This window comes from Medicago truncatula, chromosome 1, assembly GCF_003473485.1.
Source record: "Medicago truncatula cultivar Jemalong A17 chromosome 1, MtrunA17r5.0-ANR, whole genome shotgun sequence".
Classification (NCBI taxonomy): domain Eukaryota; kingdom Viridiplantae; phylum Streptophyta; class Magnoliopsida; order Fabales; family Fabaceae; genus Medicago; species Medicago truncatula.
The window spans coordinates 26,808,956-26,953,134 of NC_053042.1; the positions used below are offsets into that span (position 1 = coordinate 26,808,956).

Sequence of the window (144,179 nt, forward strand, 5' to 3'; positions counted from 1 at the left end):
TGGCGTGGTCGACCTACAATACTAGGGAACACCGCCCTTGGTGCATCATCTCCGGCAAATCCAGCCTGTAATTACATAAAACACATCAAAACCAAGTAGTACTAGATTACAAAATATCATACAAAACCAAAATGTGTTAATAGTAGTAAGAGCCGTTTCCAATTCCCCAGACTCGCAAGGATCACAATTACCTGCGATCGCAAATCAATTGTATAACACATATCAAGGCCATGTACTACTAGATTACAAGAGATCATACAACAATAATCAACCTTATCCCACCAAGTGGGGTTAGTTATATGAATCAAATTACGCCATAATGTTCTATCATAAGCCATATTTCCTATCTAACTCATTAATCTCTAGATCTTTCTTAATAATTTTTTTTATAATTTTTCTAGGTCTTCCTCTGCCTCTAATGATCAGAGTATCTCCAAAATATTTTAAATCGTAGTAGCAGTCATGTCGCGATTCTCCAAACTCGCAGTCAAATGCAGCTGATGGAGCTAGAATTGCGGTCACTTGTGATCACAAAGATATACAAATACTATGATGTCGCAATCATGAACCTTTTCCGAAAAACCTTTACCTAATCAAATAAGATCAACAAAGTTGGATGGATCCATACCTTAACCATTCCAGTTCCATTATCACAAACAAGAGGTTGAATATCCTCAGCATCTGCCATTTTTTATTGATTACTGCACATAAACACCAAACTTATTTAATTATAATAAAAAACATTAAAATAAAACTAAATTCAATGTCTCTTCCAATTCCAAACGTAGAACACGAGATCTAGAATCAAGAAAACCAATTAATCAAGAATCAAGATCATCATACACACACATACACATACACATAAAATGTAACATTTTTACAATATGATCAAATCTAAGTCTAACAAAAAATAAATAACTTACGAAAATGTATGACAATGGAAAATGAGAAAGGAAGAAAAAAAGTGAAGAATGTGATTGTGTTAATTTTTTTTTTTTGGAGTACCTTAGAATCTCCGAAATGAATGAAACAACGTGTGTGTGAGTGATGTGATGATTAGTTATGTGTTGTTATGTTTTCTATATTTAACGAACATGTCTTGTGTGGTTGAGGTACCCGCGTTGTTGTTGGTTTTAAAAAAGGAAAGTTAGTGGCAAATGAAATTCCACTCAAATTAACCTCAAATTCAATTTAGATAGATCTTGACCGTTTATTTATCGAATATATATTTTATTGTCCACGTGGGTCATGTTGTTTGATGGAAATAGCTGGCATTTCTAATACCTAACAACATTTTCAGTCACCTTTTTTCTTTCTTTTTCAGCTTTTAAGGTGATTAAAGGAAAAACATAAATCATATTAAATATTTTTAATGAAAAGATAATCTTTTAAGTACCTTTTCCACTTTTTGTTTCTCGATCAAGAGTACTTTTTCCACTTATTGGTTGTGCGGTGATGGGAATTAATTTTGATAGAATTGATTCTGTGAAATTGATTTTGGTTAAAAATGAGTTTAATGTAAAGTGATTTATGTTTGGATATCCTCACAACAAAAGTGATTTGTATGAAAAATATTGTTTGGATACTTTGTGTCAAAATTGATTTTGGGTGTGTAAATGACCAAAATGAGTTTTAAATTATGTATGTGTGTATATATATTTGTACATCAAATCTTTATTCAATTTTAGTAAAATATTAAAAATTTATACATATCATTTTTTAAATAATTTTTCTTCAACTTAAAAATAATAAATACAAATATAACCTAAATATCATCCCTACTTTTATTCAATTTTTCTTTCATTTCTATTTCATAAGGATGGATTCCACTCATGTGAGTGAGAGGATATTATTACTGACCCTTTAATTAAAATTAATGGTTTGGATTAAAATCCCATTTATTTAGTCATATGCACTGTATCTTTCTCTATTTCTCCCAGTTTTGTTTTTTATTCCATTGTTGACATGTTCATCTTCAACATGCTGCCATACCCACTGCTATGGAATATGTACAGCATCATTGCAACACCCACATTTGAAAAGAATAATAAAAAACCATTGCAAAGGATAACCTCAAACCAAGGAATTACCGATTTTTGAAACCCCACAATCAAACTTGTAAATTTCCTTTCATTTGTACGCACAAGGGCAAAAAGATAAATTGATAGACTCCATGTGTGTGGTCGAGAGAATCGCTTTCAAAAGGCTAAGATTCGGAGCTTCTCCCAAAATTGATTATGAAAAGCAAAATGTGTGATGATGGTAGAGAGGTGGAGGAGAACCAAACAGTGGCGGATCTTGAGTAATTTTGTTGGGGGTGCCAAATATCGATAGAATATATAATAAACAGTTTCAAACACTTTTTAGGATTATGATGTGGTGTGGTGGTTCGTTAGCCTGCATATTACTTGGAGGACACTGGTTCAAGTCTTGCCAGGAGTGATTTTTTTGAATATAAAACATTAAAAATACAGTTGAAATATAAAAAAGAGGGTGTGGAAGATTCAAACACACATCCTCAAGATATTTAGGGGGTTGTCTAACCACTGCACCAGCCATTGCTCATGTGTCATATTATGACTAATATCATATTTATAGAGAAGTTGAGGGGTGCAGTGGCATCTGCAGGTCTCCAAGGAGATCTGCCACTAGAACCAAACACAGTAAAATCACCTCTGAAAAAACGAACTCGCGTTTTGGCTTTTTTGCCGGGTTACCAAACATGCACTAACATGAAATGGTAATGAATTTTTTAGGTTAGTCTCATATCTTTTGAGTTCGAATTCAACTCTCAAGATGCAATATTAATCTCTTGAGAGAGCGCTCTCTCATCCATTAAAATCAATTCATGGCACAAAAATTAACCACATTTTCCTCCAATACTATTAATCAAGACTTTTATAATATTGTAAGTCAAGAATTATGCTAGCAACATATTCGTCGAACACATTTATTCATATTGGTGTGTTACAATATTGTTTAAGTTTCCTTAAAAAAAATAAAATTGTATAAGTTGTAACGTCAATATTTATTTTTTTTTCCTTATGCTAAAAAGTAATTTTAATTTTGCGGCAAATGAGGATTTAGCAAACATCATTGCGGTTAAACATGTTTTTCCTCATTGTTTAGTTCATTTAGTAAGATAATACACAATAAATGTAAGGGTTTGGATTTGAACCCCAAACATCCCACTTATTCATTCTTTAAGGTGAATTTCTCTAACCACTAGACTACTTGGCAAAAAAAAAAAAAAGATATATTGGACTGTCTTCAATGGTTGGTGGAAGTAAAAAAGCCACTTTTACTTATATAAAGGAGAGAATTATTTCGTTGAGGGGAAGATCAAGGCCCGGGCTAGCGTGAGCATAGAAAATAGGTCTCTCACGGTGAAAATTTAATTTTGTCCATCAGATATATAAATATATTATGTAGTGGTTAGGATGGTTTACTGGAAACCTGTCTTCCACCGGGTGTGAAACAGTGTCCATTTGTTTTTAATTTTTTTTTCAACAGTATCCGAAATCAATAAATGTTACAGGGAAGGCTTTGCTGTTCTTCGGAGGATCCTGTAGATCGACCAATTTGCAAGGGTTTCCCCACCACCGTTCGCGTCCAAATTTCAGGCTCCCGTGGTCGTGTTCGTGAAATCCATTTCTTTCATTAATTTATTTGTGTTTAATAAATTTTATTTCTTTAATTAAAATTAAAAAGTGGAAAGGAATAAAAAAAAAGTGAGAAGTACATTATTGACTGAAATTTCCGTCGGTAATGCAGATCAATATAAACATTACTGGCGGAATTTTCCCTCAGTAATGCAGAGGTAGTTTTGACAAAGCATTACTGAGGGATTATTCCGCCAGTAAAAACCAGATTTCTTGTAGTGAGTTATTCCCTTCAAAATTGTACAGTTTCTTTTATTTTTGACAAAAAATAAAAGCACGGTTACATTATTAAGATGATTTAAAATTCCAATATCACAATTAGTAAAATTTCTTTTTAAACTAAATTATGTATTTCGATGTATTAATTATCCTTAAATCACGTTTGACTAAGCGTGTTTAAAACCGAACTAATAAAATAGAAAAACCGCAAACCGAACCAATCTAAATTGAAACCGCAAAAAATGGCACTTGGTTCGGATGTATTCAGACAATTTTTTTACTCAATAGCATGATTTTGTTTGGTTTGCGGTTTTGATTTTACCAATCGAACCAAACCAAACAGCAACATCAAAAAAAAAAAACTAAATGGAAATTTTAAGAAAATGACATTTTTTTTTTCTCTTGTTAAGTTTCCTCTCTTTTTTTTTTTCCTTTAAAAAACATATTTTTGTGGTATTTGAACTCTTAAAGAATGATAAAAAATTTAGTCTTTTGTAATTTTTACAAAATTTAATTACTTTTTGTCCACGTTTAAACTTTGGTGTACGTAGTTGGGTACATTGTTTGATGAAAATAAAATCGTAATGTTGGATGAAATTTAAAACATTGCTGAAAATATATTGTGTTTTATCTTTGAAATTTTATTTTAATGTTTAAAACAAAAAAAATTATGGTATAAGCAAAATTACAGCAACCGATCCAATCCAAATTGCATTTGTTTGATTTGGTTTGGTTTGGTTCGGATTTTATTTTAAAAGTCAACCGAACCAAATCAAACCGCATACTTTTTTAGCTTACGGTTCAGATGAAATTTAGCCTCAAAATCGAACCGCACCGCACCACAAATACCCATTCGTTTGGCATTTTATACGGGAGTTAACGACGCGAATTAGTAAAATCAAATGGGAGGAGATTAATTTAAAAAATAAGATACGGTTAAAACCAAATGGGTTGATAATATCGGATTAGAAAAAAAAAATCCACTTTTTTTTTTGAAGGAAAAAAAAAAATTCCACTTGTTAACGAGATCATTAACCTACTAAAAATAAGATACATACATAGAATTGTCTATTGATGTATTTTTATATAATGAGTAATATTTTTTATTAAAGCTTAAAATTGATCCGTAAACGTATTAAGTTTATTGAAGATGCAGAAATGGAAAAAACATATTAAATGTAATTAATAAAAAAATGGTAAAACCGGCTTCACCTTTTATAAGCGGTAGATTTTCAGTTTTCACGGTGAGCGACCTATTTTCTATGCTCACGCTAGAACTCGCCGATCAATGTTTAAACTCTAAAGTGGGTAAGGAGTTTATGGTTAAGTCGGTAAAGATTAGACTTGGCCAAGAATTAATTTGTGGAAGGAAAGATCGATGTCTAAACTCTAAAGGAAAAGATAATTTAAAATATGCACATGCAAGAGATAATGCATCACAAAAAGAAGGGTTTTGATCTAAAGGCACTATACAAGTCTAAAAATATTGTAACAAAGGCATTATAATCAAAACCTATGCTAAGATAGAGACTACAATCCAGTGCATATACATTATGGATGTACATGAGAAAATTTGGGAGCATCACCTTAACTTAATGTGCACGTGGGACACATAAGAAATCAACAAATGAAGAGTGGTTTCAACTATGAGCACATTAAATGGTTGACCTTCTCCCCACTCAACATGCCCCGACCTTTGGAAAATCATAAGACTGATTAGAAAAATCACAAAATCCTTCTTAAATATGTTTTATTGATAACAAACTTTATCTAATTAAAGAGATCAGAATGATTCTGATATGTGTTGTTTTCTAACAAATTTCATTAAGTGTTCTTTAGAAAAAGATATTACAAATGTACAAATATTCAAAGAAACATGAATCTCTGTTAGAATAAAATGTGTTTAACAATAATCCTTAAGAGTTTTGATGATAACAAAGTATTAAAAATTGTCAATTGGATATGCTAATATTTGTTCAAGTGTACATGACTATAGACAAAAATTTGACATCTTAAAAAGGTCTTGGAAGAACAAATAAAGAGCAAATACATCAACAAAAAGTGGAGCTTAAAGCATCTGAAGAAAACTGCTCCTGAAGATAAAGCGCTCCTAAAGACAAAGTGCTCCTGAAGTGATGACGTCATCAGAAGCAAGTTTATCAGAAGTTGAGAATCACCAGAAGTTGTAGTTCATCAGGAGATGCAACTTAAAACTTCAAAAGTTGTTTAAAGGATTTAAACTCGTCTAAAAATTGCAGAAGACTGGAAAAGTATAGCAACGGCTATTTTGGAAGGATTGGAAGGCATTGAATGCTTGTTCTTCAAAGAGCGTTGACATAGTACGTTTGTACGAAGTGTACAACCACTATCTCCACTACTCTGTTTTTGTCTCTTCTACAAGACATGAAAAACAGCTCTGCCTGCAACAATGTTCCTTCTCAATGGGAATACATTTGAAATTGATCCTTCTTAGGAAAATAACCATATCAGGCAAAGGATCATTGATGATTAATCAAAAGCTTTAAACGACTCTATTTTGAATGTGTTGGCAATTCAACGTCTCTTTCACACCTCTATATAAAGGAGTGAAGACTCAAAGTTTCACAGGAACTATACCAAGAATTAACTGAGCCAAAACTCTGCTGAAATTGTTCTGCATTCAAAGTTCACTTAGAATTTCTTATCAAAGGTTATATGTAACACCCCGTTTCCCAAAATCAATTTAATTATAATTATAAAATCAGAGTTCATCACCAAAACGGCATGTCACACTACTATACAAAATTTCTTAAATAGGATAAAACGATTTAATAACATCCTTCATAAAACTTCATTAATTTGCAGCGGAATATCTTTAAAATTAAGCACCATTATCCAACAATAAATCTTGGCACTAGGCCTCAACATAATAGTTCAACAATAAACAAAGGCTACATCAGCTTGTTCCAAAAATTGATACATAGGAAGAAATTAAACTACAAATCCCATCCCACGTATCAGAGTCCTAGACACTTTGAGCCACCACCAACTACTCAGGGTCACCTGCAAGTTACCCATAGGAAGGGCAACATTTTCAAGCAGAAGGGGTGAGATTCACAACAAAATATAGATAAAGAATGCATCATTTGAATCTAACACCCTATCATATAATTCATCAACAATATACATATATATCATCATGTTCACATATCATCAACAAGGGTAATTAATAACCCACTCAACAACATATGCAACCCATCATCACTCCACTAAGACTCCTCTAAAACACCCATGCATGTGGTACCAAAAATCAGGGCCGTGACCCACACCGCTGTCGAATGGTTAAAGCATTCTCATCAGGACATAAGTCCTCACCACTAACACCACTTTGAGCAACTAGTGCTCCACCACTTTGAACGACAAAGCGTTCCAGAGCCGAAGCTCTCCCACTGTTATGTTTATGCAACTAACCCCCTTGAGTATATCTACATACCAACCAACCTAAGCATATACGTATATATGATTCACCATCCAATTCACAACATTCAAGTAAAACTTAATTAAATACAACATACATCCAGCCAGCATCTGTTCATCACAACCAATCAGGACATCCAGGAAAATATACCAACTTACTAGCCATGCTTAATCAACAAGATAAACCATCCAAGCAACAACAGAAATCAACCAACAAAATACTGGGCAGCTCGCCTCGCGAGCACATCTGCTCGCTATGGCGAGCTCAGGAAATCAGGTACTCGCCATGGCGAGTTCGAGGCGAACTCGAGGCGAACAGAAATATGATGCTCTCGGGAAAAAATGACATTTTTCTCACTAAATCAACCATTCTAAGCTCCCTAGTTATCTTTTTAACCTAAAACTTGCTCTAGTCATCCTTATAATCATTTAGGTACATAGTACTACCCAAATTACGGCTTATAACAACACTTTAAAAATTCAGATTTTCACAAGGCTACTCGCCATGGCGAGTTGTATCACTCGCGAGGCGAGCTATGAAGTTGTTCACTCGCTATGGCGAGCATAGGCTACTCGCGAGGCGAGCGATGAACTTCTGTACGGGCAGAATGCAGTTTTTTCCCAAAAATCCCATTTTTCCTCAATTCACTCCCCAACTTAGTTTACAGATATGCAATGAAAAGTTTTATGCACTCAGAACCCATTTCTAACTCCAATTCCACAATTCCTACACTCAAAACCCATTAGTTAATAAAACCTAACTTCTCCCAATTATCACATAAACCTGTTAAAAACAAAATCAGGATTCAGAACCTATAAGATTGCGGTAAATCTCACCCTTACCTTAGAATTGCAGAAATAACACAGCAGAAATTGGTTCCTAAGCTCCTCCCCCTTGCTCTTGGTTTTCTCCCAAACTTGTCTGTTTTTCACGTAAAAACGTTTCTCTGGTTTTTCCTTTCTTAACTCCCAAATTGTAACTCCCCTAATTAGTAATTAACTCCCCTCTAACTATGTTATTTATGACATAACCCAAAACTCTAATTAATTATACTCTCCACTTATTCTAATTATTTAATAAAATAAATCATATAATAAATATATATACACCACATAAATCACCAAAAACCATATAAATGACACCGCATAATCAAAAATAATTAAATAACGATTAGAGCGTTACATTATATCTTAGAAATTCTAGTGTCTTTAGAATCTGTATCTGATTTGTATTGTGAACACCACTGATTGTATATCAAGTGTTCAACCTCAAATATTTTTCTTGTAATTCTGTTTGAATTAAGAAGTCTCTTGCAGTTGTGCTTGAGCATTTGAAGTCTCTTGCTAGTTTTAGCTGTGAGCAATTGTAATCAGATATTACATAGTGAACTCTCCTTGGAAGTGCAAGGGGGACAGGACTGACTTCCGGTTTGTGGAAGGAACCTGTATAAATTGCTTGTGTGTTTCATCTCTCTCTCTCTCTCTCTGTTTTTATCCGCTGCAATTAGTTCTGAACATCTCTTCAGAAGTAGAACTCTATCTGCTTCTGATATGTGTTTTCAGTTAGGAGAAAGAAAAAAAAAAAAAAAGGCAACACAACACAACCCCCCCCCCCCCCCCCCCCCCCCGTCTTGTGTTTTTTATCATCTTCAATCTCAACTGCACCAAGTGTTAGAAACTTTCTTTTAAGCATATGGAGCCTATCTATAAGTTGCTCTATCATCTTCATTGTAATCATGTTGGAATTATCTTTTATTGAATGAATTTCCATTTACCGTAAAAAAAAAAAAACTACACCAAGTGCTAAGAAGAAATTCAGAATGATTATAAGTTAGGGAATATGAGATTAGAATTTGATCGATGTCAATTTGAGTAACAAAATTATTCAATAAAAATTGAATTTTAAGATAGACATCATAAGCACTTCATAATACATATAAGAATTGCAGTTCAAAATGATTGTCTCAGAAAGTTCAGAATTGATGTTCAAACATCGATTCTCATCTCAAAAATCAAGATCAAGCTTTTTGAGGTTGCAGATCAGGTAGATTAGAATTGCAGTCAAGGGATACAAAGGGTTGAAGTTCTAAAGATCAGAAGCATATCAGAATGACATTAGAAGCAGAGATTCAGAAATACCAAATGAATTGATGGAAAAAACCTGCCTAAATGTGAAATCATAGATCATAAGCTACAAATCAAAGCACAAGGAATAATGGTTGGTTTCAAGTGTTACTAGATCATCAAGGCAAGCCACTAAGGGACAAAAAAACAACTAGTTTTCTTACTTGTTCAACAAGACAAAACTCTATAAAGTACATCATCATTCAAGAGAAACACACCTCTCCACAACAACTATCATTTCTCCATCATAATCAAATCCCAAAAAGATCAGAAGCAGAAAATCAAGATTGCTTCAAAAAATTCTCTTTGAGGCAATAACTTACTACTTTATTATTTGGATTGATTTGATGTAGTTTCTGAAATTTTCATCAATATTTAAGGCAAGATTGGCAATAACTTACTAATATTGATTTTCGCGAGTTCCTACGTAGATAAGAAAATTCATCGACACCTTCAACAAGACTTGATAGAACATATATGAGAGTGTTTTGGGCATGAGAATAACCATAACTAAAAATTATTTTAAAATTTAGTATATTTTAAGGTAGTAGTTAATTTCAATGTTTAATAATTTTATTAAAGTATTTTCTTGAGGTGAAAGAATATCGTTGAAATCACCTAGAATACACCAAGGTAAATATGAAATAGTTGCAAGCTGCCTAAGAAAGTTCCAGGCATGACGACGTCTTCCATGATTAGGAAAACCATGGTACCCTGTCAAGCGCCATTTACTCTTATTGCCTTATGTAATAATAAAATCAAATTAAAAATAATTAAAGTAAGCAAAAGTAAGGAATGGAAGGGAAAGGCACAGTGTTGATGCAGAGACACCATGGAAGGGAGTACTTTGCCAATTATCCATGTAATTCTGACATGGTTGTATTGGGCTATGTGATACCACGGTGCAAAAGCACCGATAATTATGCTCTAAGAGCAACCACATCCATGCCATCCAAATGGATGGTATAAATGGGACCCACATAATATATTATATTACTTTACACTTCTCAATTATTTAAACCACTCAACTACATTTTCTAAATATCCATACCACTCCTCTAAAACTCTAATATGGGTCCCACTTATCTTACAATAACAATATACTTTAAATTATATTTTACATTAATATATAAAATGTATAATGAAAATATATAAAATGTATCACACAATATACTCAAAATGAATCAAAATATCTAAATAATAAATAAAATTAAATGAAAATTATACGAAATTATATTAAATAATGTACTACTTGACACAAATATGTAGGCATGGCTATGGGATGGGTTTTGCCTTCCCCATCCCCATCCCCTACTCCCATATACTTACCCGTTACCCTACCCATATCCAACAGGGATGAGAAATTGAATCTCATCCCTATCCCCAATGGGTTCGGGTATTCCCGCCCAATCCCCGTCCCCGCAGTGAATCAATTTATTTAATAAAAAAAGAGAGTTTTTTAAGCTTCAATGTTAATATTATAATGCATTATCCAACAATTTGCATTCATTTTAACATTTCCTTACCGAATAATTTGGTTGCTTCTTTACCTATCAATGAAAGTTTTTATATCAGGACAATTATCAAACCAAATAACATGGAATATCATTATGAACCCCCTCAACAAAAACAAAAATATGATCTTTCTACATTCGGGTAGGGTTTGGGTATGGATTCGGGGTGGGTACATATATCCCTGTTACCCTCCTGTACCCATATTTTGAAATTGGGGAAAACCCAAATCCATACCCCAACTCAGTCCAATCGGAGTTGGTTTCGACGGGTACCCATGGGCACGGGTTTTGTTGCCATGCCTACAAATAAGTTATAAGAAAATACATTAATAAAATTATTAAACATTGAAATTAACTACTACCTTAAAATATATTAAATTTTAAAATAATTTTTAGTTGTGGTTATTCTCATGCCCAAAACACTCTCATATATGTTCTATCAAGTCTTGTTGAAGGTGTCGATGAATTTTCTTATCTTGAACATGGTGTCTTCTACGTAGGAACTCGCGAAAATCAACATTAGTAAGTTATTGCCAATCTTGCCTTAAATATTGATGAAAATTTCAGAAACTACATCAAATCAATCCAAATAATAAAGTAGTAAGTTATTGCCTCAGAGAATTTTTTGAAGCAATCTTGATTTTCTGCTTCTGATCTTTTTGGGATTTGATTATGATGGAGAAATGATAGTTGTTGTGGAGAGGTGTGTTTCTCTTGAATGATGATGTACTTTATAGAGTTTTGTCTTGTTGAACAAGTAAGAAAACTAGTCTTTAAGAACTAGCTGTTTTTTTGTCCCTTAGTGGCTTGCCTTGATGATCTAGTAACACTTGAAACCAATCACTATTCCTTGTGCTTTGATTTGTAGCTTATGATCTTTGATTTCACATTTAGGCAGGTTTTTTCCATCAATTCATTTGGTATTTCTGAATCTCTGCTTCTAATGTCATTCTGATATGCTTCTGATCTTTAGAACTTCAACCCTTTGTATCCCTTGACTGCAATTCTAATCTACCTGATCTGCAACCTCAAAAAGCTTGATCTTGATTTTTGAGATGAGAATCGATGTTTGAACATCAATTCTGAATTTTTTGAGACAATCATTTTGAACTGCAATTCTTATATGTATTATGAAGTGCTTATGATGTCTATCTTAAAATTCAATTTTTATTGAATAATTTTGATACTCAAATTGACATCGATCAAATTCTAATCTCATATTCCCTAACTTATAATCATTATGAATTTCTTCTTAGCACTTGGTGTAGTTTTTTTTTTTTTTTTTTTACGGTAAATGGAATTTCTAACACTTGGTGTAGTTGAGATTGAAGATGATAAAAAACAAAAGAAGGGACACTGTGCCTTTCCCTTCCATTTCTTACTTTTGCTTACTTTTATTATTTTTAATGTGATTTTATTACTATGGTTTTCCTAATCATGGAAGACGTCGTCATGCCTGGAACTTTCTTAGGCAGCTTGCAACTATTTCATATTTACCTTGGTGTATTCTAGGTGATTTCAACGATATTCTTTCACCTCAAGAGAAGAAATGAAATAATGAGAGAGAAAATTGGCTTATTAACGGCTTTCAAAACGTTGTGTTTGATGCTGGTCTGTCTGATGTTCACACAGAAGGTTACAATTACACTTGGTTCAAAAGCCTTGGTACTTACAGAGTTGTAGAAGAATGGTTGGACCGCGCACTTTCCACGGAAAACTGGCAGCAACAGTTCCCAGAAGCAGTGCTAGAAAATCTGCCAGCCCCTTCGTCTGACCATTATCCTATTATGCTGCTAGGTGAACTAGGGATTAATAACAGAAGAAGAATTTCAAGATTTAAATTCGAGAATGCCTGGCTTGCAGATCTGGACTTTAATAACTTTGTAACTGACAAATTGAATTCTTATGGTAGTTATCCAATTGTAGATAAATTGGATTTGTTTGCAAGTGACCTTTCAGATTGGAGCAAGAACAAATTCAACAATCTCAAACGTGACATTGATATGTGTCGTAAACAGATTGATAGAATGAGAAGCCAAGTTGACAGTGATAATATACATTCTTTCAATGAACTTCATAATCGTTTGACTCGGTTAAAACTACTTTAACTGTTTGTGAGAAGGCTTCAGGTCAGGCTGTTAACTTGCAGAAATATGAAATCTTTTGTAGCAGGAATGTGTCAAATGTTGTTCATAATAATATTGCAAATATCCTTGGAGTTCAAGCTGTGCTAGGTACCGGCAAGTACTTAGGTTTGCCATCTATGATAGGAAGAAGTAAGAAAGCTACTTTCAACTTTATTAAGGACATAATTTGGAAGAAAATTAACTCTTGAAGTAGCAAATGTCTCTCAAAGGTAGGGCGCGATGTGTTTATTAAATTAGTTCTGCAATCTATCCCAACCTATTTCATGAGTTTGTTCACTTTACCCTCCACCCTATGTGATGAAATTGAAAAAATGTTGAATTCTTTCTGGTGGGGTCACTCAGGTGCAAATAGGAAAGGAATACATTGGTTTTCATGGGATGAATTGTCTATGCATAAAAAAGATTGAGGTATGGGCTTTAAAAATTTAGGAACCTTCAATCTTGCAATGCTCGGAAAGCAAGGTTGGAGAATTATGACCAATCCTGAATCCCTTATTGCTAGGATTTATAAGGCAAGATATTATCCGCGTTGTAATTTCTTTGAAGCAACTTTGGTACATAAACCAAGTTTTGTGTGGAGGAGTATTTGCAAATCTAAATTTATTCTTAGAGCGGGCAACAACTAGAAGACAGGGGATGGATCCTTTATACCGTTTTGGAATAATAGTTGGATATCTAACAATACTTACCTAACCCCCACAATATGATGGTAGTTTTCCTTTATCCGAGCTTTGAGTTTTTGATTGTATCCTTCCAGGTAAGAAAATGTGGAATGTCCCTCTCTTGCAATCGATGTTCAATCAGAACATTGTTGAACAAATCACCAACACCCCTCTATTTTCTTCGGTGGAAGAAGATCGACTTGTCTAGACAAAAGAAACAAATGGTGAGTATTTTGTTCGAAGCGCTTATCGATTGTGTATGCAGGAGCTGTTTGATGTTAATCATTTCAAGGTACAAGGTTCTTGGGACTTGCTTTGGAAGCTTCAAATTCCCGTAAGGTTAAAAATCTTATTTGGCGAATATGTAGAAATTGTCTACCTACACATATGCGACTCACAGATAAAGGAGTAAATTGTTCTACCCAATGTGCTCTTATGTAATATGAATGAGGATGATATCTTTCATCTCTTTTTTCGTTGTTCAGTAGTTGTAACATCTGGAGCATGTGTGACGCATTCCACGCCATGAGTAATGTTATTAATCAAGGTCAAGATAGTGTTGGAATTATTTTTAATATCTTACAGGTTCTAGATGGTGGTGATGCGGCGCTATTTTGTTGTCTTTTGTGGAGTATTTGGAAACAAAGAAATAACAAGATTAGGAATGAGGTGATAGATGCACAATGTTTTGTTTTTGAGTGCGCAAAGGCATTACTTTAGGACTGGCTGGTAGCTAAGAATTTTCGCCAACAACCTGCAATAATACAAAGGCCTACTGAAACTCCTAGATGGCAGAAACCTTTGAAGGGAGATTCAAATGCAATATTGATGCATCATTCTCCAGACATCTAAATAAGATTGGCATCGATATATGCATTAGAGATGACTCGGGTACCTTTGTATTAGCTAAAACTGAATGGATCAGCCCTCTATGTGACGTTCATGTTGGGGAAACTCTCGGTTTATTATCGGCTTTAGAATGGGTTCACAAACTTCAGCTTAGACCTATTGACTTCGAGCTTGATGCGAAAAGAGTTGTTGACAACTTCTTATCCACTAACAATGATGTTACATAATTTGGAAGTATTATCCACAATGTAGAACTCTTTTAGGTTTATATTGAACACATTTTAAGTAATGATATGCTATAAGTCTTTTCCTCTAAAAAAATAGCATAAAAGATAAATAACATAACTTACTGCACTTGAGTTTATAGGTTTTCACCAAAAACAAAAAAAAAAATGTAAAGTTATAGGTAAGAATAAAAAAGGTATAGTATTCCGTTAAAAAAGAAAAAAGCTATACCCAATGTAAGTTAAAATTTACAACAAGGGAAAAATCTGAGCAACTAAGATGAATAAGGTAGGAAGGTGACAAAATCAAGAAATATAGGATAAAGACAAAATATATAAGGTAATTTTGTCAAAATAAATAATATTTAAATAATTTACAACTCTTAATGATTCTTCCATGACATTTTTAGTTGAGGGTGTTGAATGACCTTTGAGTGAAAGTTTTATATTAGTTGCATCCTTCTTCTTCATGGAGGGATGATGTACTTACAAACACTCAGATGGTCATGTCATTAAGTGTCATGGGATGCGCCTGAAGGAAATTAGGACTTAACTTTTCTACGAGATAATTTTCCTACTAATATTGCGAACCGGGTGTTTGCTTTACCGACCCCAAATGATGCTGGCGGGCCTGATGTGATGTGATGGTAACACACTAATACTCACCACTTTACCATTCAAAGTGCTTATAGGTTGTAGCATTGGGATATACCCACGCTCATGAAAGGGATTGGAAGTCTTTGTGGGATTGGAAAGGACCTCAACGGATGAAAACTTTCATCTGGCTCGCAGGCCATGAGCGCATCCATACCAATTTTTGAGAAACGAGTGAGGAGTGGGCATATCTCCACTACATACTAGATGCGGAAGAGAAAATGAAACTACCATTAATGTGCTTCAAGACTGTGTCTATGCTAATCAGGTATGAATCCGCTTGGTTCTATTTTTTTTTATAACTGGTTTCTTTACTTTTTGATTGCAGGAACAAGATCTTCAATAACATTAACAAGAAGAGATTTGGTGCTACTAATACGAGATGGAAGACAACTTTTCATGGCCACTTGTTGGTTTAAGTTGACTTGGAGAAATAAAGCTATTTTTGAAGAAGATTTTCAACAACCAAATAACATGTCTTGACGATCTAGAATTTCAATATAGAGATATATTTGTGTTCGACACAACAACCTCATCGCAATCTTCAAAGAAAAGAGGTGATCTACATAGGTTGGAAGAACCCCCCACCCCCAATGTTGGATAAAACTCAACAATGATGGTGCTTGCAAAGAAAGTGGAGAGTATTTAGGATGTGGTGGCCTCTTTTCCTAGCTCTGATGAGAGATGGTTAAAATGCTATGTTCGAAAGATTGGAGTGTGTGATGCATTCCGCAAGTCATTGTGGAAAGTGATTCAAAAGTTTTGATTGACGTGGTTACAGATAACTGCAAGTATAGTTGATCGATTCCCACTTTGGTGCGGCGCATTCGCAACCACTTGGATTTGAAATGACGAGTTCAATTTTGTTTTACTAAGAGGGAGGGCAACCGCTGCGCTGACTGGTTGGCTAACTTTAACTTTTCTCTAAACTCTTTAAATTGTATTAGAATGGAGACTCTGTGTAATAAGTTTCATAGACTTCTCTTTAATGACATCTTTGGGGCTTCCATACCTATAAGTGTTCGGGTAATTTCTTACTTTAGTGTATGACATTTGGTCCTCTTTTGTGCAAAAAAAAAGTGGTAAAAATCACCATAAGTGGGAATAAATCGAGAATCTCACGTTCTAAACCGACTTATGCCAGCAAATAAAATTAAAATTCTTTTAGACCAATAAAATGCTTACAAATAGTATGTTTGATCTGCGAAAGGATAAATATTGGACATAACAATACAAGATAACACATGACAAACTTTTATGGTATTAATTTTTTTTGTCTTATATGATGTTTGATGGATAAAATGTTATTTTCATATTTTAAACGATTTATATTTTGAATATAAAAAGTTGTGTTATGGTTTAATGAGAAACAAAAATTTAATTTTTTTTCTTCAAAGAACTTCATTGTTTTGTCATGTTCCTTTGCTCGCGGTTTGTCCGGTCTCTATCACAAATTTAAATAAGGCTTAAATATGTCTTTAGTCCCTGCACTTTCATCAGATTTTGGCATTGGTCCCTACACTTTATTTTGTTTGGAATTGGTCCATACACTTTGTAAAAATATTGGTATTGGTCCCTCTGTTAACTTTCTGTTAAAAAAAAACACAAAACTATTGGTATTGGTCCCTGCACTTTGTAAAATTATTGGTATTAGTCCATGCACTTTGTAAAACTATTGGTATTAGTGCCACGTGGCGTGAGATGATGAGGCCATGTGGCACTCTGTTAGTTTTGTGTTTTTTATTTAACAGAAATTTAACAGAGGGACCAATACCAATATTTTTACAAAGTGCAGGGACCAATGCCAAAAAAAAAAAATGCAGGGACCAATACCAAAATCTGATGAAAGTGCAGGGACCAATGACACATTTAAACCTTTAAATAAAATACAATACGACTAAAGTTGTCTTATTTGGTTCCACCTACTTAAATATTCTCTATTCTCAATTAGTAAAATGATTAAGGACTCAAAAGAGAAATATTATTTTTTTTAGTCAAAAAGAGAAATGATATTTATACAATCATATTATAACAAATTTTAATAACTTTATCTTTGATAGTCATATGATATTCTTATCCTATTCTTTCATTTTTATTTCTCTATTATTTTCTAAAAGAAAAAATAAAATAAGATTGTCACATAAATTATAAAAGTACAAATATGATTACTCCACTCAAAAGTATTGTAAAAAAAAAAAAATAAAGCCAAAAAAAAAAACTCGAAAATGTAATTAAACTTAGAAAAAAAAAATTCTCATTTTTTCTTGTATGAAGATTTTGTTTTGCCTAAACTTGCTCCGAAACACGAACTTTCTTACGGTGGCGAGTGAAATGGGGTTTGATCTTACGAATTTAGCTTCGATTCTTCGCCGTAATTCTCATAATCTTTAACTTCATCTTCATACTTTCTCTCTCACAAATTCCACATTTTCAGAATATCAGAAAAAATGAATAGCGCGTTCAAAACCACATTGACCCACTCAAACCCTAATCGTCTCTCTTTCACATTCAGATTCTTCCATTCAACTCCTCCTTTGGAACGCAAAAGACGCAATTTTTGGGATTCTGTTAGTTTCTTTCTCTTCTCAATTGCATCATTTTATTTCATTTTTCACCAATTGAAGGATTTTGGAATCCCATTTTTTTCTGATTTTTATTTTAATATATGTATTGTTGAATTAAGCAACAACCTTGAACAATTGAATATTTAGGTCCGTTTGGATTGACTTATTTTCGAGCTTATACAAATTAATAACTTTTATGTATTATTCATAAGTTTTTCAAGGTTTTTTTTATAGAAAAAACATTTTATGAAAAACCAATTTTTGTTAATGGGTTCAAGTGGTGGAAACAGCCTCTTGTGTAAAACAGGGTAAGGCTGCGTACAATACACCAAATGGTGGGACCCCTTCCCGGACCCTGCATATGCGGGAGCTCTAGTGCACCGGGTTGCCCTTTTACAATTTTTGTTAATGGGAACTTATGAATTAACATAAAAGCTTATTTATTTGCATAAGCTATTTTGTATAAGCTAAAAAATAAGTCAATCAAAACGGAGTTCCGCGAGAGTTATGTCTCGCTAAATAGTGTTGGAATCGAACTAGAGTTCTCCTGAATGATGTGTCCTTAGGCGGAGCTCGTTGACTACTTGTTTGTGTTTGTGTTTATGTTTTGGTATTTATTTTTATAATTTTTTGCTGGCTGTGGATAAGAATTGATTTGTGATGAAATTGTTTTGATTGCAGAGATGCAATCATTACTCAAGAAGATTTAGAAAGATGCAGTCGAAACAATCGTTGCTTCGCGATATCAATGCTTATGCAGAATTTATGTTTCAGGTTATTGATTGATGCTTTTAGTCACATGCTTTTGCAATGGAAGTCAATGCATGAAAAAACTATGTATCTTTATCTCTTGTTGTATCATGTTATGCCTCTTTCTTTCTTGTGGTTAGCATTCGACAACTTGCAATAATCATGAGAAAAGAAGAAAAAAAATGGAAAATTATTAAGTTTCATATTTAGGTGTGTAATGGGCTATGTCTCTTTTTTTTTTGCCATGTTAAAAGTAGAAGTTTTCATCGTTGTTTAGCGCTGACTAATCTCTTCCAAGGAGCTTGTTGTGCACACATTGTGGGTTCTCCCCTCCCAGCAAAATTTTCTCCATGCGCAAGAGCTAGAGTCAAACCCCTTATCACTTGCTTAAGGTGCCCAAATACCTTATCACTTGGACCAATCCATTGTTGGTTGGGCTGTGTCCCTTAAATGGCTTTAGTTAGGAACTATATCTCCTTTTGCTAAATTACAGATTTATATCGGATATGAATATATACGATAGAGAAACACAAGTAATTATGGTGTAATGATGTTTATTCTTCAAATTTAGCAGTTAGCATCAAGTTCAAATAATAAACTCTTGTTTAAGATAAGTTAGTGTGCCTTCCTCCCCATATATGAGCTTTCAGTTCAGTGCCATAACATGGTTAATTCTGGAGTAGATGAATTGTGGGGTGTGTTGGGGCTGGAGAAATCAATCATGGGCCATGGACAATTATTCTTGAGGGTTTTGAGCTCTTAAAATTTTGTAAATTATTGCATTTTAGGCTTAATTGCATGTTTGGTCCCTTATGTTTATTTTAGGTTTTAAGTTGGTCGCTTATGTTTTAAAAGTTTCAAAAATGCAATAATTTACAAAACCCTTATGTTTATTCTTGAGGGTTTTAAACACAGTGAAACCTAAAATAAGCATAAGGGACCAACTTGAAATCTAAAATAAACATTAGAGATCAAACATGCAATTAAACCTACAATTAATTATTGGTAGTTTTTTTTTTTTGGACTTTTTCTTTTGTTGATATATTTAGATGAAAACACTGTTATTCATTTGGGTTGTTACTAACTTCTGAGAGAATACTTATGAATGGTAATTTGAACAAATAATTCTCTTTATGAAGATTTAGTGAGTGCTTTATTTTGTTCTAAGTTATACTTCCTCAACGACTGCTTTTCCACAGGAACAGAGATCCTGCTTTACCTAAACTCTGTCACAGTAACTAATTGAATCTGTGAGATCTGGAGTAGCATTATTTCTCCTTTTATTGGGCATTGTTCTTCTGAATGCTCTGTGACATAAGTAGTTAGTCTATGTTCACTGTGTTTATCATAAAACCCTTGAGCCTTGCTAATGTTGGCAATTTAGATACTGTTTGCTTATCCCTTTCTCCAATAAAGGCACATGTGATATTTAGGAGTCATCAGTATTACTGCATTTGAATTTTGTTTAAGACCATGATGTTGTATTCGGTAGAATGTTGAACCATAGAATCAGCTAAAAGTTTAACTCAGTGGGGTATATATTAGAATGTTACAATGAATGAATGGACACACAATACAAGATATAGTAGATATGAAAACAATATAGTGGAAAAGATGATAAAGTGTCTCCAATGGTGATTTGTCTATAGACGCTCCCATTACGCAGGTAGCCTGGATGAATGATAGTTTAATAGTTAGAGGTAAAGGAAGACTGAGAAAAACAACCGAGTCAAACCATTAAATCAGATTTTGATTTAAGTAGTTTGTCATCGGAAAGGACATTATGACAACCTTTGATCCATGTAGCTAACCTTATCTAATGGGAAAAGACTTTTTGATGATCTCTTTAAGAACTCTTATGTTCATAGATCTAGTCAGTACCCCTTCATTATTCCCTGGTTTATTTGTTTCAAGATGTTGCATCTGAAGTGCTTATCATGTTGTAGTCAAAATCACATTTTGTATCGCAAAACACACGACTATACGTTTTTACTTGCCCTCAGTAATTTCGTGTTCACATAGAACCGGGTGTGATTGTCGTGTTTAATAGTGGAATCATATGATCTGCTATTTTTTTTGGTTTCTGCAATTTTGGGTCAGATCTTGCTGTCTCATGGCGCAAAGATTTGGTTTAAAAACGACCCATTTTACCCTAGGGTTAGTAGAAACAAGCTGTTTCAGCACGCACGGGTCATAATTAACCCTTTTACAAAATAGGGTTTTAGGGTCAAACAATGTACCCATTTGCAAATTTCGAGTTATCTCTCACAAGACTCACAATCACGGCTTTTTCTCAGGTCTCACAGTCACCTGACTGAAAGAATCTCTTGTGGCCCTTGGCTGTTGTTTTGTGCACAATGTTTTCTCTGTTTCAATTTTGTGTTTCCTACAAAAGAATTTGTTCTATCTTTGTGAGATTGTTCTTTGTCCACGAAGTCAGATGCTGTTTTATTCTCTCTTTATTACTGACCAAATGACTTCAAATTCAAATGTTGCAAGTTGCTACTGGTGAGGGATCCACTGGTTAGTGGATTATGGAAAGAAGTTGAGCAAATTAAAGATTGATTGAGTGATTACGATTTGCAATTTGAGGACTAGATGTTCATTTCTTTTTGTTTTTACTAGCTTTAGTTGTTTTGGTTGTTACTTATGAAGTTGAGTTTTGAGTTTGTATGGCTTTATTTATTGAATTACTAATGCTTATGAATTTAAGTTTAATTAAGTATTTGTAGTGTGATAAATGCTTTCTTTCTCTTGTGCTATTTTACACACACACACACACACACACACACACACACACACACACACACATATATATATATATATATATATATATATATGGGGTTTGCTAAAAAACAATGTAAGGGTATTTTTCTCTAAAGTGAAAAGGTGCATCTTGCTAAAATAGACCTTCATGAAAATGAGTGGGTCTATTGTAGCAAACCCCATCTATATATATATATATATATATATATATATATATATATATATATATATATATGAAAATATATGCATATATATGAGTTTCATGAATTTTGTATAATCTTATGATTCTGTGAATCCTGTTACGATTTCATGTTTTACGATGTTACTTCCCCTTTTTTATTCTGAATAAAATCTAGATTTAACTACCGTGGTGCTTATGCTTGTCTTTTTCTTGCATGGTTTAGGACTGGAAAGAAGATATTGGCAAGGATGATCCATCTTCAAGTCGAGACACCTCGTGGTTTAAAAAACATTATTCTCCTAAAAACTCTAGAAGGCGCAATAATGGCAATCAAGGAAGATATTACAAACGTAAGCATGCTTGCAAAGTTTAGCCTGTAGTACTGATTCTCATAGTTGGAGTTTGTGTTAGATGATTTTTTTTGGGAAATCTACTAAGTGCATATTATCTGGAATTTCACATGCTTACTTGAGTAGGGACAGGGTGGATGGATTTAACTAGTAGTGATCATGGAGCTGATTTTGTTTTATGTTGCATTATAATTTTCATATGTCAACTACATTGTGTTAACTATTTTTCGCAAAATAGGTTATGGATATCTATCTATAGGGCATATTCTGAATTCACATATGAAATTTCAATAATTTGATCTCTTTCAGAATATCATGAGTTTTGTGAAGATGATATTGATGTTGAAGACATTTTCCGCTCTACCTTTGGTGGGAGTCGAGTCTTCTATTGGTCATTTATAAATGAGGAAAATCCTCATTGGGGGAGGTCAGGAAACTTTTCTAATTATGGTAAATCTTGGAAGTGGAAACATCAGAGTAACAATAGATATGACTCCTCAACTGAGTCTGAGTCTGAGTCTGAGTCTGAATGTTTGCGTTCAAATTCAGTCTCGGATAGATTAGCCCTTGGATTGAGTGCTTCTGGTCCTCTGAAACTGGAAGATGTGAAAATTGCGTGAGTTGTTTTCCTCAAAATGTTACAAACTTTTGAATCCAGTGCTACTGGTTTCTACTTTAACTGGATTTTAACTATTTTACCCAAACAGGTACCGTGCATGCGCCCTTAAATGGCATCCTGATCGGCATCAAGGCTCTTCCAAGGTGCTGCCAAGTTCTGACCCCACTGATTAATTTCTCTTCCTTTCTTTGTTTATATTTTTTCTGATGAATGTGTATCAGTTGTTGTAAAGCTTGCTAATTATTATTATAATAATTATGCATGTTGATAGGGTATAGCAGAGGAAAAGTTCAAGCATTGCAGTGCAGCTTATCAATCATTGTGTGATAAGTTGGCAGTAAATTGAGTATGACTATGCTTTCTCTACAAATATCCAGCTCTCAACCGTCGTGTGCTCGTACTGATTAATTTAACACACAGCTTGCTTTCATTAAAATGTAGTTTGTAGTAATTTTAATGTACACTATTGAAAATAATATGTACACTACTTCACATTAATAATTTATTATTTAGTTCATCACCATTTCTTTACGCTGTAATAAACATGTTTTCTTCATTTGTATTCATAATAATGGAGTAGTAAAATCTTTACTCCCACCCAATTTATCTAAATTATTTTAAATTTTCAATTCTTCAATCATGTGTACCACCTAATCTCCTAAAAGGCTAAAACAGACTCTTTGGGTGAAACTACCAAATCATATTGTTCGGATGTTTGGAAAGGTTTGACATGATATTTTACAAGGCATAATGTAGGGTATTTGGTGACGGTGATAACATGTGTTTCTTGCATTAAAATGATAGGCTACACCAATTACAACTTTTCATGTGACCTAGATTCCAAAGTAAGTCTCTACAATGTAAATGGAAGCTCGACTTCAAGTATGTTCTGTAACTACGTACCATCTATAGCATTTGTGATCCCTTCAACATCCAAAGGAAGTGCTTATGGGGAAAATACGTTTCTTCAAAATTACCGATGTCGTTTCTCAACTTAATTTCAGCTAATGATTTCGTCATTTATCTTTTTTTTTTTCTTCATGTCATTTTCATCTTTTTAATCAATCTGTATATGAATTTTCAAGATTCAAATCAATGATTTTATTTTAATATGAACTCTTAGTGTTCAAATCTATGGCCATTCACTCATGTTTTCTTAAGAATTTAAAAATTTGATGCTTGAAAATCCATATTCAAATAGACCAAATAAACAGATGAAAAAGATAAAGAACAAAAATTTATCTGAAATTAAGTTAAGAGACGACAAGAGTAATTCTGCCTAGATTTTATGCGCTTACAATTTTTTTTAAGGGGCAAACATATACTCCCTATGTCTCATTTTATAATTGTGCGCATATCTTAAGGAAATGATTAGATGAATTAATTTCAATAGTAAAATTAATATATTTTGCTAAAACATTCTTATTAATTATAATTAGTGAAATAATTAAGTGAAGTGAAATTCAATAAATAAATGTATATTAGAGGGGAAAAATAACAAATGTTGCATGATATTTTAAAGTAACAATTATTTTGATACATAGAAAATGCTCAAGTGACAATTAAAATGAGAGTGATGACATATTAAGTTTTTTTTAGGGAAGATGATTATTATTTTTTTTTTTAAACAATAGGGAAGATGAAATATTAAGTTTGTTTATTGACAAAAATATATATTCAAATAATAATCATAAATTTTTATTCTCAAAAAAAAAAAAAGTTTATAATTATTATTTGAGTAAATAGTCAATTTCCCCCCTGAAATTGTAGGTTTCGTCAATTACCCACCTGAAATTAACAAAACTTCAATTACCCCTCGAAATTGCATAACATTAATCAATTTACCCCTCCGTCAAATTTTTCTGTTAACTGTTTACGGTTATGATCAAATACCCCCCTGAAATTTTGCACTTATGTGCAAAATGCCACCTAAACTTGAAAAATTTATATTTTTTTTTATCCTTGACTCAAAAGATATTAAAGGCAAACAAATTAACAATTATTGATCATATAAATATGTATGGAATGTATGTTTATGCAGCTATTGGTCATATAAATCTTGGATAATGATAAATAGTACGGGACGGTGAGCACGAAAATTAACGAAAGTAGTTATTGGTTGCCATTCAACCATGTATTCCGTAAATTGGTTGTTTTCAATCCTTCTCATGTTATAATTGCCAAGCTTTTCATTAGCCATTACCCATGATTTCCGTCAAAGCATGCTATATCAGTTTTTAATTTCATAAAAATTGGACAAGTTGAACATTCGTCTATTTCCGTACGTGCATTTTTTCGTACCATATAGCATTGCTGATAAATCTTTATGGAAGGTATGTTACTCTCATGTGTTTTAAATATATACATATATAGAAGGCTTTTTTTTACACAAGTTGGTAATTATGTTAGACTATGCAGTCATAAAGTACACAAGTCGTTGATAATTGTGTGTCCATAAAGAAAATTCATAGGTTAATATCTGCAGAAGGAAGAAGAAACAAGACTTGTTAATAAATATGAAATATGAATGAAAAGGCTGCACATGACAAAACCATGATTTCTTTGGCATATATTCATTCATTTTCTTGTGAATAGAATTTTATGACAATAGGTACAATATACTACTTGAAGAACTAAATGTATGATTTTTGGTAAGAAAAAAAATCTAAATTTTTAAGTTTAGGGGCATTTTGCACATAAATGTAAAATTTCAGGGGGTATTTGATCATGTACACAGTTAACAGAAAAATGTGACGGAGGGGTAAATTGATTAACATTATGCAATTTCAGGGGGATAATTAAAGTTTTATTAATTTTGGAAGGTAATTGACGAAACTTATAATTTCAGGGGAGAAATTGACTATTTACTCATTATTATTTTGTAATTTTCAGAGTTTATGGGCAAAATGTTTTATAACCACGCATTCGTCCTTTATAAAATCATCATCAACCCAAAAGTCCCAACCTAAACCTAAGTTTGAATCCGATAAACCCTCATCACCAGCCTGCGTTCATCCCTTATACAATGAAAACTTCTCAGCGCCTCACACACTCAGTCACTAATGGAGGAAACAACCGCCTCCACCGAAGCCCTAACACTCGGTGATTCACTTTCGTTTGATCTTGTGGCTGAAATCCTATGTCGACTCCCTGTGAAATTCCTCCTACAATTCCGTTGCGTCTGCAAGTCATGGAATTCTCTAATCTCAAATGATCCTAAATTTATCAAAAAAACACCTTCGCATGATGTCAACAACCAAACGCCACCACCTCGTCACAACCACATGGATGATGGCAAAAGAGCTAACTGTAATGTCTTATCCATTCGACTCTCTTCAACTCGACTCTATTTTTACCTCTAATCCCACACAGCTCGATTCCTCTCCCATTATTACATCATGGAGGGATGGTCTCATTGCTTCATGCGACGGTCTCCTTTGTTTTGTCATTGATCATCGTCTCGCTGTTCTCTATAACCCTTGCATTAGAAAAGTAAAGAAACTACCTTCTTTAGATCTTCCAAGAGAAGAAGGTTCAAATCTATTTGCATTTGGCTATGATCCTTTCATTGATTTACAAGGTTGTTTCTATTTTTTGTTATGGTCGTAAATACAATGTTGCTTGCAAAACTCAAGTTAAAGTTCATACTTTGGGCACCAACTCTTGGAGAAGGATTGAAGACTTCCCTTCTAAGTTTCGTTGTGATCGACATGGAGTATTTGTGAGTGGCACAGTTAATTGGTAGACATATTGTAATTCAACTCGTGACTTATGTGTCATTGTTTCTCTACATTTGCGAAAGGAATCTTACGAGGAAATACTGCATCCAGATTCTGGAAATATTAATATCTCAACTTTGGATATCTTGAGGGATTGCTTGTGCATATTTTCTCAAAAAAGAAACGACTCTTTTACTGATGTTTGGCTTATGAAGGAATATGAAAATAAAGACTCTTGGATTAAATTGATTCGTCTTCCTTCCTTTGCTGATTACCGCTACACTCTTAATACGAAGATAATATATATTTCCAATGATGACAACCACATGCTGTCTATGATCAGAGAGGACCGTAGATTGAATTGGGTTGTTTACGATTCCAAAAATGATACTGTAAAGAGTTTGAAGATTCAAGACTTGAATTGGGTAGAATCAAAAGTCTACGTGGAAAGTTTGATATCACCTTGACTATAATATTATTAGGATGTAGATGTTGTCCTTTATCACTTGAGTATGAGATTCAATCTAACTTTTATTTTTATTTATTTTTATGTTATTTTATTTGAATTTATGTTTGTTTGGAGTGTTGGTCACTTCATGGCTATTTTTAATTAATGGTGAATTTTGTTTATGTTGTACCTCATGGACAATTGTTAATTAACGGTAAATGAATTTGCAGCTGGAGAACTTGTTTTATTATTTTCATTTGTTTGCTGGTTAGAGTTGTTGGTTTTGAATCGTGCATTGTTGGTGCGTAGATTGATTTTCTAAGATTGAATTTAAGATTTGATTTTCTGATTGAAATTAAGATACATCTGCTGCTAACCGTGCTTTGTTGATTATTCAATCACTCATTGGAGCACAAATCCTCTTTGGTTGTGTTTGTGGCCGTGTAGCAGTGCAGAGGTAGGAATGCAGTGATTAGTTCCTCCTCGGCTCCTCTTTTCTTGTTCTGTTTTGTAAGATGAAACTCTATCGATTGTTGTAAAGCATGCTTATTATTATTGTTGTTGTAAGATGAAAAGCCTTTGGTTTTATGGTCGCATAACGATGGCCAAATACATTTTACTCTCCGTCCTAACTTATATGATGCAGTTAATTATTTTTGCCAAAAGACATTTGTAAGAAACTAAATCAGGTGATTCACAAGTTTATCTGGGTTGGTAACACAAATGTCCTTTGGCAAAATAATTAACTGTATCATATAACTTGGAATCTCCTAAAACAAAGACTCTTTGGGGGAAACTACCAAACCTTATTCTTCAGATGTTTGGAAAGGTTTGACATGATATGTTACAAGGCATAATATAGGGTATTGGTGATGGTGATAACATGTGTTTCTAGCATCAAAATGATAGGCTACATCAATTACAACTTTTCTTGTGACCTAGATCCCAAAGTAAGTCTCTACAATATAAATGGAAGCTAGATTTCAAGTATGTTCTGTGACTTCATACCATCTATAGCTTTTGTGATCCCTTCAACATCCAAAGGAAGTGCTCAACCTCATTAGATGTTATTTCTTATTGCCTTTCCCTCCAAATCTTCGTATGCCTGCTTACAGGGGAAGATCCTTGCAATCAAGAGAAAAAATGGTAGAAAACTTGGAATTAATGACTACTTAAGGAATACTCCCTCCGGTCTTATTTTATAAGAAAATTCTCAAAAAAAGTTTGGTCTTATTTATAAGAAAAAGTCACAATTTTTAAGATATATTTATTGTTTAAAATATTTTTCTAGCCCTTATTGAATGTCGTTTTATCAATATTAGTGGATATGTTTAATAGTTCCCAAATTTTTATGAGAGTATATTTGTAAAAACATTCAAAAAATTGCAAGAACTAATGATTGTTTTGGTCGTGATAATTTTTGGTTTCTTTTTTTATAAAAAGGACCGAAGAGAGTGATGAAATGGCTAGAAAACTCAAAGACGAAAAAATCAGTTGAAAGCAAAACATAATATGTAAGGACATTTGATACGTTGGAGTAAAAATTTGAACCCACAATATCCTTTTTCTTCGGAGTATGAAAGTTTTACGGCTAGACTCTTCGAAAAAAAAGTTGTTATGAAAAGACCTATGAAGTCGGATACTCCAAAACGGTGACGTATATACTCCACGAATACTCGCGGATACGTACGTACCCACGAAGTATCGAAATTAATTATTTTAATTTTTAAAAAAAATAAAATTATTTGATACTTATAGGATACTTCATAGATACATAAGGATACTTATAAGATACTTCAGAGATACATATGATTTATAAGAAAACTTTACATACATATAATAATGAAGGGTAATCAATGTTTATTTTCTTCAAGTATTTTACATACATATAAGTTTTAATATAAAAAATTTGTTAACGTATCTTAGCCGTATTTTATCCTTAATTTAAAAAAATTCGCGTATCTGTGTACCCGTATCTTAACCGCAAGAATTGAACAGGCCATTTTCCCATTCCATCATTGAGATAGTTAATTTGGGTCATGTAGAGGCAAATGTTCTATATCTGCAAAAGTTTACAAAAGAAAATATAGTCGTTTGAAAATAAACGTCAAGCTTAGCACATAACATATGTATGCATTGATATATATTAGAAAACAAAAGTGATTTCTTAGTTTTGGTGAACACAATTGATTTCTAATTTTTTTTATCTACCACCAAGTTGAGTGAATGGAGTGAGAGTTCCACTGATAAGAGAACCATTCTCATTTTGTTTGAAAGATGAAGGCATAGCAGGCCATACAAAAGCCGGTCTTTCAATCGGAACCATTGGAGGAGAAGCTTCTCCATTAAGAACCATCAATACAGTTTTCATTGATGGTCTTTCATGTGGATTTGGATGACAACAAGACAACCCAAGAATAAGCACAATTTCAACCTTTTCAATTTCTTCCTCTTCACTACTTATCCTATCATCAACTGCACTAACTATTTTTCCCTCTCCATAAAGTTCCCAAACCCAATACACAATACTGTATTTATAATCATCTTGTGCATACATATTTCTTGGTCTTTTTCCACACACAACTTCCAAAACAAGTACACCAAATGCATAAACATCTGTTTCAACCGTCGCTCTTCCGGTTAAAAATATTTCCGGTGCCATATAGCCCGGTGTTCCTGCAATTTCCTTTGTTGAATGATGAGTTTCATTTCTCATTTGTACTATTCGCGCCAATCCAAAATCACCCAATTTTGCAACGTAATCAAAATCTAACATTATGTTGCTTGCTTTAATGTCTCTATGAAGTACCCTTTTTTCACAACCATTGTGAAGATAATCCAATGCTTGCGCCACGTCACCAATCACACTATTTCTTGTTTTCCAAGCAAGTACTTTTGAAAAATGTAACTCTAATTCCCTTGTTTTATTAAATAGGTATTTGTCTAAGCTTCCATTTGGCATGAACTCATAAACAAGGAGAAGCTCTTTATTTTCATAGCACCAACCAATGAGTTTCACCAAGTTTTTGTGGTGAAGGCTTCCAATTGTTGTAACTTCGGCTATAAATTCTTTCTTTCCTTGACGTGAATTCTTCGAGACTCTCTTCACAGCTATCTCTTTATTGTTTTTTCCAAGGAATCCCTTATAAACAGTTCCAAATCCCCCTTCACCAAGCTTGTTCTGATGGCTGAATCCACCTGTTGCTTTCATCAATTCCTTTAGTCGATATTTCTTTGGTGCCATTGACGAGTACTGAATTTGATCCTCTATCCTTGGATATGTATCTTCTTGAATCTCCATGCTTCTTTTCACGTTCCGATATACCAAGAAAAATACCAACACACCTATGATTATCACAATTGGAATTATAATCCAAATAATCTGCAAGAGATTATTCTTATTACTATTTGCAATATCTACCCCGTTGAATTCCCATGCTCTTACACTGTTTGTCTCTGTGGTATTGCTTGTTGAAGCAGAGAATCCGACATAAACCTCTTGTTTAAGAAAAGAAGCGAGACTAAGAGGTGGAGATACCAAAAGGGTTTCCATAGAATCATTTGAATTACTCATTGAACCAAAAACAGATATTATATCATTGGAATATTGAATTCTCATAGTTACATCTAAACCAGATGAAAGATTGACCTTAGTGTTTTCCAATGATGCTTGTTTCAAACCAAAGATACTGTTTATATTGATTCCAACAAGGTTGTCAGGACGATCTTGTGTGGAACTTTGTCGTGTATTGAACTCCACGGCAAGAATTCCATCTGGAGAATTAGGATTTGCAGTTGTGTTATCACTTTCGTCGGGGAGAGTTGTATCTGAAGTTAAGATAAAGGCTATGCCTTCTCCACGAGGGGAAGTTACAGGACTTATGTTGAGAACAAAAGTTGTGTTGAAAGAAGAAAGTTTGTTTTTCTTCCAAAGTGTGTATGGCTTTTTGTAAAAAGCACGTCCAGAATAATTTGATATTGGACTACCGCGATTATCTGGGGTTACTTGGATATCATCTTTGTATATGTTTGAGTATTTGCTTAGTAGAAAGTTGGTTGATCTATCACTTTGTTGGAAGGTTGGGAAATTGAAATAAAAGGAATTAACTTTGGTTAAGGCTATGATAGTGAATATGATTGCTAATGATTGATATTTGAGCAGCAAAGACAAGTTCACCATGTTTTTATTGATAGGGAATTAAAGAGACAAGAATGGTCTCAATTTGGAGGATTTGTGATAATTTCACCAATAAGAGATTTAATTGAAGGCTATAAATCTAGCTTTTAAAAGATATGCGGCAAAACATTCTTTCAAAAATAAAAATAAAAAAATATGCTATATCGTAGTATATGGCACCGTTTATGGTAGAAGATTTGAATAGGTCTCCCACTAGGAGACATTAAAAAAGATTGATTTTTTTTTTTTTTTTTTTTTTTATATAACAAAAATGAAATGTGTTGCGGTTAGATTGACGAAGAACATTAATCTTACCATAATCCCTCTGCACTAGATTTTTTTTTTTTTTCAATTGGTATATCTAAGAGAGAGACGTGTACTGTAGCAACTCCATTGTTGTTGCTGCACTTTCTGTTGATTGCTATACCTCCAACACAATAAATTCTCCTTCATCGTTTTTCAACATCAAATCGTCGTTTTTTTTCAACACCAACACGTCTTTTTTTGTTCTTTTTATTCTATTTTCATTCGTAATTTTCCATTGACCAGCTTGTGTTCACATCTGATCTTAAACACCATCCCTCTCCAGATCTGAGTTCTGTGAGATTTTCCATTCCGATTTTGATTGTTTTGTTGTGTAACATTTGGTCTGGCGACGGATTTAATCACTTTCATCTTAGTTTAGTGATGAATATGTGAACTTTGGGTTGAATGAATTGAATAATTGAGAAATCAATATTTTCTGCAATTTTGTTTTCAGGTGAATTAGATTAAATGAAATTTGAGTTTAATGAATGTTGTTTTCTGCAACTTTGGGTTGAATAGATTGGATTAAGATTTCCAAAATTCGTTGTTGTTGTTGTGATTTTCCGGCGGCGGTGCATCGCGTTGTTGTTGTTGTTGGACGAGTAAGAGATATGGAGAGGGAAAGAGAAAGATGATGGAACATAGTGTGAAAATAATCTAATGTTTAAAGAGTATGATAATACTATGGTCTTCAAAAGTTTTCAAGCACATCCAATGGTTGACATCAATTTTGTAAAAAAAAAAAAAAAGTCAAGTCACTTACGGTAGGAGACCCATTGAAGTCATGTACGGTAGCCTGAGCCTGTGTAATATAGTAGTTAGGGGATGGAATGACGTAGATACTTTTTTTTCTTTGACAATATTTCTATACTTGCTTAAAATGTTTGAATTCCTTGTATTTTTATCTTTCTGTCTATTTCTTGGAAATTTCGTATGTCCTTCCTCAATAATAAAGAATATAAAAGAAAAAAAAAACTTCCTATTGGAATATATTATATTTATTTTGTATTTGACAAAGGAGAATATTATGTTACGTTATTTGATAATGTTAATTTTTTTATCCTTACGAAGGTTTGGTGTTTAAACCCGACCATCATTAAAAAGAAAAAATAATGTTAATTTTTTGACCCGGTGTTAATTTTGTTTGAAGTATTTTTTTGACAGTGTTAATTTTGTTTTTTTTTTTTGGTAAGGAGTGTTAATTTTGTTTGAAGTAATACTTCTTTTTTTTTTGAGCAAATATATACTTTTATACTCTTGAGATAATGTTAATTCTAGAATCTGAGTCATTTCTATATACATTTTCAACGACACCTCTCCCTTACTTCTTCATTTTCAGTTTACGGCCTAAATACTCTCAAATCTCCTCAAATCCGAATTCCACCAAATTGTGGTATTTTTTTTTTTGCATTTAAGCTTGCTAGATAGAGTCAATGAGATTACAAAAGTTTCTAACCACCATACAAGGTTAAAACAGATATTTCTATTTTGTGTTTTGAACACCGGTTCGGATTATATAATCAGAAATGTGTCAAAATCATCAAATTATAATTTTTAATAGTCTCTATACATTTTGATTTATATAATCCAAACCAGCATTGACAATGCATTCAGATTATATATATAATTCGAAACAATCTTAAATTGGAATTGTTGTGTTTCATTTCATTGTAGTCATTTCATTGGAATTGTTGTCTAAGATGGTGTTGTGACTATATATATCCTTGCATTTTTCTCTACTTTCGATGCAAATCCCCTCTTCATTCCTTCTTCTATTTTCTTTCTCTTACTTGTCCTTTGAAAGTGGATAATGATATCATGGTCACTGCTGACCACTTATACCATCCCAAAATTGTTGTGCAGTTTTTGTGGACATGGTACGATCGTCAAAAAAGATCTTCATATTAATTGCAATTTTTTTTATTTTTTTTCAGTTTTACTCCCATTCAGATATTATATAATCCAAGCCGAGGCAAAATGGAAGTTTCAAAGGGTGCGTGAAAAGTACCAAGGATGGAAAAAAAAAATACTGCTCTCCCGCTGCACTTTTCGCTCGCACCCAGCCAAACTGACCAAAATACCCCTACGTTAGTTAACTAACGCAAGTGTAAAACAATGCGTTAGTTAACTAACGTTGCGTCACTTTAGATGCGCATGTGAAAAACACTGCGTGAGTTAACTCACGCAGAGCGTTAACACATGCGTGAGTTAACTCACGCTTATTGATATGCATTCAATGCAAAGAGTGTCATTAATGACCCGTAATCTTTACACGCTCATAATTGAATCGAATTATGCAAGTTTAACAAGATTATCGGATAGTACGACATAATTGATCAAAATTACACAAAAATATTGCTTTTCTCACAATCACATAATTACACATAACGATCCAAAAGGTCCAAATTACACAAATTCGCCGTTAATGATCGGCAATCACTTAAACACAATTATTGACACGTAAACGATCCAAATTACACAAATTTGTCCATAAATTTCTAAAATTACATAATCTCACATAAACGGTCAAAATTACCCAAATTCATCGTTAAATTACATAAACACATATTCATTAAAAATCAACAATACGGATATAAATTCGGAAAACATTACACTATTACACTTAAATAAAAATTACACTACAACAGATCGGACAAAAAGATACAAAGTGTTATTCTCAACTATTAACCTAAACATGTAATCAACGTCGCTATCGTCTTTGAAAAATTGTGGATAATACACGGTCTTCCTGAAGTCTTCTTCCTTATCCTCCCCCAAGTCCATGCCTGACACATTTAATATGACATCACGTGTTCTATCATTTGAACCAATTTGGATAAAGAAGTCGTCAAGTTTTTCCTTCAACTCGTCCAACTTATCGGTGGGGTTTACAGTGAACCAATCTCTCCTTTTCACATCTACATAACGAACTTGAAGTTTAACTGGATCTTGGACATCTTCAGACATGTTTTACTTCACAAAATATAATGAAAAAAAAAAAAGATAACATAAATAGTTGAATAATTAGAGACTAAGTAATACGAGCAATAATTGGTGTGACATAACCGGCCACCAAAAAAATATTTCATTTCATATATTTATATAATATATAATATTAGTTACATATTGTCCACAAATATTCAAATTACATATCCAGTCACCCAAAAATACGTCGGGGTGTAATACCACCAAAAACTAGGACGAACACTGACCTGCCAAAAAGTGTCATAACCTATAACCTATCTAAGAAGTCTAGTGACATTCCTAAACTTTCCTCTTCTTCCATGACTCTTGGATTATTTTCTCGAACAAATATTTTCTCAAAAAAGAAACGACTCTTTTATTGATGTTTGGCTTATGAAGGAATATGGAAATAAAGACTCTTGGATTAAATTGATTCGTCTTCCTTCCTTTGCTGATTACCGCTACACTCTTAATACGAAGATAATATATATTTCCAATGATGACAACCACATGTTGTCTATGATCAGAGAGGATCGTAGATTGAATTGGGTTGTTTACGATTCCAAAAATGATACTGTAAAGAGTTTGAAGATTCAAGACTTGAATTGGGTAGAATCAAAAGTCTACGTGGGAAGTTTGATATCACCTTGACTATAATATTATTAGGATGTAGATGTTGTCCTTTATCACTTGAGTATGAGATTCAATCTAACTTTTTTTTTTTTATGTTATTTTATTTGAATTGATGTTTGTTTGGAGTGTTGGTCACTTCATGAACTATTGTTAATTAATGATGAATTTTGTTTATGTTGTTTTATTTGAATTTATGTTTGTTTTGATTACCTAATGGACAATTGTTAATTAACGGTAAATGAATTTGCAGCTGGATAACTTGTTTTATTATTTTCATTTGTTTGCTGGTTAGAGTTGTTGGTTCTGAATCATGCATTGTTGGTGCGTAGATTGATTTTCTGATTGAAATTAAGATACATCTGCTGCTAACCGTGCTTTGTTGATTATTCAATCACTCATTAGAACACAAATCCTCTAGCAGTGCAGAGGTAGGAATGCATTGATTAGTTCCTCCTCGGCTCCTTCTTTCTTGTTCTGTTTTGTAAGATGAAACTATATATTGTTGTAAAGCATGCTAATTATTATTGTTGTTGTAAGATGAAAAGCCTTTGGTTTTGTGGTCGCGTAACAATGGCGAAATACATTTTACGCTCCGTCCTAACTTATATGACGATGCAGTTGATTATTTTTCCGATGGACATTTGTAAGAAACTAGATCAGGTGATTCACGAGTTTATCTGGGTTGATAAGACAACCCCAATAAATCAAGATAAGATAGGTTTTAGAGAGATCCATATGATTAATAAAGCCCTTGTGATGATGATAACTTGGAATCTCCTAAAACAGAGACTCTTTGGGTGAAACTACCAAATCATATTTTTCAGATGTTTGGAAAGGTTTGGTATGATAAGTTGCAAGGCATAATGTAGATTGTAGGGTATTTGGTGATGGTGATAACATGTGTTTCTTGCATTAAAATGATAGGCTACACCAATTACAACTTTTCATGTGACCTAGATTCCAAAGTAAGTCTCTACAATGTAAATGGAAGCTCGACTTCAAGTATGTTCTGTAACTACGTACCATCTATAGCATTTGTGATCCCTTCAACATCCAAAGGAAGTGCTTATGGGGAAAATACGTTTCTTCAATTATGTGTACCACCTAATCTCCTAAAAGGCTAAAACAGACTCTTTGGGTGAAACTACCAAATCATATTGTTCAGATGTTTGGAAAGGTTTGACATGATATTTTACAAGGCATAATGTAGGGTATTTGGTGACGGTGATAACATGTGTTTCTTGCATTAAAATGATAGGCTACACCAATTACAACTTTTCATATGACCTAGATTCCAAAGTAAGTCTCTACAATGTAAATGGAAGCTCGACTTCAAGTATGTTCTGTAACTTCGTACCATCTATAGCATTTGTGATTCCTTCAACATCCAAAGGAAGTGATCAACCTCTTTCGCTGTTATTGTCTTTTCCTTCAAATCTTCTCATGCCCTCCTTATAGGGGAAGATCCTTGCAATCAAGAGAAGAAATGATAGAAAACTTGGAATTAACGACTACTTAAGGAATAAGTTGTTTCTTATTGATCCTCATTCACAGCAATTTGAAGACAAATTAAACATGGAGGAATGTAATATAAGGTTATGGGCTATATGGTCGTTATGGATTACTTATAGAGATTTTTTTTTTCCATCCTCCGGAATTTTCACGCATTGAAACTTCCATTTTGCCTCAACTTGGATTACATAGTATCCGAATGGGAGCAAAACTGGAAAAAAAAAAAAAAAGAAGTAAAAAAATAGCAATTGATATGAAGATCTCTGTTGACCATCGTACAATCTCCACAAAAACTGCACAACAATTTTGGAGATGGTATGAGTGTGGTATCATTACACACTTCCAAAGGACAAGTAAGAGAAAGAAAAGAGATTAAGGAATGAAGAGGGGAGTTGCATTGAAAATAGAGAAGAATGCAAGGATATATATAGTCACAACACCATCTTAGACCATGACTACAATGAAATGTATTATGAATAGAGAAAAGGAATTTTCATTGTATTGAATTAATGAATGTGAAGTACAATATGGTTTATATAGGCTATGCTAGTGTACTATAAAATATTCTTGTAATATACAATTGTACTACTCAGCAGTAACTTGTACTGCAAGCTATTATACTAAGGCTAACTATTAGTATCTATATGCTCATTACAAAATATCCTCCCACAAGTTGGCGGGTGGTAGATATCTATCATCCCCAACTTGGATAACAAATTGTTGAATAATTGAGGAAGTAATGCTTTGGTAAAGAAATTTGCAATTTGATCTTTTGATGAAACTGGCAGTAATTTGAGAATATTAGCCGGAAGTTTTTCTCTCACTATATGATAATCAATCTCCAAATGCTTGGTACGCTCATGAAACACTGTGATACAGAGTAAGACTTTAATATGGCATAGACTTTGCAGCCACCACCCTATATGCTAGCTTTCCAATTCCACCACCCTACTATTGACAATAAGGCCAATAAGCCACCATGTTTGACATTTACTAGATTGTGTTTCCATTGATGTATTAATTATCAGCACTATTTCAGCTACCATATGGCCTCTAGGATTGCTATAAATAAGGCCACTTCCTTCATGTATTACCACAATTTGAAATATATAAAACTTGAGTTTCTCATTTGAGAGTTAGAGAGTGGATTCTCTCTTGGTTTCTGAGCCATATTGGCATCAGAGCAAGGTTCCAAATCCGGAGTTGAGTTTGAGTGAAAGAATCAACGGAAAGTTTGAGTTTTCTAAGGGTGTTCTTGAAGAAAAAGAGCTGCCACCTTCGAAACTCTACTTTGCGGTCATTTTTTCGCAAAACTAACGCCGCCATTGCATTCAGAAGGCCGAAAAACCTTGGACTGGAGGTTTTTGTCACAAACGGAGCCTCCACGAGCCGCGAAACGACTCGTCGGAGTTCTCGCCGGACCACCACCTGCCGCCACTAACCACCGCCGGTAGTCTAGAGGTTGAAGACGACCAGTCAGCAGCCACATCAGCTGCCACGTGTCACTCCAACCAACAACTTACTGCCACGTGTCAACCTGACACATCACCCTGACATGTCCAGTCATCGACAAGTCAGCCTCCACATCCCTGCCACGTGTCACCTAGTGCCACGTCATCACCCAGTCACCCAAAATTTTCAGAAATTACAAGTTTGCCCCAAAACTTTCTGAAATTAGAAAATTGCCCCTCAACTTTAAAAAATTGCAGAATTACCCATGTACTTTTTGAAATTGCAAATTTGCCCCTATTCTTACTGGAATTACAATTTTACCCTTGTTTAAAAATTGTGAATTTTCAAGAAATCCTTCCTTTTTAGTGCTATTATAATAGACAATTCCTATTATGCTCTGTGGTTGCAGTTTAATCTGATCTTCCACATTAGAAAAGAATTATTCTATTTTATAGTACTTATACTCATTTCACCCTTTAAAATAAAAAAAAATAAAAATAAATATGCCTCCAAGAAAAAACGACCAAACACTTAGGGATATTCAAATGGAAGAAATGAGAAGACAAATCCAACAGTTACAAGAAATTGTAAATGCACAACAAGCACAATTGGAAGCCCAACACATGCAATCAGACGTTGATGAATCAAGTAGCGAATCATCATCATTAAGAAGTCGTCGTCCACAAAGACAATCATTCAGAGACAACGACATCAAGGTAGATATTCCTGATTTTGAAGGAAAACTACATCCAGATGAGTTCGTTGATTGGCTCCAAACTGTTGAACGAGTCTTCGAGTATAAAGAGATACTTGAAGAAAAGAAAGTCAAGATCATTGCTGTCAAATTAAAGAAGCATGCTTCCATTTGGTGGGAAAATCTAAAAATGAAGCGAGCCCGTGAAGGAAAAAGCAAGATCAAGACTTGGGAGAAAATGCGTCGAGAACTAAGCAAAAAGTTCTTGCCTTCTCACTACTACCAAGATAGTTTTATTCAACTACAGAACCTTCGTCAGAAAAACTTTTCTGTAGAAGAATACACTAGAGAATTTGAGAAGTTAATGATGAAGTGCGACATTCATGAAAGGGAGGAGCAGACAATAGCTTGTTACCTTGGTAGATTAAACACTGACGTTGCTCATCCAGTTCAGCTCCAACAATACTGGTCATTAGACGATGTTGTTCGTTTGGCCATGCGAGTGGAGAAACATTTACCCAAGAAGCATTCTTATAGGAATTTTTCCTCCACTGAGAATTCTTCTTATCCCCGCAAAACAGACAACGATCAGCCCAGTACTTCTACAAAACCTTCTCCTAAACCCACTACAGAAAATAAACCCAAAGCTACCAAGTGTTTCAAATGTCAAGGTTTTGGACATATAGCTTCAAATTGTCCAACATGAAGAACCATCACCATCATCAAAGGAGAAGCTTATGAAAATGTTGATGAGGAAACAAACCGAGATGAACCAGAAAAAGAAGAAGTGTTAGAGCCAATTTATGATGAAGAGCTCATTGTTGCTGATCATGGCGAGTCTCTAGTGATCAGACGAAGCCTACACACGATGTCAGCTCAAGAAGAGTATTGGTTGAGGAAAAACATTTTCCATACTCGTTGCACCACTGCTGGAAAAGTTTGTGATGTTATAATAGATAGTGGTAGTTGTGAAAATGTGGTGTCGAACTACATGGTAGAGAAGTTAGAGATGCCAACACAATGTCATCCTCATCCTTACAAACTACAATGGCTCAACAAAGGTAGTGAAGTGAAGGTTACGAAGCGTTGCCTTGTGAGTTTTTCCATTGGTCAGAAGTATCAAGATCAAGTTTGGTGTGATATCGTCCCAATGGATGCATGTCATCTTCTCCTTGGAAGACCCTGTCAATACGATCGTCGTGCCCATCATGATTGTTATACCAACACCTACTCCTTTGTCAAAGATGGAGTAAAAATCAAGTTAACTCCATTACCACCGAGTGGACTTGATAAAAACAAAAATGAGTCCAAGCCATTAGTGTCTTTAATCACTAAGACTCGGTTCAAAGAAGCTGTGGACGAAGTCCAAACCATGAGCTTTATTCTAATGTTCGAAGAAAATGCAGAAACTGTCCTTCCAGTAGAAATTGAACAAATGCTCAGTGAATTCCCAGATGTAGTACCAGAAGACGTTCCACAAGGATTGCCGCCGATGCGAGACATTCAACATGCTATTGACTTTATTCCTGGAGCTGTCATTCCTAATAGACCAGCTTATAGAATGAGTCCACAAGAGCATGCTGAAGTCACACGTCAAGTTGAAGAATTGCTGAAAAAAGGACTAATACAGGAAAGTGTTAGCCCTTGTGCTGTTCCTGCAATTTTAGTACCCAAAAAGGATGGAAGCTAGAGAATGTGTGTTGATAGTCGAGCTGTCAACAAGATTACCATCAAGTATCGATTTTCGATACCTAGACTTGATGATTTATTAAATCAGTTGCATGGTGCCACCATCTTTTCAAAGATTGATCTTCGAAGTGGATACCATCAAATCAGGCTTAAGCCATGAGATGAATGGAAGACTGCATTCAAAACAAGAGATGGCTTATATGAATGGACAGTGATGCCCTATGGGTTATCTAATGCTCCAAGTACCTTCATGCGTCTAATGAATCAAGTACTTCGAACATTCATTGCCAAATTTGGAGTTGTATACTTTGACGATATCTTGATCTACAACAAACACAAAGAAGAACACTTAGAGCAGCTTCGACAAGTGCTACAAACTCTTCGCGAACAAAAACTCTATGCAAATTTGAAGAAATGTTCTTTCCTAACCAATGAGGTTACTTTTCTGGGTTACATAATCACTGCTGAAGGTATTCGAGTTGACCCCAACAAGGTTGAGGCGATCAATAGTTGGCCTATTCCAAAGTCAATTCATGATGTGAGAAGTTTCCATGGATTAGCTTCATTTTATAGAAGGTTCATCAAGAACTTTAGCTCTGTTGCTGCCCCGCTTACAGATTGCATAAAGGGAGATAAGTTCCAATGGACCGAGCAAGCACAAAAGAGTTTTGACCACCTAAAATAACTTTTGACTGAAACACCAGTGCTAGCCCTTCCCAACTTTGACCAGGTGTTCGAAGTAAGTTGTGACGCTTCCAATTCAGGAATTGGTGCGGTTCTATGTCAAGAAGGTCATCCTATAGCCTTCTTTAGTGAAAAGCTCAATAATGGTAAACTTAGATACTCAACATATGATAAAGAATTTTATGCCATTGTCCGAGTCTTGCAACATTGGAGTCATTACTTGTTGAATAAAGAATTTATTCTTTATTCTGATCATGAAGCCCTCAAGCATTTGAATTCTCAACAAAAGATCAATCGCAGGCATGCCGCTTGGAGTGAGTTTTTACAAGCTTATCCGTTCTTACTAAAACATAAGGCAGGAGTTCAAAATGTTGTTGCAGATGCTCTTAGCAGGCGTCATACCCTACTTGCCACTATGCAAATGAAAGTCATTGGATTTGAGACAGTCAAAGAGTTATACAAAGATGATCCAGATTTTCAAAAGTTTTGGAATGCCACTGATTCACAATCCTCTCAGGACTACTACATACATGAGGGATTTTTGTTCAAAGGAAAAACCTTATGTATTCCTCAGTGCTCTCTACGTGAAGCCATATTTGGGAAGCCCATGATGGAGGATTAACAGGTCATTTTGGACGAGATAAAACTATTGCTTTAGTGAAAGAAAATTTCTATTGGCCAAGACTTGAAAGAGATGTCTACAAACATATTCAAAGATGTCGAGTCTGCCATTTGGCCAAGGCCAAAAGCCAAAACACTGGTTTTTACATGCCACTCCCTGTTCCAGAAGCACCTTGGGAAGATGTTAGCATGGACTTTGTCCTTGGATTGCCTCAGACACAACGCCAGAAAGATTCTGTGATGGTAGTTGTTGACAGATTTTCAAAGATGGCTCATTTCATCCCATGCCAGAAGACTAATGATGCCGTTCAAGTTGCTGACTTATACTTCAAGGAAATTGTTCGTCTTCATGGAATTCCAAAAACCATCACTTCTGATAGGGATGTTAAATTCTTAAGTCATTTTTGGAGAACCTTATGGAAGAAGATGGGTACTAAACTTCAGTTTAGTAGTGCTAGTCACCCCCAAACAGATGGACAAACTGAAGCTGTTAACAGGATTTTGGGAAACCTACTTCGGAGCTTTGTCGGTAAAAATTTAAAACAGTGGGATCTCATATTGGCACAAGTTGAATTTGCATACAATAATTCAACTAATCAAGCAACCGGAAAATGTCCTTTTGAAGTAGCATACGGAACTCCACTACACAGTCCGTTAGATTTGACTCCATCATCAGATAAACATCAGTTTAGTGCAGATGCAGAAAGCAGAGCAAAAGAGATCAAGAAACTACATGAACAGGTTCGACAACGGATAATCAAGCAAAATTCAAGATACAAAACTAATCGTGACAAGCACAGAAAGCAACAAATCTTTAAAGTTGGAGATTTGGTATGGATACATTTGCGCAAAGAACGATTTCCCAAACAACCAAATGCCAAGTTGTCACCAAGAGCTGATGGTCCCTTCAAAATAGTTCAAAAAATCAACGACAATGCTTACAAGGTAGAATTTCCAGGAACCTATGGTGTCTCAGCAACCTTCAATGTTGCCGATCTTTCACCATATCTGGATGACGAACCAGATATGAACTCGAGGGCGAGTTCTGTTCAACCCAGGGAGGATGATACAGAGTAAGACTTTAATATCGCATAGACTTTGCAGCCACCACCCTATATGCTAGCTTTCCAATTCCACCACCCTACTATTGACAATAAGGCCAACAAGCCACCATGTTTGACATTTACTAGATTGTGTTTCCATTGATGTATTAATTATCAGCACTATTTCAGCTACCATATGGCCTCTAGGATTGCTATAAATAAGGCCACTTCCTTCATGTATTACCACAATTTGAAATATATAAAACTTGAGTTTCTCATTTGAGAGTTAGAGAGTGGATTCTCTCTTGGTTTCTGAGCCACACTGGAGTAGCAGCTATATGGAGGGCACTCTGATTATCATAGTAAATGACTGGAACTTTGGAGCAAGTGAGTTGTAAATCCTTAAGCACATAAAGAATCCATTGCAGTTCACAAGAGGCAGCTGCTAAGGCTCTATACTCTGCTTCTGAATATGACTTGTTGATTGCTAGTTTCTTCTTAGTTCTCCATGATATGAGAGACTTGCCTAAGAAGAAACATTGTCCAGATATAGATCTTCTAGTATCCCTACATCCTGCACAGTCAACATCTGAAAAGTCTTGTAGCTGAGGAGTAGCATTTCTAGGGAAGAAAATGCCACGACCAAGGGAACCTTTCAAATACCTCAACACTTTAATGGCTGCATTATAGTGAGTTTGTGTTGGATTACTGAGAATCTGGCTCAGTTGCTGGGTAATAAACATGATGTCTGGTCAGGTGGTATTAAGATATAAGAGTCTACCAATTAATCTCCTATAAGCTGGAATATCAGGATATGCATCTAAACCATCATTGTGTAACTTGATACTGGGATCTAATGGAGTATTGACTAGATTAGAGTTAAGGAGACATGAGTCTTCAAGTAAATCCAAATAGTATTTTCTCTGGCATAGAGAGATTCCTGATGAGGAATGAACAACTTCAATACCATGGAAGTATTTGAGAACACCCAAATCCTTAATCTTGAAGGCAGTAAGCATAATGTGTTTGATGGATTTAAACTCTTCTAATGAATTACCAGCTAGTATTACATCACCAACATACCCCAAAAGAAGAGTGAATGAAAAAGTAACCTTAACAAAGAGAGTGATCAGAAGTAGCTTGTTTATATCCACTTTGAAGTAGTAATGATGTCAACTTCTCATACCATTTTCTACTAGCCTGTTTCAATCCATAAAGTGATTTGTTCAATTTGCAGACTTGATTAGGATTGGAATAAGGAACACCAGATGGGAAGAACATGTACACATCTTCTTGCAGTTCTCCATGTAAAAAGACATTATTAACAACTAGTTGGTGAAGATGCCAATTGTTCATGGAGGCTAAGGCAATGACTATTCTGCCTGTAGTGAGCTTAGCAACAGGTGAATGTGTCAAAATAGTCTAATACTTCTATTTGATTATATCCTTTGGCAACCAATATGGCTTTATATCTCTCTACGGAGCCATCAGCATGATGCTTAACTTTGTATATCCATCTACAACCTATTGGTTTAGCATTAGGAGGAAGATCAACAATTTTTCATGTACCAGTTTTATTCAACGCATTAATCTCATCTTGCATAAATTTCTTCCAACAATCATGCTTGCTTGCTTCAGTGAAGGTTTTAGGCTCATGGTGAGTTTGTAGGGACAAAGTAAAACAAGAATGAGCATACGATAGATTAGCATATGAAAGATTAGCATATAATGACTTAGAGCACTACTTTGAAGCATTTAAAGAGGCTATGATAATACAAAAGATCATCTAAAAATTCACCCATAAATAAAAACGAAAATTACATATTAAAATGAAGAAAATTAGACTTTTAATGGTTGTTTTATTTAGCACTAATTATCCCACTAAAGCTTCTTGTCGTGTGAATTTCTTATATGTTTCCTTCCACATGCTTAGTGACCTCTTGATCTCATAAATGTTGGCATTGAAGTGTGTTAGTGTAAAGGTTTGCAAGTATCTTTCAAAAATCACAAGATGAAGAGAACACAACATGTATTATGTCGAATCAACTATATAAGTTCTCACATCGAATTCCTTCGTATAAGATGAGTGTGACAAACGAGAATGCACTTCTAAGATGTTGTTTTAAACTTGATCATGCTCTTCTGTCAATTGAAACTTGTCAGTTGGGAAGGCAGTATGATTAAGTTCAAAAGAATATGTTGGAATACATTCGTGTTCGACACTACTCATCTTATATGAAGGAATTCGATGTGAGAACATGTAGAGTAGATTTGGTAGAATACATGTGTTGCGTTCTCTTCATTCTTTTGAGTTTTGAAAGAGACTTGAAATTTTTTACACTAAGTATAAGACACTTTAATATCAATATTTTGAACAAACAACCACAAATTTAATTTAAACCCAACATCATGATTATACAACATCCTTATGGATAATGGTATGTAACACAACACTTTGTTTAAAACTAGATAAATTTGTCGTATTCTATTATTTTGGAATTGACATTGCGTGCTTGTGTATGAATTGAATTGATCTTTCTAAGACATGCTTACCATTAAGAAAATGAATATTTTTAATAAACGTTTTTAAAAGGTATTGAGAATGATTGAATGAATGAATATGGTAAATGGGAATGATTGAAAAAAGCAATTTTCAACAAACTATAGTGTTAAAATGAATCAAATGTCGTTTAAAAATTTAGCAAATGAATGTTTTTAAAAAATATAGTGAATGTTTTTTAAAATATTAACACAAGGTATTGTGAATGAATAAATGAACATAACATATTCTACAAAATGCATGTTTAGGGGCTTAAAAAAAAGCATCTCAGTCAATAATTGAAGAAAGGCAAAGCGGTAGTTAACTACCGTTGGTTTTGTCCCAACGATAATTAACTACCTCCGATGTATTTGCTTCATTTCGATGTGTTCTTAAGAAATTTTGAATGTCAGAGAAAACAACTGTGTTTTAAAAAGGTCATATCAAATTTAAAATAAAGTCTTTGACATGCTAATAATCCAAATTTTTATTTTTAATTTTTCAACTAAGTCTGACCTATTTAAATAGAGTCCGGTTCCACCCGCCTATTTCAACCGACCTATTTCAACCCGTAGCTATGGTGAAGTTGTGTTTGTATCTATCTATCTTGCACTCTTGTTCTTGGCATTGCTCGTGCCTCTTTAATTCAATATAATTTCTTTTTGTCTCTTAAAAAAATACCTTTTAAGAGGAATTTTTTTTCTTTTATAATACTCCATCCGTTTTAAAATGAGTGTCGTTTTAATAAAAAAAAATTATTTTAAAATGACTGTCACTTTCAGTTTCAAATGCAATAATAATTTTTTCTTTTCAATTGTACCCTTCAATTAATACTATGTTACACTACTTCCAAATGATTATTTTCTTTTTAATGAAAAACAAACCAATAGTTGATTAGGATAATTTGGTAAAATTGCTATGACGTTTGACTATTTTATTTTATTCCTTAATCTATGTGCAATTGGCTAAAGCGACACTAATTTTAAAACGGAGGGAGTATTCTTTATTATTGGGAAAGGAAATACGAAATTTCCAAGAAATTATTGGGAAAGGACATGCGAAATTTTCAAGAAATAGACAAGGAATTCAAACATTTTAAATAAGTATAGAAATATTTTCCACTCAAAAAGTATAGAAATATTGTTAAAGGGAAAAAAAAAAAAAAAAAGTATCTAAATCATTCCACCCCCTAGCTATACACGTATATGTATTTTTTATTTTTTTTAGGTAACGCCATATATGTAAATGTTGTACTCCCTCCGTCCCAAATTGTATGACGTTTTAGGTATTTCATACGTATTAAGAAATGTAATTAATTTTGTTTGGGAAAGAGATATTATAAGTTGTTTTACAAAATTGTCCTTAATAAATGATATGAGAAAGATAAATGAATGAATTGGAAGAAGAGAAAGTAATAAATAGTAAAGATATAATAGAAAAGGTAACATTAATAATTCATTGGTATTGTAAAACGACATACAATTTAGGACAATTTTTTTTTTCAAAACAACATACAATTTGAGACGGAAAGAGCATATGACACTATATCTTTCTAAAACTAGATTCATAGTCTTCAATTAATCTCTTGTTGGCGAAATTATCACAAATTAAGGCCATTCCCTCATCAATAAAAACACGATGAACTTGTCTTTGCTACTCAAATATCAAACATTAGCACTTATATTCATTATCATAGCTGTTATCAAAGTTGGTTGCTTCTATTTCAATTTTCCAAACTTCCAAGAAAAGGATAAGGCCAATTTGTTACTAAGTGAAAACTCAAAAATATACTTACATGCCACACAAATAACCCATTCACACTTTGGAACAAAAACAAAACAATAGCTTCCTTCAACACCACTTTTGTTCTCTACATAAGTCCTGAAACTTCACCTGGTGGAGAAGGCATAGCCTTTATCTTAACTTCAGATACAAATCTTCCTGAAAACAGTGATGGACAGTGGCTTGGTATTGTAAATGGTTCCACAGACGGAGATTCTCGGGCCCAAATTCTTGCAGTGGAGTTCGACACACGACAAAGTTCCACTTGGGATGGTCCTGACAACCATGTTGGAATCAACATAAATAGCATCTCTTCATTGACACAAGCATCATTGGAGAACACTAAAATCAATATTTCATCTGGTTTAGATGTAACTGTGAGAATTCAATATTCCAATGATATAATATCTGTTTTTTGGTTCAATGAGTAAAAACTCAAATGATTTTATGGAGACCCTTTTGGTATCTCCACCTCTTAATCTCTCTTCTTATCTTCAACAAGAGGTTTATGTCGGTTTCTCCGCTTCAACAAGCAATTACACGGAGTTAAACTGTGTAAAAAGATGGGAATTCAATGGTGTAGATATTGCAGATAGTAATAAAAATAATCTCTTGTTGATTTGGATTATAATTCCAACTGTGATTATCATAGGTGTGTTGTTACTTTTCTTGGTTTATCGGAAATTCCAAAGAAGAATGGAGGTTCAAGAAGATACATATCCAAGGATTGAGGATCAAATTCAACACTCATCTATGGCTCCAAAGAAATATCGACTAAAGGAATTGATGAATGCAACAGGTGGATTCAGCCATCAGAACAAGCTTGGTGAGGGTGGATTTGGAACCGTTTATAAGGGAATCCTTGGAAAAATCAATAAAGAGATAGCTGTGAAGAGAGTCTCAAAGAATTCGCGTCAAGGAAAGAAAGAATTTATCGCCGAAGTTACAACAATTGGAAGCCTTCACCACAAAAACTTGGTGAAACTCATTGGTTGGTGCTATGAAAGTAAAGAGCTTCTCCTTGTTTATGAGTTCATGCCAAATGGAAGTTTAGACAAATACCTATTTAACCAATCGAGTGAACTCGAATCACATTATTCGAAAGTACTTGATTGGAAAACTAGGAATGGTGTGATTCGTGACGTGGCGCAAGCATTGGATTATCTTCACAATGGTTGTGAAAAAAGGTTACTTCATAGAGACATTAAAACAAGCAACATAATGCTGGATTTTGATTACGTTGCAAAATTGGGTGATTTTGGATTGGCACGAATAGTTCAAATGAGAAAAGAAACTCATCATTCAACAAAGGAAATTGCAGGAACACCGGGCTATATGGCACCGGAAATATTTTTAACCGGAAGAGCGACGGTTGAAACAGATATTTATGCATTTGGTGTACTTGTTTTGGAAGTTGTGTGTGGAAAAAGACCAAGAAATATGTATGCACAAGATGATTATAAATATAGTATTGTGTATTGGGTTTGGGAGCTTTATGAAGAGGGAAAAAAAGTTAGTGCAGTTGATGATAGGATAAGTAGTGAAGAGGCTGAAACTGAAAAGGTTGAAATTGTGCTTATTCTTGGGTTGTCTTGTTGTCATCCAAATCCACATGAAAGACCAACAATGAAAACTGTTTTGATGGTTCTAAATGGAGAAGCTTCTCCTCCAATGGTTCCGATTGAAAGACCGGCTTTTGTTTGGAATGCTATGCCTTCATCTTTCAAACAAAATGAAAATGGTTCTCTTATCAGTGGAACTCTCACTCCATTCACTCAACTTAGTGGCAGATAGAAAATTAGAAATCAATTTGGTTCACCAAAACTAAGAAATCACTTTTGTTTAGAATTAATGGTCTTTCTAATATATATATCAATGCATACATATGTTATGTACTATATAGGTTGATGTATTTTTTCAAACGACTATGTTTTCTTTTGTAAACTTTTGTAGATATATAGAACATTTGCCTCTACATGACCCAAATTAACTATCTCAATGATGGAATAGGAAAATGGCTTGTTCAATTCTTTGAAAAGAACAGGTATTGAATGGAACAAGGAGACACCAATTTTTATGCGGATGCGGTACAATACGGGTAGGCAGATATGCGAATTTTTTTAAATTTAGGATAAGATACAGCAAAAATACATTAACAAATTTTTTATATTATTGTGCCGATTTAATTCTGTTACAAGTGTAATTAAGTTAAGGGATTAAAAGTGTAATTTTGCCAATTTAATTCTCTTACATTATTGTGCCATTTGATTGAATAGTTGTGAGCACTGTTATTTTAAGTTTATTAATTCGATGTTTTTTACTATAACTTACTGAGTTTAAATGTTTCTTGCCATTTTTTAGATATTGAGTAAGTTAAGATAACACATTGTCTCTATGCCTACCTAAAGTGAAAGCATTGGCTAAATTTCTGCTTGATTGTTTATTTGTTGTCTGCGTAAGCTTTGTTTCCAAGTGAACCCAAACACAAATATTAGCATTATGAATTTGAGATTTGATTCAATGTTAATAACATAGGGGTCTTAAATGTTTAATAGCATTGGATAATTTTTTATTACATATATCCTTTTCTCCATTCAACAATAAATAACATGTAATATTTCAAAAAAAAAAAAATGTTGAAAATATAGACTAACTAAACAATAGTGATTACAAACAACTTTAATGCAAATATCCATTTTCTTAATTCCTAACAAAAGAATCTTATATATAAGTGATGTGTCTAGTCTATATTTACTACAAGATACATTAATTACTCAATGAATCTAAAAAATCAAAAGTTTCTTATAATAAAGACCGGAGGGAGTACAATGTACACCCTCCGGTTACAAATATAAGCAAAAATATGTTTTAGATTCATTCAATAAATGATGTATGTTATAAATGATGTATGTAAATGAATTTAAAATATGAATTTTTGCTTATATTTGTGACACCGGAGGGTGTCCATACTTTAACCAAATGCTTAATTAAAATTATATTGGCTTAATTGCACTTTTCCCCCTATCTTTTGCTAATTGTGCAATTTTGCACCGCCTCTTTTTTTTTTGAGCGATTTTGCACCCCATCTTTTGCCAATTGTGTTTTGTTCAAAATCATCCTTAAAAGAGAGGAAAAGGGGCTAAAGATAAGGTGCGAAATCGTTCAAAAAAAAGAAGAGAGGGTGCAAAATCGTACAATTAGAGAAAAGATAGGGGACAAAAGTGCAATTGAACAAAAAGACGGAGTGCAAAATCAGAAAGGGAGGAAAAAGATGGGGTGCAAAATCGCTCAAAAAAAAAAAGAGGGGGTGCATAATCGCACAATTAGCAAAAGATAGGGGAAAAAGGCAATTAAGCCAATTATATTTTCTGAACAATTTGTAACCATAACAAGAAAAACTTAACAGAGCTATCTAATTAATCTCTTGGTCATGTGATTACTCACATTGGAATATGAAGTTAGAGATTAGTTCAATTGTTAAGTTGTTGCTTAAACTCAAATTCTGAAGTCTATTTGAAAAGGTGAAAAGGAAGATACATTTTTAAGAGTTTTTACACTGAGTTATCCATTGATATTCAATTAAAATGTATGTCACCTCACTTCTCCGCTGTTTTGACTAGACCACACAGTAGCTTCTTTTTTCCATTAACCATATCTAACAATGGTTTGTTTCAATCTAATAGAGGGAGGATCCATGCCTTTCAACGAATCATAAACGTGTGTTAAAAATTATGCATTCAGAGAGGGTATTGGGCAAACAACTTACAAAAAGTCAAAGTCTTCACTGAGCTCTCTATTGCACACATGAAAAAGGCAATTATGCAAATAAATTTGAATTATGCTATTTTAATCGCAAACTAACAGATATACAGCAAAATCTCAAGGAATATATTGAACAGAAAAATGAATTCAACAGTAAAAGATCTAGAAGGCGAAGAAATAAAATAGAGAGAAAAACCATCAGAAATATAGGATTAATGCATCAAGTGAATCTCAGACGACCGTCGTGAGTATTGAAAATCCAAATTCATCATATGGTTTTCAATTGAAATAAAATAACTAAAAAGATGAACAAATTAAACACGAAAATAAACATACAAATACAAAATAAATAAAAATAAAGCAGCAGAAACAGAGAAGATAAAATGAACTGTGAACATAGGAGGGTGGTTGAGCGAACGAAACTATTTAAAGGAATGAGATTAGGGTTTGGAATGGTGTATGTGTATTCTCAATTCTACCCTTACTTGTTATCTTAAAGCCCAATGATATTTTGGGCCTAATTTTGTTTACAGCCCTCCCTCTTTCCCCCATGAGGTTTGAACATTTCTTTATCAGCCCCCCAAAAATCTTTTATGCCCCGTGAATTTTTCAATTTGCCCTAAATTCAAGAGTTTTGTATGTATCTATCGGATTTGTACTGTACGTATCATTTATTCTGTTATTGTTAACAATGAAATGGTGGGTCCGATTTTACGAGGTCGGGGCTTGAGACAAGGTGACCTTTTGTCACCTTACTTATTTATCATTTGTGCTGAAGGTCTATCCGATCTCATCCGTAAAGCTTAACATCGTGGAGATCTCCATGGCATATCCATCGCGGAGATCTCACCTTTTATTTGCAGAGGACTGCTTTTTATTTTTCAGGGCAGAGGAGAAGGAAGCACAAGTTATGAAGAACATTTTTCATAAATATGAAATAGCATCCGGGCAAGCCATTAGCCTTTCAAAGTCTGAAGTTTTCTTTAGCACTGTTGTTCCATCTCCTATTAAGGATACCATCACCAACATCCTAGGAGTCAGAGCGGTAGTGGGAACTGGGAAATATCTTGGTCTTCCGTCTATGGTGGGTCGAAGCAAAGAGGCAACATTTGGTTTCATTAAGGACTGTATTTGGCACAAAATTAATAGTTGGAGTAGCAAGTGCTTATCCAAGGCTAGTAGAGAGGTAATGATCAAATCAGTACTCCAGTATATTCCATCTTATATTATGAGTGTATTTTTGCTCCCAGATAAAGCTAGTTGATGATATTGAAAAAAAATGATCAATGCTTTTTGGTGGGGTCATGGTGGTAACACACGGTGTGGGCTATAAGGACTTGACATCTTTTAATGTGGCTGTGTGTTAGGTAAACAACGTTGGAGATTTCAAACTGATCCCACTAGCCTTGTTTCTTGTTTGTTTAAGGCACGATATTTTCGTCACACTAATTTTATTGGGTCTAGCATTGGACATAATCCAATTTATGTTTGGAAGAGTATTTTTAGTGCTAAAATTATGGTAAAACAGGGTGCACGGTGACGTATAGGCTCAGAAGCTAATATACCTTTTTTGGGTGCTCCGCTTGACTTAAAGATGGGTTATCCTATTCCATGACTAATCCAATATTTAAGCCTTTGTTATAGGTGAAATTATGCGATTTTATTGATAAGATTTGAAGGCTTAATATGTATGTATGTTTTATATTGTGCTACCTCAATCATATATTTAGTTAGTCCCAATAAATTTATTTGTCAAAAATTACTAAACATGAAAATCATAAAATTGTCACATGATTAATTAGTTTCTGTCATCTTATTTAGTTTGTTCATCATCTACTAACAACATCTTTTTTACAAATGACTTAATTGTTTACATTGAAAAAGACATTACTTGTGTAGTTTTGTGTTTAAAACAAAATCAATTAAAGAGAAATTTGATTTCTCGAACTCAATTTTTTTTAAATAATTATTGCAATTTTTTATTTTTTGGTGTTGTTTTAATTTACATTTATATAAGTAAAATTATTGTGAATTTTTTTTGCTTATATGTCAATTTAACATACAAATTTTTTTAAAAAAAAAAAATAAATCGGTTATTCCTTTCGCCAACAAAAAAAAAAGATCATAACACCACATGAAAACTTTATATTAGCTTCACCACTATTTTTTTGGTTACAAGGCTAAAACAAAGCAGAAAAAAACAAAACAGAAAAATGGAAAGAGGCTAGCGCCTCATAAAGAGGACTCCTAATTCATCCGTCCTAAGCAGAGGCAGCAGGTCCTCTGGAGGAGAAGAGTGGAGAGTCAATTCAACATCGCTCGATGCTCCAAGTTTAGCCATAAAGTCTGCACACTGATTTCCCTCTCTGAGTGAGTGATGAAGGTTGAAATTACGAGAAACCATGATGTCTTTGATATTTTGAATGAGAACAGCATAAACATGAAAATAATTTAAATCATCTTTGATGAGGTTGACTGCAAGAAGGGAGTCTGAATAGCACGCCAATTCCTCACAATTTAAGTTGACCGCCAACCTTAACCCTTGATAAAGAGCTGTGAGCTCTGCAAACAGAATGTCCTGAGAATGACTGATGTAGCCCGAATAACCTGCTATGTATGTTCCTGTGTTGTCGCGAAAGACACCTCCAAAACCTGCGCGAATGGGAACACCGAGACAGCTGCCATCAACATTGAAAATAGTGCACCGACGGTTGTTATTGTTCCAACGGATCAGCCTAGGTGAAGGGGCAGCGCCTTCAGCTTTATAGAAAGCATTAATGATGGAATCTGCCAAATTGAAGATGTTATTACTGAGTTGGAATTCTGACATGGTTGTATTGCCTAGACACATGTTGTTACGGTGCCGCCAAATCCACCATAAACCAGCAAGAAAAATCGTTGAACGCGTGCATCTGGATCCTTCCCTCAATCAATCTGACATCGAAATGGAGGAGAAGAAAGGATGGTAGGAGAAACTGATTTTGTTCCAAATTGCAGCAGAAAAATTACAGTCCCTTAAACAGTGAAATAAAGTTTCTTCATGGACACCGCATCTAGAGCAAATTGCTGAATTTACCATGTTCCGGTGATGGAGCAATGATAAAGTGGGGACAACGTTGTGACAAGCCAACCAAATCAAGAATTTGAATTTTTCAGGTACTTTTAATCTCCAAATCCAGCTCCATGAATCAGTAACTTGAGTATCAGGATTGTGATGAGAAATTAGCCAATCGTATCCGCTTTTAGTAGAGTAAATACCATTTTTTTGATGAGGCCAAATATAAGCATCCATAAGAGATGGATTGAAATTTAATCGGGTGTTGTTGATGGTTTTTACTATGTCTGTGGGAAGGATGGTGTAGAGAGATTGAGAGTGCTGACCATTATTTGTGATAACAAATATTCTTCACCTTACAAACTATTTTTTTATAATTCTTCTCTTGATATACCCATTTTGTAGAATTGACATAGGCTCAATCCAAATTTCAGTGCTAGTGCTTACAATAATTTTTAAATAGAATATAAGGTCAACGTGAAATTTGCATCACGTTTGTATAAATAAAAAAATAATTATATTTCAACTTTCTTTTTGAGAGATTAATTATATTTTAAATATTATCCTTCGAATGTAATTTTGTTTTAAAAATATTGATTTTGTAGAATTGACATAAACTTCATTTTTAATTGTTATTATTAGAATGTAATAATAATTATCAAATCGATTTCTTCTAGTTTCATTCAACCCTTTTACTTGTTCATTTCAAAATTTGAACAAGTCATTTCCCTATTCCTGCGGATTAATAAAAGAGATCCATTATACACAAAACAATCCAAAATAAAATATTACATAGTAGACATCGATAACTTATACAATCAACATGACATATATGTGCAAAATTTACACGATAAAAATTTACACTTTGACAAAGAAAATTAATGTCATTAACTGTTTTGATTGTTCTTAATGACATTAAGTAACATGGATACTTAAGATTGAAAACATGTATACGGTATGATACATATATGTTTCCGACACCGGCACAATACTGACATAAGTAGACCGGTATGTATTCCCAGTTTGGTGAACACAAGTGATTTCAAATTTTCTATCTTCCACTAAGTTCAGTGAACGGAGTGAGAGTTCCATTGATAAGAGAACTATCTTCACCTTCTTTGAAAGATGAAGGCATGGCTGGCCAAACAAAAGCCGGTCTTTCAATCGGAACCATTGGAGGAGAAGCTTCTCCATTAAGAACCATCAAAACAGTTTTCATTGATGGCCTTTTATTTGGATTTGGATGACAACAAGCCAACCCTAAAATAAGCACAATTTCAACTTCTTCCTCAAATTTTACCCTCTCATCCTCATCATCCCCTTTACCACTTATCCTTTTATCCACAACACTAACAATTTTTCCATTTCCATAAAGCTCCCAAACCCAATACACAATACTATTTTTATAGTCATCTTGTGCATACACATTTCCTGGTCTTTTTCCACAAATAACTTCCAAAACAAGTACACCAAATGCATACACATCTGTTTCGACCGTTGCTCTTCCGGTTAAAAAAGTTTCTGGTGCCATATAACCTGGTGTTCCAGCAATTTCCTTTGTCGAATGATGAGTTTCATTTCTCTTTTGAATTGTACGCGCCAATCCAAAATCACCTAATTTCGCAACGTAATCAAAATCCAACATTATGTTGCTTGCTTTAATGTCTCTATGAAGTACCTTTTTTTCACAACCATCATGAAGATAATCCAATGCTTGAGCCACATCACGGATCACGCCATTCCTAGTTTTCCAATCAAGTACTTTCGAATAATGTAATTCGAGTTCCCTCGATTGGTTAAACAGGTACTTATCTAAGCTTCCATTAGGCATGAACTCGTAAACAATGAGAAGTTCTTTTTTCTCATAGCACCAACCAATGAGTTTCACCAAGTTTTTGTGGTGAAGGCTACCAATTGTTGTAACTTCTGCTATAAACTCTTGCTTTCCTTGTCGAGAATCCTTCGAGACTCTCTTCACAGCTATCTCTTTATTGTTTCCAAGGATTCCTTTATAGACAGTTCCAAATCCACCTTGGCCGAGTTTGTTCTGATGGCTGAATCCATTTGTTGCTTTGACCAATTCCTTTAACTGATATTTCTTTGGAGCCATAGACGAGTGTTGAATTTGATCCTCTATCCTTGGATATGCATCTTCTTGAACCTCATCGCTTCTTTTCCTTCGACAATAAAGGAATAAAAAGACGAATCCACCTATAAGTATCACCAATGGAATTATAATCCAAATAATCCACAAGAGTTTTCCTTTACTACCAATATCAACACCATTGAATTCCCATCTTGTTACACAGTTTAACTCCGTGTAATTGCTTGTTGAAGCCGAGAAACCAACATAAACCTCTTGTCGAAGATAAGAAGATAGATTAAGAGGTGGAGATACCAAAATGGTCTCCATAGAATCTAGTAAATAGTCACCCATTGAAGCAAAAACAGATATCACATCATTGAAATATTGAATTCTCACAGTTACATGTATACCAGATGAAAGATTAACCTTAGTGTTATCCAACGATGCTTGTACAATAGACGCGATGCTATTTATGTTGATTCCAACATGGTTGTGAGGACCGTCTTTTGTTGAACTTTGTCGTGTATCGAACTCAACAGCAAGAATTCCGGCACGAGAAGTTCCATTGGTGGAAGCATTTACAATACCTAGCCATTCTCCAGCACTGTTTTCAGGGAGAGATGTATCAGAAGCTAATATAAAAGCTATGCCTTCTCCTCCGGGCGATGTTTGAGGACTTATGTTGAGAACAAAAGTGGTGTTAAAAGAAGAAAGTTTGTTTTTGTTCCAAAGTGTGTATGGCTTTATGTAAAAAGCACGTCCAGAATAGTTTTCTATTTCACCGCGATTATCTGGGGTTACTTGGATAGCATCTTTGTATATATTTGCGAATTTACTTAGTAACAACTTGGTTGATCTATCACTTTGTTGGAAGGTTGGGAAATTGAAATAAAAGGAATTAACTTTGGTTAAGGCTATGATAGTGAATATGATTGATAATAATTGATATTTCATGATGTTTTATTTGATGAATTTGTTGTAATTTCAGACAACGTGAGCAATCACCAACACGATATTAACTGAACCATATATGATCTGAATTTTAGAAGATAACATATAACATATATTCTATATAGTAGGGTAGGGATGGAATGATTTATATACTTGTTTAAAATGTGTGAATTCCTCATTTCATTGTATTTTCAACATCCACTATTTCTAGGAACTTTCATACGCGCTTTCGGAGTAATAAATAAAAGGAAAAAAAGCTTCCCCTTGGAGGTTTATGCAATGTCATACTTGTAGAGATATTTGTTCTCCGAGGATTTATGACGTTATGAAATTATTTGATTGAATATATATATATATATATATATATATATATATATATATATATATGGGATTTGCTAGAACACACCACTAGTTTTTATGTAGGAGTGTTTTAGCAAGCTACACCTTAAGGTGTATTTAACTACTTTTTAGTTATAACTTGCTAAAACACACCTTCTAAAAAATAAGTGGGTGTATCCTAGCAAATGCCTATAGGAGTTGCTAACATACGCCCACTTATTTTTTTAGAAGGTGTGTTTTAGCAACATTCACCTTGAGGTGTATTTAACAACTTTTTAGTTATATCTTTACTAAAACACACCTTAATAAAAACTAGTGGATGTATCCTAGCAAATCCATATATATATATATATATATATATATATATATATATATATATATATATATATATATGTGTGTGTAAAAAAAATAAAATTACACTGTCATTATATATAAATTAAATCTTTTAAATAATTATTAATTTTGTTTAGAATATATTTTGATGGAAATGTGATGCAATGAAAAAAAAGCTATATAGTTGTTTTTTTCCTTGAACAAGCCAAAAATGAGATGTATTAATAACAACATTGAGTCATCATGCATAAGGTGTGCAAAGAATGAAGCTTGGAACATGGGTGTAAAGTTGTAAGGAAATTGAATATTAAACATGAAGAATGGTCTTAAGAACATATAGTTCCTTCAATAATATATTTCAATTATAAATAAAGAGTATTTTTTAAGATCATAGTCTCTTTTCAGGAGTAATGTCCATTCATAATTAAGAATGATCTTAAAAGTATAGTTATTTTTGATATTTTATTTCCTTGAAGAAGTTAGAGGTTAGAACGGTGCTAGACATATATTTGAGTGGTCATAATATCAAAGTTAAAGAACTTAAAAGTTAGAATGATTATAACACCATATGTGAGTGGTCAGTATCATAATCGAATGGTCACAATACCATATTAGAGTGGTTTCAATGTACAATTTGAGTGACCTTTAATAGCCATATATGAGGGTGTAATTCTTGAATGATTTTGTACAATGCAGTAGTTAATCGCATAGTTACAGCTAGACTTGTTTTATCCTGAAGGCGACGTGATTGATAGTCTTCCTTACATAATTTTGAGTTGTGTCACGAAATGTCTTAAACATAGCGACTTGATCATGACACAATAGTAGTAGCTTCGGTGGATGAAAATTCTTTTTCAAAATAGACTTTAAAAATTCAAATATAACAGTTTTGAAATCCAAATATATCAGTTTGCAAATCAAAAACCATGCAATCCCAATAGTTGCTGACACTCTAGTTGGGATGACTATATATATTAATGATTTTTTTTTGTCAGGTAGTCTGGTGGTTAGAATTCACCTTAGAAGGTGAAAAAGTAGGGTGTTTGAAACTGAGCTATGCTCACGAGACTATTAATGATTTTTTCTATCATATACAAATTTATACATGTTTTTAATATCTAAGTTTGTATTGAAACTTATGTATTTAATATTAAATATGGGCATAATCAAAGTTTGCCCATTTTTTTAATAAATGACAGAGCTTAATTTTGGTTTAGTCAACATAAAAAACGGGCATTCCGTACATGGTTTCAACTCTTTCTACGTCGTGTAAGAAAAGACTAATTCAATTTTATTTTTTTTCCATAAGAAAAATGACAGTTTTATACTTTTCGCCACTTACAAAGTTAACTTACACAAATTTAATTATTATATTCCTCTTGCGTCAAGACGGCACAATGATACAGTTCTTTCCATTTTTATTAGTAATGAACGATAGTGTGGTAAACATAATTAAATAACGGAGAAGATTAAAAGAAAGAATATGGTAAAAAGAAATAAATAACGAGTTTAATATTGTTCAAATAGTTGTGGATTGTTTCTCCTATTATTAATATGGTAATAATAATATTTTACCATATTAATCTCCGACGGGGTGAGCGACTAGGAAAAGGCCCCATTAACAAAGATAGGTCGATCGAGAAACGCCTCCGACATCCAAAACTATTGTCTCGAACAGAAGACAAGAGCCACTTCCCACTCATAGAAGGAACAAGAACTACTAAAGTTTTACCAATAAACTAATTTCAGAATAAGAAATTCATCCATCCACTAATTGCTCGAAATATGTAGTTGTTCCCGAGAAGATTATATCATTTTAGGCTTTATAGATGGTCTAAACAACTGAGTTCAAACTAAATCTATACTTAACCTATATTAATGCTATAACTTAATCCAAAGAAAATACCCACTAAATACGTCAAATAACTGGGTGCAATGAAAGCTCAATCAAGCCACCTAAAGACACTATACAAAACACGGAGGGTCATGGCACACGTCACAAACAATTGATTAGTTGATTCCTCAACCGAGCCAAAATAAAATAGTAGGACGTATTCTGTTAAAGATCATCCTTCTTTTGAAGAGATTCTCATGAGTAGGGATCCCATCACAAATAATCTCCCAAGATAAGGTAATTACCTTGAAGGGGGGGGGGGGGGGGGGGGGGGGCAAGACGACTGAGAAACGACCAAAGGGGTCAACTTTCCAGGACAAAGAATCAAGATTCAGAGAGATGATAACATATGATTGATTAGAGCTAGAAGCTCAGTAATAAAATCTTTTTCTCACACAAAGATTTATCCTCTACTTAAGATCCAAACCCCACTCAGAACCCACCCTCAAACCCATGTTCCCCACATAACTGTCCCTTTTATCCGAAATAGAGAACAAACGAGACAACTTGGTCTTAAGACAGATCTGACCAACCCAAGTATCTTATCAAAAGAAAGTATCATGACCATTTCAAACACCCCATTAACTCTCATCTCTAAACCAATCAAAATCTAACTCAACTGAGGTTCCAAGTAGTGAGATAACTTTCCACCATAAAGAAACATTTTGAAAGCTTTCACCTCGACCTCCTGACACCAACAAAGGCCTTATAGAACCATATTTGGTAAAAAAAAGGATGCCATGTCCTACCTCTGCAAGGATTTGCCCCAATAGGAAGGCCAAGATTTATAAAGGTAAAGAACTCACTTTACAGTGGAGGAACTGTTTTGCAAGCTAAAGGAAGTAATTGCTTACATTCATACCAATCATACTACTCTTGGAAAAGTTCACATTAATATAATATCCTAATTCAAACCCTCTAAGAATAGTCTTTATGGTCCAAAGGTTTCCCACAAAGGCATACATATAATCAAGGTAGCATCAACATATTGAAGGTAAAAATACCACAATCCTTGAATTGTCAATCCTAAACCTAAAGAATTCATTCAGGGTCTCTCCTTCCTTAAAGACCAACTCAGACCCTTAACAACTAGAAGGATCATGAAAAGAGTCAAACAAATGGGCATCTTGTTTGAGACCTCTCTAAATATTTATCTCTTCCGTTAGGCTACCATTTACTAAAACTGATAAATTTCCAAAGAAGTCACATGCACGAATCCAACTTTATTAATGACTTCTTAAACTAAACCTACCTATGATATAATCTAGAAAACTCTAGTTAACAGAGTCAAAGGCCTTCTCAAAATCCACTTTAAAAATGAGACAATCTCTATTGGAATATTTAGCAAGGTTTAGGATTTTTTTGACTACCAACACACCATCCACTAGTTGCTTACCTTTAATGAAAGCCAATTAGTTAGGTGAGATTATTTACATATCACACCCATCAATCTACTAGTCAAGACTTTAGCAATTAGCTTATAAAGAGAACCAAGAATGGACATTGGGAGGAAATCTCATAGGATAACAAGGGAATCCCCTAAATGTCCAAAAACAAAAGTTACAGAGGTTGGAGTCGAAATCTCATTTAGAACACTTGTAAGATAGTAAATCCTTTTTTTTTATTTTATATTTTATAGATAGACGAAATGACAAACCATCATAAATTCATATCTAAGTAGAGGTGAGGTGCCGGTCATAACGTCTAATCTAACCATTTCTATAATGTTGTCAGTTGAGATATAATTTGTGACAAATCCTTGAAATCTGACCTGTCATCTCTTCCGGATTATTTTCTTTCCTTCTTCAAGGCCCCATAGGTATAATTTCTTCTATCAAATCTTTATTTAAATTTTTTTTTTTTTTTTTGGGGGGGGAGGATTTTGGGAAAATTTCATGGGTGGACTGAGATTTTGTTTGTTTATCGAGGGTGGTCTAGGTGTGAGAAGGTTAAGGGAGTTGGTTTGAGGATAATGTGTGAGGGTTGTAGGAGGTGGAGGTAGCACATTTTTTTGGATAGATAATTGGGTGGGGGAAGTGCCTTTGCGGGTAAAATTCCCTCGCCTTTTTGATTTGGCGGTTGATAAATGGGTGATGGTGCAGCAGATGGAGAGGGGGGGTGGGCCGTTGGTGGAGGTGCCTGGGAGTGGAGGAGACGTCTCTTGGCGTGGCAGGAGGAGACGGTGTCCGAGTGTGCATCTCTGTTGTATAATGTTGTTTTGCAGGACCAGACTTTTGACAGGTGGCGGTGGTTGCTCGACCCCATTCCTGGCTATTCCGTGAAGGGTACTTATACATATCTAACAACGCTAGATGTCCAATCCGACCGTGGCCGGTTTGTGGATGTGTGGCTGAAGCAAGTTTCGCTTAAGGTCTCGGTCTTTGCCTGGCGACTTCTCCACAATCACATTCCAACTAAAGACAACCTTTTTCGTCGGCGCATGATTCCTTTCGACGACACTTCTTACATTGCTGGTTTTGGTTCTTCCGAGATCGTGGATCATCTCCTATTTCATTGTCCTCATTTTGATCTGGTGTGGCATCACATATATCAATGGCTAGGCATTTCGTTTATCGCTCCGGTGTCCATCAGTGATCATCTATTTCAATTTTGTCATTTGGCGGGGCTCCCGCGTGCTATTCACTCTTTTCTGACGGTAACTTGGATGGCTATTGTTTGGATTATTTGGAAGGAATGAAACAATATGATTTTTAATTAGAAGATTGACACCTTGGATCATTTAGTAGATAATGTTAAATTTATGTCTTTTTTTTTGCTAAAGGCATATAAGCCTACTTACGTCTTCAGTTATCATAACTGGTGGCGGAACTCTTTACCGTGTATGGGTGTTTTGCTATAGCTTGGTTTTGGTTTTGTCTTTCTTCCGGAGTACTCTTTTATGGCACAAAACTTTTAGCTGTATCTTTTGGTGGTAATTCTCTTTTGCACACCTTGTGCGAGATGAATCCCCTTTGATGATTTAATATATTTCATTTTGGCTTTTTCAAATATTTTTTTTTTATTTTTAATTTTAGTGTATGTAAAACTGTTTTGGTGATATCACCCAAATAAATAAATTAATACGACCGGTTCTAGCAAAGTAATTTTTTTGGACCCTTCGGTCATAGCAAAGTTAGTCCGTGTGAAAATCCTCCACGTGATATGATCTACAAATTAAGGTAAGGAGAAAACATGCTGACTTTATTACATGTTTAATGAATATGATATTGCTTCAAATAACAATATAAGTTAAACTATTCTACACCCCTTTGGGAACAAAATAGCCGTCAAAGACTAAAACGAACAAGTTGTATAACCGTATGCTTCTTCCTTTGTTTCTTTAAACACGACCTTGAAAGTTTCTTGGTCGCATTCTTGTTAATTACTTGTTGGACTTCTAAACGCTGTTTACATTATATGTAATTTTACAATATAGATTAGAATACTTTTCTTCTGTTGGAATTACATGTTGTTACTTATCTCTATGTCTCTTCCTATGTGAAAAAAAATGCCTAAATATTTTAGTTTATTATGTGTTTTATTTATCCAAATGGAGATGGTCATATATTAAAATCGTTAGAGGAGAGTGTTCATAAGAGGAGACCAAAAAGAAAAGATAAATATTCAAAGTACTCCCGTTCCCCAACCTACCTGCACCGTAAGACCACGACTGAATGATCTGGACACAACGTTGTTTGATTTCGTGTCTTATTGTGGTGTTCGTTTGATTCATATTGAAAGACCAGCTTCAGTTGATCACATGGTCAATCACAGATTCAACCAATGATTTAGACGTCAACGTTGCATATACGGAAACATGGTATTCTGGTGATTTAAATTTTATCATATTATTTGTAGACATTTTGCCGATGCTATTAACTTGGATGATGGGAGTTTGATCGCAGATTTACCCTTTACATTTTTAGCGATGTCGATCACTTTATTGTATCAGATGAACTCTATCAATTTGAATGAATGAATATCGTATTGCTTTTGTCAAAAAAAAAAAAAACTAAACACACATATTATAAACTTGTAATTTGAGATTCTTCACATTTTTGACTCTACCATATACGAGAAGTCGGAAAATAATTATATGAATAGCCACTAGAATGATGGGAAACGCTCTTCTAGAGTTCTTCTAGAATGAGCGCCGCCCAACTTCATTCTTGGATTTCCACTCCTCTTTTGTCTTCTAACAATTTCCATTCATTATTGCACAGTACTAAACTCAAATTACGTAAATTGATTTTGTTCCATCAAGATTCCATCAAATTCTTGTGGTGTACGTGTTTTAATTTTACGTGAATTACCAATTTGATTTGTTTGACGATGACCCACTATGGCATACACGTGCCATTGGCCGTGTGTGTCCGACACCGTCCCTTCAGCAGTTGTGCAACCAGTTCCTTCAGCAGTTGTGCAACCACCTACAGTTACAGCTAAATCATTTGCAGCAGCCTTAGCGGGGTCAGAGAGTGAATGATGACAGACCTCTTCCTACGCCATGCATCAAAGGAGATGCTTTGAGCATCAGAATCTGCCCGAACGAATGTCCTGGCAGAGCGGGTGTTTCCCTATGTCTCAGACGAATGTTCTGTCAAACACATTGGCAGAGCGGTTGTTCTATTGTTACTTCAACAGTGGCTACTTCTCAGACGAATGTCCCTATGTCCATGCCGTCTCTGTCGTCCAACTCTTTCAGCTTTCCATTACACAATGTGTTTGACAGAATCTCTCATGAGGAGTTGCCACGTGTTATGCCAGTGTTAGAGGCTGTTTCCTCTATTGCGCACGATGACGTGCATCCTGAGACAGCAGAGCGGTTGCATCAGACATCGCTGGAGGAGTTGGAGAACCCCACATTGGATGATGTCACTGTTACGCTTTCTGATGATGTGGAAAACAATCGTTCGAGTCCCCGAGATATGGTGGAGAGCCCCAAGGGTTCTCACGAGTGTGTACCACATTCATCCCCTGATGAGCACAATGAGCATAATGAGGTGCATGAGGTGTCTGTAGAATCAGTTCAGGTTCAGACGGATATTGTTGTTGAGCATGTTGACGTGCATTTTGAGTCAGACCATTCCTTGGTGTCACCTGTGATTGTAGAGCAGTCCCTTGTTGTAAGTGCTAGCATGCCCACGACAATTCAAGAGGAGCAAGTGGTTGTCGAGTTACAACAACAAGAAGTACATCCCAGCAAGAATATCCAGCACAGTCTAGATTTGTGGAACAGATTTCGTGAATATGATGAAAGATCAGCTGCTGAAGACTTCACACATGTCCTAACAAGGAAGCAGAAATAGAAAATTAAAGTACAACAGGTCTTAGCAAAGCAACCTACTAAAACCTGTTCTCGGGCTGGTAATCATCCGACTGCTCCATGATTTTTCTCAATTGGAATGTTAGAGGTATCCGTAATTCTGACGCTTGGATTGCTTTAAAGAATTTATATTTGTCTCACAAACCTTTTCTTTCGGGATAGATGTGGTTTACTTAACTACAGATTTCCTTAATCTGTTTTTTGGTTGTTTTTGTTTACTTTTTTTTTCTTTATGTTTTCTTTATGTTTTCTTGACAAAAGAAGGATTAATTATGAATTTGTATTTGGTCAAAAATAAATAAATTATGAATTTGTATTCTTCATAATTATGAATTTCTTAAACAATTCATAATTAATTCGTTCATCGTCTAAAAACTCTAAAATTTCATGGCGTTTGTTATTATAATGTTATAATCATGTCTACAAATTAGTGAACAAAACTTGAAAGACGGGTATATGCTTACTCTTAACAAAATTACAATTTTGCGCATTTTGGTTGAAAAAACAAAATAAATTGAGGAGTCTTCGAAATTCTATGAAAGTTCACATATCCTTTTTATCTATTTTTATAGATGTCTTTGCAAACAATCACCTCGAAATTCGATTTCAAGGTTAAAATTTATGATGTTTTGTTTTTTAAGTTTTTAGTGCTTTTATAAACTCATAATTAATTCGTCCCTTAATTCTTTTTTTTTCTTTTTGTGGAAATCTATATTTTAATGTCCTAATCATTTAGAAAATAATCATAAAAAAATTCAACTTCTAAATCATTTTTCTTGATTACAGGGTTAGAATACATATTTTTATTTTTATAGATTTTTTTAATAAACTGATGATGCAAGGAGCATCACCTATATATTGGACAACTAATTAAACAAACAAAAAAAGAAAGGCGAACTTAAGCCAAAACCTTTCGAGCAGTGGCGGAGCCACCTTATAGCCGGGGGATGCACCTGCAACCCCTCAACATTATAATTTATACCTATTTTTCTAGCTTTATTCTTCTGCTAGCGCATGTCAATCAATGAACATATTCTAAAAGCTTCGTCATTAAGAAGCAACGACACAAAATTGGAATTATAGGACTTAAATTAAAATATGGCTTTTGAAATTTATAGCATTATATATATGATTATTATTATTTTTGGTAGAATAGATATATTATAATTTATAATTCCACTAGCTTCATTTCTTTTCTTGTTTTCTTAGTTAATAGACTAGTAGCTAAAAATCTTCCGGATACTGCAACTTCCTTGACAACTTATGCTCATAAAAACTATTACCTTCATTTCTATACATTACTATATATCTTTAAGTTCATGTCTTTTATTTGCAAATATAACATATATTATTGGTTTTCATGAGCTTAATTCAATTGTTAGAGACATTGCATAATACAGCAGTTCGGGGTTAAACCTCAGACATCCTATTTATTTACGATAAATTTCTTTCTAATCACTAGACTATTTAACAAAAATAAATAAATATATATTACTATATATCTTTCCGTTTTTTTTTTTTTTTTACCTTTTTTTCTTTCTATCTCGAGAGTAGAGATTATAACTATGATAAATTATCTATCTATTATGATAAAAAAAAATTTCTTTCAAATTTTAAGTGGTAATTATCACAATTTATTTGTCTAAACCCTTATCCTAAATAGGCTCAGACCAATTCAACTTTAAGATTTCAATCTCCAAGCATCTTCTATCTGCCGTAAACTCTCTCAGTAAGAAAACACATTACAAAACCTTCCTTAACCAAACTACTCGTCGCTAAGATACATTTCATCACCACTTGCCATCCAGACCATCTATTTCAACAATATTGACAATGAGTTTATTATTGAATGATTTTAGACTATAAAACCGTGTAGATGACAATTGTGTTATTTTTAATACATGTTATTTTAATATTTTTTTAATTTTTAGTTAAAGTTCACAAGTTTGAACCCCTAACTGAGGGTCTTGGCAACGCCACTGCTTTCAAGTATTTACAAATCTAAAACAAGGTAACTTAAATGAATATAGAGTCTTTGGAGGTTGAATAGTAATGTTGAAAGCTTTAAAAATCCTGAATTCAGTCACCGAGTTGCAAGCAGTCTTCATTGTTTTGTTTCCAGTTAGAGAAACATTGGCAATGACCAAGTTAATAACAGTCTTCCAATGTGTATGCTTATCATAATATCTCAACTGGTTCCTAGCCCACAAAATTACATTTATAATGTTAACCAAAGCAGACTGATCAGTACAAGAAATATGGGATTTTCCTACAAAAATTTCCGAAGAAATTACCGAGGAAACAGGTATCGACGAAATCACCGACGAAAATTCGTCGAAAAACATATGTCAGTCAAAAGGGGTCCCACGTGCAGAGAAAAGACTTGAAATGGAGTACATGGCGTGTTGTGGTTGGATGGAGTTACTGAGGAAATATTTCCTCGAAAAGCATGGGGTCCATACGTGAAAATAAAACTGTTGGAACAAAATGTGTTTTACAATGAACCTTAATGAGTTTTGATGATAACAAGATATTAAAAATTGTCAATTGGTTATTGCTAATAATTGTTCAAGTGTACAGGACCAAATGCTAGTCAAGTAATTTCAATAGGTCTTGGAAGAACAAAGGAAAGCAAAGGAATTCATAGCATCTGAAGAAAACTGCGTCTGAAGCTTGAAGTGCTCCTGAAGCTGAAGTGCATCTGAAGAGATGACGTCATCAGAAGCAGAAGCTCATCAGAAGCAAGGTTTTCATCAGAAGCGATATCATCACCAGAAGCTACATTTTATCCGTAAATTCAAACTGAAGATCCAAAGTAGCTGTTTCTCATTTCAACATTATCTAAGAAGAACGAAGAATTGAAAGGGAGGTATCAACGGTCATTTGGATAGCACTGAGTATTTGTCCTTCGTTATCAGAGTTGACAAAGTACAAGTGTACAACCACTACCTCCACTACTCTGTTTTGTCCACGCTACAAGACAAGACAACAGCTATGCCTGCAGAATTTGTGCCTTCAAGATGGGAATGAATTTGAAGCTAATTCTTCAAAGGACTACACCCAAATCAGGCAAAGGATTATTGGTGAATGATCAAAGGATTCCAAACAACTCTTTAGACGTGCTAATCATCTCAACGTCTCTTTCACACCTCTATATAAAGGAGTGAAGACTTGAAGATTGTAGATAGAGATACACAAGTTAAAAAGCGCCAAAACTCTGTCAATTTGATACTACAAAGCACACTGAATTTCTGCACTGATTTGATACATCTTAGAAATTCAAAAGTCTAGAGTCTTTAACGTATTGTATTGTGAACACCACTGATTGTATATCAAGTGTTCAAGTCAAACTTATTTCATTGTATTTTTGTTTGATCAGAAGCCTCTTGCCTGCGTGCTTGAGCATTAGAAGACTCTTGCTTAGTGCTTGAGCATTGGAAGACTCTTGCGTGTGTGCTTGAGCATTTTTGAGAAGTCTCATACTTAGAGAGTATTGAGCATTTGTAATCTTTGTGATTATAGTGAAATCTCCTTGGAAGTGCAAGGGGGACTGGACTACTTCCAATTTGTGGAAGGAACCAGGATAACTGCTTGTGTCTTGCTTTTCTTTTCTCTGCTTTGATCTTTTCTGCTGCATATCTGATTCTGATCATTTCATTAGAAGCATTCACAAACTGCTTCTGAAGTTTTATCAGAAGAAGAATTTTTTTTAGAGAGAAAAAGAAAACACAATTCAACCCCTCCTTCTTGTGTTTTTCTCACCTTCAATTGGTATCAGAGCTTGCTGTGTTATCATAAGCACTTAACCGTGTGACAGTTCAAGATCCAAAAGAAAAACATGTCTGGAGGAGAGGAATCAACTACTACAAAATACACAAGTGTCAAACATGACTATGATACTGCTGACAAGAAAACGGACTCTGAAAAAGCTCCAAAGTTTAATGGAGATCCAGAAGAGTTTTCATGGTGGAAAACAAATATGTACAGCTTTATCATGGGATTGGATGAAGAGCTATGGGACATACTGGAAGATGGAGTTGATGATTTGGATTTAGATGAAGAATGAGCTGCTGTGGACAGAAGAATACATACTCCTGCTCAGAAGAAGCTTTATAAGAAACACCACAAGATCAGAGGAATCATTGTGGCTTCTATACCTCGCACCGAATACATGAAGATGAGTGACAAATCCACTGCGAAAGCTATGTTTGCGTCACTATGCGCCAACTTTGAAGGCAGCAAGAAGGTGAAAGAGGCTAAAGCTTTGATGCTAGTTCATCAGTATGAACTTTTCAGAATGAAGGATGATGAGAGTATAGAAGAAATGTACTCAAGATTTCAAACTTTAGTTTCTGGATTGCAAATACTGAAGAAAAGCTATGTTGCTTCTGATCATGTTAGTAAAATTTTGAGAAGCTTGCCTTCTAGATGGAGACCCAAAGTAACTGCTATTGAGGAAGCTAAGGATCTAAACACTTTAAGTGTTGAAGATCTTGTTAGTTCACTCAAAGTGCATGAAATGAGTTTAAATGAGCATGAATCCTTTAAGAAGAGTAAATCCATTGCTTTACCATCTAAAGGAAAGTCTTCAAAATCTTCTAAAGCCTACAAAGCCAGTGAATCTGAAGAAGAATCACCTGATGGAGATCAACCTGTGAAGATGGCTATGTTGTCCAACAAGCTTGAGTATCTGGCAAGGAAGCAGAATAAATTTTTGAGCAAGAGAGGTGGCTACAAGAACTCCAAGAAAGAAGATCAGAAGGGGTGCTTCAACTGTAAGAAGCCTGGTCATTTCATTGCTGATTGCCCTGATCTTCAGAAGGAGAAGTCTAAAAGCAAACCCAAGAAATCAAGCTTCAGCTCCAGTAAATTCAGAAAGCAAATCAAAAAGAGCTTGATGGCGACCTGGGAAGATTTGGACAGTGAATCTGGTTCTGATAAAGGAGAAGCAGATGATGATGCAAAAGCAGCCATGGGGTTAGTGGCAACAGTATCATCAGAAGCAGTATCAGAAGCTGAATCAGATTCAGAAGATGAAAATGAGGTATATTCCAAAATTCCAAGACAAGAACTTATTGATTCTCTAAAAGAACTTTTATCACTATTTGAACACAGAACCAATGAGTTGACAGATTTAAAAGAAAAATATGTTGATTTAATGAAACAACAAAAAACAACTCTATTGGAACTGAAAGCTTCTGAAGAAGAACTCAAAGGGTTTAACCTCATATCAACAACATATGAAGATAGACTCAAGATTCTTTGTCAGAAGCTACAAGAAAAATGTGATAAAGGTTCAGGCAACAAACATGAGATTGCCTTGGATGATTTTATTATGGCTGGCATAGACAGAAGCAAAGTTGCTTCTATGATCTACAACACATACAAAAACAATGGCAAAGGGATTGGATATTCTGAGGAGAAATCCAAAGAATACAGTCTCAAGAGCTACTGTGATTGTATCAAGGATGGATTGAAATCCACCTTTGTGCCTGAAGGTACAGATGCTGTAACTGCTGTTCAGTCAGAACCTGAAGCTTCTGGTTCGAAGGCTAAGATCACATCAAAGTCAGAAAAACTCAAGTCTAAGGTTATGACGAAATCTGATCCTAAGACTCAAAAGATTAAAATTCTGAAAAGATCAGAACCTGTTCCTCAGAATCTGATTAAACCAGAATCTAAAATCCCAAAGCCAAAGGATCAGAAGAACAAAGCAGCTACTGCTTCTGAGAAAACAATACCCAAAGGTGTTAAACCTAAAGTATTGAATGATCAGAAGCTACTCAGCACTCACCCCAAGGTACAAGGGAGGAAAAGTAAAACCTCCAGAACTAACCCAAAAGGACCCATGAAGATATGGGTACCTAAATCTGAACTGGTTAACACTGCAGGTGTGCCTAAGGGCAAGAGAGAAACAAAGGTCATGGTACCTAGACAGCGGGTGTTCAAGGCACATGACTGGAGAGAAAGCTTTGTTCCTTACCCTCACCATGAAAGATGGAGGAGAAGTGAAGTTTGGTGGCAACTAAACTGGAAAAATCATTGGTACAGGTACTATTGGTAATTCCTCCATTTCAATTAATAATGTGTGGCTTGTAGATGGTCTGAAGCATAACCTATTGAGCATTAGTCAATTTTGTGACAATGGCTATGATGTAATGTTCAGTAAGACCAACTGCACACTAGTCAACAAGGATGACAAATCCATTACATTCAAGGGAAAGAGAGTAGAGAATGTCTATAAAATTAATTTCTCTGATCTAGCTGATCAGAAGGTAGTTTGCCTTCTGTCATTGAATGATAAAAAGTGGGTATGGCATAGAAGGTTGGGACATGCAAATTGGAGATTAATTTCTAAAATTAGCAAGTTACAACTTGTCAAAGGATTGCCTAACATTGACTATCATTCAGATGCACTTTGTGGTGCATGTCAGAAAGGAAAAATTTTGAAAAATACTTTCAAATCCAAAGACATTGTATCAACCTCAAGACCCTTAGAATTACTCCATATTGATCTTTTTGGACCAGTTAACACTGCATCTCTATATGGAAGTAAATATGGATTAGTCATTGTTGATGATTACAGCAGATGGACTTGGGTAAAATTCATTAAAAGTAAAGACTATGCATGTGAAGTGTTTAGCAGCTTCTGCACTCAAATACAATCTGAAAAAGAATTGAAAATTTTGAAAGTCAGAAGTGATCATGGTGGAGAATTTGAAAATGAGCCATTTGAATCTTTGTGAAAAACATGGGATTCTCCATGAATTTTCTTCTCCTAGAACTCCACAACAAAATGGGGTTGTAGAGAGAAAGAACAGAACCTTACAAGAAATGGCCAGAACCATGATCCATGAAAACAATTTAGCTAAACATTTCTGGGCAGAAGCAGTTAATACTTCATGTTATATTCAAAATAGGATCTATATCAGACCTATGTTGGAGAAAACTGCATATGAACTCTTTAAAGGAAGAAGACCCAATATCTCTAACTTTCATCAGTTTGGATGTACTTGTTACATTCTAAACACTAAAGACTATCTGAAGAAATTTGATGCCAAGGCTCAAAGAGGAATCTTTTTAGGTTACTCTGAAAGGTCAAAGGCGTACAGAGTGTATAATTCAGAAACACATTGTGTTGAAGAATCTATGCACGTTAAATTTGATAATAGAGAGCCTGGAAGTAAAACTTCAGAGCAAAGTGAAAGTAATGCAGGTACAACTGATTTTGAAGATGCATCAGAATCTGATCAACCTTCTGATTCTGAAAAGCATTCAGAAGCTGAATCTAGTCCAGAAGCTGAGTCTATTTCAGAAGCAGAACCTTGTCCAGTAATACAGAATGATAATGCTTCTTAGGACATTCAAGATAACACTCAGCAGGTTATTCAACCAAAATTCAAGCACAAAACTTCACATCCTGAGGAGCTAATCATTGGAAGCAAAGATAGTCCTAGAAGAACAAGATCACATTTCAGTCAAGAAGAATCTTTGATAGGTTTGCTTTCAATAATTGAACCTAAAACTGTTGAAGAAGCTCTCTCAGATGATGGATGGATATTAGCTATGCAAGAAGAGCTAAATCAGTTTCAGAGAAATGATGTGTGGGATCTGGTACCCAAACCTTGTTAGAAGAACATTATTGAAACAAAATGGGTATTCAGAAAGAAGCTGAATGAACAAGGAGAAGTAACCAGAAACAAAGCTAGACTTGTTGCACAAGGTTACAGTCAACAAGAAGGCATTTATTACACTGAAACATTTGCTCCAGTTGCAAGATTGGAAGCAATCAGGTTACTTCTATCCTATGCAATTAATCATGGCATAATATTATATCAAATGGATGTCAAAAGTGCTTTTCTTAATGGTGTCATTGAAGAAGAAGTGTATGTCAAACAACCTCCTGGATTTGAGGATCTTAAGCATCCTGACCATGTTTATAAACTTAAGAAATCACTATATGGCTTGAAACAAGCTCCCAGAGCTTGCTATGATAGGCTAAGTAATTTCTTAATTAAAAATGATTTTGAAAGAGGACAAGTTGACACAACACTCTTCAGAAAGACTCTTAAGAAAGACATTTTGATTGTGCAAATATATGTTGATGATATAATATTTGGTTCTACTAATGCATCTCTTTGCAAGGAATTTTCTAAGTTAATGCAGGATGAATTTGAAATGAGCATGATGGGAGAATTGAAATTCTTTCTTGGAATTCAAATCAACCAAAGTAAAGAAGGAGTATATGTTCATCAAACAAAATATACAAAGGAGCTTCTGAAGAAGTTCAAGCTAGAAGATTGTAAAGTGATGAACACTCCAATGCCTCCAACCTGCACCTTAAGCAAAGAAGATACTGGAACTGTAATAGACCAGAAGCTATACAGAGGTATGATTGGTTCTCTGTTATACCTCACTGCATCTAGACCTGATATTTTATTCAGTGTATGCTTGTGTGCAAGATTTCAATCAGATCCTAGAGAATCTCATTTAACTGCAGTTAAGAGAATCTTCAGGTATCTGAAAGGAACAACTAATCTTGGACTCCTGTATAGGAAATCCCTAGATTATAAGTTGATTGGATTCTGTGATGCTGATTATGCTGGTGACAGGATTGAAAGAAAATCAATCAGTGGAAATTGTCAATTCCTAGGAGAGAATCTGATATCCTGGACAAGCAACTATTGCTATGTCTACAGCAGAAGCAGAATACATTTCAGCTGCAAGTTGTTGCACACAACTACTTTGGATGAAACATCAGTTGGAAGATTATCAGATTAATGCTAACAGTATTCCCATTTTTTGTGATAATACTGCTGCTATTTGTTTGTCTAAGAATCCAATTCTACATTCTAGAGCCAAGCATATTGAGATCAAACACCATTTTATCAGAGACTATGTTCAAAAAGGAATTTTAGATATACAATTCATTGATACTGAACATCAATGGGCTGATATATTTACAAAACCTTTATCTGTTGAAAGATTTGATTTTATTAAGAAAAATTTGAACATGCACTTTGTGTCTGATTGAAAATTTGCTTGCCTCTGAATAAGAAGTTTGGTTCTGAAGTCCATTCAGAAGCACCTGGTCCATCAGAAGCTCTTAACTGAGGTTCTGAGGAAAATGTGCCTCTGAAGATGACGTCAGCACTAAAACTTCAGAAGCGGTATTCTTTGCTTCTGAATAGCTGGCTAGTGGGATCGTTTGCAGTTACTTTTTTGTAACAGCTGTCCCATTACCCAAAGGTTAGTTTTCTGAAAAGTTTCTGACGTGGTCTATTTGTACTGGAGTATAACAAAAAGGGCAATGATGTTTTATTTGCTTTTAAACATACTAACACGCGCCCCCAATTTGTCATTAATGCTATGTTTGTTTGTCTCGTTTGAATTGCAAACGTTTTTGATAAAAACACTTAAACAAACACACACTACTCACTTCACAACTCACACTCTCATTTCACTTCAAACCTTCTCTGCTAAGAAACTCCAAAAACCCTATAAACCCTTTTCTTCTTCAATCAATCTTATGGCTTCTTCAAGTTCTGCACCTGGTTCATCATCAAACATGCAACAAGAAGAGGCTCCTGCCTACGTGATTAAAGGAAGAACCATGTCCTTGGAGGAATGGGATTTGAGGATTCAATCAGAAAATCCAATGGATTTTGCTTCTTTGGCCGCTCACAACTGCGATATTGGAAGTTTCTATGAAGCGCAAGGCTTGGGAAGCTACTTCAATTTTCTGAACGGTTCAACTTATCAAACGTTGGTACGACATTTCTGGGTTAGAGCCAGTATCTTTGATAGAGATGCTGCTAAGATGGAAGAAGATGAAAAATTTCTTCTCTATCCAGAACTCAAGGGAAAATCCAGACAGGAAATGGGCTTGGAACCATTTACTAAAACCCAGATATGATCAAGCATCATGAGGATTCCTGTATGGATCAATGAGGATGTGATTGCTTTCGTCCTCAGAAGACCAGCAGAAGGAGATTATAAAGCTGGAATCACTAAGCCCAAAGATAGCCCCTAGAATGATATTGTGAATAAAACACTCTATAACAAGGTCAAGGACTTCGCCTATGCAGATATGAATGCCAAGACCAAAGTGATGCTGAAAATTCAAATTGACAACCTACTACCAAAAGGTGGTGGTAGTGATCAACCTTCTCTGGAACACAAAATCCTCTTACACTTTTTCATAACTGGTGTAAAGGCTAATGTGCCCAGATACATCTTCAGGCATATGGTACAACAGCTCAGAGAGAGCCAGCTGAAGAATAGGTGTTGGGTACCCTATGGAAGGCTACTCTCTGAGATTCTTCATCAAGGAGGTATCATCAAGATGCTGAAGGAGGCAGAATTCTTCACAGATGAACAGTTGGGAACTGTTAGAGGAAAGATTATTAATGGAGAAACACTGAGGTCCATGCATCTGATTGATGTAAAAGACCTTAAGAAGCTACCCACAGATATGAAGGCATCTGATGCCAAATCAGCATTGATTCCCAACTTTCCCCCCATCTGTAAGCAAGATCCTCTGGATGTTCAGATGAACTTTATCAGGGATCATTTTGAAAGGACAAGGGAGAAGATCAGTCTGAAAAATGTGCCTGAACAGATGTTTGGAGGTGTTCTTCCTGTTGCCAAGAGTAGGAAATCAAATAGCAGACCCCTTTCAAAAGAAGAATACTTGGAAGAAGAAGAGGCTAAAAGGAAATCTTCCAAGAGGACCAGAAAAGAAACCAAGGTTGAGGTTGCAGCACCAAAGCCCAAGAAATCCAAAGCAAATGTTTCAGCTTCTGAACAAGCTGCTGCTTCTGAAGAAGTTCCTGCTTCTGAAGAAGATGTTCAGAAGCAGAAAATCAAGAAATCTGATGCTAGGGAAGCTGCTCTTCAAACCATCAAAAACAAGAGAACAAGTAATCTGAAAACTTCTGAAGGAAGCACGGAAGATCATGTTGAACAGCCAGGAGTATTGGAAGAAGAGCGAAGTGCTAAAAAGGCTAAGAGTAAGCCTAGTGTAATGCCAATGTTTGTTCCTACAGAAGAACAATGGCAATATTCTAGAAACTATACTGCAACTGAGATGGCTAGGAGGAAGGAGTTGAGACAGCAGAAGAAAAGAGAGGAACAACTCAAGGCTGCAGGGTATAAGCTTGCTCCTGAGAAGGCTGCTGAGTTTGTTGCTTTAGCTGCTGAAGTTGAACAAGAAACTGTCCAGGAGGGAGTAAAACTGTTATCTCAAGCTTTGAAAGACAAGTAGGCTTCAGGAGCTACTTCATCAGAACCAGCATCAAAAGCTCCAGAAGCAGCTCATCCAGAAGCTCACTCTTCAGGTACTTCTTTAAAAGTTGATATCAATACTCAGATTCCTGACCTTCCATCTTCACCATCTTCATCATCCACTGAATCAGATGACCAACCTCTTAGTCAACACATTGAAAAACTACTAAATCGCAAACCTACCAAACTAACAACCTATGGAACAATTGATTATGAGCAGACACAAATTGAATTCTCTAAACAGAGGATAAAAATCTGTGAAAAATTCAATTTGCCTCCTGATCACTTTTTTCAATCACAAATTCTAGAAGCTGTTAGTATACAATTTCCTGAAACCAACCTACAAAATAACCAATCTCCACAAAAAGCCTCTGAAGTAGTTTCAGAAGCAACTACTTCAGAAACCCCCCAACAATAAGAATCATCAACCCTTCATAACTTAGAAAAGCATTTAGGTGGTGAAATGCAACCTACACCCACAAAGGCCTCTAAGACAGTCCCTGAAAAGACTGTTTTGGAAAACCAACAAACAACTACACAAACTGAAACAGTCATCCCTGAACAAACTGTTCCTGAACCAACTGTTCTTGAACAGACTGTTTCTGACCAAAATCAAACTACCATAGAACAACCCCAGACTAACACAGAACAACAACAACCAGAACCACCAATAATTGACCTAACCTCTTCTGACCATCAAACAGCCTCTAATCAACCTTCTACATCTCAAACACCCATCCCAGACACCATTCTGGAATCTGAATATATTGATGAACAGCTTATAAGATTAAGTGATGAGATTCAGTCACTGATTCTTCTCAGAACAGTTCCTGTACCTCCTATTCACTATCTTGATCAATGGATGGATCTGAAGAAAGGCTTCAATAAACTGCTGGATCAACTGAGCACAAAATGTGTCTCATCTCACTCTGCTATGTTGAAGAAATTATTGGATGATATGCATGAAGCAGCTAGAGTGAAGGAGCTTGATTATGTGCCTCTGCTAGCAAATACTCTGTTCTATCCAGAAGCTGTTTACATCTCAAGGGCTGATAGAATTCAAGAAGGGCTAAGAAGAAGACTGAGAGCCAAGGATGAAGAACTTCAGAAGCAGTCTGAGCAGATCAAATTCTTATTGGAACAAGTGTCTAAGCTATCCAAACCTTAGTTGCACACCAATTCTTTTTGAATGTTTAGATCTTGTTTTAAGTATTGCATTGCTTTGACTATGTATTTTAACTGGTTTATCATTGCTTCTGAATCAATTCAATATTTCTCATGCTATTTTCAAGTTGTTGCTCTGAAAATAATTGGTATATGTGTTTATCCTTCTGTTGCTCTGATACTCTTTCTTTTGTTTTTCTTTACTTACTTTTTGTTGATGACAAAAGGGGGAGTAGATGTATAGTATTTTAAGGCTCTGAGCCCCATTATAATAACTTGATTAAGTTAACTTTTTGATATGAGCTTTGCTCAGAACCACTTCTAAACTTTTTTTTAATACTTCTGATAGTTTATGAGTATTTTCTTGAAATTTAATTAATGAGTATAGAACTCAGGGGGAGCTTACATACCTCACCTTAAAGATCTATAAGACTCAGGGGGAGCTTTCAAAACTCTGTCCCAGTAGTCAACTTATTAATTAGATCAACAACAATTGAACATTTTAAATACTATTGTTGTCATCATCAAAAAGGGGGAGATTGTTGGAACAAAATGTGTTTTACAATGAACCTTAATGAGTTTTGATGATAACAAGGTATTAAAAATTGTCAATTGGTTATTGCTAATAATTGTTCAAGTGTACAGGACCAAATGCTAGTCAAGTAATTTCAATAGGTCTTGGAAGAACAAAGGAAAGCAAAGGAATTCATAGCATCTGAAGAAAACTGCGTCTGAAGCTTGAAGTGCTCCTGAAGCTGAAGTGCATCTGAAGAGATGACGTCATCAGAAGCAGAAGCTCATCAGAAGCAAGGTTTTCATCAGAAGCGATATCATCACCAGAAGCTACATTTTATCCGTAAATTCAAACTGAAGATCCAAAGTAGCTGTTTCTCATTTCAACATTATCTAAGAAGAACGAAGAATTGAAAGGGAGGTATCAACGGTCATTTGGATAGCACTGAGTATTTGTCCTTCGTTATCAGAGTTGACAAAGTACAAGTGTACAACCACTACCTCCACTACTCTGTTTTGTCCACGCTACAAGACAAGACAACAGCTATGCCTGCAGAATTTGTGCCTTCAAGATGGGAATGAATTTGAAGCTAATTCTTCAAAGGACTACACCCAAATCAGGCAAAGGATTACTGGTGAATGATCAAAGGATTCCAAATGACTCTTTAGACGTGCTAATCATCTCAACGTCTCTTTCACACCTCTATATAAAGGAGTGAAGACTTGAAGATTGTAGATAGAGATACACAAGTTAAAAAGCGCCAAAACTCTGTCAATTTGATACTACAAAGCACACTGAATTTCTGCACTGATTTGATACATCTTAGAAATTCAAAAGTCTAGAGTCTTTAACGTATTGTATTGTGAACACCACTGATTGTATATCAAGTGTTCAAGTCAAACTTATTTCATTGTATTTTTGTTTGATCAGAAGCCTCTTGCCTGCGTGCTTGAGCATTAGAAGACTCTTGCTTAGTGCTTGAGCATTGGAAGACTCTTGCGTGTGTGCTTGAGCATTTTTGAGAAGTCTCATACTTAGAGAGTATTGAGCATTTGTAATCTTTGTGATTATAGTGAAATCTCCTTGGAAGTGCAAGGGGGACTGGACTACTTCCAATTTGTGGAAGGAACCAGGATAACTGCTTGTGTCTTGCTTTTCTTTTCTCTGCTTTGATCTTTTCCGCTGCATATCTGATTCTGATCATTTCATCAGAAGCATTCACAAACTGCTTCTGAAGTTTTATCAGAAGAAGAATTTTTTTTAGAGAGAAAAAGAAAACACAATTCAACCCCCCCCTTCTTGTGTTTTTCTCACCTTCAAAAACAAATGAGATGAGACATGTATGTTGGTAAAACGTGTCATTGCTCTCCCCTCTCACCGCCAGCGTTATTGTAGTGTTGTTGGTGTTTTTCTAGACGATCTAGTCGATTGTTGGTGCATTTAGGTAGAAGGTTTGGAGCTGTTTTTTTTTTCCTGATGTGTTTAGGGTTCGTCGGAATTATTAAATGTGAAATGTGGAAATTTTTTATTAGATTAATGCTTTCCTAGGAAAAGTTTCCTCGAAAACAATTATTAAAATAATTAGAATGTTTCCTCAGTAATTCCTCGGAAAACATGTGTCAGACTGTACAAAAGCTAATTTCCTTGGTATTTCGTCGGAGAGCATCTGACACAAAAATTTCCTCGAAAATTCGCAGGAATAGATCCAAAATTTCCTATGAACATGTTCCTCGATAATTTCCTCGGAAATCACTATTTTCGACGAAAATGGGTTGTTTTTCGAGGAATAATTCCATAGGAAATTCAATGATTCTTGTAGTGTGAATAACTAATTTACACTATGGTGATCAGTCAAATTAATGGTTGCAAAAATATCTAGTTAGAATGTGACTATAAACTTGTGGTGAATGTTTTCTCCAATGTCAAACTTGTTCTTTGGAACTTCAAAACAAGATGAAAAAATTGTCTTATGTTAACTCAATATATAATGTTTTTAGTTTCTCATATTAAAAGGGCAATTGTTGTCCAGATAAACTTGCATCTTCTAGTTTTACTTCTGGTTTTTATACTTGGTGGGATCTTATTCCCTCATTTATTAAGATGTACAAGCAATTTTAATAGATAGAAAGAATGACACTTGGTGTAATTTCTTGTTTACTGTGATATTTTTAACGTGTTAAATCAATGAATAGGCTTAAAAAAACATGGGTTAACAGTGTTTTACCTTTGTAATATAAATCATTTTTAGTTTTAGTTTCTGTAAAAAAAAATTTTGGATTTCGTCCTTGTAATTTGAAGATTTTTGATTTTGGACCTTCATGAATTTTGACGGTACAAAATCGAAGATATGGCAGGGGTAAACCAAAATTTGCTCAAATTAACAAGGGGTAAACTGAAATTTGCTCAAATTACAAGGGGGTAAACCTAAATTTGCTCAAGTTACAGGGAGTGAAATTTTCCGTGAAGGTTCAAAACTAAAAAAAAAATTAAATTACAAGGATGAAATTCAAAAAAAATATTTTACAGGGGGAAAAATCGGAAATGACATATATTACAGAGGGTAAAACACTATTACCCAAAAACATTAACTATAATATAAATTAAATGTATACACTAATATAGTTTCTTTTAAATATTACTATTTCTAATATAAAATTTATTTTGAATTGATTGGTCACTATCCTTATTTTTTCTCATTAAAATTGCACTTTAAAACCTTTGGTTATCTAATTAATTACTCTAATTATTGATTAGTTTCACCCTTTCAATTTCTTAACCCCCAATAAAAGAATGTCTCTTAAGTTTTTCCCATGGATGTCCCTCAAAGACAAACAAAAGTCATAATAGCACACTAAAGTTGAAGACCATGCTTTTGATTGAGCAACATGTATTTTATATAAGTTTTAGTTATACTCAAACCATAGGTATGAAAAATGTTTTTATAGTTATACAAAATTATTATTTTTTATTATATTCAACACCAAAAAAGTATGTCATCTAAGGTAGGAAGAATTAGAAAGTGACTGCATTGACCTATCTACAAAAGATTAGAAGTTGTTGTTCATAGTTTATCTCACAAACATTAATCTATAGATTTTATTTCCTCTTATTATTTTATACATTCTTGAAATCTTATCTTCACTCAAATTAATATTATCATTGGATTTTTTAGATTTCAGCAATTGTGGCACTTCTTACGGTGGAAGAAAATTGATGGAAATCATGTAATCTAAACTACATATTTGTTGACATGACACCTTACCAAAACCCCAATTTTCTAACCTTTTTTTAACTATATGTTGTGGTCTATGAGAACTTAAAGGAAAGAAAAATAATTTCAATCAGTAGCATAACACTGATCAAACTTGATTAAGTCTTCTTATGTTTCACCTCTTATTCAACTTGTTTATTAGAGAACATAGGATCTAGTTGACACTTGAATCCTGAACTTCTACACAAGGATGTTGCGTTAGAAAATTCTCCTAAGATAGGTTTATTTAGTAAATACCTAACAATGTTAATCTTACACAAGACCAAAAGTTCTCTAGGTATGAAATATTATTACAAGCATACAAGAAAGATAAACATAATTTATCAATATGTGTATATTTGGTTCCCACATCTTTCAAGATCCAGCTAAGGTAATATGCTGCTATTTTAGTTCCATCCAGGCATCATAAGCTAATAAGAAACCGACTGACTCGTCTTTAGCCCCGATGTAGATCTTGATTTGTTTTCCAACTTCGAGATAAAGTTTGTTAGAAGACAAGCGAACATGGTTGCTCATACTTTAGCTATATCCTTCTTGTATTGAACATTGATTGATTAATAATAATAGTTAACTTTGCTTTGGTAAAAAAAAAATTAAAAGATATCTATTGGTTGGAACCTCGTATCATTTCTTTTGAATCCTTCAACCTGAGCAAGGGTTATAATGCCTTTATTTTTCAATCTAACATAGATATGATCCTGTTTGCAGCTAAAAATAATCATCATGTTGGCCAACCTCGACAGATAGGCAATTAGATTATTAGGTAAGGAAGCCTCTTGATCAAAAGTTGGGCACGTTAAAGCAGTCGAGCGTGAAAAGTTGGGCACGTTATAGCGGGACTGGATAATGACACGAGAAACTCACGTTCCTTATTTATAACACCATTAACCACTTTGAGGAATAATGGAAGAGACACGATCTCCATGGAGTTGCGCACTAAGGACTTTGTCAATGGACCATGTTGTGAAGGACAAGACTGAAGTCGAATGTGGGGTTCCACAATCCCATTAGCAAGGGAGTTATCACGCACAACCCATAAAATTAGCCGAACATAGGTTTAGCATTGTAGGCCACGCCGTTTGGCAAGTAGGCAATAGTTCTACTATAAATTCTCAGTAGTTAGGAAAATCTCAACCGGGTGAGTCATCACAAACGTTGGTAATGCCAACTCTCATGGCTCCTTCCAGCGTTCTACGATACAATTGATTGAAATACGTAAGACTCTAGTAGTAATGAAAACATATTTCATTAGAAAACAAAATTGATACGGGGATGCATGACATCGTGTATCAAGTCTCCAAACAACTTGATGTCATTGTGAAACCCAAGGTCCATAATAGGTTTCATCTAGCCATGTATTTGGAGATTGTTAGAGCCAATTTCGGTGAAAATCAAGTCATCACCACTATACAAGTACATGGAAACCAGAATCAGGCACACATTATTAATCAAATATAGTCGATTATTACATCCCCATGACCTCAACAAGTTTAGCTTATTCATATACAACAAGTAACTTCTACTCCTTATTCCCAGCCTAGAATTTTCGCTATCGCTTACCCTATGGTGCACACAACGGCGAATGATGCATACAATCAGGCTAAGTTTCAAGATGGACAATTATATATGGTGAGAAGGACAACTGGAGTTGTAGCACACAATGGCATACCGCAAATTCTGCCTTATGGCAGTACTATGCAGGAAAACAACATATCTTGTGTTGGAGGACACACATGCATCCCAGTAGTAAGAATTCAATAACCATTTATGGATTACTCGATGCATCAGCCATGGACAAGTTACCCACTTGCATCGATAAATCCTGTGACAAGCCTTCTACGACTTGGTGTACTTGTACCAACTCCGGTAAGTTATGCCGGTGAACAACCACATATAACAAATCCATTTCACCAATGTAACCCTCCATTAGTTCAAGAGATTCAATGGAGAAACAATGGTGATCTGAACTTAGAGCCGCCATGGAAATTCCCCCACCTCAAGTCCATGCTCAACAAGGTTTCCATCCCCGCTAGAAAATGTGTGGCGTCATCCAATCGTAGCCTAGGCGAGGCCTCAACTATTGGATCTCAACTTTATAGATGATAAAATCATGAGGTATTTTCGGATACAACTGAAAATCATGGATAATCTCATTCATACAACATATGTTAGATTATTTTACAATAATATATAAGCATGGTTCATGTATCTAGTAAATTGATGGTTTAATACATTATTTTTGAAAGCAAAAAAGTTTTTATCAATTATAACATACAAGTAATTTTTGTCTAACCAAAATAATGCAAAGATGAAGATTTTTCCAAATCAAAAAGATCTTAACAATAAAGAAATACACAAACTCACCAATTTGATGGCAGCTTCTTTCTTAATTCTCTCATGATGTTATGAAAGCATTGGGCAGCTATGCTTCAGGTGAGAGCGACATGTATCATAGGATCAAAAATAAAGAACAACCATTTTTTCTTCCTTACATAGAAAATTATGGTGTCTAAAACAAGATGAATTCTGATACGTGTTTCTCTCACCCGAAGCATAGGTGACCATTGAAAAATTGAAATTTAATTTCTGAGTTTTTTCTATGTTTTGACAAGCTTCTAATTTCTTGGTGGATTGGTTTTTGGTTTTATAGGCATTAATAATATTGTTCACGGGTCGTATTGGTCTTGTGCTTATCTCTTTGTGACCCATGAGCCTGTCTTAATAACGACTTTTGTTATAAAATACAATGATTATTATATAAAATTCTCTAAAAAAAATTATAAATAATAATTGGACAGATTCATGTATCATGTGCACTGCAAATTGCAATCATATGTATCGATTATATCCTAGTTGGGAGGGAAGTCATCACTTGTCAATCATCACTCATTATATATTTTAATTTAGGACCGTATCTGAGGTAGGACGAAGAGAGCCACTGTCCTAAACTTAAAAAAAAAAGTATAAAATTTAAGTCTCAATTTTTTTTTTGAGGTCTATTAGACCCTAAAATAAGCTTATTAGTTTTTTGTATCAAGTTTGATAATTATATATTTATTAATTAGGATTTAAATTATAGGTTCGCCCTAGACCACCAAAATCTCAGAAAGGGTTCTGTTTCAATTAAAGAAATTCCCACTATACCAAGTGGGTGATAAATCTAGTAAAATAAGAATTTTATTTTACTAAAAGCAATTCTACTTAGTTGAATAAGTTTGATTCCAACAATGTCATCCGAATGTTTTGGAGAAGTACATATTTTTACTGTTTGACAATACTATAAATAAAATTACATCGAGTTGAAAGAACTTAGGCATAAAAATTATATATAAAATTAATTTTTATTTCTCTAATTAAGAAATTTTATTCAAAGGTGATTTCATAACATCATATAATTATCTTTTTATAAAATGTATTTAAGAATCAAAGGCATTATGATCTTCCTTACCTTAAACTCAAAGATTTTTATCTTTCAGCATTTCATAACATCATATAATTATCTTTGAGTTCATAAGCATTTCAAAAGGTAAGGAAGATCATTATGGCTTTTGAGTAACATCATATAAAAAGATAAATGAAATGCTGAAATCACCTTTTTATATAATTATCTTTTTATAAAAAGATCTAAATTTTATATGATTTCATAACATCATATAAAATTGTTGTTGTAAAATTATATATAAAATTAATGTTCAGTTCAAGGTAAGGAAGATCTAAACATTCAAAGAACTTTTACAAATGATTTATATTTATCTTTTTCCAACAACAATAACAACCCCAATTTTTTTAATGTAATGTATATATTTTTACCGTTGAACCAAATTTTGAGTTAAATGTGTTTAAGTTGAACATTGTAATTCAACTACAAACTCAAAATTCTTCACTTATACGTGTAAGTTTTTAAATGGTTATTATCTAGACAATTGTGTATTATTTTTTTGTTGGAAATGTTTTTATATACTCTATCCGTTTCACAATACTCGTCGCTTTTAGAGAATAATTTTGTTTCACATTATTTATTACTTTCAAGTTTCAATACAACATTAATTATTGATTTGTCAATAATACTCTTATCTATTTATTTTAGAGAGGGAAATAATAAAATAAAATAACGAATGGACATATAAAGGTATTATAGAAAAATACACAAAATTTATTTGATGTCCGTATATGTAAATTCATTAAATACGATAAGTATTATGAAACGGATGGGTGGAATATTAAAGAAAAAAGAATGAAAACACAATATCGGCCGGCAGCTTTGAAATTCAATATTGATTCCTCTGAAAAGCATGCTTTATAATTTGAGAATGACACTTATTGTCTTATGCAACCGACATTATTAAATCGACTAATACAGCTTTCATATAAGGAAAATGTATAGCTTTTTTATAGTTGTAATCATAATTTGGCTTTGGTTTTTGTTGGCTAGTAGATCAGCAATGTGACATGAGCATTATTCAGCCTCCTGGTTTTTGCAAACCGTCGGTGGTTTGGATTATATTGATTTGATGGGCACATTGATTCAATCATTTCATTTTGAAATTAATTAGTTTTCAAATAAAGTTTAATATTAACTCATTTAGTATGACAATTTGTGCGAATACTAGATGTATCATGTATGTGTATCAATGTTACGATTTTGTCCACTAAAAAAAAAAGAATGTTATGATTTGGCAGTTTGATTTAAATTAGATCAATTTACATCATATGATCAATGGAAGACCAATTCAATCAAGAGAAATTGTTCGGCTTTTTTTAAGACGTGAGAGTCTTGTCTTGGTCTCGTATAAATGTAAAGGTGTTCGTTAGACAGATACTTTAAAATAGGATTTCGACTCGTCTGAATCTCTTTTTTAGGAGGATTATAGTTGATCCCATGGTGTTTATTGTGTTTTTTATAATGAGTTAATTGAGTCAGCTTGTCAACTTTTTGTCAGATGTAATTTTTTAGGTCAGACGTAATCAAGTGCTTAGTTGGTTGGGATGGGAGTATGTTTTACCTTCTGATTTGGTGAGTCTTCTTAGCATTTTGTTAGACTTGGCTAAGTAGTGGAAAAATGAGAGGTTAAATTTCTTATTATTGTATGGTCTTTGTGGAGATCCCGTAATTCTTCCATCTTTTTGGGACATGAGAGATATATGTTCCTGTTGATCGATATGGTTAAATTCAAATGTTGAAAGTGGTTTTTAGAAAAAAAAAACACTCTGGTCACAAATCTTACATCTATGAGTGGGATCATGAATCTATTATGTGTTGACATCGATAGTGTCGTGTGGCGGTTTTGACTAGAGTTTGGTTGTTTGTGGGTTTTGTTATTAGTCTTCCTCTTGTTTGGCTGAGGTTGGCTGATTATGATAGGACGTTACAGGGCCGGCTAAAGGCCAAGCCACCCAAGCAAGAGCTTTAGGCCTCAAGATTTTAAGAGGCCTCAAAATAAGTCAATTTAACTATAAATATGTAATTTCACATACTAATAATCTATATTTATCTAATTTGGTTGGTCAATTTTTAGGCCTTTAATTATTTTGGTCCTAAGTTCAATCAAACTTGATTTATTATACTTTACTAGGCAATGTGTTATTTTATTTTTTTAATTCCAAAAGGTCACATTTTAAAATTTACTTTAGGCCACTTAACATGTTGGGTCGATCCTGTAAGGTTAGTTGGTATTTTGCCTTGATTTTATTTCGCTCTTTATTTTTATCGTGGGTGTGATCTTTTTGTTTTGTTGTAGTTTGAGTATTTCTTGTCCTCGTTATTTGTATGTGGTTTTGTATGTCTCTCTCTATATAAGTAGTTTATTAGGTGATTTTAGTGGCTATATCAAATAATATTTTAGCGGCTTTTTAGTTTGTTGAGATTTTCTATCATATTGAATTGAATACAAGGTTTAATGGAAGGCTTGAAATGGTAAGATTTTCAATGTTCATGATTTGTTGAATTGGAACTATTTTAGCCAAATCTATTCATTTTGTGTTGCATGAGACATTGATAAACCCAATAGGCTTATCAAAGTAAGTCTCCTCCTTCGTGATTGTATCATCAAAGTAATTACTACATCCATCTTACAATATTAGTCGTTTAAAGTTTGTGCACGATTATTAAGAAAATAATTAATTGTGTTGATTTCAATGGTAAAATTAGTAGCATTTACTAAAACATCCTTATTAATTATAGTTAGTTAAATAGTTAAGTGAGGTGAAATTCAATAAATAAGAGTATAATAGTGGAAAAGTAATAAATGTTGCATTGGTATTGTAAAGTGACAATTATTTTGAGAAAAAAAAAATGCTAAAGAGACAACAATTGTGAGACGGAGGGAGTAATGTTGACAACAATTCTCTATGACCTAGGGGAGATCAAGTTTTGGTAGACTTATGAGGAATATCAATAGAGATTTTTTTTGGGTTTATTTGGTTTGTGGCATCACTGCTAGCTTGGTGGTAGAGTTATACTATGCCATTTTTCACTGCCTTTTTTGGTTTACAAGTATAATATGATTGAGTTTTCTTCAAAAAAAAAAGTATAATATGATTGAGTTGATTCTATGATGACTCTTGATTTAATCATGTTAAAAGGTTCAACCCCTTCATCTTAATGCTCATGAGTCATGATTGTTGTCTTTGTTGCTTTTTCCTTATCCTTTCATTCTAGATAAAAAGAGTATTAAATTGAATATGCAAACATTAGCTTGTAGTAGAAAGGTCAACATGCCTTAACTTGTCCAATTAAATTTGGCCACGTGCCCTTTCAATTTTGAAAGAAATGTGCTACGTAAGCTCAACTCATATTTTCTCAAAAAAAATAAAAAAAAGCTCAACTCATATGACACCTGTAATGATATTTAATATGTTGGGACATAGATTTGGAAGTGTAATTTTCAATTTATCTATACTTTATGTGTGAAATTTTTACCACTAAACTATTTGAAGAAAAGAAAAAGCAACGTTCAAGTAAATCTTGGATTTGATTCTTTTAAGATTCTTTTTACAAATATTAAAAAACTAGTGTAATGAAATAAAACCTCGAGAATATGATATAGTGGTAAAAAAGACATTTTGGATTTAGAGTTTTTAGGATACGAGACCTGTTAGTAATTTTAAAGGGAGATAAATGTAAATTCTCTTGTAAGTGTTATTTAAACCTTAAGGTTTTCCATGTTTTAATTTGTAACACTATCCTTTCACCCTATGATTCATATATATTGAAGAAAAAATGGAAATAAATAATTTGACATGAAAAATAAACTCCCTTGCAAATTAAACTAATTCAGGTCTAATTGTCTCTTAAAACCCTAATTGTTCTTCGCAATATTCATTTTTCATATTTTTTGTAACTTGATTTCGCACCCGTACGCAGATTCGCTGGTTTGCACCTATGTTTAATGAATTTTTGTTAACATAGATTAGGGTTGATCCACTGGGTCTGGTTTATATTATTGTATCCCCATTTGATTGTACTTGGGTCAGGTCTAATGTCTCCGTCATTGTAGCTCGTTCTTTTTATTTATTTTAATCTTCCTTTTAATTAAAAAAAATACTAATTCAGATAATCAGAGTATTTAAACCCCGCTTATGTAATCAGTCAGGATAAGGGATGATATTAAATAATTTGATTTGTTTTAGTCTTATTTCACTTTCAAATTAGTAATTTAATAGTTTGACGAAGTGTTTTTTAAATTAAATTATAAAATAAATTGTAATGTGATGGACCACAACAAGTGTCACCCGTCAAAAAAAGATGATTGCTTTATCATCGTTTGAACATATAATAATTACAAACAATCATTATAAAACTAGATATATTTTTTTTGAGAGAATTATAAAACTAGATATGATTAGTAAGATCTATCAACATCCACTTTAATCTAACACGGGTATCACTGTCTTGAATTTAGAAAGAGAGGGTTGAGAAACATTAATCATACTCATCTTTTACTCCTTGTGCAAAATTAAGGACCATGAACTGCTCAAAACACCATCTTCATCGAAAAATCATAAACCAAACAATTCAGTTCAAGTGGTTAATGTGTTTCACAAATGACGAGTCGTTCGAGAGAATTCGAATTCAATTTCTATATGAAACAATTCCTAAACATGTTATTCTTACGCCATGGCTTAACTTCTGATTATCAAGACCTCTTTCATTTAGAAAGTGTAAGGATAACGCCAAAAAGGATAAAAATAGAATATCACAGTGAAAAAAGGTAATTATCTTAAAACAAGTGGTTTAAGTTGTTAATAGTTATTCTAACTTGACTTGCCATTATTATTGAGTAGATGTTTCATTAACAACGGAAACATATACAAAGAAAGTGGCTCTTATTTTTTGTTTTCACAAGACTAATGTTTCTATGTGTTTGGCCAACTATTGACAGGTTATTTTTTTTTGTGGTGTCTGAGATTCAAACCCCGGATCTTGCATATACTATGCATTGTTTTTACCAACTGAGCTAAGTTATCTGGACAACTATTGGCAGGTTATGCTAATGCGCCAACTCAACTTACTTATTTTTATTATTACCGGTTCAAAATATAAGGGAAAAAATTATATTTGTCAAAAAAAAAAAAAAAAAAACTAACTGCGTCTGCCAATGATACAGTATATGGCAATAACCAGCAGCACCAAGTTGTTACGGGGCACTTGAATTGCTGTCATGATTTAAAATTTCAACCCCAATCATGTCCAAATCAAAATCACAATCATGATTGCGACCATATTAACTCTGCTTTGTATTTGGAAAGGTCGTCGCAACTTGCAAGCATAACTATCATCACATTGTAAACACAACAACAGTTTAAAAGGATTTGGATTCACTGTAGCTCATGCTCCTAATTACAAGCATTCTTATCACAAGATCAGTTTTTAGGCATTCGTTCATCTCATGCTTGCTTTGATGTTCGTTTTTGTCTGCTTTGATTGCGTTTTTTAAATTAATGATATTAGGGTTTTGTGTTAAAGACTTAAAAATTTCATTTTTTATGTTTAGTTACTAAAAATGATGAACATTAGAGTAAGTATGAACGAAATTAGTGGGAGTCAAATGAAGAAGACTTACAATGACACTCAATGTGAAAGGTGTTGATTGATTGGTCATAACTCAAGAGGATGTATGAAGCAAGGTGTTGATATGAGACCAAAAAATTGGATTGATACTGAGCCAATGAAAAAAATATTGGAGGTGTTGCATAAAATGCTCGAAATGTATCACGAAATGCAGAAAATCTTGTGGTTGAAAATGCTGGAGATGTTGCAGAAAATGCTGAAAATGTTAATCCTATAAATCTTGTTGCTGAAAATGATGGACAAGTTGCACAAAATGCTGAAAAATGTTGTTGCTAGAAATTTTACAATTCAGGGACAAAATGTTGTCAATGTTGTTGCAAATGAAGTATTGCTTGGACATGTATGACTGTTAAATTTTAAGGATCGATTTGCTAGTAAGTGTAATAATTTAGGGACTGATTTGATTAAATGTATTATTATTTAGGGACAAATATGATTGAAAATGTTGTAGTAGGGTGTTCCTGCAAGGAGGTATGACATTAGAGGGTCAATTATTTCAAATGAGAGGCCTACGCAAAAACCAGTGAGGGGTCCTGCACCAACACATCCAACTGCTCCAGGCGTTATTAGAGTACCATATCCAAATTATGATCCATCCGGTCCGACTCAACCTAAGTTCGTGGAGTTTATCCCAACCCCCGAATTTTCAAAGAAGTGATACTTGATGCATGTTTAAATTATGATTTTGGAAATGTAATATTTCGACTTGTTTAAATTATGCCCCCTAGTTGGGTTTCTTTTTGGTTATGTAATATTTAAGAACATTCTTCTATGACTTATATAACTTGTTAATGACCCATAATTGGGTTGCTTTTGCAATTGTAATATTTCAAACTTAAGGTGCAGATATTAATGCACTAGTATAGGGAGGTATAACCCGATGCATATTTGATACATGAAACTCCAGAGGCTTGCCTTGTTCTCAAGTGGAGGTTTCCAAGTTGATGACCATTTAGGGCCTGTTTGTTTCCATGGAATGAGCCACGACGTAAAGCATAAATAGGGAAAGTTTCTAAATATGTGTACCTTCCATCGTTTGGTTTCTCTGACAGACAGGAAGGAAAGATTGTTTAAGGCATGTCCCATGTAGAAAAGCTTGGAATGAAGTTGTGATCCATTAAAATGACAAAAGTGCCCTTGTAAAACTTCATGTGCCCACTTACTTTTCCGCCAAATAACATTTCTCACACAATACACTTTTGCAATTTTTAACGTTTTGTCTTTATGCTAGATACTTATTGTATTAATATAATTAATAATCACTATATTTACATGTATAATACATTTAAAATATCAAAATCCATTTATATATATAAATAATGGAATAGGATCAAATGACATCATGGTGTCAAAATTAGTTTGACACTAAATCTTATCCATTCATTTCATTTAATCCAAAGGCTTAAAACTATCACCAAATTAATTAACATACATCAAATACTCCCTGTCACCTAATTAAGAAACATATCTATCATTATTAATTCATAATCAAACAATACCTTCTTGTTTTTGGTAGATTCAAACCCTTTTTATTTTCCCCTAATTTTTTTCTTTTGGCCATAAACACAAACTCTAACTTTATAATTTTTATAAAATCATGATAAATCTTAATTCAGTTAAACATGAGACACAACGAGTCCTCTAAAAAAAATTAGACCTATTAGTGACAAAATAATCTAATTAGCATGAACAATTCAAAAATCATTTGTCGAGCTTGTTGGTTTTTTTTAATACAATTTAATTAATTATTAAAAAAATATGAGTATATGAGATAAAGATAAAGAAATATCATTGATGGTGATGATGACTCAAACAACCATAGGTATATGAGTTCAACCATTCATTTTATAAAAAAAGTTTAGAAAAGAAGTTTGAGTATGATTATAGAAATCTGGGAAAATTTATAAATTTGGGGAAATAAAAAAGAGAAACAAATAAATTTGGGGAAATAAAAATGGAATGTTTGATTATAAATTAACGATGATAGATATTTTTCTTAATTAGGTGATAGAGAGTATTTGGTGTATATTAATTAATTTGGTGATAGTTTTAAGCCTTTGGATTAAATAAAATGAGGGATGAGATTTGGTGTCAAACTAATTTTGACACCATGGTGTCATTTGATCCTAACCCATAAATAATATATAACATTTTAATATAGGGGTATTAATGAAATTTTCTAAATATACACCTTTCTTTCTTTTCACTTTTACTCATTCCAAACAACTAAAAAATTATCTCACTTTCCATCAACTTTCTACTCACTTTCATACAATCTTTCCTTCTATTTTCTTTCCTTATACTTTCTTTTGTCAATCAAACATAGCCTTAGTGGCATCTCTTATGTTTTACTGAAGTCATGATTCCAAAGACACAACTGCTGTCTTAATATACATAAATTATTAAATATCCAATCCAAAGGTGTAAGTTGGCATAGAGCGGTTATGGTGCATAAGAAAATTCTTATGCACCGTGCATAAATCCCAACATAATTGCTTCCTACACCCCCAAAGGAAACCAAACAAAATAAAACAAAACGAACCAAACGCGGAAACAAACTGAATCATCACCATCGTTCATCATCATCACCACTGGAATCTTCAATCTCATCATCAACACCGCCGTTCATCATCATCACCGTACCGGAATGCCAAAACCATTTTGTTGTGGAAATGGTTTCTGTGAGTTGTACTCCAAACCCATTTTGCTGTGGAAATGGTTTCCAGAATCTTCAATCTCATCATCAACACTGTCGTTCATCATCATCACCGTATCGGAATGCCAAAACCATTTTGTTGTGGAAATGGTTTCTGTGAGTTGTACTCCAAACCCATTTTGTTGTGGAAATGGTTTCCAGAATCTTCAATCTCATCATCAACATCGTCGTTCATCATCATCACCATCATCATCACCGTACCGAAATGCCAAAACCATTTTGCTGTGGAAAACCATTAGATGTACTTAATGGTTTCCAGCAGTTGTACTCCAAAACCATTAGATATACTTAATGGTTTCCAGCAATTTCGCAGCCATAAATTCCAGCCCACGGGTGCGGAAATTCGTGCAATTATGGTGAAAATCACGAACCCGAATCCACAGTTCCACCTCCAAACCCAGAACCATCACAACCCACTTCAGAACTCCCCAGGAACACGAAGAAGAAGCTAGCGAGACAACAGAGAAGGGAAGCAAAGAAAGCAGAGAAGAAAGCGGCGGCGAAGAAGCAGAAGAAGAAGAAGGAAACCGAACGGAAACGAAAGGAATGAGAACAAAGTTAAAACCTAGATCTACACTGTTTGGTTGTTTATCTTTGAAAACCGAGTCCGGATTTGGATTATAGAAGGAAAAGGAATTTTAAAAGTGAATTTTTTTTTTTTGAAATCGGAGCCATTTCCTACTACTCTGGCGGCCGCGCCGATGCCCTAGGGCGGCCGGCCACCGCGCCGAAGGTGTGTAAAAGATGAAGCTTCATCCCAGATTGGTTTCTTAGAGAGAGAGTGAGAGAAAATCTGTTTTTCAAAAGAGTAGAGAGAGAAATGACAAACACAAAATGAAAGAAATTTGATGGTTGTGAAGTGTTTATGCACGGCGCATAAGGAAATGGCTTATGCACCATAACTTTTTCCAAGTTGGCATAGATATACATAAATTATTAAATAAGTTGTTGGTCAATAAAAATATAATTAATTTTGTTTTTAGTCCCCACAAAAAAAGGTTAATTAAGTAAATGATTTTTATAAATATTTAGAATTTTGTTTTTAGTCCGTACAAAATAAAATCACACTATTTAGTCTGTGACATTTTCCTTTAGCATTTTAGAGAAAAAAAAGTGTTGATGGAAATTTTTTATAGAGACTCAAAATATTGATGCAAAATTTTACAGGGACTAAAAAGTACGATTTTATTTTATAGGGACTAAAAATAAAATTCTAAATATTAATAGGAACCATTTATTTAATTAACCCTAAAAAATGTGACATATTTTGGTTAGTATAAAAATTTTCATCACGTAATCTTAGTCCCTGTTAAATTAAAAATTGTTTAATTATGTTTAAAATTTAAAATTTTTGAATGATATTTTACAAAATTGTTTAAAATATTATTAAAAGTTCATCCGCAAAAAATTAGCTCAAAATTTGATTTTTAAGTCCAAATTTTTGTTAGTTTTATCTTGAAATTTTGCTGTTTAAATAAAGTCATGTTTGATTCATTAGATGTTAAAAAAATTTAATTTTATAAAAGAGTTTTTTATAATGTTCTTAACATGTCTATAAAAAATCATTTAAAAATTTAAAATTTTAATCATAATTAAATAAATTTTAGGTTAACAGGAACTAAAACTATGTGTTAAAAATTTTTATAGGGATTAAAACGTGTTACTTTTTTCTTTATGAGGACTAAAAATTAAATTCTCTATATTTATAAGGACTAAAAACTTATTTAACTCAATAACTAACACATACCTTTTATACCAAAAACTTCAAGAGGAGTTACATGGCTTATACTTTGTTGAACACTTCTTTCTATATGCACAACAAAGATGTTTCTTTTATCAAAAGACGTAGTTTGGCTTCAAAGTATGTAAACATCTGAGACATGGCTTATTTAACCCAACATTTGTTAGCTTATGATGATGATTCTACCACTCAAATTTCTCTAGTGTTTATGAATGTTATGTTGTACCCTCATTGGACAATTATTCCTATGACTAAAACACTATTATTTCTTGTTTGGAATCGTTTCCTTTCTTTATAATGAAAGGATATAAAATCATAAAGGGTTAGTATAAAAACACAACACATGTCATAAGCTAAGGTCGAATGATTAAACAAGTTAAAGGGACAAAGACAATATTTCAATATATTTAAGAGACATTTATAAATTACTATAGTTTTAGAAAGGATTTCTTGTGACTCCATAAGGGATGAAAGGTAATGAATTAAAGTTAAAAGAGTTTATGATTTTTTTAATATAAAGTGATCAAATAATTTAAGTTTCTAAAATCTATAGAAGAAACAATATGGCTAAACTTCTCAAGATTGTGAACAATATGGAAATCATCATTTTCTTGTTTCTTTTTGTAACATCCCAATGTTTGGAGGTTAATGGTGAAGTTTTAAATCCCAGAGGCAAAGTATTTCATTCAGGTAATTACTCTTTTTAATTAGCTCTTACAAAATATATGTAATCATTTTATTTTAAGACTCATTCAGAGTAATTTGAAACATTTTAAAAGAAGTAAACACAATTAAAAATACAAGATTGACATGCATAAAAACACCAAAACATGCACTTAACGATATTTAAGTAGAAATAAAAAGACTACAAATGTGTACAAATTTTCCAAAAGATTCATATATATATATATATATATATATATACACAGTGGCCCTTCGTGGGCTGGGGTGGGCCACGGTCCACCCGGAAAAATTTAAAAATCAACGATTATAAGTCTATTTTGCGAGATTTTATGCAATTTTGTATCGATTTTATATTTTGGTTGATCCAAATTTCTGCAAAGTGGTGTAGTGGCCCACCCAAAAATTTAAATAATTCAATTATATGTCTATTTTGCGAGATTTTATACAATTTTATGTCGGTTTTAGATTTCGGTTGATCCAAATTCCCGCAAATTGGTGTAGTGGTCCATCCGAAAAATTTAAATAATTCAATTATAGGTCTAATTTGTGAGACTTTAAACAATTTTTCAATAGTTAATTTTAGTGGCCCACCCTGACATTTTTTTCTGGCTCCGCCACTATATATATCAACTGAACAGGAAATTATCACCAACCTTTCAATTTCCAGTTAGAATTTATGTCATGCATGTAAAAATGAATCACCATCTCTAATAATCTTCTGCACAAACTTGTTTAATGACATATTTATCAAGTGTTGTTCAAATAACCTTCACAATTCAATATAACTTTCACTAATAACTTTCACCCAAGAGGCCAAACTTTTAGTTATCTTTTCAATCAATTTTTTTCACTTTTTAATTCTAGTTCAAAATCTCACACAATTCAATATGACTTGTTAACTTTTCCAACGTCCATAAAAAAAAAATAAAAAAAAAAACAAATCAATCTACTAATCAAAATTACTAGAAAATATTTACTCACAGTCTCCAATTAATCAACAACATAATCACTTCTAAATTTTCAAACCACTTTGTCGAAACCTATTTTTCTCCTTCAATATCTATTCACAAAACAATAACATTCATTATAACTATAATATTCATCTCTAGGACAAAAAAAATTAATCAAAATCCTCCCATTTACCATAATCACATCACACCAATCAACGATAAACTAAGAGAATGAATTTTTTTTATTTTATTTTTATTATTTTCAAATACACCACCAACAATACAAAGTCAAGGATTTTTATAAGTAAATTGTTTTATAATAACTCACTACATATCACACCAGAGGCCACGCATACAAAATTAAATTAATGCAACATTCTTATTGCAATTACCATAAAATTCATGATCAATCACTTTTTGTACTCTATCAAAAATGATTTGATAATTATCCGTTACCACTGCAAAATTAAACCACTAACAATAAAACTCATTATAAAATAGTTGTTTGAATAAACAACCAGATTATTATAATTTTAATATTTCTTCCATTGAAACATATATAACTTTTCCCCATAAAATCACAAATAAAGTAAATTGACAAATTTTATTTTGTTATTTGATGAGTTAATTTGAAAATTAAATAGGGGTCAAAGTCATCCGATTGTCCAAACACAGAGAAATTTCACGAAAGTTTTTACTACCACTTAATAACATAAATTAAGTATTAAATATTATTCCCCCATAAATTAATTAAATCCATACCACAAAAAATTTCAAATTGCAACAATTTACATAAAAAACAAAAAATAACAAATAATGTGCTAAATAGTTAATTGTATGACAAGAGTACTCCTACACTTGTTCTAATGCTAAACAATGATAAAAAATTTCTCTTGTAATTTTAGAATTTTATTCATTACTTTATACTCAATTTTTCATCCCCTTTTAGTAGAATTTATTTGTTATTTTTATTCTATAGCATGGTGCAATGAAGACTCTGATTGTAAACCTGATGTATGTACTCCTCTTTCTGTGATATGCGATGCACAAAGATGTAAATGTCATACCAGTTAAGTTAAAATATAATTTTATTTTATTTTGAAGCCTATAATTTTATATTGATGTCAAAATATTCTTAATCTTGGGATTTTTTCAAACCTTTATTTTTTTTTTCTTCTTTACTTTCTACACACATTTTCATCTCCTCTTAGTAACATTTATTCCTTATTTTTGTTTCCCAGGATGTATTGGAGACTTTGATTGTAAAGAAAAAATTTGTTTTCCTCCTTTTTTGTCACATTCTAAGTGTGATGAACATATATGTATATGCACCAACTACTTTGAGACGTTACTTTAATTGGTAAGGGGTAGGAATACCAACTTTGTAACACTTCAGTTTTTAATAGCGGGAGTCTTAAAAAAAAAAAAAAAAAAATTGTAACTTACAGAAATAATCAGGGGCGGAGCCACCCACAACTTGCACACCCTAAACTTTGAAAATTTGCACATACCATCCTATGATTTTGTCATTTTGAATGCCTTGTATAATTGGTTTTGCACCACTAACCTGATCTCTCTCACTCACCGACGAGAAAGACGAGAAAAAGATGAAGCAAAAGCACTAAAGAAGCAACAAGATAGCAATTATGGGCTTTGGACATGTTTGTATGGTCACTTTTGATATATGGGCCTCGTACACATGGCTTGTTGATGTACGATTTATCGTAATTAACTAAATGGCAAGTGTGCCAGTCATTTTCATCAAGTAATAAAGTTAGTAAATAGAGTATCATATCCACAGGGATTGTCCTTTCGTCCGAACAATTCTCGTTATTTATTTTTGTAAGTTTGACGGTATAAAAGTAGTTGCAATTTTTATCTGTTTACAAAATAACAATTTTACCTTTTTTGGTTGGAGAAAAGTAAGCAGCGGTAAGGATTATTCGAATCCCCTCTGTATATTCATTGTTGGATAATAAATAATATAAATGTCGTGTTTATTTATCTTAGTAGACTATACAAGTGATGCGACCGTTGTGAGTTTCCTAAATAGGTAGGGCACCACTTGACCCAATGAGCATCATCCACTAGGTACCTAATTAGGCCTTTCCCTCTGATGGCTAACTACACCTACTGATCGCACGGTGATCCTTACGTGTGGGGTCTTTTTAATTCAATGGTAATTGAAACATAAACTTAAATTGGCTTTTCAGTGTTTCCCAAGACTAAATTAAATTCAAGACATTGTACATTCAAAAAGTCAAAATACAAGGCTCGAAAGGAAGGCTATGACACTAGCTTCGTGTTAACAAAACAAAAGTCCAACCACCTAAGTCTGACCATCACTATGTAGAACAATAACACATATTACCTCCACAAACACAACAAAAAACATCTAACGGCGTTCTCAACGTAGAGTTAACCTCCTCTTCATACATTTTCGGAAAAGACCCAACTCGTAAGAAGTCAAATCCTTTACCTCGTAGCAGTTCACTCCCTAAAAAATTTAAGGTATTAGTTCTTCTCCACAACAAACAATATGTCCACACTGAGAGGAGAAACCAAATCTATACACGTCTAGTCCATAGAACGCTCCGCTTGGTGGGCATGTAACGCTCGTGGCTGATGAAGGCGGGGAGTGGTCCGACTCCTAGTAGCTTATAGGAAAAATTGAATCACATTGGAATGAGAGGGATCTTGAAGCCGTGTAGGAATGGGACTACGTGGTTGAAGGAATGATTATAAGAATTGCTTGGTACTACCTATATCAACAAGATGTATCTTCTATTCGCTAGCCCATTCCATAAGAATTCCACAATTAAGCGTGCTTGACTTGGAGAAATTTTGGGATGGGTTACCTTCTGGAAAGTTTTTCAAAAAATGTGCGAGTGACGACAAAACATGCTGAAAAGACTAATGTTGGTTTGTCGGGTTAGTCGCAATCTGAAATGTTACAAGTTTCTACTCCACAACAAACAATATGTCCACACTGAGAGAAGGAAACCAATCTATACACGTCTGGTCTATACAAAAAGCCTTGCTCTCGGGCAAGAGCTGCTGATGACACAACATTTCCAACTCTAGTAGCCTATATGGAATGTCTTCTATGAATCTACCTACTTTAAGGAAGAATATATACTCATGTTGTAGGTATCACCACACCTCCATTAACAATGTCCTGATCATGAAGATGAACTCCCTTCTGAAACAACTCCCCTCCATGTCACTTCAACACAACTACTCGCACCTCATACAGTTTTAATCTCTAAATCATGTTGTAGTTTCAAACACTTTGCAAACCTATTAGGGAAATTTAGGTGGTTATAGTTTTTAGAGTCATTAATGGCAACATATACTCTCTCACTGTCTAAGGGAATATGCCGAATTCCACAAATGTTAAGGGTCACATCTAATCATAATACACATACAAATACAAATATATATATATATATATATATATATATATATATATATATATATATATATATATATATATATCATGACATGACAAACATGATTTAAAACTGTTGCACTTTTTCGTTCGAGGGTATTTCATCTTGATCTTACTCATTGTAAGAGAGATTTACCCCAATAGTGTAACCAACCATATCTTTCATCACGTCATAATGTTCACATACTCTTTATGTGATCCACTGCATGCAGGGCCGGCCCTGAGGGGGTGCAAACAGCTCAACCGAGCTGGGCCACCCCCAATGATGGGCCTCAAATTTTTTTTTATACCCATTAGTATGCTATCTCCAATAAAAAAAAAAAATATTTCATTCCATCCAGTTACACGCTCGTCGCTCACCCATTCCAATTTCCATCACCACCGTCCCGTCGGTTCACAACCGATTCACACCACCGTCCCGTCGTTTCTTCCATCCATTCCATCACCACCGATTCACAAATCACAACCGACTCTCACTCACGGCTCACCGATTCACAACCGATTCACGGCTCATTGCTCAACCGACTCTCACTCACAACCCTCATAACTCACGGCTCACCGATTCACAACAAATCACAACCATCATCAGTTCATCATTGATTCTGATTCACATCATCATTCATCAGAAACTCGCTTGCAGTTGCAGACAGCAGACTCTCATTCTCAACAAGCAAAGTATTTCAATTGGTTTTCCCCTTTCCAACACAACACTATTTGGTAAGTAAAGAAACTCTCTTTAATTAATTTGAATGTTGAAATCCCTAAAATAGAGATTGATAGAGATTTGTTGAATGTTGAGAACAACACTGATTTCTGCATATTTATACCGTTTTGGGAGTTTTTGTTAAAATTATTCAAATTTCTGTGTATAATTGAATTTATATATAATATATGTTGCTAATTACTAATTATGTTTTAATTTTATTTTATGGTTCAATCTCAACATTGTATGTCTAATGATGTGGTTCAACTTCGACATTGCGGATTTTGCTCAAGAACAGTGAAGAATTTCAGGTTCTTTATTTATTTAATCTTCCTCTATGCCTCCTAAATTGGTTCCTTCTAGATTGCCGCCTAAGATTAGAAAGTTTGAGTCTGGCGCTGAGAAGCGTAGGAAAAAGAAAAAAATTGCTGAGTTAGTTGAATCCCAAAAAGGAGCCCTGGATAAATTTATTGTAAAAGAAACACAAATTCATATTGATGATAGTCCTGTTGATACTATTCCTATTGATGCTATTCATGTTGATGCTATTCCTGTTGATAATGTTGATGCTATGCCTATTCCTATTGATGACATTCCTGTTGATGCTATTCCTATCGATGATAATGTTACTGTGGATGTTGATGTTGAAAATCTTAATGATAATGAAGATGATAATCAAAATGTTGATAATGTTAATGACATTCACATTAGTGTAGATATATTTGATCCAAGAAATTGGGATTCTCTTGAGTCTAAAATGATTGAGTTGTTAGCTACAAAAGGCCCTGTAAGAGATTTAAGTATTGTGAAGGGTCCTAAAGATAAATCTTCTAGACGCTTTACGGCTAATTTGTATACTAGAACTTTATCAAATGGAGAGAAGTGTGATAGAGATTGGCTTGTTTATTCAAAAGAGCTTGATAGGTTATTTTGTTTTTGTTGTAAAGTTTTTAAAAGAGGGATTGGTAGAGGTCAATTAGTAAATGAGGGTTTTAGTGATTGGTCACATGTTTTTGTTAGACTTAAAGAGCATGAGGCAGGCTTGGAACACATTAAGAGCATGACTAATTGGTATGAGTTGCGTCAAAGGATGAATAGTTTTCAAACTATTGATAAAACAACTCAAAAATTGATTGAGAAAGAAAAGGAACATTGGAAAAGTGTTTTAAAAAGAATCATTGCAATAGTGAAATTCCTTGCTAAACATAATTTGGCCTTCCGTGGTTGTGTAGACAAATTGGATGAAGATGGCAATGGGAACTTTTTGGGCTTAATTGAAATGTTAAATGAATTTGATCCATGTGTCCAAGAACATGTGAGACGTGTTACTGTAGATAATCTTCATGTTCACTATCTTGGGCCTAAAATCCAAAATGAGTTAATACTTTTGCTTGCTTCTAAAATTAAAAATCAAATCATTAAAAAAATCAAGCAAGCAAAGTATTTCTCAGTGATACTTGATTGTACTCCTGATATTAGTCACCAAGAACAAATGTCTTTGATAATACGATATGTAGATGTTTCTTCAAATTCTGTTAGCATTGAGGAGTCTTTTTTAGGATTTTTGAATGTGAATGATACAACTGGGCAAGGGCTTTTTGATGTTTTACAAGATGAATTGAAAAATCTTGATCTTGACATCTTTGATGTGCGAGGACAAGGTTATGATAATGGGTCAAATATGAAAGGAAAACATCGAGGTGTACAAAAGAGGTTTTTAGATATAAATCCAAGAGCCTTTTATTCTCCTTGTAGTTGCCATAGTCTTAACTTGGCATTGTGTGATATGGCTAACTCATGTGGTAAAGCTAAAAATTTTTTTGGAGTTGTTCAACGCATTTATACTATTTTTGCCAACTCTACTAAGAGATGGACAATTTTGAAAGATAATTTAAAAGGGTTGACTCCAAAATCATTGTCATCCACTCGTTGGGAGAGTCATGTAGAAAGTGTCAAAGCTATAAGAGCGGGAATGTCAAATTTTATTGAAGCTTTACTTGAAGTGTCAGATAAGGATGATGATTCTAAAATAAGAAGTGAAGCTAAATCTTTAGCAACACATGAACTTGGTGATTTTGAGTTTATAGTATCTATAATTATATGGTTTGACATATTATCTGCAATTAATTTGGTTAGCAAGCTCTTACAGTCATATGATATGCTTATTGATGTTGCTATGTCAAAAATAAAAAAGTTAATTTCTTTTTTTAAGGAATATAGAAAAACTGGTTTTAAGAAGCCCTTGGATGATGCTACAGAAGTTGCCATTGAATTGAATATTGACCCGGTATTTCCTCAAAGGCGCATAATTCGAAGAAAAAGGCAGTTTGATGAGGATTTGAATACCCCGTCAGTTGAGCAATCTGCAGAAGAATCTTTTAGAGTTAATTACTTTCTCTGCCTTGTTGATCAAGCTATTGTATCTCTTAATAAGAGATTTGAACAATTCCAACAATATGAAGCTGTTTTTGGTTTTTTGTTTACTTCTGACAATTTAAAATCATTGGATAATGCGACTTTGGAGTCTTGTTGTGGTAAATTTGAACAAGCATTGAAGCATAATGAGGAATCTGATATTGATGGGAGAGAACTATATGTGGAGTTAAGGTCACTAAAAGATATCTTGCCTGAAGAAAAAATGGGACCTATTGAGATTTTAAGATTTTTGAAAGGCATGAGTTATTTTTCTAATACAATTGTTGCATATAGAATTTTATTGACTATTCCCGTGACAGTTGCCTCCGCGGAAAGAAGTTTTTCAAAGTTGAAGTTGTTGAAGTCTTACATGCGGTCTACCATGCTACAAGAAAGACTTAATGGCTTAGCAATGATAGCAATTGAGAATCCTATGTTGCGAAATATACAATACGAAGAGTTGATTGATGAATTTGCTTCAGTAAATGCGCGTAGGAAGTCTCGTTTTGGTGTGAATGAAGACTCGTTTTGAAGGTATTCACCTAAACTCGTTTTATATTATATATTATATTATTTATTTCTTTTATTTATAGATTTCATTTTTAATTTAAATAGGGCTGCAATTTTTTTGTTGTTGCTGTGATTGCTTGGCTTCTGTGCTGCCAGCTTTTTGGGTTTTTAGTTGTTGTTGTGACTGCTTGGTTGTTGTGCTGCGCGCATGGCTTTTGGTGGTTTTGTGCAGGTTTCATTTTCTGTCCTCTTGTTTTAGCCTTTTAGGCCTATTAGAATTAGTTCCTCTTGCTTTTGGTGTTAGGTGGGGGTTCCTCATGTATACGGTAGTCATTTTCACCTATGGGTGTACCGCATATATACGGCACCTTGTATTTATCTTTTAAAAAATATAAATAGAACATTGCTCTTTTAAAAAAAATACGTTTTGATTTTATCACTGGCCTCTTTTCAATCCTCGAGCCGAGCCTCCGAATTCTCAGGAACGGCCCTGACTGCATGAAGCATGTTTATTAACATCGATCCCACAATATTAATATACGACGGTTGTTCATGTCGTGGACTCTAAATCTTTATATATACACATGCATTTAAAACACATATTTCTTATCCCTCCCTCACTTCTAACATTATTGTGTAACCATGTGAAAGAAAGAAATCCAAAAACTCCTTCTTTCAAATCTAGTTTAAGTTATCTTCTCTAAAATATTCTATCGTACCTCCAACTTCGATTGTAATCATACTGGTCCATCTTCTGTAGCGTTAACATTCAAAAAATATTACAACTCAATAATTTTGAATGATTTCATGCTCCTTTAAATATCCAATTTCGTAATAAAACGCTTCTTCTTAGATCTATTGCATGCATGATCCACCAACTCATTAACCACAATCACTTTGCCCACCAAATATCGCTGATTAATAAAACCCAATTGATTTCTTTTTTGTAGCCGGATATCTAATTGATGTTGCTGTACATCTTACGATCTAAAACTTGAGATAATGGCTATTTATTTAGCAAAACATTGTTGAATCTAAACTGTTTAGGACCCCAATCGTATTCTGTATACCTAAGATTTAAGATACAAAGATCTAACATGTCTCTCGAAAGGACTCATAACTTAATACCACCCTAGAAGAAGAGATCAATACTCCCATCTAATCTACTCATACAACCCCATTTGGTTGGACCCTAGAATTTTTTTTTGACCTAATAACAAAAGGTTAACTAACAGAAGCATTTGAACTACTTCCAACTTTATTTCTTGAATTGCCAACACACCACCTTCTTCTTCCCCTAACTTCCAATTTACTCAAATCTTTATCCTCATCATCGATTCATTAAAAAAAAAGGGTAATGTGAAATTATTTAAGACAAACTATTTTTCTTATACTCATTATCGATAGTTTAATTTGTTACTACTATAATATAACGAAACTGTACTCAATCGTCGAGACCATGTGTGCATACAAGAGTTGACTGTCTTTTTTGTTGTAAACTACAAGAGTTGACTATTCTCAAAACAAAGCAAAAAATTAAGAATTGTTTATTTGCCAACTTATATTGTTGATTACAATGTATATCACGTGTTATAGAGTGCATATGTTTTGTTAGTCAAAGAAGACACCGTTATCACGATCGAGTCAACTTAAAGTATAAACTACGAATTTATATATAACTTATAACTAATCAAGTGACTATATATATATATTGCATTCTAAACCAAATCAAACAACGCATTTTTAGTCCAATGTCATAAATTTAATAATAATCTACCCGCAAGAAATTACAACACAAATCAAAACTTCACAAAATATGAACAAAGAACGATAACATAGAAATTACACACATGCAAATAAATTGTTAAGAAGTTGAACTTGCACCCAATCTGAAGTACATGAAATATTAACAATTTTTTCATCCCTAGTATTTTGCTATTAGTATTCTTACTTGTTATTCTCAGCTACCACAAGATCACTGCTTGTTTGTCCCAACAAACTACTCATCGATCGCGCTTTCACCATTCCAATCTTCATCCTCTTCTTCGCGATAATCAACGGCTTCTTCTCATCTTTATCTTCACCATCAAACTTTGTTAGCTTTTCAAGAGATGGAGGTTCAGTTTGAGATATTGGATTTTCAATAGAATTTTTTTCAGCCACAATAGACCTATTTCTTACACTTGTCATGCTTCTCAATCTTCCTTTCCCTAAATGATGCTCACAAAGAGAATAACCAACTAGGGTTTGTTGACAACACCTCCATCCTCTTCCATTAACTCGACTGCACCGCGAACCTTCCATAAGTGCACCACCTCTTACCTTCTTTTTTATTTCAATTTTGTAAACATTATATAAGGATTAATATATAAATTAGAGTGCAAGAATATATACAAAAAAAAAATGAGAATTTGAGAAAATGAACTTCTAACCTTCTTTTGTTTTGTTTCTCTAACCATCACTACCTCTTCTTCTCTATGATCTTCCTCTTCATCCCATTCATTACTATCATAACACTTCTTTTTTGTATTTGTTTTCATCTTCTTTGCATTGTCGTTGCTATTCGTCGCAAAGTTTCCTCTCCGTTTCTTTAGAGGAAAAGCTTTATCTCCGTCGTTCCATCTCCAATCTATATAAATGACAATAGTACACTATAGATAACATACTCACTCAACATATATATTTATGCATTCATGCATTATACTTCCAATAAATATATCACATTAAAATTTTACCTTGTTTATGACTAGAAGGCCTTGAAGGAGAGAAAACTTCAGTTGAAGTTTGTGCACTCAAGATGCTTCCATTCCTAATAACAAAAAAGACACATCCACAAACATATATATCACACAATTACACCATACACTTCAAGGTGAAAAAGAAAAGGATAGAAAAAGAATGTAATATTATGAAAAAAAAATATGTGATGTAAATGGGGGACCAGCATTTGGTTCCACTCGATCTACCTTCTTGTGCAGCTCAAGAGAAAATTGGTAGGTAGCTAGTTTTAAGAAAAAAATTATCGGTTTAGATAAGAAGGTATAATAATTAAAACACTTACAACACTATATTTCCACTAATAGTTGTATTTCTTTTTAGCTCTTAGTGCTCCTTATAATTTCAATAAAAAATAATGTAACTATTTATTTTTTCCATGTTTTCACCTATTTTTACTATGAGATATTCATGGAGGAATAATAATAATAATTTCATGTCTTTCTTTGGTTTTTCATTTCTTTACCTGGTATCATTACCCTTTTGTCCCCCTTCCTTGACCTGCCCTCTCCCATCTTCTACCTGCAAATCACAAAAAAAAAAAAAAAAAAAAACATACATAGGATCCACTAAAATTAATATGGTTGGTTAAGAATATTACCCCTTTGTGTCTTTCAAAAATATTACTCCTTTGTGAATGTGAAATAAAATAATTAAACCAATCTAACTCTTTGTAAAAGGTTGGACAAAAGTGCACTAATTTACAAAAGAAATGTCCGAAAAAAAAACAAAAATTAAATTATTCAAGAATGAAATAATAATGTTTTTTTCACTAACCAAAATTTCTTGCTTCTTGTGCTGGCTTAAGGAATCATCACAGCCATTGGTTGGTTTCCCGATCGGCGGGAGTCGTTGATCGGACGGCTGTCGATGATCTGAGAGAGATAAGAGTGCAGTAGCCAAGTCATGAGTGCAAGAAAGTTTTGGTGATGTAGTTGTAGCATCGTTGAGTTGCACCACCACCGGTGACCGGTTGATCATGTTGAGATCTGAGAGAGTAGAGTAAGCTTTTCGGATCCTCATAGTTGCAAGATACTATATTTATGTTCTATGAAAAATAACAATAGACTTTGGAAGAAAAAATATATGAAAAATCACATACTATAGAAGGATCTAAATTTGGGTTTAGATTTTGGAGAAAATAATGATAGTAAAAAAAAATAAAATTAAGAACCCATCTAGTTAATGAAACTAAAGCAAGAAAATCTATGTTTTTATGAATTTATAAACTATATCATCTCAATAAAAAGCACCTAATGCACTTTCTTTCTCTCACTAAGATATGTTCTTGGTTGGTTTCTATCTGGCTTTTTATTTGTTGCACTTGCACCACCACAAACGGGTGTTATTGTAGTTAAATTGTATGGTTGAGGGTGGCACGTGTGAGGGTGCTTTAAGAGTGGTAGCACGTGTGAGGAGGGTGACCGGTTGGATCGGTAGCAAGTGGAAATGGAAAAAGACAGAGTACGGACGAGGATGCCAGGGTGGAGAGGGAGAATTGTCAAATAGAAAAATTAGAAATAAAAAAATATTAGAAAATGAAAAATATGAAGAATAAGATAAGAGAAAGGAAGGAAGGGGAAGAAGTGGGTGGTTCTATCGTTTATACTTTTAAGAATGGGGACTATGGGCCCCACAAATGTGACCCTCCTTAACAAAGGACCCCTTTTATATTCTTTTCTCCATTATATAAGTTGAATTGATAATTCTAAATGATACATTTTTTTTAGGGAACTAAATGATACATTATATAGCTTCAATTGATAATTCCAAATAATTACTACATAGGCAACGTATGCTTTTAAGAAATTATTTCATACATGTATTCACAGTTTTTTTAACTCATGTTACAAGTCCCTTAAATAAAATTACGAGTCCCCTAAAAAAATCCATGTAACAATTATAAAGTTTTCACCTCCTTTTTTAACGGTAGTTAATCTCTGTTGAGAAATCTATAGGCACATAAAGGTCGGAAATAAAAACTTTGACCACTTGTTAAAAAGGCTCAAGTCTCGTGTCTCATATACATACTAATTCATATACTAATATGAATGAGAGGTCATAAATTTTAGATGTATGATAAACTTTTTTTATATTTTACAATATATAACTTGTTTTATTTACAAAGACAACAGATTGTATCTTAGGGTGGGAAATAATGAACATTATAATTTTCTTATCTTAGGGTTGAAAATAAGTTGAACTTGGTTCATCTTGGCTCGAGTCGATATAAATTTGTTAAGCTCAATAAGGGTGTTGAATTGTATTGACTTTTTCAAAGTGTTTCGCAAGTCATAGTCTGAGTGCAATAGATAAAATTAAACAGAGAGAGAGAGAGAGAGAGAGAAGAGAGAGAGGAGAGAGAGAGAGAGAGAGAGAGAGAGAGAGAGAGAGAGAGAGAGAGAGAGAGAGAGAGAGAGAGAGAGAGAGAGAGAGAGAGAGAGAGAGAGAGAGAGAGAGAGAGAGAGAGAGAGAGAGAGAGAGAGAGAGAGAGAGAGAGAGAGAGAGAGAGAGAGAGAGAGAGAGAGAGAGAGAGAGAGAGAGAGAGAGAGAGAGAGAGAGAGAGAGAGAGAGAGAGAGAGAGAGAGAGAGAGAGAGAGAGAGAGAGAGAGAGAGAGAGAGAGAGAGAGAGAGAGAGAGAGCAATTATAGTAGTTATAATCCAGAATTAGTTCAGTCCCCTTGCACTTCCAAGAGATTTTCACTATAATCACAACTAATTACAATTACTCAAGGACACAACCAAGAGACTTCCAATGCTCAAGCGCCCAAGCAAGAGACTTCCAAATGCTCAATCAAAATTGAAAGAGACTACTAAGAGTTTACAAATAAAAGAGTCGTTGAGAAGCATCAAATCAAAGACGTTGGAATGTTGCTTGTTGGTAATTAGGTTTATTATCATATAGGTTTGGTTTGAAATTGTATATTATTTTGTATCTTGTTTAAAAATTCCTAGAGAGTTCACTAAACCGGGATTAACGTGCAGGGCCTTTAATGCACGAGCTTTTTGAGAATATACCTAAGAAAAGGTTGTGTGTGGTTTGATATCAGAGATAGAGTTCAAGACTACGAGTCATTCTAGTAAAATCTGAATCTTATTCACTACGCAAAGGTTCAAGTCATAGACACCTTCGCTTATGCACAACCTTAGAAGGCAAAGGTTCAAGTCGTTAGACACCTTGACTTATGCTATCTTAATAGAAACCTCTAAGTCATTTTTTAAATTCAAGTGGGAGATTGTTGAAACACCGTGAGTGTTAATATGTGAATTAAAAAAAAATTCTCATGTCAACTATCTCATTGAGTTCTCATTTATGAAGCAATATCATGTCATTGATTTTGTGGTGGTCAACTAATCCTAACCATTGGATTTGTAACTTATCTTTGACTCCTCACCTATAAATAGAGCTCTCTTTCCTCACTTCTTCTCACCCCAAAAGATCTTTTGAGTTGTCAAAGAACATTTCTCTCTTCTCCCTCATTTAGCTTGTGTTGACGAGTTATTCTTTTCCTCTCCCTCTTTTTCTGTCTCGTCGGATTTAAAGAGTTTTTTTAAGACCATGGTCCCTTCAAGAAATAATGTCCCTTCGGAATTAAGAATAGTCTCAATATCATAGTCTCTTCGGTAAATTTTGTCCCTTTAAAAATAAGAGTATTCTTAAGATCATAGTCCCTTTCGAGATAAAGCGTCCCTTCGGAAAATTAGAATGTTGGAACATTGGTGTGAAGATGGAAAGAAATTGGAACGTTGGAAGATTAAACACCAAGTTATTAAACTTTGATCTAGTGTTGTGTGAATTGAAAAAATAGAGTGTGGGGGTCACATAAAATAGAACACACACATTAGTAGTGTTTAAGTAGTGGTATTTAATTTTAAATACCTGATAATGATAAAAATAATAATTATTATTATTATTCTTTATTCATGGATATCACTTCCCTAATTTGAGGTTATGTTTGTTGTGATAAGATTGAGAATCCAGCTTAATTTCCTATCTTTCCTTCATTAGTTTGTTTCATCTAATCTTGTGGATTTGTTTCTTTTTGAACTTATCCGATTAGTTTGTTACTTGAGCTGATCTGTGGGTTGCTTAATTTTTAAGTTTACTTAATTCTTTAGTTTCTCCAAATTAGTTACAAACTCTCCCTATAAAAGGAGAGCTCACCTAATTCAAAAATTACACCAAAGAGTTTCATTGAGTTGTCGGGAACTCTTTCTCTCTTCTCCCTTTCTTGACTTGTGTTGACGGGTCTTTCTTCTCTTCATCTCCCTTTTTCTGTCACTTCGGAATTAAGAGTGTTCTTAAGACCATAGTCCCTTTTCGGTTTAAATGTCCATTCGGAATTAAGAATGGTCTTAAGTTCACGGTCCCTTCGATATTTTTATGTCCTTCCGAATAAATAATAATTTAAGATCATAGTACCATTTTCGGTATAATGTCCCTTCAAAATTATGAATGATCTTAAAATATATTCTTATTCGATTCTTGAAGAAGTTAGACGTTAGAATGGTGCAAAACCATATTTGAGTGATCATAGTATCATAGTTGGAGAAGTTAATAATTAGAATGGTGGTAACATTATATTCGAGTGGTCTCAACACCATAATAGAGTGGTAACAGTATCATATTAAAGTGGTTTCAGTATTAAAAGAATGGTCTTGGTACCATATTGGAGGTGTAATTCTCGAACGGTTTTCTACAGTGCAGTAGTTAATCGAACAATTGTAGCTGGCTTGTTTTATCCTGGAGGAGGCGTGGTTGATAGTCTGCCTTGTACAATTTTGGGCAGTGCCACGAAACGTCTTAAAGAGAGCGACCTGGTCGTGACTCAACCTAGTAACAACTTCGGTAGATAATAGAATTTGGAAAACCAAACACAACAGTTTGAAAATCCAAAAACAACAAAGAATGATCTTAAGAATATACCCCCTTTTTATGTTTTATGCCCTTGGAGAAGTTAAAGGTTTGAGTGGTGGAAACACCATATTAGAGTGGTCTTAGTACCATATAAGAATGGTCTTAGTACCATAATAAAATGGTATCAATACCATATTAGAGTGGTCTTAGCACCATATTTGAAGGTGTATTTCTAGAACAGATCCTATAGTGCAATAGGACTCTAAGACATTTGTAGATGAGTTGTTTTATCATGGGGGCGTCGTGGTTGATAGTCTGCTTGCATAATTTTGGGTTGTGCCATGAAACGTCTTATAGAGAGCGACCTAGTCCGCGACTCAGCGTAGTAATCTCTTCGATGACAGAAAAATATTTTTAACTAATTTTGACTATTGTTCCAACATATTTTAATTTCCCTACATCATTACTTTTTTGGTTGATAATATTTGTGTTGCTATACCTAGTTCCTTAAATTGGATTAAAAAGAAAGTTATAACAAACTTGAAGAAATAAAAAAAAATGTCAATGTATCTCGACACTAACAAATATGTTGGGTTTTCGATATTTTATTTTCACCATGATATAAAATAAATTTATGAAGAATTCTCATTTGATCAGATAATAGATGAAAAAGTATTGATGATAAGATTGAGGAAGTATTGTTGACTAACAATTTAAATATAGTACAATGTTTATTTTCACCGATTCAAATTTTGATTTGGATCCTCGTAATCAAATTAGGAAAAAAGTCATTTTGATTTCAGAACATGTTCTTAAATTCCAAGTCAAGTTGCTAGCCATGCTCAAAAGACTTTCCTTCACCAAAGTCTACATAAAAAAAAAACTAAAAAAAGAAGCAAGTTTAACATTACTTCATTGAATGGAGATTTGAACCCTCTTCTTTATAGGGACATCATTCCATCTCCTCCTCCTCATACCTTATGGGATGGAAATTTCCAACCTCTTCTCTATAAGGAAAACTATGCTCCAGCTCTTCCTTCTCCTCATCTGAATTAAATGTTGAAATTCAAACTAATGTCAAGGTGTATCAACAAGACTTCTTTAGAAAGTTACAGATTTAGATGATGGTTAGTTGCTTTATTTTGAGTTTGGTTTTGATGCAGATCAAGAAATTCATAGAACCTATTAATTGCACCACCCCTAGTATTTATAGGCTCAATGTAACGCCCTAATTGTTATTTTATTTATTTCTGATTTATTTAGAGTCTTTTTATGATTTTAAATAATATTTGGGGTTTTTGTGGTGTGTATTATTTTATTATATGGTTTATTTTAATATTAATTAGAATAAGTGGGAATTAATATTATTTTGGAGGTTGGGGAGTTAATTAGGAATTAATAGAATTAAGGGGAGTTAAGCGTAATTAAGGGGAGTTAATAATAGAAGTTAAGAAAAAGGGAGAAGTTAGAAAACCAGTTTCACGTAGAACAAGTTTTGGGAGAAAACAAGAGAAAGCAAGAGAACCAAGGGAGAGCCAAGAAGGGAGATTCTGATTTTTGGAGAGTTTTGTTCATCAAATCAAGGTAAGGGTGAGGTTTGCTTCAATAGTGTAGATTATTATAATTCTGATTTTGGTTTAACGTAGTTCTGGTAAAAATTTGGAAATTGGGTTTAGGTTTTGATTCTTAGATTTTTGGATGGAAAGAGTGTGGAAACCTTGTAAATGATGTTAGAATTGATGTTCAGGTTGTAGAATAATCATAGGTTAAGTTTCCTATCAAATTTGGAGTTTGGGTAGATGAAATTTGGTTTTTTTGGGTAAAAATTCTGCAGAAATCGTAACAGCAAGGGAAAAACTCGCTAGTAGTTCGCTATTAGCGAAACTCCTGTAACTATTTCGCTATTAGCTCACTTTTCGCCATTAGCGAAATTGCCCAGTGACAGCATACCCTGTTTTATGTTCTTGCGTCTTTTTCACAAGTTTCTATTTTGAATTGGCCTTTGGTGTGAACATGAAAGTTGTAGATAATTTTGTTAGCTTTCCAATGACTTTGGTTTAACTTGAAAATGACTTTTAGTGTTTGAGTTATGATAAAAATACTCCTAAGAGGTCTTAGTGAAATCTTATGAAAATTCAGCATAACCCTTTCTAAGTTAATCCAAAACTTATGGGATAATTCCAACCCTCCAAACTAGAAGTACCATGAGTTCAATTAAGGTGTTTGAGAGTATTTAACCCATTCCTTGAGTTCTCCATAGCGAGTAGATGTACTCGCGAGGCGAGTTGCTTAGTTCCTGAAGCCGTTTGTTATGTAATTGTTTAGAGTTGACTGAACTTGGTGTAGGATCATGATTATAATTAATTGTGTTATTTTCTGGAGCTATTGGATTAATTATGATGATTGGTTGATGACTGTGATGTATGCTTATATCTAATTAAATCATACATGTTGTTGAATTATTGTCGTTGTAAGTCATATATATATATATATATATGCATTTGTTGAAGTTGTATGTAGATATACACATGTGGAGTCAGTTGCATAAGCATAAAAGCGGGAGGGCTCTTGCCCTGGAACGCCTTGTCGTTCAAAGCGGGAGGACTCATGTCCTGAAACACCTTGTTGTTCAAAGCGGTGAGGACTTATGTCCTGATGAATGCTTTAACCATTCAAACAGCGGTGAGGGCTTCGGCCCTGAATATGGTACCACATGCATATTTGCATTTGTTGAGGAGTCTAAGGTGTTGTCTTAGCGGTGTTGTCATGTCATTTGCATGAGTCGGTGTTGTTGGTTGTAATTGCCATATTGATGATGATGATGTTGTTTGATGGAGTATATATTTATACACATATAATGATGATTTGATTGATGAAGACTTAATTTGATGATGATTTGTTTTTTGAAGTATATATTTATACATATATGATGATGATCTGATTATATTTAGGGTGTTAGATTCAATTGATGAATTTTAAAATCTATATTTTATTTGTTGTGAATCTCACCCCTTCTGCTTGAAAATGTTGCCCTTCGTATGGGTAACTTGCAGGTGATCCTGAGTAGTAGGTGGTGGCTCAAGTGTCTAGAGCTCTGATACGTACGGGATGGGATTTAACTGCTTATTTTCATTCCTATGTATCAAATTTTGGAACTTAATGATGTAGCCCTTTATTGGTTGTTGAATTTATGTTGATGAGGTTTTTATGCCAAGATTTATTTATGGAGAATTAAACAGTTGTCGTTGTTGTTCTCGATGCAAATATTCCGCTGCAAAATTAATGATGATTTTGAAGGATGTTTATTAAATAGTTTTTATATTCTATTTAAGAAATTTTGAAAATGTAGTGTGACATGCCCGTTTGGGATTTACTCTGATGTATGTTAATTATTATTAATTGCTTTTGGGTAACGGGGTGTTACAATTGGTATCAGAGCAGGTCGGTCCGTCCGGCCAAGTAGTAGAGTCGTGTCGAGCCACGTAGTGGCGTGTGACAGTTAATACTGTCTTGTTGTTGTCCTGATTGTTGTTTGTTGTGTAGAGAACTGGTTGGAGTATAACCATGTTCATGTTAATTGTTTTAGTAAGTCGGTGTATTTTTCTCTCCTGAAGAAGAGCATGTAGAGCATCTGAAAATTGTGTTGCAAGTGTTGAAAGAAAAGAGGTTGTATGCCAAGTTGTCCAAATGCGAGTTCTGGTTAAGTGAAGTAAGTTTTCTTGGCCACATTATTTATGGTAGTGGTATTGCAGTTGATCCATCAAAAGTTGATGCAGTATCACAATGGGAGACTCCGAAGTCAATTACAGAGATTAGAAGTTTCTTGGGTTTGGCTGGTTATTACCGCAGGTTCATAGAAGGATTTTCGAAGTTAGCACTTCCGTTGACTCAATTGACCTGTAAGGGTAAGTCTTTTGTGTGGGATGCTCAGTGTGAGAGTAGTTTCAATGAACTGAAGCGAAGATTGACGACCGCTCCTATTTTGATTTTACCGAAGCCGGAAGAACCTTTTGTTGTTTATTGTGATGCGTCCAAGTTGGGCATAGGTGGTGTTCTTGCAAGATGGCAAAGTGGTAGCTTATGTTTCTAGGCAGTTGAGGATTCATGAAAAGAATTATCCTACTCACGATTTGGAGTTGGCTGCAGTGGTTTTGTTTTGAAAATTTGAAGGCATTATTTGTACGGTTCCAGATTTGAGGTGTTCAGTGATCACAAAAGTCTGAAATATTTATTTGATCAGAAGGAATTGAACATGAGGCAGAGAAGATGGTTAGAGCTGTTGAAGGATTATGATTTTGGCTTGAATTACCATCCGGGTAAAGCTAATGTGGTTGCTGATGCGTTGAGCAGGAAGACGTTGCACATGTCTGCTATGATGGTAAAAGAATTTGAGTTGCTAGAGCAGTTTAGAGACTTGAGTCTTGTCTGTGAATTGACACCTCAGAGTGTACAGTTGGGGATGCTGAAGATTAATAGTGATTTCTTGAATAGTATCCGTGAAGCACAGCAAGTGGATGTTAAGTTTGTGGATTTGATGGTTGCTGGTAGTGAAACTGAAGATAGTGACTTTAAAGTTGATGATCAGGGTGTGTTGAGGTTCAGAGGAAGAATTTGTATTCCTGATAATGATGATTTGAAAAAGTTGATTTTAGAGGAAAGTGACAAGAGTAGCTTAATGGCCTGTTTGAAACACTTTTTAAAAACACTTTTTTAGTTTTTAAAAATTAAAAAAATAAAAACATACTTAGATTACCTATTTTTAAAATATAAGTTTTGAAAAGTGTTTTGGGTTTTTTAGTATTGGGAACTAAAAAAGTGAAAGAGGTAAAATGTGTTTTGCTTTTCTATTTTTAATTTTGAGTTTTTAAAATATAGAAAAAAAGAAGAAAAGAGAAAACACGGAGAAGTGGTTGTTTTCTCCAATGGCATAGTTGTAAATAGGTTTGAAGTCTAGGGGCATTTTTATTTTTTTATCAAAAATATTTGAATCAAAATTTCTCTCTCATTTTGCAGAAAAACTCACGTAGAGAACACAGAGAACGAAAATGGCGATTCTTCGATCTCCGCCGTGACTTTTCTCCGATCTACACCGCGCTTCTTCTTCTCTGCGGTTTTTTTCAGGTTACATCTCACACTTGATTTTTTCATTTTTAAATTGCTTTCTGTTCTTTGATTCAGAATTTTGCACCTAATATAGCAATATTTTACTTGATTTTGTGTTTATTGGCGTTTAGGTATATGATTTTCAATATTAGGGTAATTTGTAAATTTTAGATTGTGGTAGAATTCGAAATTTGTAATGCTTTTTATATGTTGTTGTGTTTGATAAACTCTGATTCATTTTGATAAAAAAAAACTTATTTGCAGCTTATATGATTGATATTTTTAGCTTATTTGCAGCTTATAGATCTGGATTAAGTTCCTGTCTAGATAAAAAACTTATTTGCAGCTTATAGCATAAGTGCTTATCATAATAAACACTTATTTATAAGCATAAGCTATTTTTATAGCAAAATAGAAAATAATAGAAAATAACGTTAAATTATTTTTCTAATTGCTATAAGCTGTTTTTATAAGCTATATTAAAGAACTAACAAATTATAAATATAAGTTGAAATCAACTCATGAAAATTGTTAAACATTATTTAATTATGGCTTCTATCAACTTGTATCTTTCAATGTCATTAATAAGTTACAATAATCACACGGATACCGGATACAAAACTCGCCAACGGAAATAATTTGAAAATCTGAAGTAATTGAACGTAACACGAGTCAATGTTGTGTTAGTGCTAGACAGTGGACATGACTTCATGAATCACGATTAATTATTTGAAGTGGTGCAGGTAGAAGGATTTGAAGTAGTATGAAAAACACTAGCCACCGTCCACATTTCACTGGTCCTGCCTCCTCATTTGTTGCGCCTGCAGCCTCTTCATCAGTTGCGCATGCCTCCTCCTCGGTCGCTCCTGCTTCTTCTGGTGCGCCTGCCACTGCTGCTGATGCTACACAGGTAACCTACCTTCATCTCAGCCCCATGTATGCAAAATATTCTCATTCATCTACTGCAGTTGCACTACACCGACTCTATTTTGTTTTAGCTTTCCAATGACTTTGGTTTGACTTGAAAATGATTTTTAGTGTTTGAGTTATGATAAAAATACTCCTAAGAGGTCTTAGTGAAATCTTATGAAAATTCAGCATAACCCTTTCTAAGTTAATCCAAAACTTATGGGATAATTCCAACCCTCCAAACTAGAAGTACCATGAGTTCAATTAAGGTGTTTGAGAGTATTTAACCCATTCCTTGAGTTCTCCATAGCGAGTAGATGTACTCGCGAGGCGAGTTGCTCAGTTCCTGAAGCCGTTTGTTATGTAATTGTTTAGAGTTGACTGAACTTGGTGTAGGATCATGATTATAATTAATTGTGTTATTTTCTGGAGCTATTGGATTAATTATGATGATTGGTTGATGACTGTGATGTATGCTTATATCTAATTAAATCATACATGTTGTTGAATTATTGTGGTTGTAAGTCATATATATATATATATATATATATATATATATATGCATTTGTTGAAGTTGTATGTAGATATACACATGTGGAGTCAGTTGCATAAGCATAAAAGCGGGAGGGCTCTTGCCCTGGAACGCCTTGTCGTTCAAAGCGGGAGGACTCATGTCCTGGAACACCTTGTTGTTCAAAGCGGTAAGGACTTATGTTCTGATGAATGCTTTAACCATTCAAACAGCGGTGAGGGCTTCGGCCCTGAATATGGTACCACATGGATATTTGCATTTGTTGAGGAGTCTAAGGTGTTGTCTTAGCGGTGTTGTCATGTCATTTGCATGAGTCGGTGTTGTTGGTTGTAATTGCCATATTGATGATGATGATGTTGTTTGATGGAGTATATATTTATACACATATAATGATGATTTGATTGATGAAGACTTGATTTGATGATGATGTGTTTTATGAAGTATATATTTATACATATATGATGATGATCTGATTATATTTAGGGTGTTAGATTCAATTGATGAATTTTAATATCTATATTTTATTTGTTGTGGATCTCACCCCTTCTACTTGAAAATGTTGCCCTTCGTATGGGTAACTTGCAGGTGATCCTGAGTAGTAGGTGGTGGCTCAAGTGTCTAGGGCTCTAATACGTACGGGATGAGATTTAACTGCTTATTTTCATTCCTATGTATCAAATTTTGGAACTTAATGATGTAGCCCTTTATTGGTTGTTGAATTTATGTTGATGAGGTTTTTATGCCAAGATTTATTTATGGAGAATTAAACAGTTGTCGTTGTTGTTCTCGATGCAAATATTCCGCTGCAAAATTAATGATGATTTTGAAAGATGTTGATTAAATAGTTTTTATATTCTATTTAAATTTTTTTGAAAATGTAGTGTGACATTCCCGTTTGGGATTTACTCTGATGTATGTTAATTATTATTAATTGCTTTTGGGTAACGGGGTGTTACACTCAAGGTCACTGACATCATTCCTTACCTCATTGAAGCCACCATGGTTGAAACAACCACCTAGCCAATTACGTTGACATTTTATTTCTTGCATTCACATTAATTTTCAGCATTCTACAGTTGCATCTAAGGCCTCTAGGATTACTATAAATAAGGCCATTTCCTTCATGTATCATCACAATTTGAAATATATAAAACTTGAGTTTCTCATTTGAGAGTTAGAGAGTGGATTCTCTCTTGGTTTCTGAGCCATATTGGCATCAGAGCAAGGTTCCAAATCCGGAGTTGAGTTTGAGTGAAAGAATCAATGGAAAGTTTGAGTTTTCTAAGGGTGTTCTTGAAGAAAAAGAGCTGCCACCATCGAAACTCTACTTTGCGGCCATTTTATCGCAAAACTAACGCCGCCATTGCATTCGGAAGGCCGAAAAACCTTGGACAGGAGGTTTTTGTCACCAACGAAGCCTCCACGAGCCGCCAAACGACTCACCGGAGTTCTCGTCGGACCACCACCCGCCGCCTTCCACCGCCAGAAGTCTAGAGGTTGAAGATGACCAGTCAGCAGCCACACCAGCTGCCACGTGTCACTTCCAATCAATAACTTACCGCCACGTGTCAAACTGCCACATCACCACTGACCTGTCCAGTCATCGACAAGTCAGCCTCCACATCCCTGCCACATGTCACCTAGTTCCACGTCATAACCCAGTCACCCAAAATTTTCAGAAATTACAAATTTGCCCCACAACATTTTCGAAATTTCAGATTTGCCCCAAAACTTTCTGAAATTAGAAAATTGCCCCTCAACTTTCAAAAATTGCAGAATTACCCCTGTACTTTTTGAAATTGCAAATTTGCCCCTATTCTTTCTGGAATTACAATTTTACCCTTGTTCAAAAATTGTGAATTTTCAGGAAATCTTTCCTTTTTAGTGTTATTATAATAGACAATTCCTATTATGCTATGTGGTTGCAGTTTAATATGATCTTCCACATCAGAAAAGAATTATTCTATTTTATAGTACTTATACTCATTTCACCCTTTAAAAAAAATAAAAAATATGCCTCCAAGAAAAAACGACCAAACACTTAGCCTTTGTTTGGTTAAAGAGAAATAGGTGAGAGAGAAATTGAGAAGAGAGAAATACAAGAGAGATGGTCTATTTCTCTTGTTTGGATATGAGAGAAGTTGTGAAGAGAGAGACAAAATTCGTGGGACCCACTGTTTTTTTCAATCTCATCAACCCAACGAAGAAAGGGAGAAGAAATGTCTCTTTTCAATCAATTTACTTTAATGCCCCCCATCTCTTTTTCCAACTTTCACACTTGTACTATTTCCATGATTTTTATATAAAACATTCCTCTTTTCCCATTGACTCTCCACCTCCCAAACTTCCTTTTCTTTTATATAATTTGTTGATTAGTAAGAATAAATATTTTTATGACCTTTTTTAAAGTTGGTGAAAGTTTGAAACTTATTACTTTGTAGACTCTGTTTTGGCATTTCGATTGCATGATGATGGTGATGTTTTTCCAGATTTCTTAGTGGTAGTTTTGTTGCTCAAAACGTGGTTTTTGTTGGGTTGAATCAAAGCAATGCTGAAGAAATGAATAAGTTTCATAAAGAAATCAAATTCAAAATAAAAAAATATTCCTCTAAAAAAAAATATTGAGCTTTTCATTTAAGGGTATTTTTGTCATTATAAAAAGCAAGCACACTTCTCTCTCTTCTTTTTCTCTTATCTTTCTCTTAAACCAAAGAATACATCAAATCTACTCTATTTCTCATCTATTTCTCTCTTCCCACACTCTCTCTTACCTATTTCTCTCTTCACAACTTCTCTTCCAAACCAAACATACCCTTAGGGATATTCAAATGGAAGAAATGAGAGGACAAATCCAACAGTTACAAGAAACTATAAATGCACAACAAACACAATTGGAAGTCCAACACATGCAATCAGACGTTGTTGAATCAAGTAGCGAATCATCATCATTAAGAAGTCGTCGTCCACAAAGACAATCATTCAGAGACAACGACATCAAGGTAGATATTCCTAATTTTGAAGGAAAGCTACATCCAGATGAGTTCGTTGATTGACTCCAAACTGTTGAACGAGTCTTCGAGTATAAAGAGATACTTGAAGAAAAGAAAGTCAAGATCATTGCTATCAAATTAAAGAAGCATGCTTCCATTTGGTGGGATAATCTAAAAACGAAGCGAGCCTGTGAAGGAAAAAGCAAGATCAAGACTTGGGAGAAAATGCGTCGAGAACTAAGCAAAAAGTTCTTGCCTTCTCACTATTATCAAGATAGTTTTATTCAACTACAGAACCTTCGTCAGAAAAACTTGTCTGTAGAAGAATACACTAGAGAATTTGAGAAGTTAATGATGAAGTGCGACATTGAAGCCACCATGGTTGAAACAACCACCTAGCCACTTATGTTGACATTTTATTTCTTGCATTCACATTAATTTTCAGCATTCTACAGTTGCATCTAAGGCCTCTAGGATTACTATAAATAAGGTCATTTCCTTCATGTATCATCACAATTTGAAATATATTAAACTTGAGTTTCTCATTTGAGAGTTAGAGAGTGGATTCTCTCTTGGTTTCTGAGCCAGGTTTTGTTGTTAGTCGTGTTATTGAATCAAACTCTTTACCTTCATGAGGTTTTATCCTACTAGGTTTTCTTGATAAGATTTTTAACGAGGCAGTTTTCCAAATTCTTTGTAGTTTTCTTGGGTTTTGGAGATATATTTTGTATTTCTTTATTTATCAATAAATTTGTTAGGATGTTGCAAATGATAGGTAATGAATTTAGGATCTCAACCTAGTTAGGATGTCAAGCTCATCATCTAATGCCCATGCACTCTAATTTTTGCAAAGTTGAACATGACTTCCATGGAGGATGAATGCAATATACTTATCATAGAATTCTTAAACAAATGTCACTTGGCTTATCAAATGTCAACTGGGGCTCAACACATTACAGTGCTCCGTGCGGTCATTAATATTAGGGCGGAGTTTTCAATGCGCACTAGTTTAGCGCTTCGCGCTTGACATTAAAAACATGTTCCGTGAGCTTCACAAACTTTCCCCTAAACATAGACCAGCATTAAGGAGTTTTCATGAGCTTAGCTCAGTTGGTTGGAACAATGCATAAAATATGCAAGGTTCGGGGTTCAAACCCCGACCACTACCCAAAAAAAGACCACCATTAAGGAGGAGAGGGCCTTGGGTGAATCTACATCTTGTTTATGAACTGACAAGGGCAATCTCAGACTCATACAATGGAAGGGACCAGCTACACATACTTGATAAAATTATAAAGATGCAAATAATTGCAAGTAACTATATAATGTTTGATTTCTCTTATAGTTTAAATTGGTCATATTTTAGAAAAAGAAATTATGGATGTTTAAAAATATGTAAACAAGTGTACGTGTGGTTCAATTATATATATATCTAATACTGTTTTTAATTAGACTTGTTTAAAGTTATTTTAACGTGTGGTAAACATTAACAACTAACTACCACAGCTACCTACTATCAATGGTACAGCAATTGGAGTGGTCTTGGCACTCTTGGACCTCAAGTCCCATTTATGGACATTCATGATATCCACCTATCAGTCGAGGATGTTAAAGTTTCGTACAATTATAAGTTTCTTGTATGGCTTCCTTGTCACAATGTTGTAACCACATTAGCCTTGTTCAACCGCAGGAACATGGCTACTTGCCTACTTCGGCTATTTGCTCCAGATGCGGTGATCATGAGGAGTCATTCCTCCACTGCGTCCGTGATTGTAGTTTTTCCAGAATTATTTGGCAAAATATCGGGTTTGCAAACCAGGCTTTTTTCTCTTCTTCCTCGCAGTGCGACTGGATAAAAGAAGGAGCTAGTGGCTCGCACTCTACTGTTTATCTTGCTGGCTTGTGGTGCACTTGGAGGCACCATAACCTTATGTGTCTTAGTAACGAAACATGGTCAGTAACCCATCTCAACATGAATATTATGAATACAACAGATGTTATAAGCTCCTACCTGCAATCTGCCAGTAGTGCGAATTCCCCTCCAAGATTAGTTTGGTGGAATAACAACAATCATGTATTTACCATTCTGAATGTTTGATGGCATCAGCAGTGACACATCTCAGTATCATATTTATGCAGTTCTCATTCAAAATATTAAAGATACATTGGGATCAAGAAATTTCTCTCTTCAACACTCGCTTAGAGAAGGTAATCAGTGTGCGGATTTCATGGTTAAGCTATGAGCTTCGACTGATGTGGAATTGATAATCCATTCTCCCCCTCTAGAGGATCTGCTCCCCCTGCTAAGGACGGATGAATCAGGAGCTCTTTTTATTAGGCGCTAGCTTTTTCTTTTTCTCTGTTCCTGTATGTTTTTTTCTCCTTTCTTTTGATTAGCTTTGTAACCAAAAAACAAAATCGCTATAAGCTATCCGATACTTTTTATCAAACAAAGTCTTAGTCAACAAAATCATATAGTTACCGAAGGACCTCTCTGGTGTGGGTGTTCTATATTTTCTTTGTGAGTCTTACATGAGTCCCGAAATCCACACTAATGTACGAGCTGTACCACCCTTGCACGGTTATGTTTTTCTTTAGGAAAAAGCACATTTCTGTAACAACAATATGATTAATTGGACTCTCAGAGACGAACAAGAGTTCATTGATATGGTTGAAACTGTCTTCTGTGGTGCAAGGAAAGGGCGCGGTGATCTTGTCATCTCTCACAGAGATTACTCTACCAAATACCGCGACTAATTTTGTGCGTACCTATGAGCCACATACTCAGACAACCAAATACGACGACACTAGTACGGACATATCGAACACTGGACACACATTTATTGTTGGTGCATATCTAGATTGTGTATTATTCTATTGTATCCTTCTTTATTGAGATAGTATCTAGATTGTGTATTATTCTATTGTATCCTTCAATTAACAACCACATCAAGTTTTCAATAAGTTCCATTCATTTAAAACATATTATATTTCACCTTGTATAAATGATAGTCCATCAATCGATCCACCACAATTACCTTTATTTTTTAGTAATGCACAACAATTACTGTGGTGCACCTAATATAAGCCAAAACTTATGAGATGAAGTATATCGAGAGAAAACTATGAGGAAGAGAAATTTGAATTTTTTGAAACACAATTAATTAAGGTTGGAAAAAGCCATCATATAAGGAACAAAAAGAGTGACCAAGGAAGGAGAAATGCTTTGTTTAATGTCAAACGAGATAAAAATATGAGCTTCAAAACAAAAAATGAAGCACAAATATGATAAATGCTTTGTTTTATGTTCTTGCTAATATGAACTTGTGACTTCTCCTTAACAAACAATAGTATATATACTACTAAATATAAGGATAAGGTTGTTTACTGGCCTACGAAGCCTGATACCTAGGATACGAATACAATACAATACGGATATGGCGATACCGGAATTAATAGTATAAGTGTCCGATGTGTAAACATAATTAAAAATGATAATAAACTAACATTCACATTAATGAAAATGATCAAAACAAGTGACAATTTCATATTTTTTTTCCACAAAAATCAGAATATAGTTAAACATGATTAATACCATCCAAAGAGAATATCGTTAGTACTATCAAACAACATGTCTAATATTGATAACTTAATGGTTAACACTAATTGAAATTGAAAACAACCAATTTTTTTCCCGATTAAAAAGAAGAACAGAAGAGAAGAAGATATTAAAGGGAAAAGAACAAAAGAAACATAGCATTAGAGAGAGGAGAAACACGATAGAACACACCAGAGGTGTTAATGGAGACAATGGTAATGCGGATGTTGAGATTGAGGCAATTAGTGGTAATGGTTAGAAGAGGGGATACTTATCGTTCGGTGGTGACGAGAACCCATATTTTTTTGGGGTAAGAAGATTTTGATAGCGTTGTCCGTCTTTATATATTCTTATTTCTTATTCTTTTATTATTCATTTTTTAAAAGGAAATACGTAAGACATGAGTGTTGGTGTCGGAGTATAAGTTAGGTGTATCGGAGTATAAGTTAGCTGTATCTGACATATATCGATCACTTTTTTTCTTCAAAAAATAAATATTAATTGTTGATACTTCTCCAATACGTGTATCGGGACATATCAAGACATATCAAGCTCGGATACACTTCAAACATAATTCTTCACAATTTTAGAGTATCGGGACTTCAGAGTTACTAGCTGAGGAAAAATGCAAAACTTAGGTCCGCATGTATTGTGGGACCAAGGGTTGTTGAAAGTAAAACAAATGGAATTCTCAACAAAAAAAAAAGAGTACTTTGCATATCGCTCTTTTATGTTCAAAAATATTGTATTTGCAAGCATTCTTGTAGTGATTGATATTTGTTAAACATATGTATAAAATTTAACTTGCTCAATTAAATGATATTTTTCTGCTATTAAGTTCAGTTGACATACACACATTGTAGCTCTCAAAAAAAAAAAAACTATTCAAATGGTAACCTTTTTACATGTAAAAAGAAATAAAAAATCATATTCTCGTTTAAAGTATATCTAATATACCTCACAAAAATGGACGAATGATAAACGTTTACCATTCAACAATCCACTTTCAATTCTTCCATTTTCTAGTTGGATCTTGTCATGTGTAATGACCCAAAATTTGAGTCATGAAATTCTTAGTGAAAAAGACGAAATTTTTGTCATAGTTGTACTAAATACAGTTAAATATATTCATTTGTTTATTACAATATGTTTAATAATAGAGAAAAAAGTAGTGGTTTAAAAAAATCAAAGTTTTGCTCAAAAAAAAAAAAAAAATCAAAGTTATGTAGTTCTCTCTAGCAAATCGACTAAATTATTATGACAGTACAACAAATAACTATTTAATTTATCAGTTGGTTTTCATTGGTATATATAATAAATGTTAATACATTATATGAGATTCCTTAACGGTTCAAAATGAGGCATGACTTGTGAAATGAAATGATGGAATCAATTGTGTCTTCCAAAAATAACAAAGGAGAGTGGAGGTTGAAACATAGTAACATATCATATTTATTTGAAAAGCAGTGTCGTAATTGTTTGTCATCAGATAAAATGTTCAAATTAGGATGTGATTACCACTTGAGGCCTTATATTAATTGTATCCAAAAAAAATTAGCAAGAAAACATTTTACATTTGTTAAACAAGCATATTTTAAAAAACTGAACTGCCTCAACTAAATGATATTTTTCTGCAATTAAGTTTGGTAAACATAGACACATAGCAGCTATAAAAAAAAACTACTCAAAAGGTAACCCATTACATGTAAAAATGTACAATAAAAAATTCATATTATCATTTAAAGTATGTCTAATATGACCTCATAAAAATGGTCCATTGATAGACCATTACCATTTTGAAACCAACTTTCTGTTATTCCATTTTCTAGTTGGATTCTATCATATTTAACGACCCAAAATATGAGACATAAAATTCTTAGGGAAAATGACGGATAACTTTTTTCTTTTAAATAATAAAAGTAACTTAGCAATCTTTGGATTCACATAATTTTGCTATTTTCAAAATTTTCGACATGGTTATTTTGACAAAAAAATGCAAAATTTTCAAAATTCAAATCATCACATACATGAAAGAATTTAATTCTCTTTAAATAATTCCAAACCCTCTAATTCATCATATACATAGACTACACAAACAAAAACCACAATAATAGCTATCCATCTTTTTATAAATAGTATTTTAAGGGCATTGTTTAAAGAATGCATAAAGAGAAATTTCATCTTGAAAATATAAATCAAATACTTTTCATAGTAGTAATGATATCATTATCTATACAAAAATTATCTCTTTTGATTGCTTAAACAATGCTCAAAGGGCACTTGTTAATATTTTTCTTATATGTGTTTGCCCAAACGTGGCTAAACATATTTAACCAATAAGAGTTTGAGGATAACTAGTCTATGTGAATGAGGCTAGTCTATTTAAATGAGAGTTTGGTAAAAACATAAACTGCTCAAACAAAAACAACAGCTAGAATTATTCGTCAACAAAAACATAGATTAATCTGGTTAATAAAGTATAGGCTTAATTATACTTTTGGACTCCTATCTTTTCAAAAGTTGCGGTTATGGACCCCTAACTAATTTAAATACAAAACAGCCCCCTATGTTTTGATTATTTGGCAGTTTTGGACCCCCAAGGCAAAAAAAAATAAAAATTAACACGTGGCACCTCACTTAGGGTGCCACGTCAGTATTGACCGAGTCAACAATGGACTGGGGGTCCAAAACTGCCAAAGAATCAAAACATAAGGGGCTGTTTTGTATTTAAATTAATTAGGGGTCCGTAACCGCAACTTTTGGAAAGATAGGGGTCCAAAAGTACAACTAAGCCTAAAGTATACAAACCACTCATTGGTAAAAATAAGAAAGGAAAAAAGTAAAAATATGAAAATAACGTTTTCCATTGTCTTCAGTAAAATTCTCTTGAAGGAAAATATCAAATTTTCACTTAGACCTCAACTTTTATTAATACTTAGGCCTCCAAATACAAAATCAATTGAATGGATCATAACATTGATCATCTATAAGAGAATCTTGATAATAAACATCATTTAGAATAGTATTATTTATAGTTATACCTTTTTGAAACCAAAACGCAAACTTCATAAAGCTCCCCCAAGTTTTGAGATTTCATCATTAAGAACATCTCCTCCCTCATGAATGTGGAAACATCAAGACTTAAAAAGATGCAGAAATTTTTTGTATTATTTAAAAAATTATAAAATATGTAAACAAAAATCTCTCCATATATGATATAGTGTTCAAATTTTCTGGTAACTATGCATTTAATGATCTATCTATAACATATAAAAACAAGTGATCCATAAAATAATTGCGCAAAATCAAGGTTTTCTTATGTGAATTAAGAGAAACTTGGGGTTTTATCTGAATTTCAATAAGAAAAATATATTTAAAAGTTTAAACGAACTATCCTCTTCCTATAGGATACCTATAAATAAATTGAAGACTTTCTCTACGTAAAATTAAATATAAACCATCATTAGACGTAAAATAATACGTGATATACTGTTCAAATGTTCTAGTAACGAGGTATTTAATGATCCATAAAATAAAGGTTAAATATGTATTTCATCCTTGCAATTAGGGTCGTTTAAAAATTAATACTTATATTCGTTAATCCTTGCAAACTAGCCTTGCAATCATTAATCATTTAAAATTTTGTTCTTTGACCAACTTAATCACTGCCACGTCACTAATTCGATGACGTGACAATCACTACCACACATGAAATTCCAATTTTTCCCTTAAGAAGAGGACAAAATATTGAAGAAAGAATTGGAAACCCAGGGGTAAAATTGGAATTTCATGTATGGCAGTGATTAAGTGGGGAGAGGGACGAAATTGTAAATGATTGAACAATGCAAGGGTAAATTGCCAGGATTAGCGATTACAAGGACCAATTTTTAAACGACCCCTAATTGCAAGGATGAAATACATATTTAAGCCTAAAATAAATTGCGCACAATCAAGGTTTTCTTGTGTGAAATTAGAAAAACTTTGGGTTTTATCTGAATTTCAATAAAAAAAAATATATTTAAAAGTTTAAATGAACTCTCCTCTTACTATAGGATACCTATAAATAAATTGAAGACTTTCTCTACGTAAAATTAAATATAAACCATCATTAGACGTAAAATAATAAATTTACACAAAAACTAACATCATGATTAAGCACACTTTTAATGAAAGTAAATTAGCTTGCAAAGTGGTACAACTTTATTCTCCATTATTTCAAATAGTATTATGCAATTTCTAGTTCTTTCTCAAACATCCTATCTTTAAACCTCTTTATTGATGGAAATGTGAACCATTCACTCGAGCCATCCTTTACAAAATTTTCCTACACTTGTATGCATTTAGACAAGAACCATTGGTCCAACCATTGTCTTGAGGGAAATCTATAAAAAGGACTTTGGTTGAGCATCAACTCTAAAGTGGTATTTTTCAAACAATTTTGTTGATGTGTTGTAATAAATGAAAGAAGACATGATTGTTTGAAAGAAGAGAGGTAGGATGTGACTATGGTTTTTTCTTGAGGGTTTGTTTGTTAGAATTGAGAAAGGAACTTAGAAGAGAGATATGTGTTTAGACTTTCATCAAAGTGATTCAAGTCTTGTTTTTAACACAATATTAGTGTTATATAATACTATTCATTCTTTGAGTTTCTTAGTTAAAGAGTTGGTTAGGGTTCTTATTCAATTCTCAAACACTTGCTATTCTTTCACAAACTTGACAAAACTTAAAAAGAAATCTCATTGCAAAACAAATAGAAATGACATTTATTATTCTTTCACAAACTTAATCAAAACTAGACTTTTGACCTATGCGTGGGTCTATTTCGAAACACAAGAATTTAAAGAAAATAAAATATTTAAATTGAAATATCTCTAATATTTGACAATGATGTATTATTAGCTAATACTTTGTAGATGCATAAACATTGAAAACTTCCACCTTGATAAAATAACATTCATGACATTCATATTTGATTTTCAAATCATTGGTATCAAACATGTAACGTATTAGATTGAACACAATCTTAATTCAATTAATAGCATTTTGCAAGGAAACCCTACCTTTAACAAGACCACAAAAATAATGCAAATAATTCTAGAAACATAGGTGAACACTTTTTAAAGGAAAAGAACTAGTTTCTTTATCGGTTGGTTTTATTGGTATATATGATCATTGTTAACACATTATATAAGATTTCTTAACAATTCAAACTCAGACATGGCTTGTGAGTTGTGACATAAAATGATTGAATATGTTGTGTTATCCAAAAGTAACAAATGAGAGGGAGATTGAAACATATTAGTAACATACCATTAGGGGTGTGCATATCAACCAGTTTTAGGCCCAAACCCATAACCATATCCAGTCCACTTTAAAATATCTGGATTTTTTGTAAATGGGTTACCAACCAATCCATTTTAAACGGGTTGGATATCCAAACCGGATAAAATTCGGATCCAGATTTTAACCATTTCAGATTTTCATTTTCTTTCTCTTTTCCAATTCCCAAATCTCAAAATTCTAAACCTAATTCCCAAATTCACAACCCTAATTCCCCCAAATTCGCAACCCTAATTCCCAACGTAGAGCAGAGCGACAGAGATGATACTCCGCCCCCTCTTTCTCCGCCGCCGCCGGTTCGTTTCACTTCCATTCTTCCATTTTCGTTCCTTTCCAATTCTTCCTTCTACTTTACTTTTTATTTGAACTTTTGAATTGGAATGAATGCGTAGGTGGCAAGGCATTTGATCGATGCAGGACATGATGTGCATTTGGTAACTGGTGCTCCTGATTTTGTTTTCACATCTGAAATTAAGTCTCCTAGATTATTCATTCGCAAGGTGAGTTTGTGTTTTGATTCATTCATTCATTTGTATTTTTTAATTTTAAAGGATATACAGTAATGTGAATTTTTAATATAAAGTTTCATTCTAATAGCTATGAATCACGGAAACCGGACACGATACTGACACAAACATGTTGACACCAATGATAATTTGAGAAAATGGCATTATGAGTCTAGGCCGTGTTGGAAACATATACGTGTCCGACACCGTGACACACCTAATCCGAGAAGTGTTTGTGCTTTGTAGGTTCGTAGTATAATCAAATTATTACTATTGAATATGTTCTTGATAATAAGATTTGATCATAAGCAAAATATTACCACCTACCTTTAGAGAAACTTTCTTGAATTGGTTCATTGTTCTAAACTATTTGAGCCTATTGAGCACTGCTTGAATAACTTCGTTGTCAACTGTCATTCTCAAGGGTTAATATCTTTAGTAGTTATGGTTTTAGTTAAGCAATCTGTTTTAGTTACAATTGTGTGTTAAAATGGTACAATCTTTCTGCCATGGTCTTCCGTCTGCTATTTATGTTTGGTAATGATGTCAATTGTACTGAAATTTGTTGAATGTTGATTCTAAGACCTGATTGTGAACTCACTGATTTTTTGTTAAATGTTGCAGTGATGGATATTCGTGACTTTCCAACCTCTGAAACATCAGAGCATGAGGTTTCTAGTCCTACCCCTGCTGCCAATCCATTACCTCCTCCCTCTCGGGTACGCAAGAATCGCTCAGAAGTATGGGATCACTTTATAGTTGTTTCAGAGGAGGAAAAGAGAGCAAAATGTATTTACTGTCCCAAGGAGATAAAGTTTAACGGTGGAACGAGTTCAATGAGAAATCATTGGTTGAAACACCAAGAGGAAGATAGGAACAAGAAGCAGAAATCGGGTTCGTGCTCAACAGCAGATATGGAAGGGAATTCATCCGCAATCTCGAAGTTCGATCGAATGGAACTTCGAAAAGCACTAGGTAAAGTGTTCATAGGTCTTGAGCTTCCCTTTAGAAAGGTGGATCATGAAGCACTTCATGATTTTTTGAACCTTGGAATACCACAATTTCAGATCCCCTCACGCACTACATTATCACGTGACATCTTGCAAATGTGGGGCAACGAAAAAGTAAGGTTGAAGACATTCCTTTCCCAACATTGTGGTAGAGTTTGCCTAACCACTGACTTTTGGACTTCTTGCCAAAACTATAGCTATATGTCTTTGACGGCTCATTTTGTTGACAACAATTGGAAGTTAAACAAGAAGATTTTAAATTTTTGTCAAGTGCCAGGCCACTCAGGAGATGTAATGGCTCAGACGGTGTGGAATTGTTTGACTGCTTGGGGGTTAAATAAGGTGCTCACTATGACAGTCGATAATGCATCATCTAATGATGTTGGAATATCGCAACTTAAAAAAGCCCTTATGCTTGATGGTTTACTTATGGGAGGAGAGTATTTTCATACTCGTTGTTGTGCACACGTCTTAAATTTAATCGTGAAAGAAGGTCTAAAGGATATTGAGCGTGAAGTTTTGAGGATTCGTGGTGCAGTGAAGTATGTGCAAGCTTCCTCTTCTAGGTTACAAAGATTCAAGGCATGCATTGATCCACAAAAAGTTCAATATAAGGGTTTTGTCAACCTAGATATTGAAACAAGGTTGAATACTAGCTATTTAATGCTTGATGCTGCACTTAAACACATGCCAACATTTGCATTGTTGGAGATGCAAGATCATACATATGTCAAAGAGTTCTGGAAAGTCTTCTGCTAACTCACAAGAAAACCGATCCCAAGTAAGTGGACAATCTGATCCCTATGGCTTTAATTCATTCTACAAGTCAAGTGGAAGCACTAGATCTGGTTTTGAAGTAACTTCGTACTTGGCTGCTGATTTTGAGGCAGAAGGGGAGTTAGATGTCTTAATGTGGTGGAGGGAAAATTCCAACCGGTATCCAGTCCTGGCAAGAATGGCAAGAGAAATATTAGCTATACCTGTCTCTAAGGTTGCCTCTGAATCTGCTTTCAGTACCGGAGGAAGGGTCCTTGATCCATATCGAAGTTCTCTATCATCAACAATCGTGGAAGCATTGGTTTGCACCCAGGATTGGCTTAAAGTAAAAGATCAAGACATTGAGACTTCATCTGTGGTTACAAATGATGATCTTGACACTCTACATGAACTTGAGCAAGGTAAGACTAGAAGATGATCTTTACTATATTAAAATATGGCTTGATACATAATGAAATGTTTGTGTTTTGCAGATATTCTTTCTCAATTAAATTTTGATGGCCATTCGGCTTCTTTGAGACTTGATGATGATTGAAGGTATTTCTCCCATCCAATATTAGTTTTTGCATTTCTGTCATGGAGAAATTGGTGAACTTATCTGTTTGTTACTAGAAAGTGTGCACCAATTTTAGAGTTTAAGAGAAACTACTACAAATGAATCAAGACCTAGTTGCTGAAAATCTAGAATTTTTGAAATTAGTGTAGGTATCAATATATCTAAGACCTGATGGTGACATAGACAGTTTAGGGATAGTATTTAGTTTATACTCTCTAGTCCTGTGAAATCAATCCTTGATGTTGTCTGGTATGTCATTTCATCTTATCAGTATATGGTGCTTGTGTTGCTTTCTCAGTATTTAATTTTATATATTTTATTGTCTAGGAAGCTGCAGCTAATGCAATTGATATTAATGGATAAAACTCTACTGGATAAAAATATACTAATGCAATTTATATACTTTCTTAGTATACTTTATATACTTTGTGGTGCCATAATGCAATTTTTGAAACAAGTAGCTTTTTGTTTTGAAATTAATGGATAAAAAATAATTGATTGTCTCAATTCATTGCATATTTGGATGATATTTCCTCCACATCCTAAGGGAAATAATCCTTTTTTCCCTTATAAAAATGTATGCCCTGTCTTTGCTTGCTATGTTGTTTTACTCCTGTATAAATTATAGGATTTGCTTGTGACATGGTATATATTTAAGTTTATGAACACATTTATATTGAGGTTTGTAATCACATTTGTGTCCTCATCCTTAGTTTTCTTTGAATTTTTTGTCTCAGGCTTGCAGAAAATGGCAATTCAATTTAAACAAAAGGTGACTGCAAGCTTCGTTCAACATATATTTTCTCACTTGTTTGTACATCTGTATTATATTTTCTCACTTTTTTGTGTAGGTGGGTTTGGTAGCTACTTGTTTGGAATGAGTCCAACTATTGCAAAACAAATTCCAGAATTTTGACACTGCCAATGATGTTAAGAGTCTTGGTTTAGGATGGATGATTGCATTTCTATTTGTTGTTAGCTCTCTTGGTGGATGATTGCATCACAATTCACAAGATTTATTTAATTTTAATAGTTACAATCATCCAAAAAAATTAAATAAATCTTGTGAATTGTGATGCAATCATCCACCAAGAGAGCTAACAACAAATAGAAATGCAATCATCCATCCTAAACCAAGACTCTTAACATCATTGACAGTGTCAAAATTCTGGAATTTGTTTTGCAATAGTTGGACTCATTCCAAACAAGTAGCTACCAAACCCACCTACACAAAAAAGTGAGAAAATATAATACAGATGTACAAACAAGTGAGAAAATATATGTTGAACGAAGCTTGCAGTCACCTTTTGTTTAAATTGAATTGCCATTTTCTGCAAGCCTGAGACAAAAAATTCAAAGAAAACTAAGGATGAGGACACAAATGTGATTACAAACCTCAATATAAATGTGTTCATAAACTTAAATGCAAAAACTAATATTGGATGGGAGAAATACCTTCAATCATCATCAAGCCTCAAAGAAGCCGAATGGCCATCAAAATTTAATTGAGAAAGAATATCTGCAAAACACAAACATTTCATTATGTATCAAGCCATATTTTAATATAGTAAAGATCATCTTCTAGTCTTACCTTGCTCAAGTTCATGTAGAGTGTCAAGATCATCATTTGTAACCACAGATGAAGTCTCAATGTCTTGATCTTTTACTTTAAGCCAATCCTGGGTGCAAACCAATGCTTCCACGCTTGTTGATGATAGAGAACTTCCATATGGATCAAGGACCCTTCCTCCGGTACTGAAAGTAAATTCAGAGGCAACCGTAGAGACAGGTATAACTAATATTTCTCTTGCCATTCTTGCCAGGACTGGATACCGGTTGGAATTTTTCCTCCACCACATTAAGACATCTAACTCCCCTTCTGCCTCTAAATCAGCAGCCAAGTACGAAGTTACTTCAAAACCAGATCTAGTGCTTCCACTTGACTTGTAGAATGGATTAAAGCCATAGGGATCAGATTGTCCACTTACTTGGGATCGGTTTTCTTGTGAGTTAGCATAAGACTCCCCGATCCAACCATTATACTCATTGAAAAGTGAATTGAAACTTGAATATACTTTGTCTTTGAAACACTTAGCCCCGTCACTACCAAAGTGATTATCGGCATACCAAATGATAAACTTCTGTTTGTGTCTAGGGTCTAATACCAGAGCAATTAGCAGCATCATGTTCAGGCTATTGGGATCCCCCCAATACTTATCATACTTAATCTTCATACTTACAGCCATATCTTTTATACGCTTATCTGGATGATTGCACATTTCTTTTATCTTCTTTCCAATGCCAAATACCTCAAACATGTACATATTGCTAGTTACATAGGACGAACCAAAGAGACGCACAGTAGCATTGTAAAACAGCTCTAAAAAGGGGAGAATATAGCGCACATATTCCCAATCCCCAGGCAAAGGGAGACCTTTCCCTTTCCGTAACTCTTTGACATATGTATGATCTTGCATCTCCAACAATGCAAATGTTGGCATGTGTTTAAGTGCAGCATCAAGCATTAAATAGCTAGTATTCAACCTTGTTTCAATATCTAGGTTGACAAAACCCTTATATTGAACTTTTTGTGGATCAATGCATGCCTTGAATCTTTGTAACCTAGAAGAGGAAGCTTGCACATACTTCACTGCACCACGAATCCTCAAAACTTCACGCTCAATATCCTTTAGACCTTCTTTCACGATTAAATTTAAGACGTGTGCACAACAACGAGTATGAAAATACTCTCCTCCCATAAGTAAACCATCAAGCATAAGGGCTTTTTTAAGTTGCGATATTCCAACATCATTAGATGATGCATTATCGACTGTCATAGTGAGCACCTTATTTAACCCCCAAGCAGTCAAACAATTCCACACCGTCTGAGCCATTACATCTCCTGAGTGGCCTGGCACTTGACAAAAATTTAAAATCTTCTTGTTTAACTTCCAATTGTTGTCAACAAAATGAGCCGTCAAAGACATATAGCTATAGTTTTGGCAAGAAGTCCAAAAGTCAGTGGTTAGGCAAACTCTACCACAATGTTGGGAAAGGAATGTCTTCAACCTTACTTTTTCGTTGCCCCACATTTGCAAGATGTCACGTGATAATGTAGTGCGTGAGGGGATCTGAAATTGTGGTATTCCAAGGTTCAAAAAATCATGAAGTGCTTCATGATCCACCTTTCTAAAGGGAAGCTCAAGACCTATGAACACTTTACCTAGTGCTTTTCGAAGTTCCATTCGATCGAACTTCGAGATTGCGGATGAATTCCCTTCCATATCTGCTGTTGAGCACGAACCCGATTTCTGCTTCTTGTTCCTATCTTCCTCTTGGTGTTTCAACCAATGATTTCTCATTGAACTCGTTCCACCGTTAAACTTTATCTCCTTGGGACAGTAAATACATTTTGCTCTCTTTTCCTCCTCTGAAACAACTATAAAGTGATCCCATACTTCTGAGCGATTCTTGCGTACCCGAGAGGGAGGAGGTAATGGATTGGCAGCAGGGGTAGGACTAGAAACCTCATGCTCTGATGTTTCAGAGGTTGGAAAGTCACGAATATCCATCACTGCAACATTTAACAAAAAATCAGTGAGTTCACAATCAGGTCTTAGAATCAACATTCAACAAATTTCAGTACAATTGACATCATTACCAAACATAAATAGCAGACGGAAGACCATGGCAGAAAGATTGTACCATTTTAACACACAATTGTAACTAAAACAGATTGCTTAACTAAAACCATAACTACTAAAGATATTAACCCTTGAGAATGACAGTTGACAACGAAGTTATTCAAGCAGTGCTCAATAGGCTCAAATAGTTTAGAACAATGAACCAATTCAAGAAAGTTTCTCTAAAGGTAGGTGGTAATATTTTGCTTATGATCAAATCTTATTATCAAGAACATATTCAATAGTAATAATTTGATTATACTACGAACCTACAAAGCACAAACACTTCTCGGATTAGGTGTGTCACGGTGTCGGACACGTATATGTTTCCAACACGGCCTAGACTCATAATGCCATTTTCTCAAATTATCATTGGTGTCAACATGTTTGTGTCAGTATCGTGTCCGGTTTCCGTGATTCATAGCTATTAGAATGAAACTTTATATTAAAAATTCACATTACTGTATATCCTTTAAAATTAAAAAATACAAATGAATGAATGAATCAAAACACAAACTCACCTTGCGAATGAATAATCTAGGAGACTTAATTTCAGATGTGAAAACAAAATCAGGAGCACCAGTTACCAAATGCACATCATGTCCTGCATCGATCAAATGCCTTGCCATCTACGCATTCATTCCAATTCAAAATTTCAAATAAAAAGTAAAGTAGAAGGAAGAATTGGAAAGGAACGAAAATGGAAGAATGGAAGTGAAACGAACCGGCGGCGGCGGAGAAAGAGGGGGCGGAGTATCATCTCTGTCGCTCTGCTCTGCGTTGGGAATTAGGGTTGCGAATTTGGGGGAATTAGGGTTGCGAATTTGGGAATTAGGTTTAGAATTTTGAGATTTGGGAATTGGAAAAGAGAAAGAAAATGGGAATCTGAAATGGTTAAAATCTGGATCCGAATTTTATCCGGTTTGGATATCCAACCCGTTTAAAATGGATTGGTTGGTAACCAATTTACAAAAAATCCTAATATTTTAAAGTGGACTGGATATGGTTATGGGTTTGGGCCTAAAACTGGTTGATATGCACACCCCTAACATGAATACATACTAGCTCAAAAAAGAAACTACTAAAAAGGTAACCATTTTACATGTATAAGTGGACAACAAAAAATCTTCATATTATATCATTCAGTGTATGTCTAATATGACCTCACAAAAATGGTCCAATGGGGACCTTTACCATTTTTTATAAAGAATAAGTTTTATAATAATAAAAAATAGAGAAAAAAAATAATTTAATAAAATTTAGACTTAATAGCAGTTTTAGCCTCCTAAGAAAAAAAAACTACAAAACCGCCCCTTAAGTTTTGCACATGTGGCGGTTTTGGCCCCCAAGACCAATTTTGATTCGGTCTACGCTGACGTGGCACCCTAAGTGAGGTGCCACATGTTTTTTTTTTGTTTTTTTTCCTTGGGGGACCAAAACTGCTACAGTTGTAAAACTTAGGGGGCGGTTTTGTAGTTTTTTTCAGAGGGGACCAAAATCGTAACTTCGTAAAAGTTAGGGGGCGAAAACTGCTATCAAGCCTAAAATTTACTATAAATAATAATGTCCACCTTTAAACCAAGTCTATATTAAACAATCATGGTCACAACTAGGGTACCCATGGAAGAATGGTGGATACCCAACCAATACACATTAGCCACATAAGCACATTTTTAAGTGGTATCCATGAACTATCTTGACCCCACCAACAAATTGCTCATTTTCATTGGTTGGTGGGTAAATTACCCACCATTCTTCAAAGGTAATCTAGAAAAAACCAACAATCATATATCATCTATGAAAATAGAAACACACATAGCTAATAAAAACTGAAACAATAAAGCAGTAAAGCATTCAACAATAAAATAATTTTTTTTTGGTGGCTGGGGTTCGCAGCCCGAATCTTGCATATATTATGCATTTTCTTTATCAATTGAGTTAAGATCACGACGACAACAATAAATTAATTTAAACGTGTGTCATAAACATATCAATAAAGAATACTCATCTTAAAGGACAACAATAAATAATTTAAAGGATTAGCTCGACAATGTCTCTTTTGTCTTTTAAGGAATTTTTTTTTTTCAGGTATGGAGTTCAAAGGATTCTCATCAGTGATGAAGGTACACATTTTTGCAACAAAGTGTTGGCGAAGCTTTTGGCTAAATACAATGTCAAACATAAAGTGGCAACACCCTATCATCCTCAAACAAGTGGACAGGTTGAAGTCTCTAACTTGAAGATCAAGCATATTCTAGAGAAAAATGTTAACAGTTCAATTGCAGCAGGAAGATAAATTTTAGTACAATTGCTTGAATTTGAAGAAATTAGGATGAATGCCTAATAAAATGAACCAATATATAAGGAAAGGGCAAAGAAGTACCATGATCAACAGTTGGTCAAAAAACAGTTTCATGCAATTCAAAAAATATTGTTGTTCAACTCTCGATAACGGTTGTTTCCTGGAAAGTTAAGATCAAAATGGACAGGACCATTTAAGGTTATTGAAGCATTCCCTAATGGAGCATTGGAGTTAGCAGACCCATAAAGAAACATCACTTTGAAGGTTAATGGTCAAAGATTGAAGGTATACCTAGAAACCGAACAAAAAGGAGTGAATTCAGAAGAAGAAAGAGGTAAAATTTATTTGCATGACAAGGAACCTGAAGGTTTGGGGTTCCTAAGCTCACCTTAGACAAATGTGTCAAGCTCGAGGCTCTAAACAAGCGTTGAATGTGAGGCAACCCATATTTTTATTTTAAATCATTTAAATTTCAGTCATTTATTTTACATAGCCACTCCATCTCATAATTTATTTCTTTTATTGTTTCTAACTCGCGACTAGGTGCGTTGTTTTAACATGAATTGCACAACTTTCTCTTTCAAAAATCTAAAATTTTGTTTTAGCCTTGGTGAATTATTTCAACCATTATCAGCAGAGGGTTAGCTTACTTTCTAAGTTCAAGAAACGAAAGCTTTTGTAGCTTGTTGTGGAAGATACTCAGAAAAGTCACCATTACAATTATGTATAGCATAACCAGTGAGAATATGAGCCAAATATTTATTCCAATCTAATTATACTTTTTTCTTTCATTATGAGTGTTTTATGTTGGATTGCTATTTTTGCTTGAAATTTTAATCGTTCTATACGGACTATCAGTTATATTGTCATACACACGAGGCATTTAATGTTGGTATATGGAGCCTTTTTCAAGCCACCCTGAATTATTATTACACTTTGAGCCTCCATGCATGAATTTTTTATGGGTTACTTTGCATCATGTCACGACTTATGAAACCTATTGATTATATATGTTTGATTTCTTTTTGGAGTTAGATAGGTTAGTGAACTTCTTGTAATAATTTGAAATTAAGTTTAAGGCTTGCTCTTTGAAATTAGCAACATTTTAAGTTTGGGGTGGAGTACTAGTAGAACTTGGTTATCAAATAAAAGAAAAATTAAAAAGAAAAATGTAGATAAAACATCAAAATGATGGTCTAAAAAAAAAAACCAAGAGACAAAAACAAAAGTTTAGTCTCATTAAAAAAAAAAGGAGAATAAGTAGTTCTAATAGTTCCCGATATTCTTTGAACTGACTCAAAAAAATGAAAGCTAGTACATAGTAACAATGGCTGTGACACAAATTGTGAATGAAGTTATAGGTTTGCTTGACGAACGTATTTCAAAGTATTTAAAATAGGGAATCCTTTTAGGAACTAATTCCAAAGTGTTTGTTAGCCTACCTCAACCTTAACCACGTTATAATTTTGAAAAGAGCTCTATATATATTTGTGATGATATATACCTTGAATGTCTATTTAGAATTGCTTTAATCTCATAGCAAGGTACAATCACATGACGATTGGAGTGTGGCAAATGCCTTGAGAAGAATGACTATATAAGCAACATCTTCATAAAGGTATTTTCTTATTCTTTAAATTCATGTAAATTCTAACTTCTTTCTATTGTGTTGCTTAAGGACAAGAAACAATTTAAGTTTGGGGTTGTGATGACGGAGCATCATATGATGTTTTTGGCTATGTTTTAAGTACTTTTCTTTGCATTTTGAGACAATTAAGATGGGAGTTAGAGGAGTTGTCAATGGTTTGAGGAACACATTGTATTTTTTTTCACTCGATTCGTTGTAATTTACTTTTATCCTAAATCATGCAACTCCAAAGGTGTTTTTAATGTTTTGTAGTGAGAAATCATGTAAATCAACAAGTCAAGACATCGCATGAAGATTCAAGGATATGAAGATTGAAAACCAATAATTCATAGAAGGTTTTTTGAAGACAATACAAAGTGAAAAAAATTCATTTCAAGTTCCTAGGAGTTTCTAATCGATTGAACGATCGAAAACGGGACGAAAATGCAAGAATTCACATACAGGGGCTGCCTCATGCGCCTCTTGCACACATGCCATGCACCTCTTGCACCCATATCATGTGCATCTGCGCACAGCTGCACACAGTGGAAAAAGTCCAAGTTTCTTCCCTTATACCATAACTAATCTTATGCTATAAATAAAGACCCTTGCACATATTCTTATTCATTCAGAAAGCTAGTGATTCACGGAAAGGGTCAAGCATCAGAGTTCCAAGGCAGAGGATCTTCATCCTCCTCTAGTTCTCTAGGGTATGTTTTTCTATTGTTTTGTAATGATGTATGTTGTCATGCGGAAATAAACCTCTTTGATTTGGGTTCTAAGATGAACCCCTTCTTATATGTTGCATTCAGTTAATAAAGTTTCTATTCAGTTATGCTTTTCTTGTGTCCAAATTTAAATAGTTCTTGTCTGTGCTTAAAATTTTTTATTTGAGAATCTGTATCAGCAACATTCAAAATTGATCTGTATAGAATTAGTAGGATTGACAACCCGAAATTATTGTTTGTACGTGGCAGTTCTAATTACTTTTTTTCTTAATTATGGCATATTTGAAAGTTAAGTTTGAAATTTAGGGTTTTCTACTATCTTCTTTGAGGAGCGCCACAGTTTAAATAGGTTAACTCATAGCATACATTGTCGTAAGATCTTTAATGGAGTTTTAAATACTAGTTTCATAAATCATAAGTAGACACCACATGACTGATATTTTACTAAGTTAATTCCAACAAAGAAGAAGGGGATTCAAGGATTCCCTAACTGTTGTTAAACCTCTGAATCACAAACCTAACCTCACATCGAGCAAGACAATTAAAACCCTGCAATCTTTTCTTAATCTCTTTTAATTTCACCTTTTAACATAAGTTTTTCTAATTGCTAAGTTGAACGACAATCCATGTGGAGAATGATAAACTTACTACCTTATTACTTGTTACGATTTGACGCACTTGCCAATTTCGCCCATCACCAATTACTAGATCAAATTTTACCTCTACTTCATCAATCACTGATTTTGTCATTCTAAAAATGTTTAGAGTAATCATCCATCCTCAAAGGGCCCTAAGATAGAAAAGTTTTATACCACCCTCCAATTCAAAATTGGATAAAAGGAAACACAGATGGATCCTCATATACTCTATCATCTGCTTGAGGAGTCATTTTCAAAAATAGTGAAGCTAGTTTCCTGCTTTGTCTTGTTGAAAACCATGGTACAATTATTACCTTTCAAGCTGAGCTTATTTATGCAATGAGAACCAAACAACTTATCATAGAAATTTGTTAAACTTTTGATTGGAAATTGATTCAAAGCTAGTAGATAGATGGTTCAACCGCAAAAAACTGCTTTCTAATATGAATTTCATTGTGACTCATATTTTCAGAGAGGAAAACCATTGTGCAGACTCCCTTGCAAACAATGGTTTGTCCTTTCATGGTTTGTATGTTTGGGACTCAATTCCTTAGGTTTTATCTAGGCATTTTTTTCATAACAAACTTTGGTATATCAAACTTTAGATTTGTTTACTTTTAAGTGTTTTGACCTAATCCCACCCCCCCCCCCCCCCCCCCCCCCTTTTATTTTGGTATATAGACGAAATGGCAAAACCATTATAAACTCACACACACAAGTGGAGGTACCGGGGTTCGAACCCCTGTCATGGCATCCGACCTAACAATTTTGACATTTTTACCAGTTGAGCTAGGACTTGTGGATGACCTAATCCCCCTTTATTTGTATGCTTCTTTTCCTTTTAAGGTATCTTAGAGGAATGCAACTCCTTGTTTAAAAAAAACAAACAAAAGTAGCAAGTTTGTAATGGAAGTTACAACTTTTAAAAAGTTGAATTCACCACTTTTTTTTTGAAGAGGCAAGAATGATATATATATATATATATAACAATAACGGGATCACATCTTCAACATAAGACGTGCCTAAAGAAAACGACCAGCGTGACACCTAAAGTCCACAACACAAGAAAGGTAAAATTAACAAATGCCCAGACAAACAAGAGGGCAAGCTAGCCAACTATGGACTCCTAAAACATACACGACATTAGCCTCCATCCACCAATATGTGTGAATTTTCACTTTTTTGACCAATGGATGAATATTAGTCACCGTATTTTTAATCAATCTGTTATTACGTTCTGACCATAAAACTTAACTGCACAATAACCACAAAAGTTGCATAAAGGAGCGTCTTGCCGCCGGCCCGCCAACAAAATTTTCACCACTTTTTAACTTTTTTTTAACATAATATTTTTATTTTTGTTTCCTTAACCTATGTTCTAAGACCACTCTTTAACATTTCTCGAATATAATATTGTTGTGATAGCCCAAGGCGCAAGGCAGTGGTTGGTTTAAGTAAGGATCTTCAGAAATATTGACGATAGTGAGCCAAATTACTCATCTGTGTACGTTTACTCATTTTTTTCCTTGTGAGCCATTAAAATACCTAAATTTAATAAAACTCAATTGGTCAAAACATTTATTTATGTATTTATTTATTTATATACAAATTCTTAAATTAGCAAAATTAGATGAGGTGTGGGAGTGGGAATTCCTAAACCATAATAGCATTAGAGTAAACGAACAGAGTTGTCATATTTGAACAACTATTTTTGATAATTATCATGACAATTTCTTTTTCCTCTCTTTCTATTGGTCAAAAACAATGAAGAGGGAAAAAGGAAGAGAGAAAATAAAAATATAATGTGAATATGAAACAGAGAGTTGTCAAAAGGTTGTCACAAAATTCCTTCAAAAAAAAAAAAAAATTGTCACAAAATGGTTGTACAAATATTATTTCTCAAACAAAAAATAATTAATTTCAATATCTTAATTTTTTTAAGTAATCCATATCTTGAAAATTTTGTTTACAACGTGCATGGAGGAAGACCCAAAAATTACGAGCTCTCCCTTGATTGCGGAGACCTAAAGATTTTCTCAATCTTTAACTTTTTCTACGTAGTGACTGTGCAATTAAGCTTACTTGAAAAAGCTTACTTGTTTTTTTCACAAAGACTTTGATGTAATACTATATGATTATATCTACAAACTTTGAATAAAAAATTATATATCTTAGAGAACTACTGAGGAATATGTAGTTTTTGTAACCTTTTGTAGGCCCAGAGAATCTTTCTTGTTTCTAGATGAATTGACTTAATATGAGAAGAAGACAATTCTTGATTAAGATGCCATGCTAAATTAGAATTGTTCCATTGGACAAGCAGCTAAATATTGACCAAAGGAGCTAAGAAGAAATGCCAAGTCGAACGTCGGTAAGCAATGATTGGCGATATTTTTCTTCTTTTACAAATGATTGGCAGGTATTTTAACTCTTAAAAATTTAGGTATATAAATAACTTGTAAAAAAAAAAAAACAGGTATATAAATAAATAAATTAAAAATAAATAAATAATTGGGGAGCTAAAGCATGGACGTTATTGGTTTAATTGTTTAATCTACCCTAATTAGTTATTCACTAGAAATGAGATAGTAGTCGTATGCAACGGGGGCTGCGTCAAGGGGATCCTCTATCTCCGTTTCTTTTTTTACTAGCAGTCGAGGGTCTTAATGTCATGATGTCTTCGCGGTTCCGCTTAACTTTTTTGCATGATATACAGTTGTTACCTCAAATACGACCGTAATGTCTCATTTGCAATTTGCGGACTACACATGGTTGTTGGGTACTAAGAGCTGCTAATGTACGTGCATTGCGAGCGGTGTTGATTTTGTTTGCGGAAATGTCTGGTTTGAAGGTGAATGTTAATAAAAGCATGCCAGTTGGAATTAATATAGCGGAGTCGTGGTTGAATGAGGCGGCGTCAATTTTAAATTGTAAAGTGGGTAACGTCCCTTTTGTGTATCTGAGTCTCTCTATTGGTGATAATCCGTGTCGGTTAGCATTCTGGGATCCTGTGATGCATACA

At 34.0% G+C, this 144,179-nt stretch overlaps 12 protein-coding genes, 2 long non-coding RNA genes and 1 other non-coding gene across 19 annotated transcripts in view; 7 read left to right on the forward strand and 8 right to left on the reverse strand.

Moving 5' to 3' along the window:
- LOC25479628 (actin) overlaps positions 1-1,139 on the reverse strand; it is a 3,600-nt gene extending 2,461 nt beyond the window's left edge. Inside the window, exons 1-3 of one of the 2 annotated variants that reach the window (XM_013587956.3) lie at positions 1,006-1,139; positions 629-701; positions 1-65 (exon numbers count right to left, since the gene is read on the reverse strand). The exon at positions 1-65 is cut by the window's left edge and continues 329 nt beyond it. In XM_013587956.3, coding sequence (XP_013443410.1) covers positions 1-65; positions 629-688 — 125 coding nt within the window. In that variant the 5' untranslated portion in view covers positions 689-701; positions 1,006-1,139. Of the gene's footprint in view, positions 66-628; positions 702-923 lie in introns of both variants that reach the window. The other variant, XM_024774779.2, reaches the window with a different exon arrangement.
- A 16,624-nt stretch (positions 1,140-17,763) lies between these two features.
- On the forward strand, positions 17,764-23,338 carry LOC25479626 (uncharacterized). Of its 2 annotated transcripts, XM_024774775.2 has the most exons (6): positions 17,765-18,078; positions 18,757-18,849; positions 21,996-22,122; positions 22,432-22,738; positions 22,830-22,884; positions 23,013-23,338. In XM_024774775.2, exons 1-6 carry the CDS (start codon positions 17,959-17,961, stop codon positions 23,085-23,087), a joined length of 777 nt encoding a protein of 258 aa, XP_024630543.1. In that variant the 5' UTR covers positions 17,765-17,958; the 3' UTR covers positions 23,088-23,338. The 2 variants fall into 2 exon arrangements, with proteins under 2 accessions (XP_013443408.1, XP_024630543.1); XM_013587954.3 differs by lacking the exon at positions 18,757-18,849 and having other exon boundaries at positions 17,764-18,078.
- A 5,702-nt stretch (positions 23,339-29,040) lies between these two features.
- LOC25479624 (probable L-type lectin-domain containing receptor kinase S.5) lies at positions 29,041-31,197 on the reverse strand. Its single transcript, XM_013587949.3, has one exon. The coding sequence runs from the start codon at positions 31,086-31,088 to the stop codon at positions 29,112-29,114; it is 1,977 nt and encodes a 658-aa protein (XP_013443403.1). The 5' UTR covers positions 31,089-31,197; the 3' UTR covers positions 29,041-29,111.
- A 7,258-nt stretch (positions 31,198-38,455) lies between these two features.
- LOC112418430 (uncharacterized) lies at positions 38,456-40,336 on the forward strand. The gene is made up of 2 exons (XM_039830599.1): positions 38,456-39,300; positions 39,355-40,336. Exons 1-2 carry the CDS (start codon positions 38,456-38,458, stop codon positions 40,334-40,336), a joined length of 1,827 nt encoding a protein of 608 aa, XP_039686533.1.
- A 6,682-nt stretch (positions 40,337-47,018) lies between these two features.
- LOC25479623 (probable L-type lectin-domain containing receptor kinase S.5) lies at positions 47,019-48,908 on the forward strand (the record flags this gene model as incomplete). Its single annotated transcript, XM_013587948.3, is given in 2 exon segments — positions 47,019-47,410; positions 47,412-48,908. Coding segments are annotated over 2 exon segments (1,779 nt in total), but the record flags the coding sequence as incomplete, so codon positions are not given.
- A 2,051-nt stretch (positions 48,909-50,959) lies between these two features.
- On the reverse strand, positions 50,960-51,045 carry LOC112418431 (small nucleolar RNA Z161/Z228). The gene has a single exon (XR_003008648.1). It is a non-coding gene; the product is annotated as a small nucleolar RNA Z161/Z228 (small nucleolar RNA).
- A 544-nt stretch (positions 51,046-51,589) lies between these two features.
- Positions 51,590-52,030, forward strand: LOC112418429 (uncharacterized). The gene has a single exon (XM_024774776.1). The coding sequence runs from the start codon at positions 51,590-51,592 to the stop codon at positions 52,028-52,030; it is 441 nt and encodes a 146-aa protein (XP_024630544.1).
- A 960-nt stretch (positions 52,031-52,990) lies between these two features.
- LOC120578217 (uncharacterized) lies at positions 52,991-53,596 on the reverse strand. The gene has a single exon (XM_039830609.1). The coding sequence runs from the start codon at positions 53,594-53,596 to the stop codon at positions 52,991-52,993; it is 606 nt and encodes a 201-aa protein (XP_039686543.1).
- A 967-nt stretch (positions 53,597-54,563) lies between these two features.
- Positions 54,564-57,020, reverse strand: LOC25479622 (probable L-type lectin-domain containing receptor kinase S.5). The gene has a single exon (XM_013587947.3). It carries the CDS (start codon positions 56,859-56,861, stop codon positions 54,873-54,875), a length of 1,989 nt encoding a protein of 662 aa, XP_013443401.1. The 5' UTR covers positions 56,862-57,020; the 3' UTR covers positions 54,564-54,872.
- Positions 57,021-81,191: 24,171 nt separating this feature from the next.
- Positions 81,192-83,692, reverse strand: LOC112419364 (uncharacterized). Its single transcript, XR_003009550.2, has 2 exons — positions 83,350-83,692; positions 81,192-83,116 (listed from the first exon to the last, which is right to left on the reverse strand). It is a non-coding gene; the product is annotated as an uncharacterized lncRNA (long non-coding RNA).
- Positions 83,693-95,030: 11,338 nt separating this feature from the next.
- LOC25483530 (uncharacterized) lies at positions 95,031-97,616 on the forward strand. Its single transcript, XM_013612223.3, has 3 exons — positions 95,031-95,202; positions 97,126-97,215; positions 97,388-97,616. The coding sequence occupies exons 1-3, from the start codon at positions 95,076-95,078 to the stop codon at positions 97,501-97,503; spliced, it is 333 nt and encodes a 110-aa protein (XP_013467677.2). The 5' UTR covers positions 95,031-95,075; the 3' UTR covers positions 97,504-97,616.
- A 3,021-nt stretch (positions 97,617-100,637) lies between these two features.
- Positions 100,638-102,064, forward strand: LOC112418576 (zinc finger MYM-type protein 1-like). Its single transcript, XM_039830614.1, has 2 exons — positions 100,638-102,002; positions 102,056-102,064. Exons 1-2 carry the CDS (start codon positions 100,638-100,640, stop codon positions 102,062-102,064), a joined length of 1,374 nt encoding a protein of 457 aa, XP_039686548.1.
- Positions 102,065-102,071: 7 nt separating this feature from the next.
- Positions 102,072-103,612, forward strand: LOC120575904 (zinc finger MYM-type protein 1-like). The gene is made up of 2 exons (XM_039826779.1): positions 102,072-103,249; positions 103,331-103,612. Exon 1 carries the CDS (start codon positions 102,087-102,089, stop codon positions 103,245-103,247), a length of 1,161 nt encoding a protein of 386 aa, XP_039682713.1. The 5' UTR covers positions 102,072-102,086; the 3' UTR covers positions 103,248-103,249; positions 103,331-103,612.
- A 1,341-nt stretch (positions 103,613-104,953) lies between these two features.
- On the reverse strand, positions 104,954-107,351 carry LOC25483531 (uncharacterized). 3 transcript variants are annotated; one of them, XM_039826783.1, is made up of 5 exons: positions 106,778-107,351; positions 106,467-106,522; positions 105,961-106,037; positions 105,658-105,854; positions 104,954-105,547 (listed from the first exon to the last, which is right to left on the reverse strand). In XM_039826783.1, the coding sequence occupies exons 1-5, from the start codon at positions 107,021-107,023 to the stop codon at positions 105,173-105,175; spliced, it is 951 nt and encodes a 316-aa protein (XP_039682717.1). In that variant the 5' UTR covers positions 107,024-107,351; the 3' UTR covers positions 104,954-105,172. The 3 variants fall into 3 exon arrangements, with proteins under 3 accessions (XP_039682717.1, XP_039682714.1, XP_024632783.1); XM_039826780.1 differs by having other exon boundaries at positions 104,954-105,550; positions 106,778-107,340; XM_024777015.2 differs by having other exon boundaries at positions 104,954-105,550; positions 105,961-106,034; positions 106,778-107,339.
- Positions 107,352-133,476: 26,125 nt separating this feature from the next.
- Positions 133,477-133,901, reverse strand: LOC120580704 (uncharacterized). The gene is made up of 3 exons (XR_005646425.1): positions 133,771-133,901; positions 133,635-133,698; positions 133,477-133,518 (listed from the first exon to the last, which is right to left on the reverse strand). It is a non-coding gene; the product is annotated as an uncharacterized lncRNA (long non-coding RNA).
- Positions 133,902-144,179: the final 10,278 nt, after the last annotated feature.

Excerpts from the sequence above, each read along its gene's own strand:
- LOC25479626 (XM_024774775.2), top strand. The coding sequence starts at position 17,959 with ATGAATAGCGCGTTCAAAACCACATTGACCCACTCAAACCCTAATCGT. Across the intron at positions 18,079-18,756 it reads GACGCAATTTTTGGGATTCT|AGATGCAATCATTACTCAAG; the intron begins GTTAGTTTCTTT and ends TTTTGATTGCAG. Across the intron at positions 22,123-22,431 it reads TCAAGGAAGATATTACAAAC|AATATCATGAGTTTTGTGAA; the intron begins GTAAGCATGCTT and ends GATCTCTTTCAG.
- LOC25479624 (XM_013587949.3), bottom strand. The coding sequence starts at position 31,088 with ATGGTGAACTTGTCTTTGCTGCTCAAATATCAATCATTAGCAATCATA.
- LOC112418430 (XM_039830599.1), top strand. The coding sequence starts at position 38,456 with ATGCCTCCAAGAAAAAACGACCAAACACTTAGGGATATTCAAATGGAA. Across the intron at positions 39,301-39,354 it reads AATAAACCCAAAGCTACCAA|AACCATCACCATCATCAAAG; the intron begins GTGTTTCAAATG and ends TCCAACATGAAG.
- LOC112418429 (XM_024774776.1), top strand. The coding sequence starts at position 51,590 with ATGGCATATCCATCGCGGAGATCTCACCTTTTATTTGCAGAGGACTGC.
- LOC120578217 (XM_039830609.1), bottom strand. The coding sequence starts at position 53,596 with ATGTCAGAATTCCAACTCAGTAATAACATCTTCAATTTGGCAGATTCC.
- LOC25479622 (XM_013587947.3), bottom strand. The coding sequence starts at position 56,861 with ATGAAATATCAATTATTATCAATCATATTCACTATCATAGCCTTAACC.
- LOC25483530 (XM_013612223.3), top strand. The coding sequence starts at position 95,076 with ATGGCTAAACTTCTCAAGATTGTGAACAATATGGAAATCATCATTTTC. Across the intron at positions 95,203-97,125 it reads AGGCAAAGTATTTCATTCAG|CATGGTGCAATGAAGACTCT; the intron begins GTAATTACTCTT and ends TTTATTCTATAG. Across the intron at positions 97,216-97,387 it reads AAGATGTAAATGTCATACCA|GATGTATTGGAGACTTTGAT; the intron begins GTTAAGTTAAAA and ends TTTGTTTCCCAG.
- LOC112418576 (XM_039830614.1), top strand. The coding sequence starts at position 100,638 with ATGCCTCCTAAATTGGTTCCTTCTAGATTGCCGCCTAAGATTAGAAAG.
- LOC120575904 (XM_039826779.1), top strand. The coding sequence starts at position 102,087 with ATGGCTAACTCATGTGGTAAAGCTAAAAATTTTTTTGGAGTTGTTCAA.
- LOC25483531 (XM_039826780.1), bottom strand. The coding sequence starts at position 107,023 with ATGAGGATCCGAAAAGCTTACTCTACTCTCTCAGATCTCAACATGATC. Across the intron at positions 105,855-105,960 it reads GCCTTCTAGTCATAAACAAG|ATTGGAGATGGAACGACGGA; the intron begins GTAAAATTTTAA and ends TCATTTATATAG. Across the intron at positions 105,551-105,657 it reads GAGAAACAAAACAAAAGAAG|AAGGTAAGAGGTGGTGCACT; the intron begins GTTAGAAGTTCA and ends GAAATAAAAAAG.